Below are 127,503 nucleotides of genomic sequence, written 5' to 3' on the forward strand. Positions count from 1 at the left end.
ACTTAGAGATGGATGAAACTCTATATGGTTTCCCAACCTCCTAAGTATCTTATATGAATTTGTGATGAAGTAAATGTACAATGTCTTCTTGTTTTAGAGCAGAGAGATAAACTAGGTCTGGTTATGGTGTCACTTCTGTCTGATTATATGCATGAGTTATGCATGTCTTAACAATCATTATCTACAGAGTGGGACTTAGGATATGTATGTATGTATGTATGTGTGTATGTATCTCCTGTAGGTGATGTGTCACATCCTGGGACTAATTCTAGGCATAACCTTTTGATGCCTGGGAGATGTCAGAATGTGGAAATCTACCTACCCACCACAATGGTAAAGTGGTGGGCAGAGACTTTTTTATAGATGGTGCAGTTTGGAGTTCCAAATCAACCAACACAGTTTAATGTGCATAGTAAAGATATTGTTACAGGCAAGTCATAGTTACCTTGTATAGTTGACTTATTTCTGGGCTCAGTTATCTACACAGTTATTAAAAGAGTTCAGAGGTTCACTAAATACTGGTGTCAGTCAATATATGCAATAACTTGTCCTGTGACCTTACATAAGGATCCCTTCCCCTCAGACATTCTTCAGCAAGAAAAGGCAATGAGCTAAGTCAACACTAAACTTTCAGTTTAACAGTTCTAAGGTCAAATACAGTACTTGTTAGCTATGGAAACAGTCTTTCTAAGACCCAGTTTATGTATCTCCAAAATGAAAGCAGTAAGTTTTTTATATTTATTTGTGTGAGGAAACACATGTAACGTACTGCACAATTTCTTGGGAATAAGAAATTGTGTTGCTGCTGTCATTAGACAAAGAGCTGAGCATTATGAGGGGAATTGAGAGAACCTTCCTTGGGCATCCAGTCTAACTGATGACAGTATTCAAGAAGACTACCAGCCAAGAAATAGACTTGATCTTGTATTCTTGGACTAGGTTCTAGGCCATGAGGATAAAGAGAGAAAATAATTTAGTCTTAGACTTAAAGGGGCTGAATATTACTTGAGTAGATAAAACAATGAAAAAGTAGAAATCAAGTTCATTATATTGACTCCAGTAGATAACAACATTAATAAATGGTGGAGCACTGTTGGAACTCCTGGAACACTCCTCGAGAGATAGCAACTGTACTTGTTGCTCTTTTGAAGGACCCAAGTTTAGTTCCCAGAATCCATATTAGACGCCTAATTCCCATTTTCCTGAGGAACCACCATACTGATCTCCAAGATGGCTGTACAAGTTTGCACTCCCACCAGCATCTTCAACAAATGGTGCTGGCACAATTGGATGATGGTATGCAAAAGTACCATATTTAACAGTAGGCAATGATATTATGGACCCTCTTCATGAAATTTCTGATGTTGATTTCATTCGACAAGTACTCATCATAAATCTGATTGTTTTCTCGCGTGCTCTGTTTGGAGAGATTCAGGACCAAGGCACATGGAGACAGAATACATGTACTCAGCCTAGATATAGCAAATGGGAGAAGTGGAAGTCTGGGTTAAGTATGTCTAATTCTGAAGCTACACTATTGTACAAAAATTAGCTTTACTTTCCAGTTTATTTATGTGGTTAAAAGGTCTGGGCAGATTATGGGGTCTCTGACAGTGGAACCGGATTGTATCCCTCTGTTGCATGAAAGGACTTTGGGAGCACATTCCTCATGGAGGGATACTCCTGTAGTCTAGAGACAGGAAGGAGGGCCTAGTCCCTACTCCAAATGACTTGACAAATTTTGATGATCCCTCCTGGCAAGCCTCACCCTCCCTGGGGAGTAGATGGGGAATGGAACAATGGTCATGGGAGGATGGGAGGAAGAGGGAACTGGGATCAATATGAAAATATTTTTTAATTTAAATAAAAAATGGAAAAAGTAAATAAAACAAAAACTAGCTTGACTTTATTGAGTCAAAATTTTCTAAGACGTGACTGAAGTTGGTTCAAAATACTATAGCACAAAAGATGAAAGGACATTTAGAATGACTAAAATAGGAAAGCTAAGAAAGAGTGCTTACCTTGAGATCATAGGAGTGGGGGAGGAGACTTTGCTTACAGATTAGACAGAGTGAGATATAGAATCAGAAAGGGGACTTTGGGTTTTGCATCTTGAAGGTGGGAGGATTCTTCATAATGATGAGGGACAGGGTGTGTCTTTGCGTACTGATTGCTAATGCAGAAAATTATTTTTAATGATAATTTTTGATTACCTTTATGTTTACTTATGAGACAGCCAATTGTGTAACTAGACTTTTTGTTGCATGTAGCCAGGATACCCATGGGTTTTCGAATTGCAGTGCTAGTAGGTGCAGGAGTCTCCACATTTCCAAGAGTCTACATCATCCTTTAGGGATGGATTGACTGAACTTTCTTTCCACCAGCGTGTCTGGGGAGGTATTTTTCCTCCTTCAGATGATGTCTCAGGAAGTTGACACACTCATTCCACCTGGTGTCACAGCTACTTCCTTCCTACACAAATACTTCTCAAGTCCTATAAATATCTTCTTTCATCCAGGCCTCCTGTCTTTTTTGAAATGAGTGAACAATCCTCAGGAAAGAAAAACAAGCCTCCATAAGCAAGAGCTTTCACAAAGCTTAGTCCTCATGGTCCTGATGTGGGAAAGCCAGAACATTTCCAGTTCTCTAACTAATGACAGACATCATTATCTTCCCCTAGATTCTTTCTCCTAGTCAGTGATGATACCATTGGGAGAAACTTGGTTTTTCAAAACCAAGTTCCATTTCCAAGAGTGTCATATAATTTACAGTGTAATCTCAGAGGTGAAAACAACACATTTAGGCAATTTCCATTTACTATTTAAAAACTTTACCCTCAATGTTTTCAAAAGAAACAAACAGTACATTTTCTTTCTTCTTCTCCTCCCCTACTCATCTTCCTCTTCCACATCCTTACCCTTATCTTCCTCCTCTTCTTTTTCCCTTTTTACATCATTTCAGTACTGATTTTGAGTTTATTTCATGGAGACCAGAATATGGCACATGATCCCCTAGAAATGGAACTATAGGCAGTTGTGAGCCACTGAGTGGATGTGGGTGCTAGGGACCAAACTTGTGTCCTCTAAAAGAGTAGCAGGCATTCTTAATCACCGAGCCCTCTCTCCAGCCCTTCATTCTCCTTATTTAATAGCTAAAATATTCCTTGCACACCAGCTTAAGTATTCACATATTATGTGTGGTGAAATCTGAATATCTGTTTCAAAGATTTTTCCCTAGAATGAAACATCCATCTTTATACAAAGTCAAAAGGGGTGTGCAATAAAAAACAGTTTTTAACAGAGTAAATGTTCCCCTCTATTTAGGGGAAAAATTGGACAATGTACTTTGAGCACATTTGAGTTTCATTTCAGGTTCCCCAATAAGCAAAAATCCTTGCAAAGTAGATGTGTGATTCTAAATACATGAGGATTATTATCCTCTTGAGATAACATTTTAACCTTCAGTCTACTCATCTAGGTTCATTAGATTTTTGTCTGTAATTAAATAAAATTGTTCTCCATGTATCTTCTGCCCATGGACCTCTACCCATAATTTGCATCTACACAGATAAAAGCACCCTGCACCCACTCACCTGAGGCCACCTTCTAGTCTTTCTAGGTCCTCTTCTCAAGGAATAATATCACTATTATTTATGATTCTTTAGGATGTAACATCCAGTTTCTTTTGGGGAAATTTTCCATATTCTTTGATTAATGCCTTGATTATTGATTACATCCTTAAAACTTGGCACTAACAGTTGATTATAGTATTTTAATGGGTTCCTTCAATAGATTATACCACAATGCAAGTTTTTATTCTTCCTTTGTTACAGTAACATGTAATAAGTAATAACTCCAGAGTCTATGTTGATGATTTGGGGCATCCAATAATGATTCATATTGATAGTAGAATGAATTAGAAACATGAATGTCTTTGTCCATGATCTACAGTGATTGTGTCTCTATACTCAGATTCCTAACAAAAACTCCTCAATTTCATTGTATAAGTAATTCCTTAAGCTGAAAATATGACATCTAAGGAATTTCAGTTAGAAAGTTATGCTTCATTTACATAAAATACAGCAATCCTAGATATTTTACACATTAACAAATGTGTCTAATTTATGAACTTGCTTGCAAGTATATTTTAACAGTTCTATTATAAGCAAAACAGGATCCCTTACAATAGCTTGAACTTCTGTGACTACTGATACATTTCACCTGCTCTAACAAAATAAAGGGAATATAATTCCCTATCATCTTGTGTGTATGACTTCTTTCAATCATAATGTGTTACTGAGATTGATTCAAGTTGCTATGAAGTATTTTAATGACACAAAGACTTCCATTTCTAAAGAATGAAATAGAAATGATAGGGCTTGATGAACTGTGAGATCTTTTTGAATGCTAGAAGTCAGTGAAAAGCTCTCTCCATTGTTTTGCAATAATTAAAATGTAGGAATTTTGACCTGAATAAGTTGCTATGACACCATAACAATACTGGGAATGACAATTTTGATGTGTAATCCAGTGAGAGCATTGGCATTGCATGTCTGGTCAGGGAACATTTTATGCAGCTGCATTATGTAAGGTTAGAACCAGTGTTCCAGCTGTGGATGCCCTCACTGACATCTGAGTTCTCCCACATCCAGCATTCTTCCCGGGTGACTTACTAACTTGGATTACACACATCACAATTTAAAAAAAATTGATAAACAGAATTAAAATAAAAGTATATTTAAAAACCCTGCCTACTTCTGTTTGGCAATATACATTTGTAATGTTTAGGAATAAATCTACAAGGTCAGGCAAACTGGTATTCAAATCCTGGTTCTTAATTTCTATCTGTGAGACCATGAGCAAATTGGTAAAATGAAGTCTGCATTTCCTCATCTGGAAATGAGATAAGGATAGTTACCTCCTGGGTTACTATGAGGGACTGATGAAACAATGCTTGTATAATGTCAGAGTTCCTGGAACAGGGATCGTGTGCAGTACAGGCTGGTTATGGGTGCTGTGGTTTTTCTACAAAGTCAGCCATCCTATGTTCCTGCAACTCTCAGAAAACTCATCTCTATGCTAGTCCTGCTTCTTCACATTTGGTGGGAAAAGACTGGTGTCAGCACTGAGTAGTGGACAGCCAAATGGTTTTAAACCAGTTCTATAGGGAACATTCTACAACAAATGATTGGAGCAATAGAATGAACAGTTTGAACAATGGCTTGAGGATAGAAGGGTTTCTTATGATTTCTCTAGTGATGAGACATTTCATGATTTTGAGTGAACCATTACATTTCTTTGGAAAAAGCAAAATCCTTAATGGGGTAGGGCACAGTATTTTTTGTTTGGTTTTCCCCATTTCAACCTTATTTTACCACTTAACCTCAATTTTCGCAAACCCTTCCAAAGGAAATTTCCTCTTAGGCTGGGCAGTATCCTACAGAAGTTAAGAAAATGAGTTAGGCCTCACTCTAAATGTTGTTATTAAAAATATGCATGAGATTTCATGGAGTTTATTTGATTTATCTATTCGTTGACTTCTTGATTTTAAAATTTCTCTGAGTTGGTTAACTAAACATTTGAAATAATGACTGACCCAGAATAACCCATTAACAAATGTTAAGTATTATTTGTAGAGTAACCATCTTAGTATTCACCTCTTCAGGTAGTTGGGAATATTCAGGTAAGGCAGGATAGTCTAAGTGGCCAAAACTTGTCCTCGAGGTACCTTGTGTGGTATTGATAAACACAGTTTGGAGATGTGAGGAAAAATCAAAATTCTCTATACTTAACTAATGAGTTCATTATTTTTGGTTGGTAGAATAAGAAGACATGAATGAAAGATATTGAAATTACAAAATCTACAATACAAAAGAATGATTTGAAGTTTTGCTCTATAAATAGGTAATCCAAGTGTAAATTCTCAAAATAGACAATAAAAGTTTATAAAACTAATAGTGATAATAATAACAACAAAATATGATTGCATGAACAAACAGTTTTTCCTAAGATAGAGGTCTGGATCTATAGAGTTTTAGTTCTCTACAGATAAACACTAAACTAATAAGAATATTCATAAAAAAGGACTCATTATGGTGATTGCTCTACAGAGGGAAGAAGCTAAACAGCACACTAAGAAGTTACTGGGTTTGGGAGTTGACAATAGAGTCATTTAGATTGGCTGTAAATAGTTGTCTCTGAACTATGTTATGGTGAATTATGTATAATGGTACAGAACCAGGCACTTACAAAACAATGCTTTCTGGGTAGATGGAGCACCTGAAATATTATGTTGGCTCTAGAATATAAAAAATGACGCTTTAAAATAATAATATGATATTGGAGAATCTATATCACAACTATGGCTTGTATCTATTTCCACAAGTGAAGTTTAATGGAAAATAAATAAAAGAGTATAAAATATAACCTAACTGCTTTAATATATTTTTTCTGATTAGTCATCTCATGCTGTTATGTGAGAAATGGCTTGATAGCAATATCCAAATAGAATCAAGAAAACTGCAGAGAAGACAGAAGTAGCTTCCTTCAGAGGGTTGGGTAGAGTAGAGAGTCATGGAATTTTCCAGAGAAAGAATATATAGGTTTTATTGGAAGAGTAAACATTAGAAATCAGATAGGAAATCTAAGATATTAGCCTGGGAAATTGAATTTCAGTTGCAGCCACTTCTGAGACTAGGCTAAAGGAATGGAGGTTGGCCCTAGAAAGTTGAAGGACTCTGGCCTAAATAGCTGCATCACTGTTATTTTATGAGTCATTTTAGTGGTACACCTAAGATATTATTTTGCTTAGTGGAAAATGCTGCAATTACACTTAATTTTATTTCAGTAGCATAAAGAACAAATTGTCAAATTGGGATTACTTCATTTAAAATATCTACTGAAGTTAAATGCCTGACTAAACAACCCTGAACAATTGTATGTAAATGTATAAGAAATGTCTTACATAATGTTCAACATGATTAATCCAAAGAAAAACATCAAAACCAGGATTTAGCAAGATATAGTTTCTCCTCATTTAGAATGTCTATTATCACAAAGATCAAGAAATGTTAGCTAAAAGTTTTAAAACCTCAACTAGTGTTATCAGTGCAGAAGACAAAATATGGATTAAATTATCATATACCATTTGTAAAAATATAAATTAGTACTGTCATTGTGGAAAACAGTATAAAATTTTCTCAAAATACAGAAGTATAACTGTTATCCAGCATTCAATTTCTTGGCATGCATCCAAGAAAATAGGAATTACTATATTGAGAAAATGTTACAAATTTACCAGACCACTATAATCTTGAAACAGAAATATGATAAAAATCAACCTAGTTAATCATTGATAGAAAGTTAGAAAAAGAAAATGTGAATACAAGCAATCGAATATTATCTAGCCGTTAAAAAAAATAGTGTGTTATTCCCAGAAACATGGATAGAGCCAGAATACCACACAAAAGAGAACTATAATCAGCACAAAAAGCCAAATGCCTTTGTAACTTGTATGAGGAAGCAAAAGCTGATCTCAAAGAAGTAGAGAATAACATAGGGGTTACCAGAATCTCAATGGGCATTGGGAGCAGAGGAATGGCAAGATGGTAGTTAGCACAACAGCTATGGGAAAGGTATTGGGAAATAGGAATGGAAAGAGGACAATTAGTGAAAGCAAATGTATAATTACATACAAAATATAATTCTAATGTTTTATAGCACAATAGGGTGACTACAATTGATACCAATTTGTTGAAATTTTCAAAAATAGCTGTTCCTAACATAAATAATATCTGGATCCAGGGAGATGACACAGTTAATTGGTTACTTATTTCCTAATCATCTCCCTGGATCCAGATATCATTTACTTATGTTAGGAACTTCTATTCCCAACACTAAAGAGGTGGACAGAAGAATTCTTGATGTCTATTGACCAGATAACTTCACCTGATTCAGCCAGGTAGTGGTGGCACAAGTCTTTAATCCCAGTGCTTGGAAGGCATAGGCAGGTGAATTATTGGGAGATTCCAGGTGCTGTGCCCATATTTATTAGTACTGTATGTATTAGCAATAAACTTCATATCAGCCTTACACTCTCACAGATGGAACAAGGCTAAGACAAATTAACAAGACCCTGTAAGCATGAAGTGCCAAAGGCTGCGTTCAAAGTTTGCCCATCTCTAGCTTCAAAATGTCAATTTCCCATCAGTGGCAAATGAAAGTCTATGCACATTAGTGTCAAGAATAAAGGCTGATTTGCACGTATACCATTAATCATATTACATGGTCTTTGAATAAGAGAAAAAGACATCTTGTCTAAGAAAAATTACTAGAAGATTGTCGCAGACTTCACAGTGGGCAACGGGTCTGCGTGGAGACCAAAACTCGGATGACCAGTCAGGAGTGGCTTCGGCGTGACAGACAGACACAACCACACTCAAGAAGGTTTGCAACTGCTGCGATTTTTACTTTAGAGTATTGGGTTTTTATGCAGAAAGTTTGGGGAACAGATCTTTGGCCACAGTTTAAAATTTTACATTCTATAGAAATGTCAGCAATTCCCTTGAAGCAGAAGATCATAAAAACATCTAAGTAAATTCATAATCGAAAACCTCTTTTTATTTTGGCTTGCCTGTGGTCAGTGTACCAGAGGTTTGGTTTACTGAGTTTAGAGAAAAGTCATTGTCTCTGATCAGTAAACTTTTTAACAGCATTTGTTTTAGGGTCCCTAAGATCCCAAGTTAGAGTTTTGTAGTAAATCCCACAGCAGCTTTGCTGCAGGTGGGCTATTTTCAGGCAGGGTCACATTGCGGGCAAGTTCCTACAGCTTTAACTCTGTTAATTTATCAGGCCTTGGGCTGACACCTGGAGTTTCAACCATTGCGGTGGGTTTTGTAATTGAGGGCACAGAGGACAACATCCATCTACTGATCGCTAGTCTGCATCTCTTTCAGTACCTGAAACTGTATCTAAGTGTTCTCCACTCTGAACTAACAGTGGAGCTACAGGCCAAAACACCTATGATCAAAAGCATTATTGTTATCATAGCACAAAATACACCCAGCACCCGTTCCAATCAGCCAGCCAAGCAAGCACCTGCAGGGACCTGACCACTTCTTCCCAGGAGGCATAACCACGTGTGGTGTGCGGGGATTCTTCTCAGCCATTGCTACACTGTCCCCACTGGGGCAGAAGACATTTTAAGAGTAAGAATGAATGTAAGAACAAGTAGATGGGGAGGAGTGCTGTAACATGTTGTCCCCGGACATGACATGGCTGTTGCACACATGGAGTCACAGTATCTATGGTTACCTATACAAGACCTACACATGATCAAGCCAGTCAAAGTTTCTCCAGCAGGAGAGGGAGGAGATACTCCTGGCTAAGATGTTATTGAAAATTGACAGCTGCCGAGGAAAGGCAATCAGTTTCCTTGGAGGAGTGGCAGCTGGTAGGTTGTCCATGCTCTTATGGATGATACCATGTCCAAACTCATATAGGTAGCACTAACTGGACTCTGTGGGCGGGTAGATTATGAAAAAATCTAGAAGATATAAAATTGAAAGTGAGACAATGTGTTAGGGGAGCCAATGAGGAAGTTTGAAGGAAGGGAGGTAGACAATATCAAAATGTACTATATACAAATATGAAAATTTCAAAGTACAAAGAAGTATAGGAATATCAGATTACTCTGAATTTTAAAAGAAAATCACAAAATAAGATGTTTATTCAGTAACGAGAAACAGATACTTTTTCACTGAGTGACAATGAATCTTAAGGATATATTCATGGTTTGCCTTATTAATACAATAACTCTAAAATCCTGTAATAGTAGAGTTGATATGTTCATGGCTGGCCAAAGTTAGACTCAAGATTCAGGTTCTAAGCTGTAATGGTAATGAGTTGCTTTGTTTTAATTCTTATATATTACAGGAATGCAGTCAGACAGTGCTTGATATTGAAGATGGTGGAGGCAGACAGGGTAATGAGTCATCATCAAGGAAAAATTCCAGTTCATAGGAGAATGTACAGAAATGTGTAATTAATTATTCTAGTTGTCCTTTTCTTTGGTTTTTCTTTCTTTCTTCTTTGGTTTTATTATTATTATTATTTCTTATTTTACATATCGATCCCAGTTCCCTCTGCTTTCTCCTTCCCTCCCATGCCTCCTGACCCCCCTCCCACAAAGAGAGAGCCATTAGAGGTTTGAAGAGAAAACTGACTCTAGAGAAATGTTCAGAGACCTACAAGACTGACCCCAACTAACAATATGAGCAACAGTGGAAAGACTCCCTTCCCTGATAATTAGATTGATGACAAACTTATCTGCCATCATAGAGCCCTCATCTAGTAGCTGATGGAAACAGAAGCAGACACCCACAGCTAACCACTGAGCTGAACTCCTGGAATCCATATGCAGAGAGGAAGGAGTGATAAGGAAATGGATTCAAGACTAGGCTACAGAAACCCACAGAGATAGCTGACCTGAACAAGGGGGAGCTAATAGACACCCCAGACTGATAGCTAGGAAACCAGCATTGGACCGACTCAGACCCCCTGAACATGGGTCTCAGTTAGAAGGCCTGGGCAGTCCAAGGGACCTCTGACAGTGAAACCAGGATGTATCCCTGGTGCGCAAAAGGACTTTGGGAGCACATTCCCCATGGAGGGATACTCCCTTAACCAAGAGGCAGGAGGGAGGGCCTAGTCCCTTCTCCAAATGACTTGACAGATTTTGATGACCCCTCCTGGCTTTTCTTTTAAAATTTCATTTCACTTATCTTTCTGGAAAAAGTCAAAGATAATTCTTTTGTTGTTGTTTTGTATTTACTTAAACGTGTTTGTGTAGTGGTGTGTTTTATATATGTTTGTGAGAGAGGTGTTGTGTGTGGGGAGCATGTTCTGTGGTATGTATATCTGTGTGTGTATGTGTTCCGTGTGTGGGAAGTGGGTGTGAATGTGTTATGAATTTGGCAAATGAACACACTTGAGTTCTTAGGGGTGAAATTGTATAAATGGTATTTATAGCTTCAAGTTAGTCCTGAGATATAAAAGAGATTTAAATGAGATATGGTAAGAAAATGGATGCCAAGTTGAAAGTAATTAATACTTAGAAAGGAAAAGGAATATGAAATATTTGTGCTTTTAGTCTTCACTATGAGATTTCTTAGAGATTTTATCTTGAACTGAACTCCTTGCAGTTAAATGTAAACAAAAACGTTTACTCCACAATATGGATATATGAATGTTCAATGTGCTTTATAATATCTGATTCTGACATTAGTTAAAAAAAAAAAGATTTTCCTAAAACAGAAAATAGTCACACTTTAAATGCATTCTAAGGAAACTAAACTTTTAACCAAAAGTTTCTTTGTAAACTTAAAGAATGAGGGTTTCCTTATCATTGAATATTTATTTTCCATTGTAGTTCAACAAATTTGTAAAACATTGATACCATCCTGTTAGAAACTAGAAAAAGAAACAGCAACTTATAATTTTCCATGTATGGGAAAGAGGATGTCATGACTGTGTGGCTTTTGAAGCCAGGTGAACAGAATGGTTCCTTACACCAGCAGGATAAGTGCTTTATTTGTTTTGTTTTAAGAAAATTGTTTGATTGCTATTGCATTTCCTATAACAAAATGACTGTATCAATTACTCCAGCACTCAGATTTTACAGCGCTAGATCCAGGGCACAGAGGAACACTGCTAAAACCTAGCTTTTATAATGTAGTCAATGCTTAATTCACAATGCATTTGCTTTCCAGTCCACATTTTCTCAGCTCCTCTCCATGTCCTTTCGTTTATGTCATTTTCTCCTTGGGAAACTCCTAAATGAGTAGACTACCTTATCGTTATGTTTTTATTTATATACCAAGAATTTTATTTGAGAGAGCAGCTGTCTGCTGTGGCTGCTTGCTAGAAAAAGCTGGAGTAGAAACAAAAATGAGCTTAAATAAATATGGGTACTTCTGCATCAAAAGCCAGCCTCTGAATCTAAGGCACCCTACTGTAAGAGGAATCGTATCTCTTGCAATTCCCTTTATAATTTTGTCTTGGACACTTTTGTTGATAGCATGGATAGCATTACTTGGTTTTTAAAAAATGATGTACATGGGATCACGAGGGGAGGGGAAGAATATCATTTATTGAACACAAATTTGTCAATTTGGAGTATTTCCCTCTGATTCTCGCTTGATTCAATAGTAACAATTTCATTATTTATCTTATTCTGAAGTCATGTCCCTGGCTATTGGAAAGGGTGGCCTTAAAGTGTGGCCCCTTCCCACTGCATTGCAAGCTTTGTACAATCATCACACTGAGTGAGATCTTCTGCTTCCTTTTCTACAAAATTGGAACCACATTGTACTTTTCATCTCTTTTACAAAATGGAGGAAAAGTGAAGAAGTAAATTATTATTAAATATGAGTTAAAGATGTGGTCAAATTTTGGAAAAATTAGGATCCCATTGTTTTTAGTTAGCAATGTGGGACTCCTGAGTATTTTAGGTACCTTTCAAGTTATTGCTTCTGAAGGCAGGAAGCATAGAGTGATGAATTCTAACAATGGCCACATTTAGGATGGGGCTTCCCACCTTGATTAGAAACTCCCTCACAGATTTGGCCAGAAGTTCATCTTCTAGATGATTCTAGATCCTGCCAAGTAGATCATGAATAGTAAGAATTATGATGGCTCTCTGGAAATTTAAATCTTGAAGCATGTACCATGACCTTATTGGTACATCTCTCTAAACATGGTATCTGTGATACTTTGTGCTTTTATGATTTAGAGTAAATTAGTTTACTCCACAGAGCTAAGTTTCTAATTTTAACTTGCAGATGGTACTACTACTATGTAGGCTTATGGTGAACCTTAAGCCAGATGACATCTGCAGCATGTTGTATTAGTTTGTTTTTTGTGTCCTAAGGATAAGAGGTTTTCTCCAAGCAATTTGTCAGAGTAGGAGTGCTTTGTGAGACATGCGGCAGTAAGACAAAAAGGAGCCCAGAGAGGGGCTGATCAATCCACACTGATCAATGCCAGCAAAGACGGAAATTCTGATATGGCATGGCATAAACAAAGTTGAAGGCATTAATATAAGTGAAATAAGGTAGTCATGGACAAACACAGCTCAGCTTCACATGAGCAATAAAGTCTGTAGAGTCACAGAACTCACAGACAAAAAGAATATCAGATGAGGAGATTGATGTTTACTGGCAGAAAATTTCTGGTCATCAAAGATGAGAACTTATAGACTTTAATATATAAATGTATGGAAATCAGCCCTTAAACAAGCTAAATACTTAGTTATAAGTAGGGCTCAGGTTGTATGCTTTAGGTCATAAAAAGGAATATAGAGCAATTCTTAACAAGTTCTTACAAAGGCTTTGGCTTGAGATGAATATGAAACAAAATAAATAGTCCAATAACTGAACAGAAATATGCTCAAAGTACTACAGAGACATAATTTACCAAATTTTTTTTTCTTTTTTACTCTCCCCCCCCACCCCCGAGACAGGGTTTCTCTGTGTAGCCTTGGCTTTCCTGGAACTTGTGTTGTAGATCAGGCTGGCCTCAAAATCACAGAGCTCTGCCTGCCTCTGTTTCCTAAGTATTGATATTAAAGGTATGTGCCATTAACACCCATGTGTATACACATGCAACATGTGTATAATCGTGACAGGAGAACTCATATGTTAGGCTGTTCTCTTTATTTTGTTACTTAGCAATTTTACAATTTTGAGATCTGTATCTTGTAAAATGATGTGTCATAGAATCAGGATATTGATTGAGCAGTGTTTCCTTCAGCTCTGAGAACAATGGGTCCTCTTGCTACCAATGCTTTTTCTTGCAGTGATAGATTTGAGCATTATTCCGCTTGCTCTTGACCCTTTATTGGTTCCTTCCATGTTACACTATCTTTAGCAATACAATTGTGTAATTAAAATAATATCCATAACCATTATTTAGCAGATGTCTTCTCACATAACACTCTCAGACAATAGATAGGACAGCCTGGGAACTGTGCATCTACCTTATATTATTTATTGGCTAAGCCACTTCATGATCAAAAAAGAGGCTATGGCTTCTCCTTCCTTAATAAATCAGGTGAGACAATTTCCTGCAGACATGACAGGCATTGTGGAAGACACCATTTTTATTACTCTTTCTCTATATGATAATATTTTTATTAAAATTTGAAACAAGCTTGTTTTACATGTTCACCCACCCCATTTTTTTTATTCTTATATTTTGAAATTGAAAGGCATTTGATTCTTTCTTTATGGTATAAGAAATCTCTCACAGGGAAGAAATGGACTTTGTCCTAAAGCAGATGTCTTGAAACTGGTATCCAAGCAACTGAATCTAGTCATTGTATCCAATATGGATACCTTGAAATGTTTCTCCTCTGTAAGCTATTAACAGTCTGGCAATCAGCTTTGTTAAGGAACACCAGTCTGTGTTGAACATTTTCTTTGAGCAGTATCATTTTTTTTTTTTTTTTTGCATATGAGGAAACAATTGTTAGCCCTATATGTTTGGGTAGAGATGGCATAGATGAATATAGATACAGATATATAGATATTTACATACAAGTAAAATTTACAGTGTGTGTGTGTGTGTGTGTGTGTGTGTGTGTGTGTGTGTGTGTGTGTGTGTTCTGGGGATTGACTCTAAGACTGCCCACACAATAACCAAGTGCTCTCCCTACCTTTCGCTCCACAGCCAACTGCTGCTAAAGCAATTCTAAAACTTTCAAATTTTATTTTCTCTCAGTTTCATTCATCTATCTTAGCTCACTACCAATAAAATTCTCTTGTAGTTTCATTGTAATATGTTTTATATGACATTGGACAAATATTTAATTACATGTCACTATTGATTATATAAAAATAACTTTTTATAATTAATGATTTTTTGTGCATTTAGTCTCTGGAATTTCACACTGAATTTTATTTTATTTTTCTGTAGTCACAAACTTATGTTTGAAGGTAACCCATTCTGAGAATTTGTCTTATCTACCTTATTGCACCATGCATGGCTTTCCCTAAAGACAAGCCTTCTGATTCATTTCCAATAACTACCAAAGAGTGAAATGATGTTCAATTTATCTGAACCAATGAATGAAGGAGAAGTTTTGATAGAAATACAAGATGATGAGAGAAGTTGCCTTTAGAAGTGAAGGTATGGATGACCCCAACTGGATGGCATTCCCCTACATATGGAATTGGGGTGGGGGATGGGAGGGGTGGGTGGTTAGAGTGCATGTGAGAGGGCAGAGAGGGTAAAAGGGAGGGAAGGAGAGAGGGAGGGAGGGAAGGAGAGGGAACTGGGATCGACATGTAAAATAATAAATTAAATTAAAAAAAAGAAGTGAAGGAATGAGAAGCACCTATGAATAATGTGGTCCACAGGAAAAGACACACTTGTCTATCAAGTGAGGACCTGGGCAAGTTATTGCATGACTCAGAGCATATAAGATCTAGGAACCACAGCAGAAAGTGTCCACATTTGGCAACACTGAGATTTTCCAAACTGTTTTTGATGTTTCCTTTCTTTCTCCCCATCAATAAATTAATCCATCAACAAATAGGGTTATAATTTTGCTGATACCATCATGCATGATGCGGGCTACACAGGAAATTCTAGAACAAGGAGACTAGAGGAGACACCTCTTTCTTCCTTTGAAAATAAAGCACACATATATCATATAGATATTGTGATCACAATATAGATTTCATTTGAAAGATTATATTATTTAAGCAATTTTTTCATACGTAGTGAAGATAAACTTTAAAAGTCTGAAAGAGACACCTAAACAATTTCTAGAGAAAAAAGTAGAGAGGAAGTTAGTTATATAAACTTTGGACTATGATTAGAAGAGTAAGGGCACAGAAATTCAAGACAGATTCTAAAATGTGACACACCGAACATCCTTGGGTTGGTTGATAAAGATTTTTCACAAAGTATATGCCTAGTCAGCTTATTATAGCTATCTTTTAATCTGTGTTTATTATCTAAATTATGAAAGCAGCCTGAATGTCCATCAATGGATGAATGCATAAGCATGTTGAATACAAATGCAAAGGACTTTTATTCACACATAAAGAAAAATTTAGGCTGGATTTGGTGGTTTATATCCTTAATCCTTCCATCTGGCCGAGGCAAGAGGATCATGAGTTCTCTGACTGCTTGGGCTTTGTGAGCTCAGTGTCAGGAAGAGAGGGGAAAGGGGGAAATAAATAAAAAGAGATTACTATGTTATAAGAAATAGTTCAGGCTCAGAAATACAAGTATCATATGTTTTCTCTCATATTTCAAGTCAGAATGAAATGATAATGAAAAGACTATAAAGATAGCATTGTTTAGAATATGGGAGCGAGAAAGCATGAGTTGGGAAGGATAAGAAAGGAGAATGGAGGAGTGGGTTGAGAAAATTCATTATGTGCATCTTTGAGAACTACAAAATGAAACCTTAAGTTTGTATGCTTAACACAAAAAGAAGTGGTTTGAGAAAGAGGGACCTGGCAGATAGACACAGGTGATGCTGGAAGACAGTCAAACAAGGAGAAGGATGGGGGAAAACAAGTTAAAACCTCTAGTCTATGTATATTGGAAGCTGTCCTGTCTCTGGCCACGGAAAATTTACTGAATGCTAGCAGGTTTGCTCAGGCACCCTGCATACTGTAGACTGAGACTAACATTTCAAGTCATCTGTAAGAAACTGAACAAAATAAATCACCCCATAGTTATTCAATATGAAGGGGTCAGGCATTAAATAATTCATATACATAAAAGTAACACACTATAGAGCAGTATTTGGGAATATACACGCATAAATACGTGTAACAACAACAAATAAATAGAGGCCATGAATTTGAGACTGGGCAGTTTGAGATTTGAGACTGAGTGGAAGGAGCATATGGGTGGAAATGATTGGAGAGGAAATTGGAAATGATATATTTTAATTTCAATTAAGTAATTAAAATTAGAAGTATGTATTAGGTCTTCTAGTAAGTATCCTTATTGTCCTTTGAATATCATAATAGATGTAGTCACCAAGATGGTTAGTGAGTCTTTATAGCCAGTTCTGGTTGAAAGGTACACAGCATGGTTTCTGTGCCTCTCCATTGGCCCCATGAACTGGATTATTCTATGCTATGTGCCTTATGCACTGTAGGATATTTAGCAGCATCCCAGGTCATTTTCCTCCAGATGCTATAGCACTTTCTGAGGTACAACAACCAAAATATCTTCACACACTGCCAAATGTCTTCTAGGAGCAGAACAGTCTCCCAATGGAAGCTTCTGAAAAGAGTAAAGCTGATCAAAACTTACATTTTTCATCTGCTAACGACTTTAGTAATCTAGAGCCAAACTTTGCATTAAATGATGTGCACAAGACAGAGTATATTTTCTGGAATATAAAATGATTAAATGACAATCAGTCCCTAAACTACACATTACTGTATTTTTCAAGAGTTACAGGACCTGGAGATGGCTTAGCAAACAGTTGAAGGAACTGGATGCTATTTCTGGTGATCCAGGTTCAATTCCTAGCACCCGCATGGAAACTACAACATGTGTAACTCCAGCTTCAAGGTATCTGATTCCCTCCCTCTTCTGGCCTTTGAGGGCACCAGGTGTTCAAATAGTGTACAGACATAAATTCAGGCAAAAATCATCAACTCAAGAGCACATAAAAATAAAGACCTATAAAGAAAATAAAAGATAGGACACACACAGGACTGGGAACTGGGAAAGCTAGAACTTCTGCTGCTTTCCGTCAATGTGTCCTTGAGTCAGTATTCTCCACCTGGCAATGACTGCGATAAGGGAAAATGAATTCAATATATTCAAATACACTAAGGTTCCTAACAGCTTTAAGCCCTGTTTATGAACCTATGGCTCTTTGGACAGTAAACTTCTAGAGACCTTCTATGTTAAGAGGACCAAATGTGCTTTCTTACCCAAATCTACCCTCAATGGCTTCCCTTCTTTGCTTTTATCTCATTTGCAAAGGTCATTCTCAACAATCTTTCCTAATTAATGAGAGACATGGAGAAGGTGTGACCTGGCAAAGGCACTTATTTGCCCTAAAATGATAACGTGGAAAGGAGGTTGGGGTTCAGACTGCACTGGCTTTATAAGCACTTTCTGTTGGACTCATAAACTTAAGTTAAGTGAGGAGGGCTCCTAACACAAGATTCTTTGTGAAGTGTCGTCGTCAGACTTCTACACTTGCCTCTTCCCAGAAAACGGATGTCAGTGGACACTCAGCATTTCCGCCACAAGTAGGCTGTCACTGTGTCATTGCATCACAACTTTAAGATGAGAGATTACTTTGCCTCCCAAGACTGTTTTCCACACACCAGCTAATTAGGCAACAAGACAGCAGGGTGGAGTGATACTGGTTGTCTCCACACCCACAGTGAATTTGGCTGGGTGCCGCTGCAAGCCACCCTCGGAGCAGCCATTTTCTGCAGCCACGCCCAGATACAGCATCATATTGTGTTTTTAAGGGCTTATTTTAATTTAAATTTGTGTATATAGATGCAAAACAGGAAAGTGTCAGCTCTTCCTTTCCTTTAATTATAATTAATCTCTTATTTTACCTTTTATTCTTTCCCTTTTCTTGTTTTTTTTTTTTCCTTAGAACTGGATTTGTAGAGTGTGCCAGATCAAAAAATAACTAATGCATCTCAACACACAATTTCAGGTAGGACTAAAATAGGCTTTGGGATGTCAGGAATTGTGGCAGCTAGTTTTAACTAAATCATCCCAAAGAGCACTTTTACTTATATTGTATGATTATATATTCAAGACAAACCTGATATGTAGGTAGGATTTTTTTTTGAAAAAAAAAAAGGAATATGGCTTCAAATATATAAATAAACATACCTAAAGATAATATGCCAATTGTGGGGACCTGTGTTTTCACTCCAAATCTCACATTTATTTCATCTTCCTCTCTCTTTCCTTCCCTCTCTCCCTCCCTCCCTCTTTTCTTCCTTCCTTCTTTTCTTCCTTCCTTCCTTTTTTAGCTTTTTCTTATATATAATGAATGTTCCCATCAAAGAAGTTATCAGTGAATTCAATATATAATTAATGCTATTATGTTCTAGATGCTATGCTTCTGAAAGCAATATGTTCATCATACTGTCTGATAGTCCTGAGAGCAGATTAATTTATCTAACTTCTCCTCTTTCCATTTAAAGGTGCCTCACCTTATGAGTGAGTAACCCAGGAATTGACCCTGTGCTGACAGACTCCCATCAGCCAATAGTGAGGGCAGGAATTCACAGTCAGGCTTTCTACTATCACACCAATATGATTTTGACTGCATTCATGACCTTGCTAATAACCTCTCTGAGGACAACACAAAAGAAAATTTTTCCCCTCAAGATTGAAAAATCAACATTTTATTTTTTAAACAAGTGAAAATGAATGTTTAACATTTTAGAGCATAGAATGAGTTGTTTTTCACGGACCAAATGACCTGTCATTCTACCCAGCCATGTGTGACTATTGTTCACTGAAAGTGACCCAGTTCCCTACAAGGGTTTCGCCATCTGGCAAACAGTAAGCTGTCCAAGGAAAGGGGCATGGGTGAGTAAATGCCTCCAATGCTCTGGAAGCTATGCGTTTGCGTCCTTAAAATCAGGTACTAGTGTTTGTACTTTTCATATTATATTCTTCAAGGAGACCTAGAAGTAGATTTTTACATTGTGATCTCAATGTAGCGTTAATAAGTAGGCAGACTTCTACTAACAGACAGCTAAACTTGACTGTGTCACATGCCTCCAGATATCACCTAAAGACTTCACATGAATTAACACACTTAATTTTGAGTGCAGTCACTATTAACAATTCTTAGTTTCATTTTGACAAAACAAACTGACATGGAATGTTTAGGTAAATTATCCAGTGGTCACAAGAAAAAGAAGTTAGTATTTAAACACAGATAGCATTACTCCAAACTTCAATGCTTCATTTTTGAGTTACACTTCCAACTTGCTCTCAAGTGGACTTTATTATACATCACATTAGCAGTTATTAGCATGGGTAGCTAGTAATGCCAACTCCTACAACTTTCTCACATCATCCGCAATGTTCCCAGCAATTTTGCCAAGTGGAATTTCAAAGGCCACCTCTTTCAAAACAGTCACTGCTCATTCCTTTGATATAAATAATATAATATGTATTTCCTGTATACTTTATACCATTTACTATATTCTCTTGAATCATTTATTTTTCTGATACAAATATTATCTTAATGATATTTTGTAGTTTGCTACAGTCTCTTGACCAGAACAAGTTTGTTTGTTTGTTTGTTTGTTTGTTTATTCTCTTCTTCTCTTCCCTGGCATCATGCAGCTATTTCCCCTTAACTGAAGTGTTCCCACCCAGAGGCAGGGTGGAGACTCATAAGACACAAGAGATAATGAATCTTGGAGCTGAAAACAAAGTTAGAAGCTTCCCAAGTTCCCTCCTTAATGTACAAAAATCAGTAAACTCTTGCTGAGGTACAATTGACTGTCTTCAGTAGAGCTGCCTACAAGATGGGCAGGTGTCAGAGAGGTACAGATTTGTGTGAGTCATCAACCATGCTGAAGTTGGCTGTTTAATGGTGCAGCTATCTCTGAGTCAGACATATTCCTGTAAGAAACCCCTTACCCAGGCTCCTGGAACTTGATGCACCCAGTGACCTAGCAAGCTAGACTTGGTTGGTGTTGTTTCTTTGTTCTGTCATCAGTTCATCATCTGCTATAAGCAGATATTTGTTCATATATCCCGGGGGTAAATGCATACATGTGCAAGGCTTTCAGGCTTTAGAGATATTCAACATGCTTCTTGTACATGGATATTGATTTAAGTTTTTTTGATTAGGATAAATCTAGAGAAGAGGTAAATGTTAGATTCCAAATGTCTACATTGATTATATTCTTAACTATAAAACTATTGTCTTTGTTTTTGTTAATTTCTATGTAGCACTCAATTTTTTTTTATTTAAATCCACTTATTCTTCTAGTGGCCTGATCAGTAGTTGCTAATTTATACTGTCTACAACTGTGTGCTATTTTCTGATGTATCCTGAGAATGAAACAGCCTGGATGAGGTAAATAGCTGCTCCTTACTTCTAATCTGACTGTCCCTAGACATCTGTTTCTTCTAAACAGGTCCAAGCTTTGCTTCTTTGGGGTACATGGAGTAAAGCTACCATTTTATTCTGCTTCATAATAATAGATTTCCATTATTTTCCTTTAAGTGGGTAGAATTCTAGATTAAAGTATTTATAAATAGATAATATGACACTTGTTTATACTGCTTGACAATCATTTCATTCTAACCAAATGATTAACTGGAAATAAACTCTTATCTATCTCTCTGTTATTAGGGACAAGGCCTTTAGATTTCAAGTGTCTTCTGGATGAGTTGATATTTTGTCTTCAAGACAAAAATTCTCTCCAGTCCTAGTAATCTTTGTTTTGAAATAATTTTCCCTAACATAAGTATAGCTACTAAAGTTTTCTTTCAATTAATGTTAGCATCATTTCTGACCTGCATTTTACATTTAGTTCACTTGTATCTTTGTATTTAATATCTACTACTAGCAAGTAGCAAATGGGCAGGTCTTGCTTTTTAAATCTAATCCAGACAATAGCTATATGTTAATGTACATATTTGCATATGTGACATATTTATGTATATTATTTGGGTCACCTATGCTTCTGTTCTCACCCATAAAATAAAATAAAAACATTTATTCTTCTGTCTTTCCCACCTTTCCATCACATATTCATTGTTGTAGTGGCCTTGGGAGTTACTGAGCACCATGCGGAATGCCATTTTCCCCTAACAGCTTTACTTGTAAATGTTCATTGCATTGCGTTGTTGGTCTGGTTCAAGGCCTCTGGCTTCCGGTATACCGTCAATACTGGACCCTTACTGAAACTCCTCTCTGATATCCTGCTGTAACTCAAGTCATGAAATTCCTGCTGCTATGGATCAAGCACTCCAGCAGGTCATAGATGGGGTAGATGATGAGGTAGGCCAACTCAAAGTCCAGGATATGGTCCAGTGTAAAAGCTGAGCTGATCAGTCCTGGCCTCCACCAGGACTACCATACCAGTCTCTGGTGAGTATCAGGGCCAGTTCTCCCACACCCCCATTTGGGATAGTTCTCCCCAGGTGAGGGATTAGAACAGTTCTCCTATGTGCAAGGCCAGCTCTTCCTGGCCATTGTGACCAATTCTCCTGGCAGGGGGGAGGTCGCGCCGAAGTGAACAGTTAGGGGCAGGACCAGTTCTCTGATGACCAAGCCACTGGGGTCAACTTTCATGGCCTCCTTCCCATAATAACACCAATTATGGATTTATCACAGACCCAGACTGTGGCAGAGCCACAGAACCAGACATGGCCCTTAACCATAACCTAGTCCCAAAATCTGCACAGCGCTGGGTAGCAGCACAAGCCACTCAGATTGGTATAGCCCTGGTGGTGGCATGGCCCTTGGACACCAATATGTCCTCAGGTGGTGTCCCAGACCTCAGTCATCCTCATGGGCCATAGACATCAGCACAGATCCTGGCTGTGAATGGGCCATGGACCCATTCACGGCCCTCAGCCACAGTTGGGGCCTGGACATCCCCACGGACTGGGGTGGCAGTATAGGCCACCCATATCAGTCTGTTCCTCATTACCTTCGCTTCTTTACTTTAGTCCTGATTCTCTCCACGATGTGCTAACCACTCTGTTTCCTTCTCTCCCTTTGCCCACCATATACTTGTTCATTGTACTGGTGCCCACTGTTGCCGTCCTCTGCCCGCTTGCCTGCCTACCCAAGCCTACTATGCATTTTTCATTACTTTACTTTATAGCATAAATCCTGTTTTCCTAAGAGAAAAAGGAAAACATGCTAGGTGTTCCATTCCAAGGCTTTTTAAAGCCGGCAACTACATCTCCTTGAAAGAGAATGCTTAGGCCAGAAACATTTAAATTACTTTCTAGAAAATACTTTCTTCAATCACACAATTTTACAGCAGAGACTTAATAATGAAAGATACTACCATCACACAGGAGTATTCATTGCAAATAACCAAATCGAGCATGTGAAAATAATGTCTGCGTTAATTTTAATTTCACCTAAGCATGTTCGATAAGTTAGATGAGCAAGTTAGATAAGTAGTGACATGGCGAGGGGTATGGTGCAGCTAGGAGGTATAATAAGTTTTAAACAAAAGTAAGAAGGTAGAGAGGAAGAGGAGACAATTGCCAGCACCCAACTTTAGCTCCTCTCATTATTTTAGGAATGTTCATTCCAGTTAAATGGAAGTTTTGGAGATGTGAGCTTCATTTTTCAGTATTCAAACTCACCTTCTCTTTCTCCTATCTCCCACTTACTCGCTACCCCCCCCCCTCCCAATGTGCTCAGGAGATCTTGTTCCTCTCCCCTTCTGTGAGGAACCTTGTATGAATCTCTTAGGTTCCTCCTTGTATTCTAGTTGTATTCTCTGGCGGTGTGAATTATAGGCTGGTGATCCTTTGCTCTAGGTCTAAAACCATATATGAGTGAACACATACCATGTTCATCTTTTTGTGACTGGGTTACCTCACTCAATATGGTTTCTTCATGTTCCATCCATTTGCCTGTGAATTTCAAGATTACATTGTTTTTTTTTTTTTTTCCCTGCAGAAAAGTATTCCATTGTGTAAATGTGCTACATCTTCTTTATCCAGTCCTCAGTTGAGGGGCATCTAGGTTGCTTCCTGGTCCTTGCTATTACAAATAATGCTGCTATGAACATAGTTGAAAAGATGTCTTTGTTGTATGGATGTGGGTCATTTGGGTATATGCCTAAGAGTGGGATTGCCGGGTCCTGTGGTAGACTGATTCCCATTTTACTGAGGAACCGCAATAATGATCTCCAAAATTGCTGTACAAGTTTGCACTCCCACCAGCTGTGGAAGAGTGTCCCCTTTTCTCCACATCCTTTCCAGCATAAGTTGACATTGGTGTTTCTAATTTTAGCCATTCTGGCAGAAGTAAGATGGTATCTCAGAGTTGTTTTGATTTGCATTTCCCTAATAGCTAAGGAGGTTGAGCACTTTCTTAAGTGTCTTTCAGCCTTTTTTGTTCCCTCTATTGAGAATTCTTTCTTGAGTCAAGGGTGGAATAGATAAAAGGAGACACAGAGAGAGAAAGGGAGAAAGAGAGACAGGGAGAGAGAGAGAGAGAGAGAGAGAGAGAGAGAGAGAGAGCATAAAAGAGGGAGCCATTATAGGTTTGAAGAGAAAACTGACTCTAGAGAAATGTCCAGAGTCCTACAAGACTGACCCTATCAATTTGAGCAACAGTAGAAAGGCTACCATAAATGCCCTTTGCTAATAATGAGATTAATGACTAACTTATCCACCATCATAGAGACCTTATCTAGTAGCTGATGGAAACAGAAGCAGACACCCACAGCTAACCACTGAGCTGAACTCCTGGAATCCAGATGCAGAGAGGTAGGACAAGGCCAGGCTACAGAAACCCACAGAGACAGCTGACATGAAGAAGGAAGAGCCAATGGGCCCCCAGACTGATAGCTGGGAAACCAGCATTTGACTGACTCAGACCCCCTGAAACACTGGTCTCAGTTAGAAGACCTGGACAGTCTAAGAGACCTCTGACAGTGGAACCAGGATGTATTCCTGGTGCACAAAAGGATTTTGGGAGCACATTCCCTATGGAGAGATACTCCTTTTCCCTACAGTCAGGAGGGAGGGCCTAGTCCCTTCTCCAAATGACTTGACAGATTTTGTTGACCCATCCTGGAAGGCACCACCCTCCATGTGGAGTGGGGGGGATGGGATGGGAGGGTGATGGGGGGGAGAGAGAGGGAGGGAGGGACAGGATAATGGGATTGATATATAAATTAAGAAAATAAAAATAAATAAACAAATAAATAAATAAATAAATAAATAACTCACCTCCACATCTCCTATGCACTGCCAACCCCATCTACAAATGATGGCTTACATAAATTAATCCTCTTAGTTCTTTCTATGGTTGAATTGAAGATCACCTATTGGTTCAGCCACAACAAACAAACAAACATAAAACCCTCTATTGGTAGATTATATAATCTTACAGAAGGGTTTAAACAAATTGCCAGTTGAATTTTTTAATGTCTTACAGAATAGTAAAAAGAATTGTGCTATTATGGCTTCAAGTTGTTTTGAGGTTGAACTGTTACACAGATTGTTTCTCTCATAGGTTATATGGTCCCCATCATCTCTTTAGTGATAATACATGCCCCACCCCCTTACTGTCTCACTTTTGCTCTATGTACTACAACAGGTTCTTCTTTGTATCTGCTTAGAATGTGGATGTTTCTCTTCAGTGGGTCTCCACCAAATAATAGGAGTTTCTCTTTAAAATAATTGAACATAGGGGACTGAAGAGATGGCTCAGCAGTTAAAGGTACTTGCTTTTGAAGAGAACTTGTTTTTGGTTTCCAGCACCTATGTGATAGATTGATAGCACCACAAGCTATCTATATTTCATTTCCAGAAGATGTGACACCCTCACCTGACCACTGAGGGGACCAGGCACATACTTGGTGCATATATTAGTGCATATATATGCATTCAGGCAAAATATTTATACACATAAAAGATGTATTTTAAAAGACTTTAATGTGCATAATTTATCCTGGAATCTCTTTATTTTCACAAATAAAATCTCTGTAATATTCAGTTGTTTCTCACCTAACATCTTTATAAAAGTTTGCATGCAGAGTCAGTGAGAAATTACTTAATTTCTAGTGTCTTTCACTAAATTATTTATGATCTCTTGAAGTCAGATAGTGCTTTGTTTTGTTCTCAAGTCTAAGATTTGGCTCTTCCACAGGGCCAGGCCAGCACAGGAATTTAGTAAATATTTGTGGTGTTTCATAAGAAGAATCATATGCCTCCTGGGATTCAAGAGATAGGATACTGCTTAAGTTTTCAAGGCCTTGAACTTCAATCCTTAGTTCTGTCAAAATAAATTAGAAAGTATAAACATAGTGTAAATCCTCTGACCTAGTTTAGGAATAAATTTCAGTGGTAGAATGCCAGGGTTTACATCTTTAATGTGTGTGTGTGTGTGTGTGTGTGTGTGTGTGTGTGTGTGTATGTGTGTGTGTTCAGGCTCCTCCAAAATCCATTCTCACTTCCATACCCATCCAACTTTGTATACTCTTTTTATTCTTTTTTACAACACTCCTCCACTGCTGGTGGGAATACATATTTGTTCAGTCACTTTGGAAATCAGTATGGAGGTTCCTCAGGAAAATGGGAATCAGCCTACCACAAAATCCAGCAAATCCATTCTTGGGCATATGCCCAAAAGATGCACATTCGTGCAACAAAGACTATGTTCATAGCTGCATTATTTGTATCAGCCAGAACCTGGAAGCAACCTAGATGCCCCTCAACTGAAGACTAGATAAAGAAAATATGGTACATTTACACAATGGAATACTACTCAGTAGAAAAAAAAAATGGAAACTTGAAATTCACAGAAAAATGGATGGAACTAGAAGAAACCATCCTGATTGAGGTAAACCAGTCACAAAAAGATGAACATGGTATGTACTCACTTATATATGGATTGTAGACATAGAGCAAAAATTGCCAGCCTACAATCTACACCTCAATAGAAGCTAGGAAACAAGGAGGACCCTAAGATATACATACATTGTCCTCCACAGAAGGGTAAAGGGACAAGATCTCCTGAGAAAATTGGGAGTAAGTGGGAGGGTAGAGGAAGTTAGGAGAAAGAGAATGGGAGATGAAGGGAGGAGGAAACATTAGGGAGCAGGAAGATTGAGTCAGGGGAATAGAGAATAAGAAAAGAGATACCATAATAGAGGGAGGCATTATAGGTTTAAAGAGAAATGTCACACTATGGAAATATCCATAGACCTTCAAGGATGACCCCAACTAGCAATCTAAGCAATAGTGGAGAGGCTACCTTAAATGCCCTTTCCTGATAATGAGATTTATGACTACCTTATATGCCATCGTAGAGCCTTCATCTAGTAGCTGATGGAAGCAGAAGCAGACAGCCACAGCTAAGCACTGAACTGAACTCCTGAAACCCAGTTTCAGAGAGAGAAAAGTGATGAGCAAAGGTGTCAAGACCAGACTGGAGAAACCCACAGAAATAAGTGACCTGAACAAGGGGGAGCTTATGGACCCCAGAATGATCCTGGGAAACCAGCATAATACTAACCCAAACCCCCTGAATGTGGGTCTCAGTTAGGAGACCTGGGCACTCAATGGCACCTCTGACAATGGAACCAGAATGTATCTCTAATGCAGGAAAGGATTCCGGGAGCCCATTCCCCATGGATGGATACTCCTTAGCCTAGAGACACGGGAGTGGGCCAAGGCCCTACCCCAAATGACAGACTTTGATGATCCCTCGTGGAAGATCTCATCCTCCCTGAGGTGGATGGGGGATGGAATGGGGGATTTGTGGGGGGCATTGGAGGGATGGGAGGGAGAGGGAACTGTGATCTATATGTAAAATAAAAACATTAAATATCAATAAACCTCCCATAAAGTTCAATTTGTGTGTCTATGTGTGTGCTTCGGTTGTGTGTCCTTCACTGGAGCACATTTAACTTACCACAGTTATACTCTTGAAGAAAACTGACTTTTCCTCTCCCAGCAGCTACAAATTGCCAATAAATGCTGGGACTTCGTGACATCCTCAGCTCTCTATGTTGAGATTTTGTCTGTCCTGAGTTTGTTATCTTATGCATCCTGTCACATCTTCAGTGTTCATATGTGCATCTGTCTAAAAGATATGTTTTCTTTGTAACAAATATAGAATATTACAGAACATCACAACCAATCAAAATGCAGAGTTGTAAAAAAGATGTCTGAAAAATTCATAAGAAATAAAATTACCATTTACCTAAAATTACACATAGTACATATAAATCTGTCCTTAAATATACATATGTAGTTCAAATGAAAATCTCCAATCTGAGTCGACAGTGCTTCCTCTAAAAGCCAAAGCATATCCAACAAAACCCCAGAAACCATGCATGGAAAGACCTCTTTTAAGTTGTTGGCCAGAGTTTTTTGAAAGACTCTCAAAACAGTCTATCTATTGATATCATCTTGGTTGCCTAAAAGGTGGAAATTAAGCCCCTAATTTTGAAGATTCCATGTACTTTAGGCAGTGGGCCTGTAGGCTCCTTCACTGGAACAACCTGAATACCTTCTCCTAAGGACTAGCTTTCATGGTATCCATGTAAGCTTCTAAGGGAGGGAAATAACCAAAAGTCCTACACAGATATGAGACCTATGAACTATAATAATGACCAGCATTGCAAGGTAGCCCTGTAGATGCAGTAGTGGCATTCATATCTTTTCAATTGTCCTTGAAATCCATTCAACAAGAAGGAAATCATGGCTAGTACTCAGGATTAATGGAGTCATGGATCTTGGAGGAGGATCTATGCCCACCACTTTACTAAGATGGAGTAATTCTTACCTACAGCCCCTCATTTTCAATTTTAAAGTCTTGAGCTCTATACATGAGACTCATATTGAGAACTATGAGCCACACAGATATTATCTGCTGCTGGCCACAGGTCCACATTTATTTTAGTGTAGGTTTTATTTTATTATTTTAATCATTTTTTAGATAACATCTCACTGACCCACACTGTATACATCCCCAGACTGACCTGTGTTCTTCCTTCCTTGGTCTTCTGAGTTCTGTAGTCATAATTAGGAAGCAATACTCCTGGCCTTCTTTCTGAAAGTAGCTGAGATCAAATAAACTACTATTTGTAGAACTTTGTTATTATAAACCTGAATTTAATTTTCAGGATTGTTTTCAATTTTATTTTAAGAAGGGCAGAAAGGTAAGATAGGATAATGAGGAGCTGAATATACTTTTTACAAAACACAACATGTTCATGTTTAACTGTCACTAAAGGATGCTAAGAATGTGGGATATAGTCTTCCTTAGGGAAGAGGACATCAGTTGGTTATTAAATATCAAATGGTCAGTACTGAAACCACTCATGCCAGTAACATTATAAAGATTGAGCAGGTTGTATTTGTGTGTTTAAAGAAAGAGGAGACCATGAATTTGAAAAAAAAAAAAAGCAAGGATGGGTATATGAGTGGGTTTGGGGACAAGAATGGGAAGGTGGGAATAATATTAATGAACCACAATCTCAAAAAAATAAAAGAAACATTTTAAAACATTAAATAAATCAAAAGTGTAATCTGATTGCACTTCATAATACTGCTTATAATAAACCTACTGAAACCACACAATGAAACAGCATAGTGTATAGAAAATGAAGGATGAGTTTATTGTCTCCAGTGTCTGTGGGAAGGTAGAAGCTTACCCTCCCTTAGTGCCAGTTAGTAAACAAGTTCATCTTAGTAACCACTGCCAACCTCCCTCACATTGTTCTTTTAGCATACCTTCTGGGCCTTAAGTGTCTTGCATTTATGAGGCTCAGGTTTAATCCTCTGCACAGCAAGGAGTCTCCTGGCTGAGAATTGGACTGTGATCAGAGGCAGCATCCAGGCTTGATCCATAGCATCAGGGCAAAGATGTAAAACAGAAAACAAGTTCTCAGCCAAGACACAGCATCTCCTACTTTCAACAAATACCTAGGTCTGTTCTACAACTTCACATCTTTAGTACAAAGACAGGCAGTTGATGTAAATCTCAATTTTCCACCATGTAGTGTTTTTATTTTTACATACACTGTGTGTGAAGCTCTGTTAATATATACATTGAAGATACGATTTGTCAAAGATTCACACACACACACACATACACACACACATTCATGCGACCACCGTCACCACTACCACACTATCAAACTGGGAAACTTAACAGAAACCTCAATTCCCATACTCCTATAGGCTGGTGTTCCAAGATCAAGGTGTATATAGGTTTGCTCTTAGCCTCACGCTGACTTTGTGATGAGTTTCTCTGCACTGTGTCTTGGTGTGCTCCTCCCTCTGTTCATGCTTAGAGTTTGTTATGGGTTCAACTTTCCTCTTGGTGTAGGACACCAGTAAGTTTCGCTTAAGGGCCACTCCAATGGCCTCATTTTAAGACTGCATAGAGCTTCACTGTGTTCTTTAAAACAGAGGGTGGAATACAATTCAGTTCAAAACACTGAACGTCTGCATTAGTGCAGATACAGTAATTTTACTGTACAATGTAATAATCATGTTTTTATTTGTTAAGTAGACTCACTTAGCCTTTAACAAGTTGAGGATTGTTTACAGTTTGATTTTACTTGAATAAATTAGCAATAATATATGGATCTTCAGATACTTATAAGTAGTTATTTCTAAAGACGTTATGACTATTTGTACAGAAGCATTTACAATGAATGCTCAGTGTAATCTAGGAAGAATAAGCATGTCCATACTGCTTAGGAGAATGTATTCTGGAGTTTTTGTCTTGCTTACATGATACCATGTACAACAATAGCCACTTATAAGTTGAATAACCTCAGAAAAGTATAGGACTCCACCAAACCACAATTCCCTGTAAAAGGGGCAAAATTATATTGACCCATTACATTTATTGTCTTATTTTTAAGTACATAATATATGTTAATAAATTTTATTTTCTTGAAAATGCATATTAGCAAATATATTTGTTATTATTTTATTTTATATGTCCCTGGAGCCTGCAGAGGCCAGAAGAACATGTTTCTATTATTGCCGGCAGCACACTCATAAATTTAGTGTTCACTACCTATATATTGTTTTAGATTTAGTGTATTAATTTTATGGGTGTAGTTTGTCTTAGAGAGGACAGCTTCACAAACCTTTGTTTTCAGGTTATTAGAATAAATCCTAGTAGCAAGTGGAATTTACAAAATTTTAACATGGTAGACACTGACAGATTCAGCAATAGTAACTATAGGGAGAAATTGACTGCTGTATTTAAGAACACAGAATACACTATGACCTAATGATTCTCTGGATTTCCTCTGAGTCTGTTTTTATGACCACCTTTCTGTTTCTGATTTTGTTAATTTGGATATTGTGTCTCTGCATTTTGGTTAGTTTAGACAAGGGGTTGTCTACCCTGTTGACTTTCCCAAAAAACCAACTCTGTTTCATTGATGCTTTGTATTGTTCTCTTTGTTTCAATTTTATTGATTTCAGTCATGAACTTGATTATTTCCTGTCATCTACTCCTCCTGAGTGAGTTTGCTTCTAGAGATTTCAGGTGTACTGTTAAGTTGTTCATGTGAGATTTCTCCAAATTCTTTGTGTAGGCACTTACTGCTTGCTATCGACTTTCCCTTAACAGTGCCTTTCATTGTGTTCCATAAATTTGTGTATGTTGTGGATTTATTTTCATTGAATTTTAGGAAGTCTTTAATTTTTTTCTTTATTTCTCCCTTGACCCAGAGGTGGTTCAGTAGAGAGTTCTTCAGTTTCCACAAGTTTGTAGACTTTCTGTAGTTTGTGCTGTTATTAAACTCTAACTTTAGTCCATGGTGATTTAATAACATACAAGGAAGGGGCTATTCCATTTTATTTTTGTACCTGTTGAGAATTGCTTTAAGACCAAGGTACTGAAAGGAAGGTATGTTCTTTTTTTGTCTGAGTGAAATGTTCTGTAGATGTCTATTAAGTCCATTTTAGTCATAACATGTTAGTTCCCCTATTTCTCTATTAAGTTTTTGTCTGGCAGACTGGTCCATTGGTGAGAGTGGAGTGTTGAAGTCTCCCACTATTAACGTGTGGGGTTTGAGGTGTGATTTTGACTTTAGTAATATTTCTTCTACAAATGTGGGTGGCCTTGTATTTGGGACAGAGGTGTTAAGAATTAAGGCTTCATCTTGATGCATTTTTCCTTTGAATATAATATAAAATGTTCTTCTCCATCTCTTTTGATTAATTTTAGTTTGAAGTCTAATTTGTTAGATATTAAGATAGAAATACCAGCTTGCTTTGTAAGATCATTTGATGGGGAAAATTTTTTTCCCATTCCTTTACTTTAAGGAAATACCTGTCTTTGAAGTTGAGGTGTGTTTCTTTATACAGAAGGATGGGTCCTGTTTTCATATACATTCTGTTAGCCTGTATTTTTTTATTGGTGAATATTGAGTCCATTGATACTAAGAGATGTTATTGCCAGTGATTGTTAATCTCTGTTGATTTTTGTTTTGTTTTGTATTGTTTTGGTGGTGGTGATTGTAGTGTATGTTTCTCTTCTTCGGGTTTTGCTCATGTGAGATTATATATTGCCTATGGTTTTTGTAGCTGTAATTGAGTTCCTTGGGTTCAAGTCTTCCTTCGAGTATTTTCTGTAATGCAGGATTTGTGGATATATATTGAATGAATATATCTGGTTTTGTCATGAAATATCTTGTTTTCTCCATCTAGGTCAAATGAAAGTTTTGCTGGGTATAGTAGTCTGGACTGACATACATGGTCCCTTAGTGTCTGTAAAATATCTGTCCAGGACCTTCTGACTTTTACAGTCTCCATGGAAAAGTCAGTGTAATTCTGATAGTCCTATCTTTATTTGTTACTTGGCCTTTTTCCTTTGCAGCTCTTAACCAGTGCCAGAGAACCTAGGTCACAAGGGAGAACCTAAGACGGACAAAGGGATCTCCTTAGAAAGAAAAAGTAGATGCCATGGCCTGGGTAAACTTGGGGTGCAAGAGAGTAGATAGAAGGGGATGGGGAATGGGAACATGAGACATCAGGATGGTTCAGTAGTGGGCAGAATGGACTGGGAGAGTAATTGGGGAGATTCCTTGATAGGAAGGGCCATTTATGGGGTTAGGGGGAAACCTGGAGTCAGGGAGGCTTCCACGAACCCACAAGGATGACTCCAACTAAGACTCATAACAATTGTGAAGAGGGTCCTTGAACTGGCCTTCCCTTATAATCAGATTGGTGACTGCTTTAGTTGTCATCATAGAGCCTTCATCCATTATCTGAGGAAGCAGATGCAAAGATCCACAGCCAAGCACTGAGCTGAGCTCTGGGAGTCCAGCTGAAAAGAGGGTAGAGGGACTGTATGAGCAGGGAGGGAGACAAGGTCATGATGGAGAATCCTGAAGAGATAGCTGACCTGAGCTTGTGGGAATTCATAGATTCTCGACAGACAGCTAGAGAGCTGGCTGGCATAGGACCAACCTAGGCCTCTGTATCTGGGCAATAGTTGTGTAGCTTGGTCTTTTATGGAGCCCCTGGAAGTGGGACCAGGACCTGTTTATGATGCATGAGCCAGCTCTTTAGAACCTGTTCCCTTTGGTGGCATGCTTTGTTCAGCCTTGATGAAAGGGGAAGGAGTTTGGTCCTGCCTCAACTTGATATGTCATGCATTATTGATTACCATGGAAGGCCTTACCCAATCTAATTGGAGATGGAGGAGGAGTGAGTGGGGGAAAATAGAGGATGGGGGTGGGAGGGAAGAGGAGGAAAGAAAGGGGGTGGGAACTGTGGTTTGTATGTAAAATAAGAAATGATGAAAAAAGAGCAAAGCATTGCAACTTCACACATGACAATGCATTAAAGATTAGACATACAGTCTTTCCTGTTTTCTTAACCCTAATCTAATAAAAGCAATAATTGTATCTATAAATAGCAGTCTATATACTCATTTAACAAACAATACCTTTCCCATTCTATTCTTAGATGCAAATAAGTTCTTATCTCTTCCATTCTTAGTCTTTCCAGGTAAACAGAAAGGAATTCTCAAAGAGGGGGTGAAGTGGATTGTTAATTAAGCATTCTGAGATAAGAAGTTCAGTAAAGGCTGTCTTCCAGTTGGTATCTTTCCCAAATAAGTATTAAGACATGAAACAGATAGAAGTCATAATAGAATTCTAGGAGTAAAGAATTAAAAGTAAAAAAAAAAATAAATATTTTTGTTTTATCTTCTAAGATATACAAGAGAATGTAGATACTCCTCAACTAATAAATTTTGGGGTCCTAAGAAATCCATAAATAGTTGAGAATACTGTACTTCAAAAATGGAACTAAAACTAACACTGTCATAAAAAGCTAAGAACATATGATGAGATAGGTCATGGGCTCTAGGAAGGAGCATACCACTGTTCTTCTGCTATATGGTCACAGCATTAAAACAATTCCTGACATTGTATCACTATAACACAGATCAGCGCATTCACCAATCATCATCACAGAAGCTCTTTTCCCCAGTGGATGGCAAATAATGAAGAGGCTCACACCTGTACAATTTTCAGAGAATAAGAGATCTTGAATGCTCAGACAGAAGTGAGATATCCATATCAAAGCACATCCTTAATCTCAGGGATCTATACAGAAGAGGTGGTGCAAATATTATAAAAGCTGGAGATACTGGATAACTCCAAGGAAACAACGTTTTCCAGACACAACAGAGTAATTGTGGCTAGGAACTCACAGAGATTGTGAGTTCATATTTGTGATTGCACAAGATCTGCACAAATTCAAGAGAGTAAAAATCCCAGCACGCCAGAGGAGAGAGAAAAGAATCTCCACTTGTATCTCAAGAAATGTTTGCATTTGATACATTTGGGTGAAGGAAAGTCAGTTTTTTATAGTGTTATAACAACTAGTATATGGCCCACACTCCAGGACAAGCCCAATGACTAGAAGTATTGGCCAATACAAACAGGACCCAATGAGAGATGAAGGAATGAAGGTAAGTGGATGAAAAGATGGGTAGGATGTGGAATGAGTTGATGAAGGAGATGAATATGATCAAAATGCATTGTATAAAATTCCCAGAGAATTAGTAACAACATCATTTAAAAATATGGAAAATACCAAGTAGTAAAGATTGCACAGCAGTGTTCAGGTACTTAATGTCCCCTAACTCACCACTTACATTGGCTAGCAAATTTTGTTATGCATATTTTTGTTGTGGGATAATCTTATGCACTGTGAAGATGTGTCTCTGCCAAGGAACCTTCTGATTGGCTTAATCAAGAGCTGAATAGCTAATAGCTAGACAAGATGGGGATAAGTGGAATTCCTAGGGAGAGAGAGGAACTTGGGGGAAAGAATTAGAGAGACAGAAATTCCCCAGCAGACCCAGAGGAAGTGGGATGCACAGTACTGAGCACAGGTAATGAGCCAGGTGGCAGAATGTAGACATATAAATTTATTAATTTAAGTTTTACAAGCTGTTTGGGAACAAGCCTAAGCTAAGGCTAAGCTTTCATAATAAATAATAAATCTCCATGTCATTATTTGGCAGCTGGCAGTTCAAAAATGTACCAAAAAATGAATTTAATACTTCTAACCTACTGGAAATCATTAGCCTAGCCCATCTTAAATGTGCTCAGAGTTCTTCCATTACACTATTATGGAAAATAATCTAATAGCATGCCTATTTGACAGTGAAGCAGTGAGTGTCCCCAGCAGTATACTAAGCCATCTACTGACAGTAAAAGCCGATTGGCTGAAAATTTATAATTTGTTTTACAGCTGAAAACTGCAAGTAAAAACTCTTAAATTGGAGAAGACCTTTACACTTGTGCTGATTTTTGTTTTGTTTTGCTTTGCTTTTTGCCAACTTGCCACAAGCTACAATTGTCAGAGAAAAGGGAACTTTAAACAAGGGACTGTCTCCCTCAGATTGCCTATGGGAAAGTCTGTGGGAGCATTGATTAATGACTGATGGGGTGTAATCCAATGTGGACAATGCCCACCCTGGGCAGGATGTACAGAGTGGTATGTGAAAGGAGGTTAAGGAAGTCTCAGACAGAAAATCAGCAAGCAACACTCTTCCATGGACTCTGCTTCAGTTTCTCCTTTTTCATTCCAATCCTGACTTTCTTTCACAATGGTTAGTAGTAGGGCATGTATGCTGGATAAAATCTTCCCCTGTCTAGGCTGGTTTTGGTCTTAGTATTTTCTCATAGCAACACAAAGCAAACCAGGGTAATACTTTTCATCATCATCATCAACTATTTGACTATTGAGATATATAAATGTCTCTGTGTGTGTGTGTGTGTGTGTGTGTGTGTGTGTGTGGATAGAGAGAGAGAGAGAGAGAGAGAGAGAGAGAGAACCACAGAGAATCAACAAAGAAAACAAAACCACAATATTAAACAAAAGACAGCTGTGGAAGCTGGGAAGTTATAATAGATCATAGATCTTTTTTTTAAAAAATTAACCACTAGAAACACTGAGAAGCTCAAAGCATAGAAAAAGAGAAAACTACCTTTGATGTTTAGAAATGTCCCTTGTTTTCAGGGGTCTATGAAAAGGCTGCCTATTCTTCTCTTTTCTCCATTGTCAGTACATCTCCTGTGGGCTCAGATCTGAATCTGGAAGACAAAGGAACAGGACTGGGAAGTTCATAGCTTTACCATCTAACCCTTTTCCTTTCTAGATAGAGGAAATAGAGTTGTATATCTTTGATGAGTAAACTGAATGTTCAGAAGACGAGGATGTGGATATGAGAGAGATTCTCTGATAGTCCAGCACTGATCAAAGCCCAACTTCAATCTCATCTGAGTTTAAAACTGTGGTTTTAAGAAACTAAGAGTCATTGACAGAATGTGTGACTAATCATCTCCAGATTTGCTATGCTCCTGAAGTGAACTAGAGAGAAAGCCCTGATGGCAGAGTCAACTCATGGGATCTTTCATTATTGGGGGAACTGGGTGTTCTTCCTATCCTGGGAATGGAAGCTCTGGCTGTCAGTAAGGAGCACTTTGCCAGGAGGGAAGAATCCACCTCCTTCAGGTTTCCTCATAGCAGAGATTCCTCAAAGAGAGACTCACCTGTTGGTTCTTTTGTTCCTCCTTGGCTATCCACCCATGAGAATAGTATTCATCTGGTCTGCAGTTGGCATCATTAGGTATTTTACACAGTCACTGATTCTATTGTAAAGTATTAACTTGCCTACTATCAAACACAGAGGGTTTCATGTACCTGACAAGGCAAATGCAAAATAAAATATATTAGCATTTGTACATGAACATTTCAAACATTTTTATAGGAATGAGGATGTTCCTATGAACACAATCATGAAATTAAAAGACTTCTTTTTAACATTGGAATTTAGATGCTCAGTAAACTTGCAACTCTTGTTGAGTTCCAGATTCAAGCAGGTTGACTTTTCTTGAGAACCTTCATCCTCTAGTCCAGACACACTACCAGGAGACCAGCTATCATTAGCTGTAAAGCTCACCACATAGTCTTGGTATTTATTGCTAGAGTGGTAAAGTTACATACGCACACAATCTCAACACCCAGGTGACACTTGAGCCTTACTGTACAGTGCATGCCTGACTTACTCTGTTTTACATTAGGAAACTGAGGCTCAGAGGTAGGAAGCAACTTGCCAAAGGCAGCATAGTAGCTGGTGAGTCAAGCTTTGGACCCAGAGAGACCTTGTTCCAAAGCTGGTTCATTTCCATTATGCTGTAGTCACACCGACAGGAATAGCAACGGAATGCCTGACACCCTGCCCGTTTTTCTTACACTAAGTTTTGACAGACTTCTGGTTTTTTTAACCTGTGATAGTAGACCTTGCTCTCTAGAGTCACTACTTTTATTGAACAATGGAACATGATAAAACTATTACAAAATGGGTAGTCAATGGTTGTTTTATGAGTAACAATTTATTTTATGAGAGAAAAATCTGACTTTGAAAGTGCCGAGATTATAAAAAGTTCTTTGATTTCAGGACTTTTTTTCTTTCTATGTATGTGGGGACCCTGAGAATTACTGAAATCCAATTGTTTGGCTGTGGCTTCAGTTATATTTTTAATTTATTACCCTCTTATACCATATATCTTAACGAATCACAGCCTCTCCTTCCTCCCCTCCTCCAGGTATCCTCTTTGTCAGATCTACACTCTTCCTCCATCTCTCTTCAGAAAAAAGCAGCCCTCCCAGTGATATCAATCAAATGCAGTAAAGCAAAATTCACTCAGACTAGTTACAAACCCTCATTTCAAGGCTGGACAATGCAAATTAGCAGCAGGAAAGGGTCCCGCAAGCAGGTAAAAGAGCGAGAGACACCCACACTTCCATTATTAGGAGTCCAACAAACACTTTCAGTGTCCTTTAGGTGAAAGATCTAAGCTAACATTAAAGGATGAGCTGGCTTACAGAATGGACTCTTTGTAGAATGGGAAAAACAAACAAATGGCATACTAGAAAAAGATCACATTTATGTATTTATAATCTGTATTATATGTATTACTTATGTTTTCTCTGCAGTAATGCCAAGTAGCAGAAGAATAAATTTAGTTCAGTAGAAAACAGTATAATTTAGATATGGATAGGCTATGGAAAGACCAGTTATGGATTTCTAATATTTACAAGGAGTGTGGTATTTGGTTAGGATAAAATTTCTTTGGATTGAGAATTATTTTGTGGTTCTAGGTAGGGAGGAAATTCAGCGTCTCTCATATATTACCCAAATTCTCCACTGTGAACTAACATCTGAAGCCCATGAGAAGTTTTTTAAAAGCCCTTGTGTATAAGACACATTTCCACAAAATTTTCTGCTTTTACCTAGGTGTGCAGTAAAAAGAATGTCCACTTTGTTGTCACTATTTCAAGTCACACTTCATAATATCTATGGATGAAATCAGTGGGAAACTCAGATTCTCTTGTGATATATAACTTTCCCCAGATGTATAAATCTTTACTATTTTTTTTTTGATGGGTAGGACAACCAATCTATTTTTCCATTTCCCCCTAACTTAAGAAGGAAGGTCAGTTAGAAAGAGACATGTTGGATGAGGAGGCAGCATGCCTCACATCCTACAGGAACTCACATAGGATTAGAAATTAGAGGCTTTCAATGGAGTTCTTCTCCTAGCCTTCTGGGATGGGTATCATGAAAACATTTTTACTGTTTTAGAAGTAGGCATTATCTGCTTAAATCTGATACCTTGGCAGGATCTCATAAGATGGAAACTAAACTGGTGTCATCTAAGGAGTCTAGCATGAGCCTGAACAACTGGTTCTGTGTGTATGTCACCAGTATGTATAAAGGTGAGCACAAGCTCACATGTTCAGTCTTAGAGCAGCAGCTGAGCAATGCACAGGGCAGACCTGTAACGACTACATCATCTTCAACATGAAGACAGCCACAGTGCTAATGCTTCTGACCCTGGCTCTTTATCTCACACAAGGTGAGCAATTTGCACACATTTCAAGTTCCTTGTTATACATCTCAGAGCCAGGGAAAGGGATTTTTCTCTCCCATCCCCCACTTAGAAATACATATGTATGCATGTATATTCTAATGTATATATGTGTATAACATATATTTTTAAAACCTTTAACTATCTTTAAAAATGAAAGTGGCCTGAGAACAGTTGAGGCCCTTCTGATAATTTTATACTAGCTCTGAAAAGTCAATAGATTGCTCTGTATCTTCTCTTCACCAAGTATACAGTTTGTACTACCTATAGTTATTAGACACTTCAAACTGGCATGTAATTGCTACATGTATTTTAATAATATTTGCAAAAATTAATATTAAAAAAATTATATTGACTGCTCCTGTTTTGAAACAATATTGCCTTATATATTTGTTTTATCTTAAAATTCTAAATGAATTGAAATCATTGTTCTTGAAGCATGAAGGACTTTGTGAGAGCTAGAAAATAAATTGTCTAATTTTGTGTCTAATTGTTAGGGTGGCATGAGCTACACAGATTTACCTTTCTCTGACCAGTTCATTTTAAAATACTGAACCTCATATGTAAAGCTATTGGGATCATTATACACAAGTGATGTCATTTCCTAAAATAAATATGTAGGTATAAGAAAAAAATAATGAGAGTGTAATAGTCTGTAACTTTAATTAATCATAATTTCTGGTAGATCTCTGATTTTGCATCTATATATAGCCAGAGTTCAGAAAACGAAATATCATGTATATTTATATTATATAATTTTATTAGTGTATATTATATAATTATATAAAATTAAATAATATATAATTATGTATTATATAATAAATACATACTAACATATTATTATATATTAAATTATATAATTTAACCTTCATACTACCTGGGTGTTTTAAGTTCTATTCAAATTAGTATGGTGTATTTGGCATATGCACTATACTATTATCTGTCAAGGGAGAATGCTGTGCTTCACTCTACAGTGAATTTTTGGGGAAGTAGATAATTTGGTAGGTTGAGAAGCTATGTAAGCATTATTTTCCAAAGTAAAGGGACCTTCCTGAGTTACTGCGCCTCTGTGACAGTGCCATCATTTGACTTGCCACCATAAATCTTAGTTCATTCTAGATAACTTGTGGTTTTGGAATACATTGCCAGTAAAGTAATAAGAGCGCTGAATTGAGTAAAACATATGTCCAATTTATTAAATAGCTTACATCCTCTTAACTTTGGTTTCTGCATTTTTGTCCCAGATGCTGCCAGTGGGGATACAATTCAGGTCAGTTTTGCTTCTTCTTATTGAATTCCTTCCAAGTTCCCCCCAAAAAAATTATTTGTGTGGCCAACACCTCCATGTTAATAACACAGACAGCATAATGACAGGCACTAATAACTTTTGTTAAAAGCACAGAAACGAATCTTTATGGATCAAACATTAGTATTTATCTCTGTATCTTTCTCAGCCCCTCTGTCTTTCTTTCTCTCTCAATGTATTATTGACATAAGGTGTTTGCAAGAGGCAATTTACCAGGCTAAAATAGTACTTTAAAACTCCATAGACAAACGTAAAATAATCAACCAAGAAATTACTATTTTTCTACTCAGAAAGTGAAAAAGCCAGGATAAGACACATGTATTTTCTAGTAAACATTGTGCAAAGAAAGAAGTGCCTGTGGACAATACATACTTATTACACATACATACAAAACACACACACACACATATATATAATTAAATGCATATTTATTTAATGCCTATTATATTTCTGAAAGTCCAGTATATTCTAAAGTGAGCAAAAGACATAAAACTCATGATTTCTGAAACTTTAGTTTTTGTGACAGTTAACAATGGAATTTATAAGTAAATTACAACATTATATGGCACATGCAATAACAGTGCCATGAGGAAAAAGAATAAGATGCAGAATGTTCCTGGGACTAAAGGAGGTCTCCATTTCTAAATGGGATAAACATACAGAGTTTTCTATGGTGAGAATGTAAGGGAACAAGGATCAGAAACCAACAGAGATCCTGACAGCTAACTGCAGCTCTGGGAGAAGCACCCTGTGAGGGTAGAACCCTGGATGCCGAAAGGTATGCAACTGACTATGACAGCCCTGCTACTAAGAAGTAAAAGAATCAACATGTATAGAAATATATTTTATATCCATTTGAAAGATAATCGAAAAGGCCAGGTCTTTGTCATGTACACATTTTATTTTTGTCCATGAGCTGGTATGCAAGCCATTGGTATATCATTTAAAATAATATTGCATGTGTAGCAAAATTTGCTATATCTCTCAAAAGCTGTGAACATTAAAATAAAGAAATGAAGCAGCTTTTCTTTCTACCAAACTTCTTTTAAAACATGATTAAAATATTACTATTTTACTGTAACTGTTTTTAAGAAAATAAACATTGTTACATAAATATTCTAGAATACTTCACAATATATAATCTCTATTATTTCACCCAAGTTTGACTAACAAATGAGAGTTCAAGAGAATATGGTAGAGCCTGGGTTTTTTTTTTTAGCTATAATGAATATATTTCATTTAATAAGATGTATGTGATCTAAATTAAATTAACATTTTCCAGTAATTATTTTCTTCTGATTTAATAGAAATATATGACTTCTTGAGAAGCTCTTTTCCACATAGTTTTTAAAAAATCTTTTAGATTCTTATTTATGGATCTTGACTAATTAAAATTGAGTTGAGACACATAATCATTCATTAAAATAATCCCCAGTGGCTGTTTTAAAGGACTGGACACATGTTGAAATCTCAGATCAAAGGCAGTGGTTGAAAATTTTGCACTGAATTTTTTTCATGTCATTAACTTCTATTTACTGAACATTTTCTTTAAAACCACAGGTATAGCTACCTTGTTATTTTGACATAAAAGCCAAGATGCACACAAGAAAACAGTCATCACTCTGGGAAAGTTTCCAAGAATACTCTTTGGATATTGTCCCCCAAAAGAAAACTGTTCATGATGCTGGGATGTTTGCTGTTCTTCCGAAAACTCATTACCTTGTGTCCTCTTAGCACCACAAAGTCTTGTTGAATGTTTTAAACATGAGCCAGAACACCATGGACTAGCACTTTCGTCACCAGTAAGGATCTTACATATAGGTTCAAATATGTCATCAGAGAAGGGCCATTACTAAACCAAAACACATTTGTTAGCATCGTAATAGAAAATGGGAGCAGTGCCAGTTCCTGGAGGATTTGATTGCAAGGTATGTGGATGAACAGAAGACAACAACAGGAGCATGTGACCTCAGGTGGCTCCAGTGTTTTTCTGAGATGTGGAAAAGGAGAGCAACTTTAGTGAAACAAAAGCAAGCTTAGGGCTTGGTGCAATACTGCAGAGTCTTGTCCCGTGGCTCTGAGGGATGACATCTCAGTCTAGATCTGCCCCAGTGTCAAACTCATGTTTTTGTTTTTAATTTTAGAAACACTGAGTTTTCCACAAAGAGAAACATATCTAGTGCTTTCCATTTGCATGGTATTTCTTGGCATCTCAGGAAACTATGCTGGGTATTTAAACCTCAGAAAAATATCAGTGGCCCATCTTTGAGCACACTGAACACCGTGAGCAAGTTTCTTAACTCACACACTAAAGCACTGACTCACTTTTGTTTTGTGTTTTTGATGTTGTTGTTCCTGTTGTTTTTAAATCTGGATCTCTTAAAGGATTACATCTAATTATGACATTATGGAGCTTACCTGTGACATTATGTAGTCTAGTAAAAACTGCTCTGGATTAATACTGTTCTTTTATTATTTCACTATTAAAATTATTTAGAGTTTTCATTCTAGTATTCTCATGACTTTTTTTCTAAACATGTTGCCCAATATCTACCCAACAAGAGTTATGTTTTTATTGTAAGGATGCTAGGCTACATATCCTTTCTGTTATGTTTTGAAAACTCTATAGAGCCATTGTCATTTGGCAATCTAGGAAGCAAGTTTCTAAATTGGCACAAAACATCAAGGAACCAGACACCAGATCTGAAGATGTCCTGCTATTAGTCTGTTCCATAAATTGCTACTTTGTCTCTATGAAAGATCACTGAGAAGTGATAACAATCAAATGTGTTTTAGCAGGTCACCCTTAGATTTCCCAGTGATACTCCCTTACTCCTTACTGATCGTTCTATAGGGAGTTGCAACTTCCAATCATATTTAAGGAGCTGGTTTAGATACAATGGTACCCATTAGTCTCTATGAGCTACTCAGACCTTCCACTACTTTTCTAATGTATTACTGTACTAAATTTAACAGTATTCTCATAATGAATTATTGTTTATGTGCTGAATTACTATAAAGCTTTTGTAGATTCCATAGACTCATATGAACAATTCCTTGCAAGAAGTATGCTTGATAGTTGGAACAAGAGCTTTATTACTTGTCTTCTGATAAAAGCACCTAGAAGCAGGATTTGTTTGGGGGGAAATCTAAAACAAACATTAATCATAGATTTAGCAAGTTTAAGCTAAGGGCCTACGAAACTTTCCCATTGGTGGTTGAGATATCAGTTTGAGTCACTGCTCACTTCCACAGTACAAATGCACTATTGATTTTCAAACGTACTTCAGTCCCAGGAAAGGCAAAGGGGCACAGAGAGCAAGTTGTCAATCAAACATGCTGAGCACAGAAAACAGTTTCTCTTCACTTCAGAGACTGTTCCACCAACTTTTCCTATTGATTTTAACAGTCAAAGTGGTCCTCACACATCCTTTAAAACTTGCTAAAGAGCTACCACTGCCATTTACCAAAAGGAAGTCCAAATCAAGAAAATCACATGTCTTTGAGGACATCGCACAGATAATAGTAGTACTAGACAGTGTGTCGAAAGTTAAAATAGGATTGTAAGTGTCTTAGCCTGTCCTAAACCATTGGTAGATAGCCCTGAACCTTCAGCCTCTCTGAAGTAGGTCAGCACCAAACATAAGGCCGTTGGTATACCAAAAGATCTAGAATTTGTTCAGAGAGTGAATCATTATAGAAACTTGTCTTCCATATATGTAGGAACATTTGGTAAATATTTAACAATGGAGAACATTACTATGAGAAATGCATTATACATTTCAGAGTGTATGGCAGTGTCCAGGGCTAATACAGTTAGTCTCAGTACTCTAGCAATCTTCTCACATTCTAGTAGCCATTACTAGTGTTGCAGTATACACCACCAGTATTTAATGTGTCAGCTTAGTTTATTATTATTATAATATCCAGTGTCAGAATAACAATAGTAATAAAGGAAGATATTTTACTAATTGAGGATTTGTGACATGTCAAGGATTATGTGAGGTCGCTAGTGTCACCATGGTATATCAAGGAGAATCCTTTTACTCCATACCATTTCTGTATAATTGATTGTATCAGAGAAATGATTGCTGTTTCTAACACACTGGCTGGAATCATTATTTTTGTGTTGTTTGAACTGACTGAATGACTTCTTTACATGGCCATAGTGCTATTAAACAATGTTGTTTTATGAAATTCTTAAATGATATATTTTTTTTCCAGAATGTATGTAGAAAGCTTCAAGCACTGATGGAAACTAATAAGCTGCTGTGTTCACAAGGCAACGAACCTATTCAAAACTCCAATGACATAAACCAAGATATTTGTGCCATGTGTAAACCATTCCTGTGAGTAAAATCTTTTGCCTTCCACATGTTCAAATCACCAGGGAGCCTCTGAAATAATAGGGGCATGATGGTGGTCTGTTTGTAGTTTTTCTTTCAATTCACTTTTCTTTCAAACCTAGAAGAGTACATACATATGCTGAGCAGACCATTCTGCCTCCTCCCAGAAGATAAAACTGGGTAATTGGCACCCATGCAGAACAGCTTCAATAATCACTCAATGAGATTTCAAAGGCCTTTCAGGGAGCCTCATGTGAACATCTTAACCAGCACTCTGTAGTCTTCTCAGGATGTAGTTCCACTTTGAGCTTCCTGCTTCTAAGATAAAAAGAACTTAAGACAGTCAGATTCTGGGCCTGTTAAGACTTGATTCTGCTGTAGCCGAGAGGCTTTTTCTCTAAGAAGAAAGAAGACGTGTCTGATGGCTTTCAGCCAGCAGAGAGATTTATGCAGAATGCATCTAGACCCATTGAGGTGCCAGGGGAGAATCTGCTGGGATTGCAAGAGGGTGTGGTGGACTAAAGGTCTGACTGCAGCTTTCACTCCTGTACTCAGAGAAAGAATACTGGAAATTTACTAGGATGTTACTCAATGTCTCAGCATCCATCCAGTGTTCTCTCGCTTGATTGCTTGATTTCTTTCTCTTCTGTGACAAACAGAAGGCAGTAGAAGATTTGATATAGCAATTCTAAATCCTCAAGGCAGAGTATCACAATTCCTTTTAGTATTCTTTTTGGATAGTTTTCCTAATGTCAAGGATTGAACCCAAGGCTTCCTTAGAGCGAGGCAAAGGCTGTACCACTGACATATACCAGAAGGCCCTAATGTGTTTTTAACAGCGGCCATATCTTCCATTTTTGAATACTATCAAGACTTCAACACTTGTATCAAGGCAATGTTAAGCGTATCCATTTAATTATCCTATAATTGATTTTTCAAAAGTAATGGTAGCATATGTCAAGGATTTAATATGACACATTCAATATAATTGATATAACAAAGCACTAAAAGTATGTGTTACTTCTATTGAAGGGACTGAAGGATAAAGAGACATAGCAGGACATGGGAGAGGAGGGGGCCATGTATACACAACACTTTCTCTTTCTTGGGAAAGCTGCATGTGAACCAGCAAGCATTTTGTACATAACAAAGATTCCTTTTTGTCATATATGTGAAGTCAAACCTTTGAATAGAATAATACTACAGGTAATTTTAAACAATAAATCAGTTTATTACTATAGTTACTTGTTAAGTTGTGTAATAAAATAGGCTCACCTGGGAAGAAGGGGACTATGGGTTGCTAGAGTTACCTTGCCATTGAGAATGGGCTGTCTAATTCAATGAAATTTTCTTTCAAATATTGCAAATAATGACACAGACAGTGTTTAGAGTAGCAATATAGTTGTCTTGATGCAGAAAGCATTCAAGGTCAGTTATGTAGTTAAACACTAAGTTTCTTGCCTCTCCTACTCCATATTTGAGACTTTTGTCTTTGAGTATGGAGAAGATAGGTGTACAGACTTGACCATACATTTAGGGACCTATTTTCACTCTGTCAGGTCAGCTGGGGCTCAGGAAACAGTCAAAAGCAACTTGACCATGTAAGTTTTAATTCCGAATATTTGGCAAGCAATTTCAACTTCAAATTGTGTTATTCCTTTCTCTCTCTCAGAGAAGAAGAAGCAAAGTCCGAGAAGAGCATGAGAGATTTATCAAGAGTCACCAGGGCAACTGCCCCAGCAAAGGTGAGCTTGCCTGGAGTCAGCCAATCATATTTGCTTTTGAGAAGATGCTGGACTCTATTTAGAGATATCTGACTATTTCCTAATTACCTGTTGTGAAGCCATCCACTTAGAAGGGAGGGAATGTGGCTTAGTCTAAGGGTGGGCTAAGTATCTAGTACAGCTTGTCCATAGGCCCAACCCATGACCCAACTCAGAAAACACTGACAGAAGCTGAGAGGTGGAGCAAGCCGGATGGTGTGAACTTTCCGGGACTATTCCTCTTACCTCGTCTGTCTAGTTCCTGTAATAACCTTTCTTGGACTTCAGAAATAATAACACATCTCAGAACTTGTATTGTCTGTGTAATCTGGACAATCTGTGTATCACTGGGTGTCATTATTTTATCAACTAAAATTTAAAAGCCTGTCACAGTGTTTAATATGTTTCAGCAGACATTAGATACAGTCTCTTTTCCCTTTCTTTTTCTTTTTTATTCTTTCCTACTCTCTTGTAGGAAAGGTGTAGACACCTGGAGTGGTCTCCTAATTCAATTGGATTCATTTGTGTCTGTTTTTCAGGTTGAGGCTCATGTTAACATTTTGCATCAGTTTTGTGTCCAATTGGTTAGTTAAAAAAAATGGTTATAAAATAAAAGAAAAAAACCACTGAACAGATAAGGAGCATCAAACAACCATTTCACTAGATCCGTATATTGTACTATAGAAAAAGATTAAAAGTAAATAAAATAGACATTTCCATATTGATAGAAATGTCTATCTTACAAAAATCTCTCAATTCTAGTTGACCAACAAGAGCTGTTACCAGATAGCCTGATAAGCACATCACTTCCAGGTCCCCTGTGTTGCTTTTTCTTTAATTTCTTCCTTCTCTTCCTCCTCTATAGCCTGACATATAATTAAAATGATCAGTCAAGGTAGACACACCCTAATTACTTGTATCATACATGGTCTAACCCAGCTACCGTCTTCCTTGGCAGCACAACCCAGGAATGTCTGAGAACTTCTGCCTCCGCGATAAACATAGTTGACTAAATTCTTCTTCAGGGCTCAGTCAGTTTCACTCTTAAAACAATACCAGGCCAGTCACTCAGTCAACCAATACCTGCAAATCCTTTGTCTATAATTAAAGGGACTATCTTTTAAGCTATAAAGGCTAGGAGGACTGGTTGTTACTTTGAAATCTGTTTCTATTCTGACACAAGACCATTCTGCAATTTCCATTCTTCTGTTCCTTTTGTCTCCTTGATTAGAACTTCAGTCAACCAATGGTGTTCAAAAATATAAGACACAAGTAAATGAGAAATACAAACAAAAGATACTCTTTCTCTCTCTCTTTCTTTCTCTCTCTCTCTCTCTCTCTCTCTCACACACACACACACACACCAATCTTAACAAATCTATTTAAAGACTATAACTACTTGCATGTTGACAGCTATAGAATGAAAATTACTAAAATTTAAGTGGGAATCTTAAAATATAAAATGATGGAATTCTGCCATGTTAATTCTCTTAACTTGATGATTTCTATGATTTTTTTTCTTAGCAATTAATAATATCATCTATGTCAATTATAATTTAACTATCTTCTTTTATTATTAGTTAATTCTTCATTCCTCCTTCATTTCTTAAGGCACTGACAAGGATTTAGGGTTAAACATTTAAAAACTGGATGATCCTAAAAATCAAACCATTTTCTCTTTCCTCATATTAAAGGGAACACCTCTACAGTTTTATCTACTAACTGTATTTATTTCCTTGGGGCATACTATGAGTTTTATCAAGTTTCAAAAATCTATATTCATTCCCAAACTGCTAAATATGCATGTTGGTTATTAACAAATCACTTTTCTATAATTGTTAATATAATTTTGGCCTTTAATATAATAATCTTGGCAATTTCTTAGTATGAAACTATTGTTTTAAACTACATTATAGTTAATCAGAATCAAATTTATTGCACTTTTGAATAGTAATGCTCCATATATTTTGCAGTTTGGTGTATAAGGCAAAGGAGATACACATTTTTGTTTTTAATTATTCTTACCAAGTTTGCAATCAACACTTTAAAATTTCATACATGGTGAGAACTCAGGCTATGTGGAAATCAACAAACCTCTTCCCCCAAATGGTATATAAGCTAGAAAAAAATTAATCAAACATCTCTTCAGTGCTCTGAAATTATCTACAATCTATGCAGTTGTTTTGGAAACTGCTGAATTTTGAATAAGAAGGGGAAGGGTGATTCGTTGGCTTAGCAATAGGATATCTGTATTCTTCACTAGTCATTAGTGAAGCTCTATGCCAGGTTAGTCCTGGTCATAGGCAACTGCAGAACACTGTTAAAAGGGGGTTGAGCTAACAGAGAACAATGTGGAACTATACCATTCAGCCATGTTTTGGTGAATGTGATGATATCCTCCAGGAGTAATGAGCCATGGACCTGAGGTTACATTCCTGCTTGGGCTAAGTGCCACAGGCTTCAAAGTCTAGAGAAGGCCCAGACATTTCACTCCCAGCCAACCCTAAAGCTATGCAAAAGATCTCAGAAGACAAAGCACCCAAGTGAAGATGAAATGTAATGCTGACCCCTTGCCCAAAACTCTACTTGCAGAAGGTGTCAGTCTTTTAAGGTAGAGGTACTTAACCATAAACTATGTCAACTCAATTGCTGACAATTATACTCCAAAATTATCCAATGATACATTTTTATACCCAAATCATAGGTGAAAGACTCGTGAGATTTCTGGGAAAAGAAAAGTGTAATAGGAATGGCAGACCAAACCAAAAGAGATATTCTTGGAATATTCTTGGAAAGACTGTGACCTAAAATATCTCACGAAAAGTCATCTGACCTTCACAGGTGTATCTGTATCCCCCCTCCCCGCCCACCATCTTATCAGGGCCAGGGGGAAACAACAAACAAAAAAATTAATAGATAGTCAAAACAGATCTAAAGTGCTCTGACCTTCATGTGTGCCTACACACACATGCTAGGACATAGGCTCATGTGCGCACACACACACACACACACACACACACACACACACACAGGGGGGAAACAACAGAACCACAAACAAAGAAATAGATGAATAGATGGTGAAAACATATCTAAGGCAGCTAAAATATCCCAACCTTCATGCATGCTTGCCTACAAACACTCATGTTCACACATGTACACACACACACAACACAGGTGTGTCCACAAGATCATATAAGATCACATCCCAGACATATACAATTAATGATAAACAAACAAATAAACAAAAAAGTAGTCAAACCAGATCTAAGCAAGCTAAAGCACTGGAGTCAAAAAGGTTTCAAGAAGGTACTAGAGAGATTATTCAGTAGTTCTTTCTATTCCCAGAAACCGCATAGTGGTTCACAACATCTGTAACTTCATTTCCAGGGGATTTGGTGTCTTCTTTTGTCCTGTGTGTGTATCAGGTATCCACACAACACACAGATATGCATGCAGGCAAAGCACCCATACATGCAATAAGATAAACCACCTTAAAAAAGAAAGCTAATCAAAGACAAGTCCAGGCACAAAAGATTTTCAAGTACTAACAGAAAAAATTAATCCTAATCCTGTATAGACAGTCAGAAAAGAGAGGACCAGTTACCACCTCATTCTACCAGGTCAGCATCACTTTGAAACAATCTCCAGAGCACGAGATTTTAAGAACCAGAAGCTACTGACAAGTGTAAGCAGGGATCTGGAAGCCATAAAAAATGTAGGAAGTGTAATCCACAACCTTGGAAAGGTAAAACAAATCGGCAAGTGGAAACCAAATAGAAAATCAAAGTTCACTTTATAACAACAAGATCAATTAGTCTAGAATGTATATTGATAGAATAGAGGGCAAAACTTTGTAAAAGATATTAAAATGGGGTTAGGAAAATCCAGTAGCTGAGGTAACAACAACTGTGGGTTTATAAAGTTTCCCTAAACAACAACTATGTAAAACAGCTGGCATCATGTTTAGAGATCAGAGATTATCTTGTCTTTAAAATTAATGAGAGAAAAGAGTAGCTTATTCTTAATATTTTTATCAACATTGAACTGGACTTCTAGTCATTATTAGACAAATCTATTTAAATAAATACACATCTTGTAGGGGAACAATGTATCTGTATTTGCAGAATTGTGATATGATATATCTGCATGTAAATTGCTAAGTGCACACAAAAGAAAAAACATTAGTGCTAATAAATTTGTTTATAATTGTTTCAATGTACAAGCCAAATTGTAAAAGCCAACTGTAGGTCTATGCACTAGCAATTAATAATTCAAGAGTTAAATGATTAGTTTAAACCTTTAGAACATAAGATGCATAATTAAGTCTGGCTTATACTATAAAAAAAATTGCAAAGAGAAATGAAAGATTTAAGCACAGTCATGTATCCAATGTTCAGGAACTATGAGGATCTACACGATTATAATAAGAACTGAAAACCCCATTGTTTAGGAAACTCATAGTCACCCAATCGTCACAGCTCAATGTTATATTCACATACTTGTAGTGATACTGGCCTTTACAAACCTACTGCACAGTCAGTCATATGAAGCAGTACTGTGTGCAATTGTGTGCACTTTACAATATGTGATAGATAAACCTTACTACTTTACATACTTTATAGGCTTTACTTATAATTATTTTAGATGTACTTCTACTTACAAAAGCAATTTAGTTTAAAAGGGTAGCATGTGACACAAGCCAGAGTCATATATTTGATTCTTATATCTCTTGATTACAGCATCTTATTGGTTTGATCTAATCTAATCTTCTGTTGTTCTGCTCATAATGTTCCTGGAATCAAATGGTGTGTGTTTGTGTGTGTGTGTGTGTGTGTGTGTGTGTGATGTGTGTGTGTGTGTGATGTGTGTGTGTGTGTGTTGTGTGTGGTGTGTGTGTGTGTGTGTGTGTTACAGTTTAGCATAGATGAGTAGTAGACCATACCATGTAAGTTTTTGTGATTATTCTCTGGTGCTTTTACAATGTAATTCTCAATATTGGTTCCATTGCTATGAAGTTTGAAGGTGACATGGTCCATTCTCACTATATAGAAAAGTCAGTATTTTCAAGATACCAATTTTTAAAAAGTTTACAAATTCAACACATATCATACCAAAGTATAGTATGCCTATTTTAACATGGAAAGTGTACAGTTGATCCTAGAAATCATATAAAAAGCTTGGTGCATTTAATAAATAAATTCAAATTAAATTATAATGCTATAGTGTTAAGCAATGCAAAGTTAGTGAATATCAATAAAATGGAACTTTGAATCCATACCTTTATGATAAAATAATGTGTTTAACATGTCAATTCATAGATGGAATTATGGAATATTCATAATCAACAAATAGCAAGGATTTTTCTCTCTCTTTTAACCTAATATTCGCTTTAATCCTAGATTCACCATCAATGTAATCCTAGGAACCTAGTGAGTGAAAAATAAATGTCTCATGAATGGAAGCATTGCTTTTAATAGTTCAAAATTTCAATCATTCCAAGGCATAAACGTCCAGAGTTGAGATGGCAAATCACTACATGCACAGACTGAAGTAACATTAAACATTAGGAAGGAGTTATGACTTGCAGGTTTGCATCATGGATGAATCTCAAAAATAATTTGCAAAGTTAAGGAAGTTAAAATTAAACCATCATATTTATGACTTCATCTGTACAAAACATTCAAAACTAGCAAAATTTGTCAGAAAGATGTTCTGCAGTTGCCTAAGTCGAGATCCAAGCAATAAGATTATAATGGCCCTTGGGAATTCCTGAGGTTGAGAGAAATATTCCCAAACTGGCTTCTGATGACAGTTTTACAGTTCTGTATATACTTGAGGTAATTTTATGATACACAAATAATACCTCAAAATTATATATATATATATATATATATATATATGTATGTATGTATGTATGTATGTATGTAACTTGTAAATTAGTATGTCTGACAAAGTTTTCTAAAACTTGAGATAATTTGATTGTAAGACTATTAGACTTAGTCATTGTAGGGAGGAACAACAATTACAGATTAATATATCAGGTAAATTAATTAGCACAAATTTTCTATAGTTATTTCCAATTATAGTTCTATGTTTTTTATCATCCTTTTTAGCATTCATACTAGAAATGTTCTCTATTGTTTATGTCTTCCATGGCATCCATACCTTATCTCTATTTGTTATTTACTTTTGCATTTTGTTTGCTGGATATTATATCAACTGTTATTTTAAAAAACCTGTAAATTATCAGATGAAATAATTTATTTTCACACATACATGTCATTTTACTTCGTTCTTTCTCACCCTTTTCCTAAGAGTCCTCCCCGAAAATCTCATTAGCTTCACTTTCTGCCCTTGTGTCAATGTACTATTATAGTGCCTCATGTAACATGTGCACATTATTAGGCCTTTATGTCACATGTGTATCATTGCCATAGTTTTGTAATACTTTCCTCTTCCATCCTTCTAGTTCTCTTAACTGTATTCCACATCAACTTTCTAGTTTCATTACACACATATATACACACAGAGAAATATACAGACTAAGACAACACACACAGAGAGAAACACATATGCACATTCATACACACATACACATACAGATACAGATAGGCACACATACACATACAAATAGGCATACACAGACATACCGAGATACACACAGACGTACAAATACACATACAAACACGTGCACATGCACACACATACAAGCATACACTCATACAAACACAGCACGTAATATAATGGTGCCCAGTTGCATTCTTATTTTCTAGAAATGTGGTTTTTTCATTCTTACAAGCCTAATACCTATGTACCACATTTTCTTTAAACATTCATCTGTTGATGAACTTTTAAGGTGGTTCCATTTAACTATTGTGAATAGTACAATAACATGGTTGTACAAATATCTCCATGTTACGTCGAGCTGGTGTCTGTCGGGTATGTGTGCAGGAGTAGTAGTAGCTGATTCTATATAGGATTTTATTCTTAGATTTTTTTATTTTTTGAGAAACCTACATAGTGATTTCCATAATGATTGTATCAATTTATATTCCATCATGAATGTAAAAATATTCCCCTAACATTGCTAGCATTTGTTGACAAATAATCATATATAAAATATTAGTGATTGACTGTCTCAGGATTCTTTCCTTAGGCATTTCAATTTGTCCTTCTTAGCTAAATAATTCACAATATCCTCTAATTCAAAGTAATATAGTACTTCATTTTATTTTCATAGAGTTGTTATATTAGGTTTAACTTTAATGAAATTTGGTTAGAAAATATGGACTATATGATAATGGTTATTTAGGAATTTGGGTGGGGTTATGAGCTAATGTATAAATTACCTTGATAATTGCTTCATATGTCTTATAAAATAGTAATGTTTGTTTTTGCTTCTGTTGTATGGTTTTCTTCAAAAAATCTACAAGTTTAATCATTTTGTTCTTTCTTAATCAATGTTTCTCTTAGTCCTTGCTAAAGCCCCTCATTCTAGTTATTGGTTTATCTAATACTTTTAAATATTTTTTAATTATTTATGAGACAGTTGGCCTGTTTATTATGAGCGTATGTTTATTATTGTTACACATTCCTTGTCTACTAATTCTGTTTTATATAATGATCTGATTCATCACTAATAATACACCTAGACTGTAGTCTACTTTCAATTGTTAAGATTGTTGCATCTACTCTCTGCCTATTCCTTTTCTCTTGTATATTTTTCTTTTAATTTTAAGTATTTATTCATTTTTACATCTTTATATCTTTTTTACTTATCTAATTTTTTGAAAAGAAACATGAAATTGATTTATATGTTTGATTTTTATATATACATCTTTTAATGAAGTAGCCTATCCCCCCAAAAAATACCTTTTTATAATTTGATTTTATTACTGACTTATTCTTTGTTTTTATATGATTCTATAATTCATTCTGGTTTCTCTCACCTCCTCCTACCCCTTTCTCTCTCATTTGTTTTTACGTTTACCCACCCCCCTACACACACATTCCTATATTTTAGTTCTTTTGTGACCCAGGGAGTTTAACCATAGTAAACGTTTGAATTTTAAATTTTCCCCATGATCATCAAACTATGTGGTTTGATATTAGTTTTTGAATGACTATTTTATTTTGTGGCTTCAATTAATTTACCTTCTCCATTACTTATGCTATAGTACAACTTGTTTCTGTCATGTTTTCTTAATTGTTACCTTTGCTTTCTTAAATTATTTTCAAATTAGTTTATTATTTTCAATTTCCCACTGATGGTCATTTAAATGTAACATTAAATGTAACTCGCTTATGCTGTGATTATGATTGTCCCCAAATCTAAAATCCATACATTTAAATTTACAATTTTATCTCATATCCATCTCTATTACTGATGTCTGTATTCTTTCATAATGTGAGCTTATTTCTCAGTTTGTATTCTCAAAATATGCTATACCTCCACAATTTTTGATGAGCTAGATTTGAGCATTCTGCTGATATGGCTGTTTGTCTCTTTTGTTTTCACAGAATCTATGGATTTTCCTTACCTGTTTAGACTTTGCACTTTATCTCATTTTGTGAAATTAATGTTCTTTGTTTACCTTTGGCTTCCATGTTTTAATGGAGATTGCTATTGCTCTTTAGATGATTCCCTTGACCTAAACTTCTAGTTCAAATTTCATTATCTGTTTGTACATATCTCTTTCCTCCTTTATATTGTTTTATTTATTACAATTTAAATATTTTCTAAGTGTGAGCATTCTATTATATATTGTCATATGTGAATTCTATCATCCTGTTTCATATTAAAGTATCTTTTTTTCTGAAGAATACTTGCACTTTTGACAAATTATTTCTGTTTCTCCTCACAATTTCCACTTCAACTGATTCGTAGTTTTCAGTAGATAGTATTTCTCTTTGATGGTATCTCATTTCTGAGATATGCACATGTGTTAAACATTAAATGTCAAAACAACCCTAGCTTTCTTCCTCCTAAAAATGAGATAATGTCCAAGATCAAACTTTTAGCAGGTGAATTGCTAGGACAAGGATTAAGTGCAAGAGCTGAAAGTTCTGGAGCCTGGCCCAGTTTGCTGCCTCTCTTCCTGGTCAGGATCCATCTGTGAGAGCTCAGTAAATTTCAGCATTAGGAAGAGGTGTTTTCTGTAGGTTGTGAGTCACCAACCTTGGAGTCTGGAGGGCGAGGAGGTGGAGTAATGAACGCCTGCACCTGCTCTGTCACCTCCCAGCTGGCCTTTTGATTCACCCTGTCATCCCCGGCCAACACCTGTGTCCTAGATGTTGCCCTTGGTGATTCTGGTGTAGGGCAATGGGCCACAATTGTTCCACAATTTTCTGTGGATGTTTCTACCCCAAAAATGACATCTTAGAGATAGCAGCTCTCCTGCCTTTTTGTTCTGTTGCAACCACACTTTCTTTCTTCTGCTGTTCAAACAGCACAATCCCATTACCACAAATTCTTGCCCTTTCTCACACTTTCCTCAACTCGCTGAGGGTTGGCTCCTTCTCACTAATGTCAGTCATTTCATCACAAAAATAATCTGTTTAGGAAGACATTTTAGTGAAGTGTATTATAGCTGTATTACAGTCTCTGATTTGTTTTTGTGGCACTCACCATCTTATAGAACTGTTGTTTATGTTGTTGTGATCTTCCTGTTAGCACATAAACCCCTCAGAAGAGCATTCTAGCTCTGTTTACTAACCAGAGTCTTATAAATAGGTAATGACTTTTCTAGAATAAATAAGAAAATAAATGAATGAAATAACATATATGTGATTTTCTTTCCATTCTGTAACCTCTTCTGAAACACATGGTCTAGCTAGTGGGGCCACACTGTAGTTTCCCTTACAATTTTAATCTTTTTCCCTCTACAATTCTCCGGCTGATCCTCTAACTGATAAGTTCACTATAATTGCATGCATTCTACTTGTTTATGTTTTCAGTACATCAAATCATCACTGGCACATATCATATGTTACATATGCACTAATAAAATATTTTAAAGGCACCAAAATTGTATTTTCAATGCGATATTGACAGTGAAATGGATTTGGTTTTAGATGTAAGTTAATCTCAAATTACACTACATGGGTTTTTGTTAGCTTATGTCACAATAATTATTTCCAAATCATGTTTCATAATCATTTCTTTTATTCTTACCATGGATGTAGAATGTGGGCTGGGTGTGAATTCTCATTTTCCACATGAAGAAAGTACAGTTCAAAGAGGTAAAGTGAGTGGGTAGCAGGTCAGAAGCTGGAACACTTGTCTTCAGTTACTGCTAGGCACAGTTGTTTTCTCGCCATTCAGGTTTGTCTTCAAGCATATGTCAGACTATTACAGCAGTGACCTGGAGATTTCTGTCATCACCCATGAAGGGTATTTCGTTCACGTTCCCTGGTTATGAGTAGACAAAGAATTTAAATAACAAGACCACAAACCATTTTTTGTGTTCAAATTATTCTAATTACTGTGCCTACATTAAAAACTTAAATGTCTCAGTGGTATCAACAGTTGACAAAATTACACCCAGTTTATAAATGAGGATACTTCAGTATAGATTGGTTAAATTATCTGTTCAAATAACACAGTGGTAATAGTAGAATTGGGAAGCTGGAAAACTGGCTTAAGTGCCACCCTAATGTATCATAATGGAACATTTTCTATAGTTTATAATTTACAGAGGGTTTCTATGTCTATTATCTGCTGGGGCTCATTAACACTCTGTGGAGGCTACAGGCAGAATTCGGCTGAGAAACAGCGTACTCAATTTCATTAATGAGGGTTTGGCCTGTAGCACCCAGACAGCAGGTAACTGAAACCAGACCCAGAACTTTTCTTTTCAAATCTGACCCTATCTCTGCCTTCAGACTACATTTCGTTGTCCATGTTTTTATTAGCTCGCCGATCTTGACCTCTACATTTATTTTTTTTTTCTGCAGTAAATTATATTCTGGGTTTGAGATACTATAACCTCTTTATGTAGCTAAGAAGTAAGCAGACATTTTTACATTCTTTCACTATGTCTCTTGCAGTTGAATTGTGAGGATTTCAAGCAAGGAAGAAAAGATGGGGGTTTTGTCTGTAACTCTGATGCTTCTGCAGTCTGTGGCACGGATGGGAAAACCTACCGCAGCAGATGTGAGCTGTGTGCTGAGAACGAGTGAGTATTCCATGAAGGAAGCATGATGTCTGTGCAGTGACATGGTATGTTTTCCCCGCAGTATTCATAATTCATTTCCTGTAAATTAAATCTCCAATGAAGTGTGTGCACTGCTTCTCTTCCCACTCTTTCAGGGAAATGTATATAGTGAAATATTTTATAACTTACAAAGCACTGCTGAGTGCAATTGTTTTGGCAATTACCACAGTCTCTGTGAAGTACACAGGACATGCAGATACAAATGCATATGTATAAATAGATGCCACACACACACACACACACACACACACACACACACTCAAGCATATCTACCTATCCTACCTATCTTCTCTCATCTATCAATCTGTTATCTCTGATCATATTCTTTTATGTATAGAGTGTTGCCATCAAATAACATTCAAGTGACCAGGAAATTAAAATATCATTTAGTAAATAATTGTAAGTTTGAATGTTGAACTTCTTTGCCAAATAGATATTACATCTCACTGGCCTACAAGATCCCCTGTGTTCTTCCTCTGCCTTCAGTGTTTGTTATAGTCATTAATTTCCTTTTACCAACAAGATGCACACCTGCTTTACAGCCTCTGTTTATGAGCTCAAACTGAAATGAACTGCTCTTTTGTTTCTGGAAACACAATAGCCAATGTTGGAGAATGTAGTAGGGCAATAATTACTCTTTGAGATATGTAATGTTTTGTCCCCTAAGTAATAAGGCTGTCACCAAAACAAAATTGCAGTTAGCCCTTCTAATCTGTGATTGTATTTGCAGACTGCTTTCAGCAGTCAGCAAGAGTGAATATAAAGAAATATAAAACATAGAGCCAGTGAGGTGGCCACCAAGCATGACAACCTGAATCCCATCCCTGAGACTCACATGATAGAAAGAGAATGAAGTACACTAAGCTATACTCTGGCCTCCGCTTGCATGATGTAGCAAGAACACCCACCCCTTACCCCTCACACTAAATAGTAAATATATAAGCAAATAAATAAAGCAATATGACTTTAAAATAGAGAAGCTAAACAGACAAATAAAGGGCATTCTGTTTCTTCTAAGGCATACATCTTATAATACTACTTTAAGCACGATGAACATTTAATTCTTACTATATCATGAGAGTTCCTAGTGTCAATTTTTAAATCTCCAATCCATGTGATAATTTATCCCATCATACCATATGACTCACTGTGTTGTTTCTTGTTGTCATGTCCAGAAGCCTTCATACAATATTCCAGATTACTTTTAGCAGTTTCTACCTACCTACATATCTTTAAAATCTGTTTTTCCTATTACCCTTCCATTTTTTTCAGTTTTTTTAATGAGCTTTGTATTTTTATTGTTATGCACATGCTGAATTATAAGCTTCTTCCACAGAAAGTAACCATTATTTTATATTTATGCTTATGTTTATAAAAATTAACAATGGTAACCACAAATAACAAAATCCTTAGAGAAGTACCAACCATCTATTATAAGCCTGAAACAAAGCCCTCCAACACGACTCCATTTGTTTGTCATTTTTAAAGCTATAAATGGGAGTTTTTACTATATAAACTAAGTAAAGAATAAAATGTAACAGTGTTTTCAAGTACAGATGCCATTACAATGGGAAATTCTATCTTACTAATTTCTGTGTCAACGAACCTTTTTATTCCAGGAAAAGCAAGAACCAAGTTGACATAAAGAGTGAAGGCGAATGTGGCAGCAGCAGTTTAGAGAAGGTAAGGACAAGTGCTAGTTTGGGAACACTTAGCTTCAGTGCGAAGCTGTGGCTCTCAACCATCCAAATGCTGAGACCCTTTAACACAGTAACTCCTGTTGTAGTGACATCCAACAGTACAGTTATTTCATTGAACTTCATAATAACATTATGAATTTTAAAGTAAATGTCTGATAGGCAGGATATCTGATATGTGAGCCCCCTGTGGTGGTCACGACTACTGGGTTGAGAACCACTGGAAAAAGACAGAAGCTGCTGTGCTTCTTTTTAGGTTGGGGTGTTTGGGATGAGTGATTCTTGCTTTACTGAAATTCTGCATCCTTCCTGTTGACATCGAAAAAAAAAAAAACAGCTGACTTCTTAAAACAAGATCAGTTCACTTTGGTAGTTAGACAGTTCATCTCTATTTCTGCTATTAAAAAAAAGGAGGAGGAGAAGAAAGATGATGGAAGGAAGTACAAAAAAAGAAGGGAAGGAAACTAAAGAAATCATCTGAGAAGTGAATGGGCACTAAGATGTCAATGACAATGACTGCCTCACAGTTGAAACCTCAGCTTGGGCAGACTCACCATCAGGAAACCTTGAATTAATCACTTACAGAAATGATGTTTAGACTAAGTGGCTATTTTCTAGCTAAGATTCCATGAGCTTTTGATGTTAGTGGAAGATGGAAAGTACCATACATGTCACACTTAATTTTCTAGTTGAACACCTATCTTTATTTTCATGGTTTTTGCTTTCATTCTGAAGCCACCAGTCTTTTAGTTTATGCTGTTTTAAGGACTTCTTTGTCTGCATCACCTAGGACATTGTGACCAGGTTGAGAGCAAGAGGACGGTGATACACTAGAGATGTAGCATAATTGTCACTGTTTTTTGAATAAGTTAGTGAGAAAGTGAACAGTTCTGTGAGTTACACAAATTCACAAAGCTGTTTCTAAATGACCAGTGTTTTCTGAATGTGGTACTGCAAGCACCCAGTCAGACCCCTGTGTGCCTTCTCCTTTACATTTCTTTAGGATGTGTGCAGTGATTTTCGGGCCTATGTGCAAGATGGAAGACTTGGATGTACAAGGGAGAATGATCCAGTCCGTGGTCCTGATGGGAGGACCCATGGCAATAGGTGTGCCATGTGTGCTGAGCTCTTGTAAGTAGCATCCCCAGATGGACTTATGAGTAGTCCCTTATTTCCTGCCCTGAGAGTCTCAGAATGACAAGGCCCTCTTCATGGTGCACATGACACTTTGTTTCTCTAATGCGAGACAGGTCTAGCTACAAGATGGGCTTCTTGCCACCTTCTTCATTTTACTACAATATTTCTAAAACAAAAGCTTGAAACTTCATTTTAAAATGTACAAATGCCTTTAAAAAAACACACTGTGTTTTATACTATAATACATTAAGACTCAGGGGCAAGGCTGGAGCAAATAAAGAGGAGGGAGAATTAGCAAAAGAATCCTTTGTTTAGGTGCTATAATGCTATCTAAGACCTTACACACCTGTTTAAAAATAATAAGACTGACTTGGGAGAACGTAAGCATTGGATAATCAAAGTTGGACATTTGACATGCAGGATTTCTTTGGGCTCATGTGGGGATTGTCAGGAAGACACCTAATTTTAAATAGTATTATAAAGTGATAACAGTAACAGTGAGGATTAATAAAGATAAAATGGCTTCTGAACTCATTCTTGGTGTAGGAGGTGAGAATTATCTAAAAGAAGAGCTGTTGTTTTATATTTTTACCCAGGTAAACTTTCTTACCTACGAGGCATGAGTCTTCAATGTACAAACTACCACAAATTCTGTAGCTTCTTTTGTTTCATTTATACATCCTTTTATGTCCTAACAGAAAATGAGAGCCTGACTTTTCTAGATTGATTTCCTGCAAGTTGAGCGTGGGACGGTACAGTGAGGCTACAAATAGGTCATAGACGAGCTTCAAAAGCTCAGTTCGAATTTAGCTTTTAGAACAACCCTGCTTTGACATGAAGGCAAACCAATATCGGCTTTAAAATATGGCCCGGAAGGGTGTGTTATGGCAATACCAGAAAGGCTCAGTTTGGTTTCACCCTTGTCATAGCATTGTTTCAAGGCTCTTGGTTCTGCCTGTTAGAGGGAATTTTCCTGGCAGTCTTCTCTTTGTCACTCAAGGTGGCACACCCTTCTGGCTCTCCAGAACAAAGCTTGCAATTGACTGCCAGTGAGTCAGCTTCACACCCTTCCTTATCTTTGGCAATTTCTTGCTCCCCAGAATCCAAGACAGGGAAGTGTGTGCCTCCTGCCAGTGGCTCAGTTTCAACAGGTTATGGTAAAGGATGTGGAAGTGTTCAGTGCTTAGAACTGGGTGGACACTGAAAACATGACTGGACCATGAACAGATTCTGTTCCGTTGACAGCTTAAAAGAAGCTCAAGAAAATGCCACACGTGACAGAGAAAGCAGAATTCGGAGAGACACTGAGAAGGTAAATGGTTCACTGCTACATGGTAGCACGAGGGCCTCTACTCATGGACAAAGTCACACTTGCACCTTTGAAGGAACACAATAACATCATGGTCTCATACTACTGCATACATGTCATATTAATTAAAATCCCTCAAATACACGATTCCTGGTATAGTTGTCAGCAGGCTCATTTGAAACAAGCTTCTCTCATTTAAGGTTCAACACATATCATTCATATCCTTTATTTTCCTCCCTTCACAAAAGAAAGAGAAAAAGAAATTTTATACACACTAAATTTTGTTGATCCTTTTTCCTGTTATTAATTTTTTTAGGTTAGCATACAAAAATTGGCCACCTCTTCATACATATATATACCAATATATTTTGTGTGTGGTCATTCTGTCTGTTTCTACCAGCTCTCTCCCTCTCTCTCATGGTGCAACCATTTTGCTTTGAATACGTTTTTAAAATGTGCGGCATAGTATAAATTGGATATGAAAATGTATAAATACACTACCTCTTAAGCAGTGTATTTAACAATGCTTTACTCTAAAGTTCTGTTGAAATTAAGTTATTATCTTTTCTATGTGGCCATTTTTCAGTAAGACACTTCTTGATAAAGGCCTTGCTTCTGCTTAAATAAAGACCTCAAATATTGAGATGGCAGCCTTAAAATACTCTTAAAATGAAATTATGTCATGTTTATTTGATGTTATAAATTCAACCTTGGCTTCCTAAACCACCAGAGTCATTAAACACCTATTTCAATGGGAAGGATAGCAGTGAGTTAGCTAATTGGCTGGCCTTTTGTTAGAAAGAAGAGGCAGCTGGATTTTGATCTCCATTCTACCATGCTGTGGTTATTGAGAGCCAAGCGCCTCCTCTCTGGGCCTTAATCTTATCAGAAAAGTAAGGACATTGGATAAAAGACCTCCATCTTAACTTCTGGTTGTGTTGTGTTTCGTCTCCAATACCCAGAATCTTCCATGGACCACTAGCCAAAGATAGAATAAAATGCCTTTTGTGGGTTTTCTGTATTTCAGCCTGGAGCTCTGGGCTAGCCTGTTGTGTTTCCCATCTAGTATATATAAACAGGGCTGTTTTCCAGCAAGCCCCAAGCACCCTAGCATCTTCCTCTTGATGGCCAGGGTCATTAAGCACCACTGGGCTGAGCAGGACTGTTTTTCAATGATGGCTTAGTGTGTGCCCTGTAATTAACCTGTCAGTGGGTTGCTCACAGAGTGCTTCTTCACAGTCTTCTTGAATGAATCATAAGTTATAAACTGAAATTATCATTGTTGCTCTAATGGAAATCATAGGGCATTGATTTTATGACCGTGTTATGATTATCAGGTGGCTGCTTTTGCATCTTACTCTGAGTTTGTTACCCAGAAAGGGTAGCACATGCATATCTCTCCTTTCAAAATAAGTATCTTATTGTAGTGCAGAAAAGATTCTTTTTTGTTGTTTTGATTTTGTTTGTTTCTTTTTTTCAAGACAGGGTTTCTGCTGTATTGCTTTGGAACCTATCATGGAACTAACTCTGTAGACCAGGCCTCTTCCTCCCAAGTGCTGGGATTAAAGGCGTGCACCACCAATGCTTGTCAGAGAGGATTCTTTTTTTTTTTTCTTTTTAAGCATCTTCAGAAAGAAATTTGAACTCCAAATACAAATCAAAACACTTAGCTAGAAAAATGTCACTGTATAGCTGGTAACATCGAAGTTCCAAAGACACTATGACTTTGTCAGGGTCACCCACTGAGTTAGATGCACATTGCAGTCACCAATGTCTCCTTACTCTTGCTCTCTGCCTGCTGCTTACACTGTCTTTGGCTGAGGTATAAAGATTAATGTCACACAGTTAGTTATTGTTTCTGTATATTAGGCTACAGTAAAACAATGTATGCTAGTTCATAGAGAGGTTCTCAAGACTAGTAATGAGTCACTGATGTGTGTATGTGTGTGTGTGTGTGTGAGAGAGAGAGAGAGAGAGAGAGAGAGAGAGAGAGAGAGAGAGAGAGAGAGAGATTGTTCTTTACTAAATAGAATTCTGAAAGTCCAGAATCAAATTATCAAGAAGCCTGGCAACGAAACATCTTCGAACTTTGAATAATTTATGTTTTAGTATTTCTAAATAAGTGTAGTTAGTGTAGGTCAGGGTAAAGGGAGTTACATTCACACTTTCTGAGGTTTCATCAGAAACCTACAGAGTCAGAAATGGATGGATGGACATAGTCAAAGGAAGCAACATACACATTATGGCTGGGTACCACCTTGCTCCTGTCTCTTTGCAAATGAGGTTGAATAGCTCTTGACTTTCAAGTTACATTAAAACAACTATTTTCAAATTTCAATATTCTCATTCTCTTGGGCTTGTGTGAGAATATCACAAAAGACCTTTCTACTTCCATGAATGCTTGAGAAAAACAAGAACTGCTTTTAGTTTTAGGAAATGATTGCTAAACCTTGCTGTTTCCACAACTCTTTTACTTTAAAAAAAAAATCCCACACAGATGTTTCAAGTGCCAGTTAACTTGACAAAATAATTAATTTTTAGATAATTCTCACTTAGATAGTGCTTGTGTTTACCAGCATTCCCGGATTTGTCATTCTATGATTAAAAATCTGTTATTCCAAATGCCAAGATTAAAGACCAAAAAACGACAAATAAAACAGCTTGTTTTCTTCCCCTGTCTCAAAGGAACTTTGTAAGGAATTTGAAAACCAAGTGAGAAGTGGAAGACTCTTTTGTACCAGAGAAAGTGACCCTATCCGTGGCCCTGATGGCAAGATGCATGGAAACAAGTGTGCCCTGTGTGCTGATATATTGTGAGTATACCAGTTCCTCCTCTGTTCACTGAAAAGGTAGAGAAGCAGACTGATGGATGAGTGACAGCAATTGTGATTGAGGCTTTTTGTCACCATCATATATTTGGACAGATTTATATCTTACCAAAACCATGAGCCCATCTGGTAAATAGTATGTCTCTGTATCTGAGTACAAACTAATTCCATTTCCAGTTGGAAAGCAGGCTTACAATACCCTCTGTAACACTTATGAGCCCTGAGCCTTTGTGAACTTTTAGTGACTTAGTCATAATTAGAATGGGGAAACACTTTATATTCAGTAATTAATCAATGTGTCAGGGTTGATAAGACATTTTCAAAAATTCTTTACATTCATGCTATATTATCTAAGACTATAAGTCACAGACAAAGGCCAAACCCACAACACAACTCATACAGGCCTCATTACACTTTCAGATCCTGTGTTTTATGAACTCATGCTTTGCTGTTTGCTTGATTGTTTTTGAGACAAGTCTGTAGCCCAGGTTAGGCTGGAACTCATATTTATCTCAGACGACTATCAAACTGGTGATAAGCCTCCGGACTTAGCCTCCTAATGCTGTATCACCAGTGTGAGCAACCACATGGAGCTGGGTTCTATGATCTCTTTCTTACATGTCATCTTAATGAAGCATCTCCATATCTGAGTCAGATAATTTCTTCTCTTCTTGTAGATGGGTGTTAATACTGTCCTCCTTGGATAAAACCTCCTACTTCCTAGTTGAAAATCAATTTTCATAATAATCCTAAGTAATCTTTTTTAACCAACATTACAATTAGCAATTATATAATCATCTTTATGATTATTAGTTGACTATTACTGTTCTCTCCAAGGCTATAAATTCTATGAGGACAATGGTTAGGTTTGTGTTGTTTTCTAGTGGTTTTACAGTCTGAGTGCATTGTTGTTCCCCAAAATAAGTACTAAGTGAATGATGAGTGAGTGAATAAAAGCATACATGAATGAAGACCCCGCTGACCATGAGCTTAAAGCTACCAGTGAAACAACATATGGATCTGTGTACACACATATTTCAAAATGGGATGAAGTCCATTCAGTGAAATAAAATATTTAAAAAGATATAAAGCTCATTTCTATTTAGAGTCTGGAATATCTCCCTTAAAACATATAATTTAAAATGGGGAGATTTAAAAGAAAGACAGAAAAATATTTATGCACAAAAGTGTATACTTGTGTGCACATATGTGTGTATATACATGCAAAATGAAAGTGATTTTTGGAAATATGAGGTACCTTAATGTTATCAGGAAAACTCAGATGCTCAATGTGTACCAAGTGAATATTGTGCAATATAAAAATTCCAAGCATTATCTCTTCATTTATTTTTTTCTCCAGCATGAAACAATATTCAGAAGAAAAAAGCAAAGCAGAGAAAAAACAGAGAGATGCTGAAGAAAGGGCCAAAGCTAAAATGGAAATTGAGGTGAGGATTAGTGAGCCAAGCTAGCTGTGATTTCCCATGTGTCAGGATGTGTGCAAGCATAGTACTGAAGAATTCATTGTCACTGTTGGTCAATATCATCCCCAACACTGAAATTTTTATTACAGTTATTGTTCTACACCTAGAACAGAATTGCAGTGCTAAAATTTCTACATCAATTTGGGGAAAATACTCATATTAGTAAAAATCATTGCACATTCTTAAATATATTTTTGCTAGATAATTTTATACCAACTTGACACAACTTAAAGGCATTTGGGAAAAGGGAACATCAATTGAGAAAATGCCACCACTAAAGTGGCTGTGGACAAGCCTACAGGGCCTGTTCTGGATTGATAAGGGAAGAGATAGCTCTCTGTAAATGGTGCTACCCTTAGGCTGGTGATCCTGGGAAGTTATGAGGAAGCTATGAGGTACTACCTAGAAAGCAGTGTTCCTCAAAGCCTTTGCTTCAATTCCTGCCTCGGGTTCCCGCCTTGAATTCCAGCCCTGACTTCCCTCTATAGTGGCATGTGATCTGAAAGCTGTAAATTGAAACAAATCCTTTCCCAGTTGTTTTTGGTCATGTGTATTATTACAGTAATAGAAAGCCTCACGAAGACTGTAGACATTCTTAGTTCAATTCTTAGACTCGTTTGGTCTATGATGCATAGATTATAGTTCTACAAAGAAACCCACTGCATTAAGATGTCTTCCATCTCTGTGTAACTAACTACTTAGCCCTCATTTTCACCTTCCATTTTGCTCTTAATCTTAGATCACCAACTCCTTCTAATATTCCCATTGAAATGTGCTGAGCTATTCTTCTATTTTTCATTTGTTATCTCCTCTTACCTCCCTCTTTTCCTTCCTCCCTACTTCCCTTTAATAATCTAATTTCTTTAAGTTTTATCTCTTTTCACTCAAATCCTCCACAGACTTAGCTATCAGTGCTTCTAAAACAAAGACTTAATTCTATTATACTTTACTTATCATGGTCACATTTCATAAAAATAAAGCCTAACTTCCCCGCAATGTTTGCATATTGTAACTTGGTTTAAAGCTACCTCCTTGATCTCTTTCAAAACCTTGTTATTACCCAATTAATTCTTGAACTGCCACATTCATTGAATTGTTAGATTATCTCAAGAAAATATATTAGTCACTCCCACTATGACCATGACAATGGTAATTCCTTTGGGAAAAAATTGCCATATGTTTCCTAAATATATCTTCAAAATAGAGCTCAATCAGAAGTTCTTGGAAAGTTTATAAATCATTGTTTACTTTATAGTAGAATATGCTTAATTCAGACCCAGGTACACATCCCTTAAATTTGTATATGGCAATTTACTTATTCTTTCCACTTGTCTAGAAAAGGAAACTAAAGTATATTCATATTTGTTTTTTGTATGAAAATATTAGATTTTTTTATATTTATTTTTTTATTTTATTTAATTTTATATAACAAAGTCCAATTAAATGAAAACAAACATTTATACACAATATTTGGGAATTTGGGCATCGTTCTTTCCAAGCTACTTCCTGCTGGTAAGGGGCGCTGTCTTGGGGGGATTCGAAGAAGATTCAGATATCCTGGCCCTACAGACTACAGCCAGTATATTCATATTTGTAACTATGAATATACTTGCTGCAAATGAATATCACAAGGACAGAATTATAACTTTTATAACCTTTTCAATGTTCTAAATCTTTAAAGTATTGATTTTCCCCTTTTACTCCTTTTGTTCAGTTTCAATTACAAGCAAAACTGAGAAATACAGATGTAGAACATAGTCCCGAACCTAAAGTATTTCTTTACCCTTGTTCAGAAACGCTGTAGTGAATTCCGGGATCGTGCAAAGAATGGAACACTCTTCTGTACCAGAGAAAATGACCCCATTCGAGGTTTGGATGGAAAAACACATGGCAACTTGTGTTCCATGTGCCAAGCTTTCTTGTGAGTATGAAGTTTTGAGGTGTCAAGGAAAGAAGACCCTTACACATGACTTAATAGGATAGCTAGTGTCATTCATGAGAAAGTGACTCAGAGTAAGCAAGGCAGTTGAGTAAGCCACATGAACAATGTTAGTAATATAGAGTTATGGGTAAATCTTACGGTTACTTGTCATAAGATACCTTATTATCTGTTTCTTAATCTGGAACCTTGTTACAAAATGAACCTGTATAAATACTAGAAGTTTCCTGTGCAAACCATCTAGGCATCTCTAAGATGATTAAGTTCTAACACTAGGATTGAACTGAGTTAAGTTGTCCACAAGTCAGTGTACCATCCATACACAACCATGAACACCTATAAAATTACCCTAAATGGTATTTTGCATGCTGTGAAATTTCTTAACAAGTTAAAATTACTACCTTTCTTTCACAATTGAAAATACTACTCATATTATTTCACTGAACTCAAATTAAGTATTTGACTACATTTATAGCACAAAAATATCTTTTTATTTTCATTGTTAACCTATGTATGTTTTAAATGTCATCAATTAACTATAGATACAATATAATTTCATTTTACAAAGCAATTTATGTTCTTTTAATATGTGTGTGAGAGACAGAGGGAGAGAGAAAGTATCATTAGATTATATCCATCTTTCTTGCTTTTGTATTTTAAATAAAACAGCCATGTGTGGGCACTCTGATCTGAGAGCATAATTGAGAGCATTCAGCCACTCATCTTCCCTGACAATCAAGAAAATGTGTCAGTTTGTTTTCTTAAAGTCTTCTTCTGCCTCTAGGCATAAGGTTACCGTGGTTCCAGTTTTGATTGTTCTTTTATGGATACTGATCATCCTTTTCTCACCACACCAGAAAGATAATTAATAAAAGGTTACAGAGACACTACTGCCACCTTTCTTTTGATGGGGGAAACCCTGAAGATGTTATTAAATCATAGTATACGGCAAGCACTTTTGTTACTTCTTGTTATTAAGCAGTGATAAAGGGGCAAATCCTTCACCCCACCAGGCTGAGAAAGAGGAAGCGATGAGCAATGTGCAGAAATCAGTGGATCCCTTTTATTTTTCTTTTCATTCAGCAATGCAGAAGCTGAGGAAAAGAAGAAGGCTGAAGCAGGAGCACGAAGCATAAGAGAGTCTGAAAACTCAGCAACATCAGCAACTTATGCTGTGAGTGGGACCCACGCTTAACCCTATTTGTCACTGTACTAGACACATCCGTGAGGGCCTGGCAGAAAGTCACGATCCTTCAGCCTGGAATGACATTGAAAAGAATGTTATGTGGAACTGATACGTCTTTCTATTAAGAGAAAAACAGTGTAAAGTGAAAAGAACTAACTAGAATGAGAAAACTTGAGCTTTACTCCTAGTTTGGACACAAAGGTGTTTAGTCTTTGCATCCCACTTTCCAGGGAACCCTTCTACATACACATCTTGTGGTGGATCCTTGAAACATCACATCTGAGTTAAGTTTTAAAAACATGATTTTATAAAAGCATGACTTAAAAGAGAGTTTAACATTTACTTTGTGTGGCTGTGTGTGTGTGTGTGTGTGTGTGTGTGTGTGTGTGTGTGTGTGTGTGCGTATTCCTGTGTATGTGTGGGTGCATGGTTACCCAGGAGCACATGTGGAGGGTAGAGGTCAGAGGACAACCTGGAGGAGTTGGTTTTCTTCTTCTACCATGTAGGTTTGAATTCAGGTCATCAAGCTCGACGATAACTGCATTTACCTACTCAGAGTCTTTCAGGTCAGAGAGCATGATGTTTTTAAGTCTGAAATGTTGCAATACTCTTTTCCAGAGACTTACAAGTCTCATCATAACCTATTGTTTTGATGATGAAAGTCTCAGTTTTTCCTTTAGACTGTCCTTTCTCTTACATTACAATTGAGATAATAGAGAAACTATCTGCATAAAGCTGTGTTCCTTTAAACCCACTTTAGATCTAGGGAGGTGATTCACAGGAACAGAGGATGGGTGTCAAACGTGACAAGTTGAGTACAACCTCTATTAAAAATTAAATGAAATAAAACTGGATGTGGCCCATTGTAATCTCAGCACTCTTATAGCAAGATAGTTAGCAGAGGGAGTGGGGAGATGGGAATTGCCTTGAAGATCTTTGACCTGATAGCCTCGAGTGCTCCGAATCCAACAATAGAAATAGAATCTATGAGACCTTGCCTGGACAAGGTGGACTGAAAGCAATACCAACTCCTGAAAGTTTCCTGTGACCCTTATATGTGTGCCTTGAGACCTTTACATGCACACACACACACACACACACACACACACACACACACACCACAATATATATATATATATGTATGTATTATGTATTATGTATTTAAATATATATATATTTAAATATCCTCACCTCCCTATTTAAATATTCTCACCTCCCTTCCAGTTTTATTACTTAACAATGTTTCTGCTTCTTTCAAATTCTTTCAAAGTTTAGAACTACTCTAGGGTAAGCCAACACTTAACCTAAAATTAAAGAGACCATCTCTATTAAGGAATAAATATTCACCTTTTAGTGATTTTTGTGTTCTAACAAAACCTGTTCATTACCTCCAACTTCCTCCTTGATCTTACAGAAGCTGTGTGATGAATATCGCAAGGTCAGAAAGAATGGACAACTATATTGCACCAGAGAGAATGACCCAATCAGGGGCCCAGATGGAAAAGTCCATGGCAACACATGTTCCATGTGTCAAGCTTTCTTGTGAGTGCAACAGGAACCCCCCGGACTTGTGAGGGGTTTGGAACATGAGAACTATCATGGAAAGATTTGCATGGAGGGTCCTTAAGTGGAGATAACAATGCATTTTCTCCATCTAGTTATCTCTCAGCTTTAAGGGTCACATTTAAAGGTTGACAAATAGCAACAAAAACAAATGGAGAGCTTTCAGAATGTGACTATTATGATAGAAACAGTTGTACACCAGTGAATAAACATAGAGTAATAATAAGACACTTGTATGCAGAACTTCAAAAAATCCATAGTAAACATAAGAACAGCCATTGCCAGTGACTGGGATGGTTGACAGTGTAGCATTAACTAAGATAGATAGATAGATAGATAGATAGATAGATAGATAGATAGATAGATATGTGATAGATAGATAGATAGAGGATGGATTGATAGATATATAGATGATTTATCAAATCAGATATCAGATAGGTAGGTAATAGTAGGAAATAGCTGATAAATGGAGGTAAATGAAGGTAGATGGTTGGATGGATGATAGATAGATGGATAGATGGGTGGATGGGTGGATGGGTGGATGGGTGGGTGGATAGATAGATAGATATAGATAGATAGATAGATATACAGACAGACAGACAGACAGACAGACAGACAGACAGACAGACAGACAGAGGTGTGCAGTGCTTTGGGGTTGCATGAAGAGTCAAAACATTCAATAATCAGCCCATGAGTATAACAGATCCTTGCTATGGGGATAAAATTTGTTTCTTCATTGTTCCTTTCCCCTCCTTTTCTCACAGTATTGAAGAAGACAAAGCAAGAGCAAAGGTTAAAAGAGAAGCTGCAAAGGTAATTTTCTCAGCTCTACTGTTGCCGGGCCCTACAGTTTGGGTTCCACAATAGCACGATGTTCTAGCTGTCCCATTACAGTGTTTGCTGTCTAAACTTCATGCCTGATGGAAACACTGAAACTTTTAACCTTCATACACAGCCTAGTGCAGCTACTTGGGTGCTGATTTAAGGCTAGAAGTTAAAGTCAGTCCACAAATATATTTTGATTAGTTTGAAACAAGTAAGACCAGTGGCTAGTGGATGAGAGTGAGAAGGAGTGGGGAGCTCTTAATGCAAAAATCATCTTGATTAGATGCCTCCAAAATACCAATGTTATTTCATTGTTGTTCAAATTTTGAGGCTCATTTATAGTGAAAAATCAGAGGGCCCACTCTTCGTAAGGGATTCACTTTCACATATTTGGTTTGTATTCGATTGTTAATACTTAACATATGCTATTTACTAAGATTAATTTATATCATCCATACATTTAAAATGCATCAAGATTCCAATCATTCCAACTTACAATGTCATGCATGAGTGTTATCATATATATCATGGGGACAGTACTAGCTTTCTTAACCCCAGTTCCCATCATTATTTATTTTGACTTTCCAATCACTCTTAGTGTACTTCCTTGGTTTTCCAATTTTAACTGTCTTATAGATCACCAAGATAAATATGTCTATGTAGAAGACAGCTTGCTTCCACTCAATAGCCATTTGCAAAATTAAGCCAATGTGTGTTTCAAGCATCCTTGAATATACAAACTTAATATTTAGGGAAAGTTGACATAGTTTAAAATTTAAACTTTAAACTTGTTCATTTAAAACAATAATTGTTTTGTTAGCTGGAACTATCTTTTTATCAGTAATTTAGATCTGAAATTTTGGCTTACACATTGTATTTGATTGGCGATGAGTCCTGTTTAATACCCAGGTGCTCTTAACTCTCTCCTCCTCTCCAATGGTGAGGCTGTAGTTCATATCCACAAGCTCCATCCCTAGATGAGGGTCCTCTCATGAAGATATGTCAAAATCTCCAAACATCAGACTTGTTCTTCCTTTTTCATACAAACATTAATTATTTCTTAGCACAACACGTTTTTTCCTTTTCTCTCTCAGAATTTTTATCACAAATGAGAGCTCAGAGATAACCTCAGGTCCTCCAGAAGCTCACTGAATCTTTGCCCTTGTAATATTCCATAGGTTTTACAGAATGCAACATGCAGTACAACACAAGCAGAGACATCTCTGTTGGTATCTACCAACTTGTTCTGCCTGATCCATTATTTACCTCTCAGTTTATGTGTTCTTTACAGCTAAGAAACCCTTGTGTATATGAGGTCTTGATAAACACCTTGTTCTTAATGATTCATTGATACACTATTATTTCTCTTTAAATTTTGCAGAATCACTGAATATTATTTATCACTCATATTAAGAAAAGGAATAGGAAAGGTAATAACTGTCCCAAGATGAATCTTTTTCATTTTCCAGGAAATCTGCAATGAGTTCCGGGACCAAGCAAAGAATGGACTGCTCATGTGTACCAGAGAAAATGACCCTGTTGTTGGCCCAGATGGAAAAACACATGCAAACAAATGTGCTATGTGTGCAAGTGTGTTGTGAGTATGCGTTCTTGTGCTTCTATCTAATCATTCATCATTATTCTTCCCTGGGTTTGAGATTCCCGGATGTAGTGTGGGTTGTATGCTAGAAAAGTCTTAAAAGCAGATGAACATGATATTAAGTAGTATTGAATAATAAAATGACATCATTTCTATTCACTTTTTTTTCATCCTGTCCTCTAATTACGTCAAGTGGCTAGCCTCATTACTAAATGTTTATAATACTCGACTGTCTTTATTTACAACAAAACGAAAGCACAAGTCTCAGATTGGATCTGCGTTTTCTTTGGCCTATCTCCTATCTCTGATAGTCTGTGATTCTGTGAATATATTCTGATATGGGATAAGAAAAGAAGTCGGGTGGAGAACTGTGGGGCTAGTGTACAAAATCTGTTAAATATACCTGACCAAATAGAGAGCATTGTTGTTATCCTTTTAGGGATATGATTGCCTTCTGCCAGTGAAAGGCATGCCTTGGTAAGTGCCTTATTGGGGGTAAAGCCCCTGAAAGAAAACTCATGAACTAAAATGTACAAAAGCATATGTCAGTCAAGTTGGTCAGAGCCTTCTAGGACTTCATTTGCTGAGTGATGTGGATAAACCTACTATCAGAGTTCTCTTATGTGGGACAACATAGAAGGTGTCCTGTTCCAGTTTATAATTCAAGCATGATTCCAGCCCACAAAGATTCAGGAGCTACTTTTGAGGTTGATCATAAGACTATGCTCCTCTTGAGGGGCACCTCAAAATAAGCATTGAAAGATTATCTTCAAATTATGGGCCTAGAATTCTTGCATTGCATCACTCTGTTCCCCTTACCTACCTTCAGATTATATTTACATAAAAGGCAGTTACTGATTATCTTGGTCTCACTGATTGCTTCATCTTTAAGTGTGTAGTGTATAACTATAATTCTTTAAGAGATAGTGTAAGTACATCAATAGGATAAGGAATGGCATAAGATTCATGAAATAACAAGTTTGTCTCATTTGTTCTCAGTGATGGTGATGATCAAGATGCTAATAATTTACAAGTTCTGACATGTTATATGTTAGGAGAAAATGGCAATAATGGAGGTGGGCTTACTGGTCCACATATTAGTTTCAGCCCTTGGAGGCCAGAGTAGGAAGATCATGAGTTTGAGACCAGCCTAGGCTACATGGCAAGACATTGTCTCAAACAACAGCAAAAATAAAAGCCAGACGTAGAACATTAGGATTGTTGTGGACCTCATAAAGCTCACTGTTGAAGCTTACTGGGCTTCTGTCATGACTGCAGCTAAAATTTGAGTTGTAATGTAATTATCTCTGTTAAAATATTTAAATTGCTATTTTATAGTGAAGAATAGTTTATATTATGATGGGTCAGTCATCTGACTTGGCATCATTCCTTGCTACCATCAATGATACCATAATTACTTGGGAGGGGAAAGTTTCACAATTTAGAAAATAATCAAGATAATTGTGGCTTATTATAGACTGAAGTCAGTAACCTGTAGAAAATAATAGCAGCAGAGGTCCTTGCACACTTATTTTTTAAAAATGTGTTTCTTTGTCATTGTTAATGCATTCTAAGTAGTAGAATATAGATAATTTCTTCACATATTGCCCAAAATAATTACACCTCTTAGAAAAGATCCTTTTATTCTGAAAACTTTTATATGTTTATCATCATCATCATTTGTTCATGTGTGTGTGTTTCTGTGTGTGTGTGTGTGTGTGTGTGTGTGTGTGTGTGTGTATATACGCACAAGCCACAGTGCACATACAGAGCTCAAAGGACAACTTTCTGGAGTTATTTCTCTCCTTCCACTATGGGTTGCAGGGAACGAACCCAGGTCATCAGGTTTGTACAAGCACTTTTACCTGCAGAGCCACCTCCACAGAAGTCCAGGACTTCTGAGATTGGATTGGGGGCATTCTATTCCTTCTGGGAAGGTGTCGGTGTCAGAGTAATTGAGGAAATGAATTTAGCTTGTGTCTTCTATTGCAGCCTAATAGAAGAAGAAGAGAAGAAAAAAGATGACAAAGGAGAGGAGAAGGTTGAGGCTGTAAAGTCGAAGAGAGAAGCAATACAGGTATCTGCTCTGGGTTATCATGACACACACATGCACAGTCATAATTCACTTTGGCTAAATCACCAGTCTCAGCTTCCTTAATGACTTTGACAACTGTTAACATACATTTGAATCCTCATGTCAAAGAAATGGGCAGACTTCCTTATTACAATCATTTATCCTTATTCTCTGATGTTCTATAAGCTGGACTTCAAGCTTTCAAATACTCCTTTCCTCTAGTATTCCCTTATTTGGAAACTTTCCTTTGTGTATGTGGTGCTGGTGGTAGTAGTAGCTCTCTCTGTGTTTTTCACTCTGTCTCTGTCTCTGTCTGTGTGTGTGTGTGTGTGTGTGTGTGTGTGTGTGTGTGTGTGTGTGTGTGGTACATGCACATGAACGTGTGGTTGTGAATCTTCTGTGGGGGAAGTGGAGGTCAGAGATGAGCAGTTATGACTTCTGTGCTCATTGCTCTTTGATGGGATCTTTTGCTGTTCTGGAAGCTTTATAGGTAGGCTAGCTGGACAGAAAGTCTCTGCCCGCTCCCCAATACTAGAATTACAGGAAAACACAGCCATGCTTAGCATTTTATGTGAGAGCTAGGGATTAAAAGTAGCTATTATTCTGCATACCACATATTTTACTATCAAGCTAAGACACTAAATTATTATGCCTTTTGTCTCTCATAGTTACTGTATCAAAGTGATGTTTAATATTTCCTAATCACTTTAATAGTAGCACTCTCATGTTCCAAATAATGAGCTACTTAAGTCTGTGAACAGAGTATCAGCTGAAACTGATATCTGACATCACTTTGACTGTGCATCTGTGATATTTTATTGCAAGACATCACAGTTTTCAAAGGGGGTGTAAGGTGGGGCATGTTTTACAGCTTGTAGAGATCTGGTCCTCAAATCCACGTTCATTTCACAGGAGCTATGTAGAGAATACCGTTCCCAGGTAAGAAATGGTCGGCTCCCCTGCACCAGAAAGAGTGACCCCATTGAGGGCCTGGATGGGAAGATCCATGAAAACACCTGCTCCATGTGTGAGGCCTTCTTGTAAGTACAACAGCAGCCACTACTCCTGAGTGTCAAGTAGGGGTGGCATTGACAGCTTGTTCCAGGGCATTGATAATGAAGCTGGTCTGTCTTTGTACTGGCTTTGGGGGATGTGTTATCATCAAGACACACACAGCATTTCTTTCTACCATTTCAATGTTCTGAAGCATACTTAAATTTAGCAAGATGGTAGGATGTAATGTGATAATACCAGATCACCCAGAGTTGATGACATTAAAGTGCTGAGCCTTGATTTCTCCATGAGACAAGGTCACCACCATGACTAAATATACAAAGGTGGAATAATTGGGTGATCACAAGTTGAAAATTCGTTAATGTATAATCATTCTTCTTGTTGCTTTCTGGGAAGAAAGACAACTATTTATTCATCAAAGAGTGTAGTTGGAGATATATTTGCCATTGTGTGACAGCACTTACGTATTATTTTTAAAGCAGTGTTAAAAGGAAGAAGAGAGATATAGATGAGGGTGTTTCTTTTCCTTTCAATTACCAAATTAATCAGAGGTAGAAGAAACAGGACATTCTACCTGAGACTTTTTTCTCTTTAAGATACTGTGCTATAAATGATTCTTGGCCACCCCTCTCTTGCAGCCAGCAAGAAGCAAAGGAAAATAAAGCTGGTTTCAGAGTAAAGACTAAAAGAGACATTAAAAAGGTAATTATCTTGTGGTGCCTAAGCCACAATGGAAAGGTCAAGTGTTGCCATTTTGTTGTGAACATCACACAGAATTATTGAAAACCCCAGCTGGCAGGAAACTTGGGGGGTCATATAGTCCAGAGTTTGACAAGAATTTTTTTTCTAACTGTATATTTTAATTTTCTTACCAAGCAGTAAGTTTCCACAAACTTTAATCTTGCCTGGGGGTGGTATTTTCTATATAGTTCCTGTCAAATGAAAGAGGGTTTGAGAACTGGATGAGTAACCCTAAACACTATAAAAACTTCCCAGCGTGCCTCACTTTAAACCATCTAGCCACCAAAGGCTGTTTTTTTGGGTTTTCTTTTTGTTTTGTTTTGTTTTGTTTTGTTTTTGTTTTTTGTTTTTCTGAGACAGGGTTTCTCTGTGGCTTTGGAGCCTGTCCTGGAACTAGCTCTTGTAGACCAGTCTGCTCTCGAACTCACAGACATCCACCTGCCTCTACCTCCTGAGTGCTAGGATTAAAGTTATGCACACGCCAGAACCGCCAGACTTCCAAATACTGTTCTTAATTTTATTCTAAATATTATTTCAGTTTTGTGGCCCTGCAGTCTCTTCCACTACTACTAACTCTGCAGTTGTAGCTAGAAAAAACAGCCATAAAATTACAAACACATTAGTGTGTCTAGATTCTCTTGGATCTTTATTCACAAACATTGGGGTTATAGGGAACAGATGGCCAAACTTTGATCACAAAACACAGCTTCATATTTACTTCATTCTTAGCTTGTGCAATGGAAATTTAAGTCTAGAGAGAAGGAAGAACATGATTACAAAATTAGTTTTTTATTTGTATCAGCACCCATATTTCAAAATTCTTACAAGGGATAAAGTAGAAAGAAAGCAAGAAAGCAGAAGGAAGGAAGGGAGAAAGAAAGGAAGGAAGGAAGGGAGGGAGGGAGGAAGGGAGGAAGGAAGAAGATAGAATTTAAAGGTATATATCCTGACTCCCCAAACCCAGAAGTCTTCCTAAGACACTTTGTTTTACTTTGTTTCTGGTTGTCACCTATGAGGGAGCAATTTTGAAATGCACCATCCCTAAGAAATATTTCTTGTGGTTCGGGATGACTGACTCATGGTAACTTACTGCCAAAGGTTATAACTTCTGTGTACCCATCAAAGGCTAGGTGCACTAGCATCAAATCTCTGAAGAACCCCTGAGTTTTGAACCAGAAGGATGACTTACTTACACACTTGAATTACAGGCAAGTGTGAGTCCAAAATTAAAAACAGCATGAGTGCCTTCAAGAGAAAGTCCTTCGGTATAACACAGTTTCCGCCTTTGCACTAGCTTTGGCAGGCAAGATTTATTGCCTATTGTGTTTCTAATTATGAGCAATAAAGGGATCTGGCAGTGAACATGAAAGAAGAAGAATATAGAGATGAGGATATTAGGACAAACACAAAATCAATCCCAATTGCCACTTGTAATTAACTCCACAGTTTTAAGTGATTTGTCTATTATCTCATTTCTTCATAGTTTAGAGCTAGCATCTATTGAGTACTTTCTAGATTATAGTCACTAAGCATTTACAAACAAATATTGACTGCATATTACCCATTATTAAATCATGAAGGATATTCTTATTCCCATTTTATGGGTGAAGCAATTCAACCAAAAAGTGGTAAGAACACTTGCTTAAGCTTCCTCGGGAGGAAATAGAAATTTTAACAACATGATATAGCCATGAACAGAGTAGTGTTAGCCAGGGCACACTTGGGACATCATTCTAAACTCCTCAGAAAAGGAAGAGAATCCAATGCAACAGATCTTGTTGAAATCATATCATAAAAAGAAAAAACTACAGGGTCTGGTTATATATGGCACTTGAGAGAGAATATTGGAAGACCTTTCTAAGATGCAGTTACTGGTGCTTTGGAATGCTGTTCCAGTCTACTCCATTCCTGACTTAACCCCAATTTGCTCATCTGAGAGCATGTCAGTCAAGAAACATTACTGTAGCTATGGCATTTAAGGTTACCAAAAAGACACTATAGAGCAGTGATGGGATTCACCGAACTACAGTTACCATCTCCAGCCTCAAGGTGAAGTCTGCGGAGAAGACATGAGCTGACTGGATCACAGGCTCAAAGAAAAAGAATCTAAAAGGGAAAGGCCCAGCTGGCAGGCCCACCAAGACACCGAGAATCGCCACAAGGAAACAGTTTGTCAGGACAGCCTAAGACATATTATTGCTTCCAGATGATACTCTCCAAGCAGCTCCCATCTTTGATGGTTAAACAGATTCTTCCCATCAGTTCTGAGCTAGGAGTGGAGGTGGAAGCCACTATTGCAGATGCTTAAGTCACTATTTTAATAAATTGGAATGGACTCACTCAGTTGTTAAGGAAAAAGGAAAGGTTTTTTTCCAAATATTGGAAGGAGTCTAATTTGGAAGAATAAAAATATCCCTGACTTTTCTGTAACACATAAAACATTTCATCTTCATATACTGAACTCAAGGAACATATTCATCATATTTTAATAATTTAGAAAAATAAGCCTTAAATGCAGGAAACTCATAGGATGTGTTAAGGTTATTTTCCAATACTCCTAAAAGAAGCAGTATGACTAACTTGTTGCAATTATCTGGCAAAAATTTCATTTGGGGATGAAGCATCTGGGAACGTAAGGAAATAGTTGTGGGTCTTAAAATAGAAAGCAGAAAACATTTTTGTTATGGACCAGGTAAAAGGAATAAAGAGAGTAGGGATGGTACATGAACTTGGAGGTTTTCTTCAAAATAGGAAGATGTTTGATTCTGTGAAAGGTGTGCTATATGTGTTGCTTTATGACAGAATAGAGATAAGTAATAAACCCCTGAGCAAGCATGATGTCCAATCCTCAGAAAAAGCAGTGAGACAGCTCAGGGAGTAAATGTGCTTGTCACTAAATCTGGCAGTTTGAGTCAATCCCCAGGACCCACATGGTGGAAGCAGAGAATTGATGCCCACAAGTTGTCCTCTGACCTCCACTCCTGAGCCACGGTGCACATACACACCCACACGTGCAATAAGGAAATAAATGTTTAAAACATGTAAAGGAAAGTCCAGTTTATTAAGAGAATCTTACATGCATGTGGATTCAGGACTCAGTTTCAAAAACTACAAAGCCTTTCAACATGCTTGAATGATAAAAATCATCAGAGATGGGGAAAACCTGTGGTTCTCTCTCTCTCTCTCTCTCTCTCTCTCTCTCTCTCTCTCTCTCTCTCTCTCTCTCTCTCTCTTTCTCTCTCTCTCTCCTGTCTCAATGTCTCTGTTTTTCAGTCTCTGTCTTTGTCCCTGTCTCTTTCCCTCCCAGGAAGCGCTGGATAAGAAGTCAACCAAGTGACATCCAAGAAAATATTGAAACTTTTGCACTTATCTTCTTCTATTAGGACTGCAGTGAATTTCTGAGTCTTTTAAAGGATGGAGAACTTTTCTGCACACGAGAAAATGACCCTGTGCGTGGCCCAGATGGCAAGACCCATGGGAACAAGTGTGCCATGTGCAAGGCTGTCTTGTGAGTACAAGACACACGATGCAACTCTACTGTGAGTTTGGAGAGTAGGAGAGGCAACAGACCTGCACACTTAGACACACACACTGCCGTATACAAGAGATACCCAGTGCAGCTCTACTGTGAACCTGGAGAGTAGGAGAGGCAACAAGCCTGAAGAATTACACATATATACTGTTATGTATGAGAGACACACAAGGCATTTCCTACTATGGAGTGAGGAAAGTGGGAAAGGCAATAATCCACTACAGAACTACACACATATAATAATGTACTTATATGGGAAAGAAATGAATGGTTATCTGAAAAGTATCTTCAGGTGAACCCCTTTTCTTCATCCCCAGTATTAATAATTCTACAAACAAACAGTATACTTCTAGATTATTACACTTTTTATTAGCTCTTAGTAAATAACCACGTGTTGGGTGATAAAATCTTTACCCATTTTCAAATAGATCTCTTCTATTCTTTATGCTAGAATTCAAATTAGATAGAAAATACACAGGTTTTGTTAGTCACTCCGTACTGTATTTTGAGATATGTCATACTTCAGGAAATAAACATAAGTTATACCTCATACAAAGTTTAGAAGTAAATTTAAAATATACAACTTAATCAAGAGACATTTATGGAGTACCTACAGTATTCAGTGTGTATAATGAATAAACAAAGATGAATGAGATGGATTTCTTCCCAGAGGTCATAAAATTTGAGGGTTCTTAAACCTTTGCCACTCCCAACCCGTTTTCCCTGAGAAAATTTTATTGCACACCTGGACATGTAAAATTAATACACAAATCAGATACTTACTTGTAACTATCTTGAAGAACTGTAATTAGAACAATTCTTTACTATATATTTAGAGAAAAAAATGAACGGGTGCTACTGTTCAGTTGTAAATTAAGAATTACATCTTGGCTGAATACTTGATACTGCAGAATACAAAACATTTTTAAAATTTTTCAAAGCTGAGTAATGTTTTGATTGTATAATCATCAATGCTGAGAATGCAGTTTTGCATAAATATATAATCTTAAATGGCTGAAATACACGTGGAGTCATTTCAGGAACTGTTGGAAATTCTAATCTAAATACAAAATTTATTTTTAAAATACTTTATGAAATACAACTCAGCAATTCACAGAGCAGTCTCTGAAATCAAACACTAATGTAATGCAGTCTAAAGGTAAACTACCTTGACCCATCCATAATGAAGAATGGTGGTAGAAGAGTACTGAAACTCTTGTTCCCACAACTAAGTCATTAAGTCCCAGTAAGAACAAGAACCTTTAAATGAAGGGAGAAAGAAAAGCACTGCAGTTGGTAACTTGCAATAGTTTTGAACCTGAGCTGAAATCTTAGGCAATTTTCTATGGCATTGAGAGGCTGACAACTCTTGCAGTGGAAAACGTGCCTGTTGTGTGTTCAAAACAAACCCTGCAGTAAAGTTCCATGTTACAACATAGGCAATGGCCAGGAACTATTGTGCGTTTCATTGGAAATTAATTTTTTATCACCACACATCCAGAAAAACTTCAATGTTTCCAATTTTTCTTTACAACACTTGCATTTACTTACGTGACCGTATGAGCTGTGAGTGGTCCACTAGCTGTTGTCTGGATCGAAGGTAATACATACAGAAAGAAACTGTTAAGAAAAGCAGTGCTCTTAACTGGCTTCCATACTTCAGTGAAGGGACAGCTAATAGAAAGTTTTAGGTGGAAGTAGACTTGAGTCTTGCATTTGAGCAAGAGAGTAAGTGACAGGGCGGTGTGAGTGAGTAAGAACTGTCCAAATTAGGAAAACTGTGGTGTGTAAGGAACAAACGTCTAGAACTTAGGAACCTTATCAACTTTCAATGTCAAAGCAAGGACTTGGACTTTGTTCTACCTGTAGTGAGGGCTGCACAAATGCTTCAGTTAGGGGAGGAAATGAGACAAGTGTGGCTCATTTAGGAAAAATGCATACAGCTGAGATCAATAGAAGAAAAGTCTAACATCCCAAATGCTACTGGTGTGAGGAGACTGATGGGGCTGCCCTTACCCAGTGGGGGATGTCTAGAGGGAGGTCAAGGTGAAGGCAGGTGATAGAAAAATGTTAATGGGCCACAGCAATGCAAGCTGAGAAAAGGCGTCAGTTGGAGGTGATGTCAACATGTTTTTTGAAAAACAAATAATATAGGTGGAAGTAGTTCATGCTTGCTAAAGAAAAGGACTATTCTTGAGTCCTCTTGTATACAAAATATTTTGAAAAATAAAGCTAAAGGGCCCAAGCAAAGTTTTTAGGAAACGCTAACTAGCTGGTAGTTAAGTGTGTGTTGTTTTTCTCTTAGTATGATGAAAATTTTGCCAAGCAAAGAACTCCACACAATCCATCTGTTATCTTTTCCAAGAAGAGGAACTATAACGCAGATGTCAAATAAACACTGATACGTTCCATGTAGATCCAGTGGAGGCGTTTGATAGGCTCATAGGAATGTGTTCTTCACTTAGTAAGCTATGGTTCCTCCCACTTTCTGACTTCCAGTGACAAAGAGAAGGAAGAAAGAATGAAGAAGGAAGGGGAAAATCAGAGAATCACATCAGGGCATGGTTCCAGTGGTGGGAGACAGAAGGCTAAGGTGAGAGTAAGCCCTAACTTCCAGTCTGCCTGGACGGAACTCATTGCTGGTGGGATGGGATGGGGCAGGAGGTGAAGAGAGATGCAGAGACTTACTAGATGAAACAGGTCCTTGGAAGAGCAGTCTTCCATGTCGGCCTCTAGGGTAAGACAATAACAAATTCTGCTGCTAAGATAATAACAAATTCTGCTGCTGTATGACTCTTGGCTTCTTTAGAACTGAAAATGGCTAACCCTTTTTTTTTTTTTTTTTTTTTTTTTTTTGGTACGCTAGTCTTTGTGTTGGGATTGATGCTCATAAGCATCTTTACTTTCTTTCACTCCTGAATGTTAGGCTAAGCCTTTGAATTATCTTTTCTACTCTCCAAAGAAAGATAGCATGATAAAACAGAACAGACTATGGAGTCTGTACAATTGGCCCCTTACCATAGGGACTTGTGAAACTTTGAATAAATTACTTCATCTCTCTTATCTTGGAGTTCTCTTAAAGAGGCAAAGGAAAATAATTTATATACTTTGAGCACATCCAAGACATTTTACAGCATAAGCATGGTGTCATTGCATATGATTTCTGCCACCTACTCACCTTTTCATGGCCATAGAGAGACTAAGGTCACCTCTTTGCTCCCAAATACACTACCTGTGATAAAAAATCAGTCTTTTCTGTTTTATTTTCTAATTCTCCTGCTTTAGAAACATGTATACATATTAAGGCTGGTTGTCTATCCTCTCCAGAACTTACAACTTGTCTGGTGAACATATTGCTTTATTCTGGAGGAGTCACTAATGATCAATCAATCAATAAATAAATAAATAAATGTTTGTTTCATTGAAATGTTACACATGTGAACAAGCAGAAATATTGATTTGGTCTTTGGGCTATAGGTTTCTGGCCTTTGATCAGAAATCAGACCTTAACCACTTTATAATTTCCCTGTGTAAATGTTTAAACACATTAAGGGCTATTAAACTGACCCTTTATGAGAACATGGATGGTTCTCCCCCTTTGCTCTGTGGATAGAAACCCTAGGTGAGGAAATATTTGCAAGGGTGAAAGGAAAGAATGCTTCTGGTAGTGAATGCTTCATGAACTTGGCAATAATAAAATAGATGAACTATGTGCCCTGCTCTCTTCTCCCCTTGCAGGACGAATGTGCTCAGTACTGGGAAAGCATGAAAAATGGAGAACTCAGCTGTACTCGAGAGAGTGACCCTGTACGTGGTGCTGATGGGAAATCATACAACAATAAATGTGTCATGTGTAAAGAGCTACTGTAAGTGCTTCTCATAGCCAGTGTGTCTAAAAAACAGCCATGCATTTCTCCTGAATTAATGACGTTTCTCCTTTTCTATGGTTGCTTCTATGAAATATCTTTTATTAATCTCAATGGTCTCCTTTTTTTCTTATTTTCTCAGGAACATAAGCCCAACATGGAGGGGACAAATAACCAGGTGGCTGATTGTCCACTGTTTGCCACTGTGATTCTGTGACCTCTGTCATTGTAATGTTGTTTATTGCTTTGACCTAGTGTCATTTGGAAGAGCTGACCAGTGTTTAAGTGAGCTAGTTTCTTGTCAAGTATATGAAACATACTTAACTGCAAAAACAGGAGTAGTTACTCCTTTTTATTTTTCCTTGATGAATGGTATTACAGTATTTCACCACATAGTTCAGCCACTTCGGTTCATCTTCTTAGGGTCAGTAGCACAATTATTGTTAGTCCCATCCAAAAGCTGAGTTAGTCCTAGGTGACCTTGAATATTTATGGATGCTTCTAGTTGTGGCATTTAATTGTTGCATGATTAGTAAATGTGTAGTATTTATCTCTCATTCCACAGAATATAGTTCACTCATTTTTCACTTCTCCAGGGGTTTATGAGATGAACACAAATGCTGACATTTGACTAATAAGAAAAAAGAAATCGATTTTCTTAAAGGTCTCATGGAGTGGATTTGAGGGATCTAACTACAGTCCAGTTCTTCTGTACAGAAACCTAGAGCGTATTCTGTGTTGTTAGCATATGTAACGTGCAATGTTATTTTTTGTCGGAAAGAGACCTGCTATTGGCTTTCATTGATCCTCCTGTCTCTGTGTCTCCATCACTGGGATTATAAGCATCTGCCACCAAACCCTGCTTTTGATATGGGTGCTGGGGATTTGAACTTGTGTCCTCATGTCTTTGAGGCAAGCAATTTACCAACTGAGCTATCTCTCCAGGGAATTAATGGAGGTGTCCAACCAAAATCATGACTTTCACCATGCGATGTCATTATAGGAACCCTCTATTTTCAATAATTAAATTGGTTAAAATGTCACGACTTAACATTTGCTTGAATCAACTATTTATTTAACTGTTTGGGGCCATGCTTTAAGAAATAATATTAAAAATATTAATATTAAAAGGAGTTTTTTAACCTCAAAATCACAGACCATTGCTCTAGGAGTATGGACCAAGATTGCAGATGAATTTGAATAGGATTTGTGAAGGCTGTAATGAAATGATTTGATAATGTGTTTTGTGGTGAAGGCGCCTCCCACCCTGGAATCATAGTAATGGGACAGGCTGTGGCTCTCAAAGAGTGGAGACACTGCAGGAGAGAAGGTTTAGAACGCATGGCCCTCGTACCCTTTCATCTCTGCATCTGCATTTGTGCCATCAAGATGACTGTTGACCCTTCCTCTCATAGGCAGAGGGAAATCGAGGAAAATAATAAAAATTCTGCCTCGAGATCAAATGGGACTGGATCAGAAACAAGAAAGGTAAGTCAGTGCTGAGGTCAGTGGAGGCCTTCTTTCTATAATGTCACAGCTAACACTGGGTTTTTATATTGCTGCTATAAAAAGTTACTATAGACTCTGGCTCACAGTACAAGTTATTACCCTACATTTGTGGAGGTCAGAAGTTCCACATAACCCTACACTGTTGAAGCTGCACTCCTTTGTGGAAACTCCAGTGTAGGATGTTTCTTCCATGTCTATTGACTTCCAGAAATGCCTGTCTTCATTGGCTTGTGGCTGCCTTCTAGCCAGCATGCTTGATCAAGTCTGACTCTCTATCCTTCTGGGAAGGGTTCCTCTGCTTGAGGAAGAATCCTCATGGTTACAATGAGTCCTCTCCACTAGCCCCAAATAACCTTCTCACTTCAAACCCACCTGATTGATGCTCTTAATTATCCATTTTGATCACTAACTGATTAAAGCAATATATTTACATACTCCAAACACGAAGACGAGGATGTCCTTTTGTCATAATCATGCTTACCTTAGCAAGGTTAGGTGACTTCCAGACATTTGATAGAAACCTTTGGCTTTTCAAACCCAGTCAGATACTATGTGAAAACTATCTTCCCTTGTCTGTTTTCAGGATGTATGTGATCAGTTTAGAAGTCAAATGAAAAATGGCAAACTTCTCTGTACTCGGGAAAGCGACCCTACCCGGGGTCCAGATGGCAAGACTCACGGCAACAAGTGTGCCATGTGCAAGGAAAGACTGTAAGTGTTTTCCCAAAAAGGTTTTTGGCTGGAAGTCCATATAGTATAACTGTGTTGCAGCTGTTTAGGCAGATGTTCTAGAACGGATTCCTATGGCTAGTGAGTATGTGTTCACTTTGGTAGAAATGTTTCTTCCTATCCTTTCTCTCAGGGAAAGAGAGGCCGCTGAAAAGAAGAAGAAAGAGGATGAAGACAAGAGAAACACGGGGACAAACAAGAATGATAAGGAGGTAATATGTCAGGCATGTTAATACCTGAATTTGGCGGGTTTGTGTTAAGGAGACGAAGGTGACAGCTTCAGAGCAAGCATGAAATGATCTTTCAGAAAATGTGCTTTATTAGTAGAGATGACTTTGCACCCATGGGAACATGGCTGGACCTCGGTGAAGTTGGTGAATGTTATGAAAGATGATGTATATGTCGGAGGCAGCATAATCAGACTGTGAGGTGGACTGCGAGTGCAGCTTCAAAGTGGTCCCACGTGGATAGGCAGACATGTGCTCAAGCAGACCCAGGAAGTTCCATGGAGGTGGAGGGGTTGTTGGAACTGCACTCTGGCCCAATAATCACCAGGAGGAGCGGTCCCAGCAAGACAATGGGTGGGGGTGGGGGAAGGCAGGCTCTGGATGGTGTATGGAGCAGAGTACCAGGACTGTACTATCTAGGGCCAGGATACAGGGGGGAGTGAGATGCAGAGATAACCCAGGGAGTTCCCAGGGAAGGATGTGAGGGGCATTCGGCCTGAACTGGTCCAAGACTCACCTCTGGCAGAGCACGGGAGGGTTGGGAAAAGATCTTCGAATAAAATGGACTCAAGAAGCAAGCAGATGTAGCTACCCTAATATCTAACAAGTTAGACTTCAAACCAAAACTTTCAATCAAGAAATTTGGAGCTTATATGGAAACATCTCCAGATGGCACTTGACTGCCACCTAGTGTTCAATTGGGGGCTTTATAAATAGTGCTCACTTTTTCACAATGACATCACAGAATATCCATTACTATGCAGTACATCTCACCTGTGAAATTCAATTAGAAAGACAAAATTGTAATTCTCTCTATATACAAAATATTGCTTTTAAGTGTGTCAAAAGAGAGTTAACAGAGTTTTTGTACGTGCAAATCAAAATAAGATTTAAAAACTCATGTCTAAACAGAAAAATTTTACAACTGAGAAATGTTCAAGAGACAGGAACAAGGAACAAACAATAAGCAGATCAGGAGATCAAATCCTGAAAGCTGGCAGTATGATAAGTGTTATTATTCATATTGAGTATTGTGAGCACCTGGGAAGAAAAGAACTCCGGCTGTTTCTAAAAATGATGTTTCTAAGACAAATAATACAGTGTTGAGATGTTCAATTCCAGTGATTTTAAGAATCCAGTGGATAAAAGTACACATGGGATTGTCTGTAGGTGTAAAAAACAACCCCAATCTAAGTCACTGTCAGTATTTTAACGATAGCGTCTCCAAAGGTCTCTTTGGAGTTAAAGGGAGTTCAAGGCAAAATCTCATGGGATCAATTCCCTTGGCATTGTTTCAATGTTGAATTTTTTAACATAAAAAATCCAACTCTATTTTCTTATAAATTAATAGTTTTATTCTCTGTCATGAAAAAGCAAAGATATGAAAGTGAGGAATCTCTCTGTCAGTAGATGCCTGGTCACAAGCCCAATGTTTATGTTGATTGTTTAAGATTTCTGACTGTTTTCTAAAATTTTAAATGAGTAAAACAAATGAGCATCATTTGATCTGACATGTAATTCACACAACAGGAAACATTTTAAAGATGTAATTGTGTGTCAAGTTAGCTCAGAAGGTAACATGGCACTTGCCACCAAGCTTGAAACCCTGAGTTTGATCCCTGCAATTCCTGTAGTGGAATGAGAGAACCAACTTCTCTATAGGTCCCTTGACTCTACACACATGCCATTCTATGTGTGCCCACACACATGTCCATGTGCACAACCAATAAATGTAAAGTTATCATTGGGCAACGAAACTGTGGGCTTACATGCTTGAATGTCTTGCCAGGTGAATATTTTCGGTCCTTTCCATCTCTTGAATCTGACTGTTTTTACATGTGGAAAAGTGAGTACAGTAGCAAACAGGCAAATTTGAGACAGCTTTACAAAAGACTTTATACAAATGATATGAGCTGTCTTAGGCAGAGATGAAATTCCAATGGAGAAGACAAATCTAAATCACAGTCCATCTCTGGAATCCTATTTTCTCTATTTTCCTCCCAGTGTTATGAATCTGGGCCAAACTCTCATTCTGCTTTCACATGCTCAATGTTTAGAGTAAGACAGGGATATGTTTCTTCCTTTCTAACCATCCTGGTGTTTTCAGATGCTGAATGGTAGGCTAAGGTAGTAATATGTTTCTCTATCCTCTCATCAGGATCAATGCCATGAATTCCGAAGCATGCAGAGGGATGGGAAGCTGATCTGTACCAGAGAAAATGATCCCATCCGAGGCCCAGACGGCAAGACGCATGTTAACAAATGTGCCATGTGTCAGAGCATGTTGTACGTGAGCAGGCTTGCTGATGAATTTGATAAATCATGCTTGTTTGCCAGGAAAGAATTACAGTCATTTAAAAACCTATGACACTTGGTTTTATACATTATAGAGAAATACATTCTCATTTATGAAGACTAGTATTGGTTTTCAAAGCGCTCAGCAAGAAGCTGTTCTTTTACAGGATGAGAAACATAATCATACTTAGGTCTTCTGAGGTGGGAAACAATCATGATACATTTACAAGTCAGTGTCTTTTGTTTATTTATTATTTTTATTTATCTGTTTGTTTTCTTTATCTATATATATATATATGTCTATCTATCTATTTTGGTATTTTGAGACAGGTTTTCTCTGTGTAGCTCTGGCTGTCCTGGAACTCACTCTGTAGACCAGGCTATCCACAAATTCACAGGGACCTCCCTGTTCCTGCCTCCAGAGTGCTGGGATTGAATACCACCTCCCTTCAGTCAGCATCTTTTAAAAGGAAAAGCTCAGCCACTGAGAGAGCTGTGTACACAGAATGTCAGTCCTTCTTGGATGTGAAAGAATTACAGTGACTATACACACAGTTTTTGTGGAGATTCAAAAGTGAACAGTGTCTCCTAAAATGCATCATAACTCTGAGAAAAACAAACAAAATAGCACTTAGGTGGAATGTAACTGTAAAAGTATCAAAAGAAGATAAATAAAGCTATAGTCTGGATGAGAGAATAAAATAAACATATTCCCTTAAGAAGCAACAGACCCTTCAGGTTCTTTGACTCGAGTCGATAGCAAAGCAATGACATCAGCAAAAGTTGATCATGTTGCCACAGTAGAGTAGCAACATTCCAGCCATCACAGACAACAGATAAAAATGTATGTCTACATGTTTTAAGCTAAGAGAATATATTTGTTAATGTTTAGTATTTGAAAAATACTTGGTTAATGATAATTCAACATAATTCTCAAAATACTACTTTATTGATTTTCTTTTCTTTTAATTCTGCAGTGAACGAGAAGCTAGTGAAAGAAAAATGAGGAATGAAGAAAACTCAAGTCCTCAGCCTAACAATGAGGGAAAGGTTGTGTTTTAACAGATAAAATATGGGCCGTATTACTCACCCTTAGAATTTTGCCATTCTATGCAATACTTTAAGTACATTTTACTTAAAACTTTGATTTTGACAACAGTCTCACTTTCAGTCATAATACAAGGTATACCAATACACACGCACACATATGAGTTAATCCTTTAAAAAATTCTTAGAGAATTTTCTTACGGTGTATGTCAAATTTTGTCTTTCTACTTTAACAGAAATATGGATTGGGAAACTAGAGGACACAGCTTTCTTTCACCTCAACTCCATGCATACTTATCTTTGACACTTTAAATGTGAAAAGAGACTTAGAAAGTTTGTTGATATTGACTTTAATGAGTCCTATAACAGACATCCCAAGCTTCCTGTTTTGCTTGTCTTGAATGTCTTCTTCTGTGTTCTCCATATGATTTTCTAAGCATCTATGAATCAAGAGTGTGTATTATTACAGCACTTTTTCTCATTACTTCTCAAGATTATAAAGGAGAAAGACATTTCACAGAGGTCGTCATATTTTAATCTATAATGCTTTGGGATTCTCCTTGGCTTACGATAGAGAGAGGACAGATGACTGGTACTCAAATCAGCAGGAGATGAGGAGTGCCTATCAAGTCTTTTCTTGTATTTCCCTACCTTTCAGGACAAGTGCAGAGAAGGTCACAACACAGCAGAGGATGCAAAACCTAGGCAGGCCAGGAGTTCTTTGCCCTCCGTTGCTGGGATGAGTGAAGTGAGTACCAGCCCTGAGACAAAAGCTATCTCCTAAAGGTGAGTTTGAGACAAACACTCAGCGACAAAGGGAGGCTCACCTCCCCTATCTTACTTCCTAGGATGAATGCAGTGAGTTTCGAATGCCTCTGAGGGATGACAAGTTTCTCTGTCCACAAAAGAACGACCCAGTGCGTAGTGCTGATGGAACCATCTATCAAAACAAGTGCCACATGTGCAGAGTCGTCCTGTGAGTAAGCTCATTAGAGTCAGCTAGCAGGGAACACATATTTTTACAGATTGCTGATTGTGTGCTCATGCATCCAAAAGAATCACCAATATGGTCAAAAGCTGCAAATTAAAACACCAGATAAAGCAAAAAGAGTGCTTGGTTTTGGAGACATGAAATGAAGGCATGTGTCCTTACCAGGGCTCTCATTCCAAATCCTTGATCCAAAACTACATGAGAGCCAAAAGAAAGGTCTTTTAAAAATACTGTTTTATACCTTAGAATACATTAAATAATTATCTCCAGGGCTCAATGATTTGACTGGTGAACAACATTTCAAGTTGAGTAGACACTGTGGTGATTAAAAGCACCCATGAAGACAATAGCAGTACTCCTTAGTGTTTTGGGTTTGTTGTTGTTGTTGTAATATGTTTGTTTCATAAAGAATGTTCTTGAGGAAGGGATGGATTATCAGTGCTGCTCAGTGTTGGTTACTTTTGTGTCTTTTTACAGCATCTCATTCTGGTCATATCCTGAGGGAATGTTCTAGAATTCACTCATCTTTTCCTGGTAGTACCTGTCTTCCCATGAGAAATGACAAAGCTTTTGTGAATAGTCTTTGTAAATGTTTTTTTCTTTCTTTCTTTCTTCCTTTCTTCTAGTGAAAAGGAAGCCATGGAAATATCAGGACTTCAAGAAAATCCATCACATATTAGGGTTATTAAAGAAGAAGATGGTCCAGGATTTTCCAGCTCCTCTGAGGTAAGGAATTTCTCCTTGGGTTACCAGGTCAGATGCTTTTGGCCTCCAGGGATTGGGGAGCCTGGCAGCAGCTCAGGGGAAGCAACATAATCTTTGATTGGAGTGACCCAAATGAGCACATTTGATTACAAGTCTTTGCCACACAGGAGGTAGTGTGACAGAGACAAAGAAGCACAGTTTTTACATACATCTGATGCCACCACACAAGATAAAGACCAGGTTAGCTCCAAAGTTACAGAACAGAGTCAGCAAGGGAAGTTGAACTAATTTTTTCAGACTGGAACTTTGATCTTTTAGAGTGACCAGTTTCTTTAAGAGGCAGACCCACACCAAGGTTCATTGCAAATGGAATTCATTATTTAAGAGTGAATATTGTTTCTTGCATGATTATTATACTAGACTCCTTCCCAGAGGCATGTCCCAGATTGCTATGCCTCAGATCATTTAAGAGTTCCACTACTGTTTCGTTCGTGGTTTCTTTTTTCGTATCAATACTCTCTAGTTAAAATAAGCCAAAGCCAAGATTCTATGCTCATCTAATATGATGTCGAATAATGTATGTAATTAATTAATGTAGCACAGTACTGTTCTTAATTATTGGCTCAGATGTGATTAGGAAACACAATGCTTCTCCAATCCCATGTAATCCCTTAAGAGTCTTAAGCACCTCTGCTCTCTCCTTTACCCATGTAGGACTCTGACATGTGCAAACACTACCGAATATTACCCAGGATGGGTTATCTTTGCCCAAAGAATATACAACCTGTCTGTGGGGATGATGGCCAAACATATGCCAATCCCTGCATGCTCTGTCATGAAAACCTGTAAGTACCCATACTGCACCATCTCATCTTCCAGTGTGGAGGCTTCCAAGTGTAATGTTGCCTACAGCAACACTGAGACATTAACTAGACATCTATTTAGTGACCGTTCCAAAATTCAAAATTTGTTTATGTTTAAAATAAAAGGTGTATAATAGTATCTTTTTAGTATAATTGCCTGTCTATATTGCTTGATATTTTAGAGTAGGAGAAGAGGAGGGAGTGGTGCTGAGAGCATGATGATTGAAGAAGAACGTCTGTATGAGACTGTGTAGACTCGTGTAGATTCATGAAAGAGTGACCATTATCCACCTGGCATAAAATATGAAAATGTGGTACCATGTATAGCATGATATCTATGAATTCATGAGCTCCCTGATTATATCAATGGAAATTAAATATTGTTTAAACTTTCTAGGAATTCATCACTATATATACACAATGTCTTCCACCACTAAATCCTTCAGTTCCTTTTTATTATAAACCTGAGGGCCTATATTATAAATACTATTTTATCAAACTTTTCGTTAACTATGCCGGCCCAGGGTAAACTCTAATCAAGAAAGCTTCATAGGCAGAAGTTCAAGTGATGCTATGTTTAATATAGTATACCTTGGGTGCCTGCCAAGGCTAAGGAAGGTGGGAGTAGACCTCATAGAGGAGACCTGGGCTTTCTCATGGAAGTGGAATCAATATTTCCTTAAGGGTTTAATGGAGCTATAGGGGAGGGACTTCAAATTAAGCAAATTCTTCTCCTGTGGTAGACAATGAACCCTTCCCCAGCACCACAGATGAGAAGTGGGTTCTTCATTTACAAAATTTCTTAAGTTAAAAAGTCTTGAAATTCTCTAAAGATTCGTTTTAGGGTCTAGAAATAACCCTGCATTATTGTATTCTGTTCTATTGTCTATCCCCCAAAGTTATATTATAGCTACTTGATATAGTCAAACTTCTCTTTGGGATCTAATTTTCTCACCTACAAAATGGTCATGTGGACTAGAGAGGTGGTTCACAGTGAGAGCATCGAATTGATCTACAAAAGTTGTATTCTGGCCTCTACATCTGTGCAGTGGTACACAAGTGACAGTGCTCACAACACACTCACTCTCTCTCTCAAAATGAAATTAAAATCTATAAAAGAGCTTTGAATTAAGAAACAAATGAATCTATCTTGGTTGAAATGTGATGAAATAGGCTGAGAACTAGAGGATAAATTAGGGACAGAAGAGAGAGACCAAACCTAGATGATGCTAACTAGAAAATGGTTCAGTGAATATTCTAGACTTTTATACTCATTTCAGTTTAGTGTGTAGTCAAGTATCACTGATATTCGTTACTCGTTATATCAAGGTATTTTTCATCATTGCAACATCTCTTCTTTTTCAGGATCCGTCAGACTAATACACACATACGTAGTCTGGGAAAGTGTGAGGAGAGCAGCAACCCGGAAGCAATACCTGCTGACACACCTGAGTCTGTGAGTGCACTGGCCTTTCGGTTATGGTAGTAGTTGGTGTGGGTTCTGTTTTGGTTCTCTGCACTGGGAAATGAGAATTTTTCTGACCAGAGAAGTTACACTAGTAGGTCATTTATCTTGGGAATTAGCCACATTATTACCAAAATGTTTAAGTAATTATTGAAGCATGTGGTAATAAGTATATGACAATTATAAGATGAGATTGAGGCCAAGAGAGGCAGAAAAGAGCTGAATTAAATTATTTCTATGTAATGGTTATATGTCTTTGCATATTACAAAGAATTTAATTTTCAACAGTGCTAAAAATTGGATTATTTAAATATCTAACTGAATATTTGAACATGCGTGATTTACTTTGAAATTCTCCCTGCTGACTCTATCTGAAATTCCTTTCCCAGGTTAGATGACATAGAACTTGATAATATAGAAATCTTTACATGAAAAGAATGTGTTGTAATAAGATAACATAGGTTGGTTTGAATTCTGGTTTTTGATGAGTTTCATGCTTAATATGTCAATGAATTATTGAAAATACACAATATACACTGATTTTAGAATATTTGTCATAGTGTCTAAGAATTAAGGCATCTATTATTATTGTTGTCATTAGTATTATCAAATTCTAAAGCATGAATTGAGAAGAAAAAGAAATAGTGACAGTTATTTATTTTGAATAAATAAATTAGTTTAAGTAAATGTATTTTAACAAAGTTATTTATATCTAATAAATACTATTTTAAAACTGATATTTAATAGAAATTTTTGTTATTATACTCCATTATACGATACAAAACTTGGGCAACAACAAAGTTGGGAAACATCGCTCTTGATTTACAAATAATTAATCAAGTCGGGATGCCAGAAAAAACACAGGTTTGAAGATTTCTGGTTTCAGATGAACAGTGGGAAGACACAGTGTAATAGCCTGAGAGCTGGAACCTTCTATCTCCTTCCTATGTAAAACTTGCAGCTAATTTCTTTACTCTAGGCCTTTACACACACGTAAAAAGGGGTTTAATCAATTCTAGTCCACTATTGTTTGCTATTTTTGCATAAAAAAATCCTCAGTGGCTTACTTTCCATTTTATTGGGTGAATATACTCTTGGTCTTCCTCATAATCCCATTTAAATAATACATCTAAGTACAAAGTGATTTTAGTAATTTTGGAAAGTTCAATTTGATAGAATAGCCTTGGACCACACTTCCCTGTAATCTATCCTGTGTAGGTAACTTGATAAAAACTGTTTCATGTGGAACTTACCTGAAGATTATACATGAATGTATTTCTTTAAGTAATGAAGGATTGTGCCAGAGGCATGCCCTAATTTGACAATTTAGAAAGTCATTAAATTCTGTTGCACAATATCCTTATCTATGAGATGCCATTAATGACATCATTTATTATCATGAGAGAACATGCAATCAATAGCAAAGTTAAGTCATGTCTGTTCTGTGCCCACATCAACATTTGGTGCATAGTAGATGTGCAGATAATAACCATCACAGCATATAGAATGTGAACATCATTTAATATTGTTAGCTCTTGGCATGAATTAATTCATTGCATTTTGGCACAGATCATATCCCTGTAATTTCAATGACTTCTAGCATCTAACCTGTCCATCTTCTTTTCCAGGAGAAATGATGCAATGATTGGTGAAAGTCACAAGGAAAAAGCTATGCCTCAATTCTGAACTGCCTACCTTTACCATCTATGTATATAAAGAATTCTTCATTCGTCTTTTTACTATAGAAAACAACACAGAGCTGTTGGTATTGGACTTGCTGGTCTTCAGTCTTTCCATCTCTTTCCTTCAGTGATCTGAGGATGTGGAGAACTCTACATCCAGTCTGTACTCTGGAAATCTGATCACAATGCTGTCTGCCCAACTGCCTGTTTAATAAAAGTAGAAACTCAGCAGAACATCCATTGGGGGATTTGTTTCTCACTGCTAGATAATGGAAATTTAAAAAAAAAATACAGAAGCTGGATACATGGTGTCTTTTATCTTATACTGGTAGACAAGTTGCTGTCATCTTTGGGATTAAGTCCCTAGAATGAAAGGAGGGGCAATGTGGGCTCTCAGGCAGCCATACCTATGTGAAGCTACCTGTCACCATATCGGATACTTTACCCAGTATCTGTATTTCTATAAATGCCATACCTCAATTATGTAAGTTCTATAACTGACACAATCTGACACAATTGATTAATTTCTAATAACTTACCTCTTGATAATTTTTTATTTTTGAGATTATACCATGACTTTCTACATACATTCTGAGAAAGACTAAGGATATGAATCCACAATATATGTAAATCTCTAGAGTGGCAATCTCTAACAGAAATGTTGCAGAAGCCATATACATAACTTAAATTTTTTAGTAGATAACAGAGTAACTAGATAAATTGATTCAACAATGTACTTTATCTAACCCAATATATCACTTATTAATTGAACTAATATACATGTTTTATTTAATTAATCTTTGATATTGATGTGTATTTTCCACTATTCACACCTCTATTTTGGACCAGTCATGTTCCAGGTGTTCAGTGGCTACATGTATCTGGAGGTGGCTACAGTGTACAATGATGTGTACCTTGCAACAACAGACATGGGACATTTGAGGAGGACCAAACATATTAGATAGGGGTAGCATGAAACAGCTTGTGACTCCAGAATCTCTTCTGAAACTATGCTACTCTCAGAATGTAGTTGCTGGAGTTCTGGGGTAGCAGTAGGTACCAGATTGACTCCAAGATTCTAGGCTGAGGCAACAAAACTCCAGAAAGTACACAGAGACTCTTGCATGTCTCTAGCCAAACTCAGCTTTAGGAAAAAATGTTCAGAGTGTGACTGACTGCATAGACCTAAGAAGTTTAATTTTGTATTTTCTCTCTGCTCTTTTGTTTTTATAAATAAACCTCTACTAAGCCAAATATATTGGGATTTTATGATTGTTGTCCTTTGTAACTGAATGACAATTAATCTCCATGCTGTATTTTCCTCTGTCATCGAGAAAGAATGATCACTAGCCATTTGTTAAACATTGTCAGGACTGTGTTCCTGATAATTTTGGTATGAACAAGATATATTCAAAGATTCTGTGATGTGTCTTCTTCTTGCTCAGATGTAGGAGATCTGTAAAGTCTATTTTTATGAGCTTTTGAGAAATAGATGTTTGTCATGTCGTTGTTTAATAATTTGTTGATGTCTACTCAAAAAATTACATTCCATTTGATCTTATTTAATATAATATGTATGAAAATTCCTTGATTTATCCAACCCTTTATAATCATCATGAAACTTTGTTTCGTGCCCATTAAGAATATTGTATGAAACTGCTTTTGCCATGTAAGCAATATGTGAGACATGAATGAGTTTAGAATTTAAACCTAAATCTTAACTACCAAGTTAACTCATTATCTAGAAAAATAATTCAGAAGGCCAAAAGAAAGGAAACAAAGACAGAAATCCAAAACACTGTTTCCTCACTTTATTATTAAAATAAATAAAAGATAGATAGATAGACAGACAGACAGATAGATGACAGATCAATGGATAGATAATTAATAGATAATAGGTAGATAGATGATAGATAGATGATAGAATAGATAGATATCCTGTGTAGAAAGTGAGTCAAATTTGGACTGTAAGACTTTAGCATCCCTGGTATAGATAGAAGATGCTGCAGTGGACAAGAAAATCTCCTTTATTCTCTGTTTATAGGTTGTGTTCTCTCTGCTATCTTCCATTCCATTTAATACCAAGTAGACCTGTGTAGTAGGAAACAATAAAATACAATATTTATGAATACTTAATATTTGCTTGAAACTGAGAAAAGCAATTGTAAAGAACTGAATGTTTATCCAATGCTGGTGACAAATATCATGAACTCTGCCAATTTTGCTCAGAATCCACAGGTTAAGGCACCTGACCATGCACTTATGGCTTCTAAAAACATCAGAAAGTAAATTCCTCTTTTTGAGCTATGTAACAATGGTATTTTGTTATGTTCTTTCTATAGTGTTACCATCTCACTTGGCCTTTAACTAAACTCATATCTTACCCAGATATATTACTAATGTTTCCTCAGATGCCTCAAACTTTCCAAAAACAAACAAATCAGGAAATTCCTTTGCTTTCCAGATTTTATCTGAATAAGGCGTGGTGGTAAATAACTCTTCAAGTATGACCTGTAATCAGAACAAAATAGTCAGTTGTAGATAAGCATCAAGTATCATGGTAAAGCTTTCAAGCGGCTTCCAAGATGAGCTTCAAATCCTCCTGGCATGCACAGCATCTACTTGCTCCAACTCCTTCCATTTCTAGGGACATAATTTCCTTCAACTTGTTCCTAAATGCCTTCTTGTCCTAAAAAGCAGTTTTCATAGTGCTGGAGAACTGAGTCCCCCATGCTTACATGCTGTTCCACTGGACAACTGTCCCAGCTATGATGATCATTAGACACCTTACCCCCACCTTCCTTTTCCTCTCCCATCTGGCAAAATTCAATATTTCCCAATTCTGAATTGATATCTCCTACATTTTTACTATGGATGTTTTTTTCATGTATGAAACTAAGTGTTTATTTCCTTTATAAGATCCCAATAATATACCAGCCCTCGGTCTCCAGTTCCAGGGTCTGCAGTTGAAGGGACACGGGTCATAGGCTTATTGAAGGGAACTTTGTGGGGCTTCACACCTTCAAATGGGGCCTCACATAGAAGCATAAGGTAAATATTCTAGAATATTGGAGAATTAATGAATTTTCCACTTCTGGGGCTGATTTGGGGGAGGGGCTCAATCAATGATGACTGACTGACTCTGTCATCATTAGGCCCAGTCTAGTCATCCAACAGGAAGAAATTAAAATGAAATCCAAGCAATAAGAAATGCACCAAAGTTTGGCACTGGATACTTCAAGTGCTTGCGTTTTTTTCCACATTGCCTATACAATGTGGGATTTTAGTTATTTTCTAAAAGTATCTATTTTAGCAAATTACAAATTTTAAAACTGATATCTTACTCAATATAACCTTAAAGTGCTGTTTCATTTTAAGTTCTAGAGGACAGCATTTCAAATGTGCCTGTTTTAAATTAGCTGTTCCTATTGGATCATATATTTTTAATTTTTATTACTTAAAACAATTTTTGAGGATCTTGAGACAGGGTTTTTCCTGTATTGATTTGGAGCTTGTCCCGGAACTAGCTCTGTAGACCAAGCTGCCCTGGAACTCACAGAGATCCGTCTGCCTCTTCCTCCTGGGTACTGGGATTAAAGGTGTGCACCACCAATGGTCAGCTATTTAAAACAATTTAAATATTTTTTAAAGAAGTATTTAATTAGGGTTTCAGAGGGCTACAGTCTATGATGCTAGAGCAAAGGCTGGTGGTAGGAACAGCTGGAGCTCACAACTGATTTCCTGGTCAGTCACCCGAAGTTCTTCTGTAATCTTCCATCTTCAGCCTATAGGCCATAGTGTGCCTGGCAGACTCCTCAGCAAAGCAGGAAACTTTGAACTGTCTACCTGAATTGGTAGTTTGTCAGTCACTTTTCTCCGAGTCCTGCACACTGTCTGACAGACTCTTCCATGAAGCAGGAACCCTGTATCAATGTTCATCTTGTATCAGCAGTCACTTTTCTGTGGGTCCTGCATGTCCAGTATATACAGCATAAAGTCAAACAGTCCAGACAAGAGAAGTATCTTGCCCAAATGGCTAGTCTTGTCATATTTGGAGTAAACTCCATAACACATTTCTTCAATGTCCATGTTCCTTCTGTTGCATGAAAACCTAACCAACTTAACTGTCATTTTTGACTCTCATAGGTAATTGTCTATAATCTGTACTAAATTATACATTATATTTCTAAATGAGCTATATAAACACAATACCTAAACAAGAGGATACAAAATTGAACTTCAATTTGTATCAATAAATGAAAACCTATTCTGAAACAAAGTATACGTTTCTATACCATAATCCCCTTTTTACCTTTAAAAAGAGATTGGTTGTGATTATTAGCCATTTATAACCAAGCCCATTTAAATGAAAACAAATATTTATAAACAGTATTTGGGAATTTGGGTGTCATTCTTTCCAAACTGCTTCCTGCTGATAGGTGGTGCTGTCATAGGGATCCTAAGAAGATGCAGAAATCCTGGCTGTAGTGGTCTGTAAGGCTGCCTTATTCCAGCTGTTTTGAATGTTGGATCACCTGGGATGCTGTTTCAGGGGTTCTGGCTTGATCAAACCATGTTAGTCTGGAAGGAATCCAAAGCTTTTTATTTTCTATGGAAACAAAAATAGAAATCCTTTTACCTAGTAACCTGTCCTTAGACTTAAATTTTGGAGTCAAAGCGTTATTAAAATATATAAATTGGATTAATCCAGCAGCATTTGTTTTAACAGTTGTTGCTATTTCCTCAGCAAACAATACAAAGATAACAGAACAGCATATAGTATCCAGACTCTTTTTGTGCTTTCCATCTTGAAGCGGCTTTTTTAATTACTCTGTTTCTTTTATTTTTATTTTTTCATTTTTTGAGACAGGGTTTTTCTGTGTAACTTTTGCCTATCCTGGAATTAACCAGGTTTGCTTTGAAATCACAGAGATTGTTTGCATCTGCCTCCTGAATGCTGGAATTAAAGGTGTGTGCCACTACACCCAGCTACTCTCTTTTTATTGTTCTTTTTTAAACTATTTCTCTCCCAAGCCTATGTATATTTGTAAACACATTGTAAACCTTTAAAATTTTTTCTTAATCTGAATCTGTCTTTACACTGTAAATCTTTACCTTTTTTGTGGCCATGAGTCTTTTATCTGCTAAACAACATCGCTAAAATGAAAGCCACAGCTTTATTAGCGGTGATCTATCAAAGACGGTGGCAGGTACCTTTACCACCAGAACTGAGAGCTGTGCTCACTGCCTTGGTCTACACTGCCATCCAGCAGCATGTTGCCAGCTTGGAGATGTGGTTACTGCCATTGCCAGCTCTCATATACACCATTAAGTTGTTAGCAGATTTCTTTAAAAAGCCTTACAGTTTTTTGCCTCTATGCTGAGTCAGGAAACCTCCTTTAAAGGAACCTCACAAATCTCTGCTTGTCTCTATCAAAACAGCCCAACCAAGAAAAATGCTGTTACCAAGAAGCCTTGTCTGTCTCTGTTCTTGTTTCTAAAACCCTTTCTTACGCTTTTGTTAAGTTTTAAGTGGAAGTTCTTAGTAGCCACATTGAAGGCACCATTTTGTTATGAGCATGTTTTCCGGCTGTCCTGGTGCCAGTGCTGCGCCAGCCCCAAATAACACACAAAGACACTGGATTAGATATAATTCTGTTGGCCTGTTACTAGCATTTCTTATTAGCTAGCTCTGTCTTAACTATTAACCCATTTCTATTAATCTAAGTATTTTCCTGTGGTCTTATCTTAACCAGAGAGAGGATCTGAAGTTTTACCCTGTTGGTCCTACATCTTGAATCCACAATTTTTAAATTTAAATAAAATTTTATTATATTCTTCCCCTCACCCTAAGTCCTTCCAGATCCCTGCCACCTCCCTACACACACCCAACGTTTAGTTATTTCTTTAAACACACACAATCCAAATACAACACCCTCCAAACCAAGAAAAAAAAAAACAACAACAAAAACATCCAAACAGAAAAAAATAAAAGCCTGAAGTAAATGCATACACAAAAAACAAAAACAAACAAACAAAACCTGTGTGGAGTTCTTTATATATGGGTCAACTACTCCTGAACATGAGGTCTGTCCTGGAGCAGTTTATAAACTCAGTGTCATTCCAGTAGAGAAAACTGATTTCCCCTCTCCCAGCAGGTATAAATGACAAGTGTGCCATTTTAACACAGTATCAAACAGCAGCAACACTGACATTCATTAAAAGTGATGATTTAAAACTAGTGACTAAGTTTTCTTGTCTTTTTCCCTTCTTCTTTTCATATATCAGAAAGAGTTGTCAACTTTGTACTAGTAGATATATACAAACAAGTAAAGGATATAAATAAAGGTCAAAGCAGTAGTTTGGCAACAGTTTGAACTTCAATGTTAGACATCAGCCCTGCTTAGCATTCTTTAACAATATGTTTCTAGAATATTAGATAGCCAAGTGTGAAAGAATGAACTTGAACACTTACACACTGTGGTTCTTTGAAGGAGAATGCCTCCTGTAGGCTCATGTCTAAATGCTTCCTTTCCAGTTGATGGAACTGCTTGGAAAGGATTACTGAAAAAGGCGTGGTCACAGGAGGCAAGCTTTGTGGTTTCAATGACAGAGTGTAAGGAAAGAATTGGAGGGGAGAGAATAGAGTGGATTTGATCTAAACACATGTACATTTTTGAATGTGAAATGAAATATTTAACAAAAAGAATAAGGTCTCAGGATATGAAAGTTCATGTGCTAATATAATTGCAGAAATTAAAGACTGATGAGGTCTCATTGATGTCATCACCATCTGATGGGAGATGCAATTATGTATATATGTTTCTCATACTGGTTAATAATAAAGCACTGTTGGCCAATAGGAAAGGAAGATAGGAGGGACTAGGAGACAAGGAGGAAATAGGAAATAGTAAGGAGGAGTCAAGATGGAGAGTCTGAAGAAAGCAGTATGCCGCCGGCTCCCCGGTAAGAGAAATACATAGATCAGCAGAAATGGGTTAATAATTAAGATAGAGCTAGCCGATAAGAAACTAGTAACTGGCCAACAGGATAATATCAAATACAGAGTCTCTGTGTATTATTTGGGGCTGGCGGCATGGCGGCGGGACAAGACCAGCGGCAGCGGGCAGAAAAACAGTACACGTTACAAATGGCGCCCACGTGGCTAATAAGAACTTCCACTTAAAATTTAGCAAAAGGTTAAAAAAGGGTTTTAGAAACAAAAGAACAGAGACAAGCAAGGTTTCTTGGTAACAGCATTTTTCTCGGTTGTACTCTGCTTTGCTAGAGACAAGCAGATATTCGCGCGGCTCCTTTAAGGGAAGATTCCTGACTCAGCTTAAGCGGCAAAAAACCGCACAGCTTTTAAATAACTCTGCTAACAATTTATTGGTGTGTATGAGAGATGGCAATGGCAGTGACCACATCTCCAAGCCGGCAGCATGCTTTCTGGGTGGCAGCGCAGACCAAGGTGGTGAGCACAGCTTTCCATGCTGGCGGTAAAAGTACCCACCACCATCTTTGGTAAACCGCGGCGGACACAGCTATGACTTTCATTTTAGCAATGTTTTTGTTTACCAGATAAAAGACTTGTGGCCAGACAAAGATAAATATTTACAGTAAAGACAGATTCATATTAAGAAAAACCTCTAAAGGTTTACACTGTGTTTTAAAATATACGTAGACATGGAAAAAAAATTGTTTTAAAGAGACAAAGAAGAACTGGGTGTTGTAGCACACGCCTTTAATCCCAGCACTCAGGAGACAGAGGCAAGCAGATCTCTGTGATTTGCAAAGTAAACCTGTTATGCAGAGTAAATTCCAGGACAGATAAGAGTTACACAGTGAAACCCTATGTCAAAAAAATAAAAAAATAAAAGTAAAATAAACAGAGTAATAAAGGCAGGTAAAGATGAAAAGCTCAGAGAGAATCTGGTTACTGTATGCTATTGTGTTGTCTCTACATTGTTTGACTGCTGAGAAAATAACAACTGATAAAGGAAATGCTGCTGGATTAATTCAATTTATATATTTTAAAAATGCTTTGACTCAAAAATTTAAGTCTAAGGACAAGTTACTTGGGAAAAGCATTTCTATTTTTGTTTCCACAGAAAATAAAAAGCTGTGGATTCCTTCCAGACTAATGTGGTTTGATCAAGCCAGGGCCCCTGAAACAGTTGCTGATGATCCAACATTCAAAACAGCTTGGACAAAGCAGCCTTGCAGACTACAGCCAAGATTTCTACAACTTCTTAGGATCCCCATGACAGCGCCCCCTATCAGCAGGAAGTAGTTTGGAAAGAACGACGCCCAAATTCCCAAATATTGTTTATAAATGTTTGTTTTCATTTAAATGGACTTGGTTATAAATGCTTAATGATCACAACCAATATTCTTTTTAAAGGTAAAAAGGGAATTATGGTATAGATATGGATACTTTGTATTGGAATGGATTTTCATTTATTGATAGAATTTAATGTCAATTTTGTGATATGTATATTTCTCCTATTGTTTAGGTATGGTGTTTATTGAGCTCAGTTAGAAATGTAATGTACAATGTAGTACCGATTATAGATAATTACCTATGATAGTCAAAGCTTAGAGATTAGTTAGGTTTTTCAAAATACACAGAGATGTATTTGAGATAGATAGGCATTCTTCAAACCTTTCAAATACCTACAGAATATGGCATTTAAAATGGTTTAGGGTTTTTCTTGACAGTGAGATATAATTGCTCCTGGCAACGCCACCTGGGTCAAAAAGGAAGATGGACATGGAAGAAACGCGTTATGGAGTTTGCTTCCAGTATGGCAAGACTAGCCATTTGGACAAGATACAGCTCTTGTCTGGACTGTTTGAGTTTATGCTGTATATACTGGACATGCAGGACCCACAGAAAAGTGACTGCTGATTCAAGATGGACATTGCTACAGAGTTCCTGCTTCATGGAAGAGTCTGCGAAACAGTATGCAGGACACAGAGAAAAGTGACTGACAAACTGCGAATACAAGAAGACAGTTTAAAGTTTCCTGCATTGCTGAAGAGTCTGCCAGACACACTATGGCCTATGGGCTGAAGATGGAAGATTACAAAAGAACTTTGGGTGACCAGGCAGTGAGTTGTTTCTGTCATTTCTAGAGTTTATATACTATCCTTCTGTGGTCTTTGATGGAGTTGAAGACAAATAGTTATGGTTATAGTTTTCCTTAGTTAGGTTTAAAGATAAGATACATATAGGACTTTAGATTCACAAATATAGGATAGATGATAGAATAGTTTATTTTAGTCTTGCTAATGTTAATGGACTAAATATTGTTAGCTGTGATTCTTATTTGATAACTGATGTGTTATATATTTTGCTATGTTAAGGTTAAAACACTTCTTTTTATTTAAACAGAAAAGAGGAGATGATGGGAGATGCAATTATGTATATATGTTTCTCATACTGGTTAATAATAAAGCACTGTTGGCCAATAGGAAAGGAAGATAGGAGGGACTAGGAGACAAGGAGGAAATAGGAAATAGTAAGGAGGAGTCAAGATGGAGAGTCTGAAGAAAGCAGTATGCCGCCGGCTCCCCGTAAGAGAAATACATAGATCAGCAGAAATGGGTTAATAATTAAGGCAGAGCTAGCCGATAAGAAACAAGTAACAGGGCCAACAGCATTGTATCAAATACAGAGTCTCTGTGTGTTATTTGGGGCTGGCGCAGCAGCAGGACTAGACCTGGCGGCGGGAGAAAACCCATACTTGTTACAACCATCCTCTTTGTAAATGAAAATAATCCAATATCCAGGAAGAAGTGATTACAAAAAGGAAAAGTAAAGTTTGCTAAATCTCAATAATGGGAAGAAGTCAAAGATAACAAGAAAGCTGATGGCTATACCCATAAAAAACTTGGCCTGAGGCCACACATTCTGCAGAAGTATGGATTTAAGCAATACCTTTTCAAACTGAGTAACCATTGTTGGGCTGCATCACGAATGGATAGCGTCCAAAATATACAGCACTATTCTCTTAATGTCTTACTAGCCGACCTCACTTACTGCAATTGTTCTGCACAATTTTTCTGCCTCTTTAAACTTAAGAACTCTCTGAAAGGTGACAAGGGATGTAATTTGCATATGAGTTGAGGTTCCATGACCATGGGATTACAGAGCTTTGAACACATCGCCTGAACCCCAGTGTAATTGGATTAAGATTAAGCAAACATCAGATTTTGCATCATATTATTTTCAAACCCATGGATTAATTAGCTCTTCACATTTTCACACACACATCAAAAGTCTTAAAGATATATATATATATATATATATATATATATATATATATATATATGAGGAGAAATGAAACAGTGCAATCATGTGTCTTTCAACTAATCTTGACAAATTCATGGCCTAAGACTTCATCAGTAAAGATAAACAGATTTCTTCTGTGAGTAAAGTATTGCATCATTTAGGAGCAATTGTACAACAAGTTAACTTATGGAAATATATTGAGGTTAAAAAAGTCTTAGCAGAAAAGAAATGTGTCATTGAACATGAATATGTCCAGCCAATGCCTAAATAGAGCCTTTACCCCTATGTCCCAACATATTTATAATAGGAAGGTATTCTATATGCTATCAAAAGAGAAACATTAACACCAAGCCACCCACAAACTCTTTAATTTAAAAAATGAAATTTTACCTGCAAAGTAGGCTAAGGCAATAGTGTCACAAAGCTTATGAGAGAAACCAAACAATAACTGATTTGACTTAAGGCCCACAAGATGGAACCCTTACCCAACATTGCTTGGGTGACCAATAACCTGGGTAAAATCAAATAATACTGGTCTGAAAAATGAAAAAAAAAATGTATTGATAACATGACTCCTAATTGTGGGGGCCCTGCAAACTCTACTGCCTGAAGAGAAACAAATCATAGCCTGGCTGGTTCAAACCTTAATAACAATTACAATCCAGAATCATCATATTAGCAAAAATTGAAAAATGTTAATACAAATGTCATTTACATATGTTATGGGCTATTGTCTAAAGCATATAGCTGCAATCTTTTAATGACTATTTGAAAGTAAGAAAATGTAACAGTTTAGTTTTCATTGAGAAAAAAGCAAAAATCGATGTATACTGAAAAGCATGATTGAATATTGGCATAAATGGTGTATTGTGTGTCATTATCTGTATTTCAGTGTCATTTTGCTTTTTTAAAATATATCTCCCAAATTCTCTAAGTGGATATGTGTTGCCTTCATAGAAGAAAACCTAAAGTTCCTTAGAGAAACAGGAAGAAGCAGAAACTCAGGCAGCCAAAGAAGACCCACCATGATAACACCGTCGCGATCAACAATGCAAAGGCCCAGGTTGCCTAAGGGACAATGCTGAACCCACTGCAGATGGCATCTGTGGAGCTCATGCATCACTGCAATCATTGGAAATCTCTGCAATCTCTGCTCTAGCCTTCTCTACCTTAAGTCCTTAAGGTAAGTGTTTTTTTGTTTTGTTTTGTTTTGGTTTGGCTTGGTTTGGTTTTTTTTTTTTTTTTTTTTTTTTTTTTTTTGGCTTTGTTTTGTTTTGTTTTGGTGTTTTTTGGGTTTTGTTGTTTTGTTGTTGTTGTTTTGTGTGTGCGTGCGCATGCGCGCGTGTGTGCGTGCTTGCGTGCGTGTGTGTGTGTGTGTGTGTGTGTGTGTGTGTGTGTGTGTGTGTGTGTGTGTGTGTGTTTCATTCTGCCTGAGAAGTCTTAACTGTTGGGGGACGAACACTGTGTTTGACTATGCTCTTTCCAACTGTAGTGTGCATGTTCACCCAGTATACTCTGGCTGCCCTATCCAGAGATCAGTTCTCACACACACCCCCCAATTCATTTCCAACATCCCCTGCTGAGATCTGACCTTGACCTAACTAGAATCATGATAGACCTACCAGGGCCTGCTCAGCCCAGCACAACATGCCTCAAGGCTATTTCCTGCACACTGTCCTCTGGGGAGGCCCCAACACTTGAGCTTTAAAGAAGAGGTCCCAGCCAAAAGGGAGCTCATTAACTTAGTCTCCTCCTTCTGAGGTGGGTCAGTTGTGGCATGGGGCATGGAGGGATAGAAGTGAAATTGATGTGATTTGAACTGACTGCTTTTACTGTTGCTTTCCTGTTCCTAAAGAATTAGAGAAGATGGTAGAATAAGATAGTGATGTGCTTAGCAAGACCATGGTAACCAAGGTTGTCTCAACCACAGGCAAGATAGGAATCCTGGGTATTCTACCAAAACTGTCCAATGGTCATAAAGAGTGCTATTCTCTAGAGACAGTATTATGTCTTGGATAATAGAGCTGGAGTTGTCCTGATATGGCCATATGATGGATTTTTGTTTATTTTGTTTATGATTTTTGTTAGTTTGGGGGTCTTTAGTTTGTTTATTTGCTTGCTTTGCTTTGCTTCTAAGTATCCCAGAATACCCCCAAAGAGTTTAATATTCAGTCAGAAGATTTTCAACACAGCCAAATCTGCCTGTTGTGTCACTAATATTATCTTGATTCAAAAAGCCCATCTATACTTTATGAAAAAATATTGACTTCCTTCCCCTTATTTATCCATTAATGACCAGAAATCTCTAGTGGCAACATTTTGGTTTGTCACCTTTTCAAAAAATTAAAGATAGATGGAATTTGGAGTAAGGAGTTTCATTTTCAAGAGATGTAAAATGTCTTTACACTAACTGGTACAATTGTGTACACACAGCATAGGAGCTTCTGATACCCTTCTGTTTCCTGAGCATTCACAGGTCTGTAGCTGAGCTCAATAACTGTAATCTTTCGACCTTGTAGATGATTAGTCAAGGTTTAACTTTGCCCATATATTTATTCTTGAAGTAGGGTGGCATAGGCTTTTAAAGTGGAGTGTGTAGTAGGTTAGTCTTTCAACAGTTGTTTTAGCTTTCTGATGCTGTCTCCTGGGGTAACTGTATCAAAAGGTGGTATCCTGAGACAGCATCTCAGAACAACATTCCAAGGCTATCCCAGAAGGAAAAATGGTCAAATGTTTCCAGGTGCTATGGTTACTTCTGTTCTTCATCATGCTACATTTGGTGCTCCTGTCTGGTGAGTAATCTGGCTTTTCCATCAGGAATACAAAATTCTTATGGGTGTCAACATTGTAATCTAAAAGAAAATGCTTTGAATTAAAAATGTTTTAGTAAAAAATGGATACAACTATAGGTACAAGCACCTACACACATGCTTGTTTATACATATATGCTTAGAGACAGTGTGATCTGAGCCAGAGAGTTAAAGTTTGGCTTTCTTGTCCATGATCATATGAAGGCTGGGGGCCTAGTGCACAGAGAAATGCATGCATTGATATTCCAAAGTAGTTAGTACAAGTGGCCTCAGTGTGTCTCCATCCAGAACTTAACCCCAAAAACATTTGAAAATGCCCTACAGTGATCTCCAGTGGCTCAGATTCTCTGTGATCTCTCTAGAGAAGAGATCATGCTGGAAATCACAAGAACAGAGTTTTGTTTTCCACATGTCTACCATGAATTACTGAGTGTTAACTTAACAATGTGTTGTTTCCCTCCCTATAAAATGCAGGGTTCCAACCATAAGATCATAAACTCCTAAGGCTGCCCTTATCTTCTCACCTGCTTACTGTACCTGAGGCTCTGAATCCTCTCCAGCTTGGCTAGTTGATACTCTGGAATGGTAACCACCCTAAGTGGTGATGCAATGATCCCTCTGTTGATTATTTATAGGAGCAGGAGTGTCAGCCCATATTTTTAAAAGAGATGAATAAATAAATGAAATAGTGTTTTCAATTACTTCACCATTACCTAGTAAGGAATTAGAGGGTTTTTTCTTCAGCCAGTAAATTAGGCTATGATTTATCAGAAATTAAATTCTGTAATATATTTATGTGTTCTCTAGTTCCAGGTGCTAGAGTTTGGTGGCCGCCACATGGAATTATTAAGGTAATTGCCTACTAGGTTTTCCAGGGCTCAGATTTGAATCCAAGTTTTAAAAACAAACTTTTTAAAAGAAATTGTGTATGAATGCTTTGCCTGTTTCTATGTGCCTCATGTCCACAGGAGCCAGAAATGGACACTGAATCTTCTGGAACTGGAGTTACCAGTGTTATAAGCTTTTATGAGGGCACTGGGAATGGAACCCTGGTCCTCTGCAATAACATCAAGTGAGCCAATGCTTTTAAACACTGAGTCATCTTTCCAGGCTCTGAACCAAATATTTTAGTTTTTTATTTTATTCATCTATTACTTGAGGATTTCATATAGATCTGCTGTGTCTTTATATTGTCTACTCCTGTCTCCTCTCTAACTTCCCATTCCCCTACTAACTCCTATATTTTCAATTTTCCTCTTCAAAACACACTAACTCAAACAACTGATGCCCATGTGTATATATATGTGCGTGACTCATAGGCTGCCCCTGCTCCAGGGAATCTGATTTAAAAACAAACAAACAAAACCAACTGTTATTTCAAAATCATCAACAATAAAATGTATGAAATTCTTCAAGGTCTATTCATATAAGTGTTATAGGCTTAAGTTGGTTAGCGTCTACAATAGAGTGATCTAAACTGGGAACCAAGCCAAATGTACATACATACATACATACATACATACATACACACACACACACACACACACACACACACACACACACACACACGAATGAATGCATGCACACACATACAAGTAACACAATTAAAGAAAGGACCCAGAGCCTGAATTGGGGGTTCAGATTTCAAGCTGAAGGTCAGACAAGCAAAGTAGCAGGCCACTAGCTCTCACCTTTAGCTCAGGCTAAAAGAACTGATCCATGCACAAGCGCTTCACCAAATCTCAAACTGCTGCCTCTCCTCAGTGTGGCTGGAGAATGAATGCCTCTGTTTTATATACTTCACTAGTGCTGGGATTAAAGGAGTGAGCTCCGTTACTCTTTCAGACTGATTCAATCTTTTGTACTCAGTGTGATCTTGAACTCAAAAAAAAAAAAAAAAAATCTGTCTACCTCTTAATCCTGAATCCTAGGATTAAAGGTGTGTGCCACCACTTCCTAGCATCTAGCTGCTGGGATTAAGGGTGTGTGCCTGGCTTCTATGCTTTAATAAATCATAAATAATATATCATTACATACATACACACACATACACACATACACACACACACACACACACACACACGAGAATATCCCAAGGTATATGGATATTCTAAATGATGACAGTTTCTAGTTGCCAGCTGTGAGGAGTCCTAAAGACCCATGGACTTGAGCGTGCATGAAGACCCTGTTGTGGGGGAGTTGTACCTCTGTAGAGAGAAGGGACAGAGCACATTCTCCTATGTAGAAAATATGGAAAGTGGCAATCTATTGGATTCCAAAAGCAGGAGTATGTAAATAAATCTCTCAGCAAAGGCTCAAATTATGTCTACAGCTTATTATTGAGTAAAACAGAAGGATAGGATGCTTTGGGGGGGTCTTTTTAGCTATCTTGCCCAGCTTTGTATGTATTGTGGGCCAACACACATTTGATTAGTGAAATAAAGGATAAATTACATGTGATTTCTCTTGTGGTTGTATAAATTTGCTACATAACATTCTTTTGCTTTAGAAGTGCTTGTGGATTAAGCTTTGTTTCCTTCATGAATTTAGATGTTTTCTTTACCCTAACTTCCCAGATCTCTAGGAGTTCCTGACTAAAATACATGACACTTAAAAGAGTGGAGATAGATTCTAATGCCATTATTGCTTTATGCGGATCATCTTGGAGAGCCTTGTGACACTGGAACACGGTTCCAACTTGCTTGGATGCCCCTAATACAGACCACAAGTGACTTGTTTGAGCATGGTTCTAATTATATTTTTCTGCTGCTCAATTTCAGATCAAGTGTCCTTATAAGAAAGTAAATTTGAGCTGGTTCAATAAAACAGTGGATCCTTGCCCTGGATTAAAGCAACCCATCTGTGGCACCAATTTTGTAACCTATGATAATCCCTGCATCTTATGTCTTGAGAGCTTGTGAGTATTCTGAGGGGTGTGGATGGGGGGGTGGGGGAAAAGAACTAAGACTAATCTTGTTGATTGTGAATTCTGTTCACTCTGTCCCCAACCAAGCCCAGTGGCCATGAAGCCAGTCGTTCTCTCTCATTTGCAGCCCCACCTTAGAAGAGCCATAGTAACAGAAAGTATACTTGCATATAAGACTCATTAGTTGGAACAGTGCCCGTAGGGTGCTTTCTCCAAGTCTTGATATTCCCATAATTCATGGATTCCCTGAAGAATTTCGAAAACACCTCCAATCCTTACCACTTTGATTTTTAGAAAAAAACTTACTTTTATCTTCTGTAGGATATTTTCTGCCACTTCTGGGACTAAAACTTTTAACTATACTAGCATAAAAGCAGACTTTTGTCCATTGCTTGGGATTGATTCCTCAGGTCTTTGGATTTACGTGACAGGAAATCAGTCAATAGACATCCAGACCACAATTCCACCATGATTTTAGCTTTGATCTGTGTGTGACAGTATATTTTACAAGCAGACCACTCCTTGTGGTGTCAGATTGGAGCCCTTATTCTAGCAATCCTTCCATAATTTTGTGTGAGGAGTAAAGAAGAGACTACACAAACCACGAGTCATCCTAATTATTAATTCAGCTACAGGGTGAATGTGGCAGGGGAATAGTTGATGGCACTTACACTGCAGACATCACAAATTCAGGCCCAATCAGATGGATTATTTCTGAAGAGATTTTAGGTAACTTCAGTGACAAAAGCCTTGGCCTTTGCTCTAAGCAGTTCCCTTTATAGTCTGTATCTTAATTTCCCAAAGAAAATATGTCTTAATGAAATACTTATGTCCCTATTTAGGAAATCTCATGGGAAAATTAGATTTTACCGTGATGGAAAGTGCTAGGTGAGTGAACTTGGTGTGCAAAAAGATATCTTCCACTCATGTCCAGCATAACCACTTCCTTCTTATGTTTATCCCCTCCCCTTTTGCCTTTCCTTGCATAGATTCTTGGTGGGAAAAGGCCTCTTGGAAACTGATGGCTACAGGGTCCTTCTGTTTTACTGTTATATAAACTCTTCTGGCCTGGAGATATAGCTCACTTGTAAGTCATCATCTCACAAGTTGGAGAAGCCCAGGGTCAATCTTGATCACTACAAATAAACAAGCAAACTTTCCTTAACATCTTGATGTGTGTCTTGGCTTTGTGTCTCATATCTTAATAGTGAAGCTGACTGAACATTTGTCAAAAGACAAACAATGTGTTTTATTGGCTCTCTAACATTTTCAACCTTCTATGGCTTCCCAAGATCAAACTCTTCTATCTTTCATTGTCATTTTAAAAATTAATCAAATTATCGAACACTGTGGACTTCTTAATCAATCCCTATTGTCTATCGTTTGTAAAGCCCTCATTACATATTTGAACTTTCACTATTTATGTCTTTTGGATAAATAGTCTTGCTGTGTTGCCCCAGTCTCAAATGTGAAATGCCCCTGCTTTAGCCTCCCAAGCAGTTGGAATAACCAGAGTGTGTCATTGTGCCCAGCTTTAACAATGTCTCAGCCTTGATACAGAAGCATCTATGCGCATCTAACATCAATGGCCTTACTTTTCTCCATAGAAGAAGCTTAAATTGTTCATACCTATTAATGTCCCATTGGTCACTTTTCTTAAATTCTGAAAACACATTTTATCCTTTGGAGCATATAAGAATATATGCTTCTCCTGGTCATAATACCTCGTGTGTGTGTGTGTGTACACATTTTCTAATGTGATTAACAGACTGGTATGCACTAGTGTGCTATCTTCTTTCAGTAGCTTGGTCACATCTAGTCTGGGAGAAAAATGACTGCTTTTACTCATCAGTGCTCTGTAAGCTTGTGTCCCTTTGATGAGTATGTGGCGCGTGAAGGGCTGCAGTGAAAATGAAATCACCTTAGATCTTTCATATTTAGAATTTGAAAGCAAAGAGCCTTGGGGTAGAAGGAGGTATTCTGCCCTTCATAGCATGCCAACTCGAGTATTTCAAGTTCTTGGTACAGGAACACCAAGAGCTCTGGGGAGGCTTGTTTCCAAATGCCACTGATTTTATGTCACCTTCAGGAATCTCTCTCTTCTCTCTCTCTGTCTCTGTCTCTGTCTCTCTCTCTCTCTCTCTCTCTCTCTCTCTCTCTCTCTCTCTGAGTCCTACATTAAGGTCACACAATGAATTTTTTTATCTTAAGTAGGCACTATTGGCATGCTATGCATGCTATGTAAGATCTGTGCTTTGCTATCATTTTATTTGCATACTTCTTGCCTCCACAGGAGCAATCTGCAATCTGCTGAACCCTTTCCATAGCATGGCTCTACACCCTAGGCATTTTTGTCTGTCCTTCCTCTCAGCTCAGTGTCCTCAGTTTAGGATAATCCCACATAGGTTACTTCAACCCATTCCTAGAATCTCTCATAATGAGAATGCCCAGGCCAACACTCAATAATGATATCCTTCGATGTCTTGTGTCACTTAGTCTAAAGTCTTGTTCATTTTTACATACTACATCACAGATAGTTCCTCTGGACGCACATTGTCTGAAAGGGGAAATGAAATGTTTTTATTATGCCACTGTACTTATTTTTCCTCTAGAATTTTCCAAAGTTTATATTAGAATAGAATGCCATTCCTTTCCTTAAGAATTCAAAAAGGACAAGGCTGTTTTGTAAGACTGCAAGTGATTTTAGCAAGCAGAAACTCGTGTATGTAAAATATGTGACACAAAACTGGCAAAAGGCTTTGATAGTATTTTTTTCTGTAGGCATTTCTGAAGAGGAAAAAGCGACCAGAATGCCTCTAAATGTGAGGTTATCGTCTACTGTGACTCCTAAAGATAATCTCTTACATCTCTCACCATTGCAACACAGGAAGTGATCTCTGCCTTCAAAATCCTAACTCCAGTATTCATTAGTCACTGCCCTCTGCCTTTTCTTTCCTCCCACTCTCCTTCCTTCTCTTTCTCCCATTGTCCTCCACTTTCTCCCCCTCCTCCCCTCATCTGATGCTAGATGACTACTTCCCTCTTTGGTACCTTCTTTGGAATCTTTAAATACATCCCTTCTCAGTCTTATGGCTAAGACCAAATGTTTTCATCTCAAAATATAACTTTTAACCCTGTAATTCCCAATCACTTCCACTCTTCCTGTTCTCACCTTACATAGCCATCCTACCATCTCTGTACTTAAATATCTACATCATGATACCACACCACCATCATAGCACCAGATACTAGATGTCTTCGTTTCTTTGGTATATGGAATGTTTCTTCATTTTATACAATATAAATCCATTTTTTCTTCTTTTAAAATTGATCCTGCAATCTAAGTCCTTAACACTAAAGCTGAACTATCCATAACATCTACATATTCTTATGTCATCATAGGTATGAATTATATTATACCTTCCAGTATTTATTTAATCCAAACTAACCATGTTTTAGTAGGTTTTGATATTCTTTTTATTTATCTCAACCTCCATCTTATTCTTTAAACCATCACTCTTCTAACATTGCATGAATGGTTAAACACAACCTGTTAAAAATCACTACCCATTGTGAATTACAACACACATGAACATCTCAGTCTAACTTGTAAGCCGCATTGCTTGTTCTGCTACAGTAACCATCAAGAGCATCTCTACCAGTAAAAACCCCTTGGAGGCCTTGTAACAGCCTCCACCTGGCCATCAGGTGGCAGTGGAGTACTGCAGCTTAGACCAACACCTGGGAGGACAGCTGCTTGACTCAGTGCAATGAAGGTGTCTCGGAGCAGATCGAATTATGCACATTCTGTAAGCTAGCGATGTCTCATAACTTCACAGGACAAATGTTTCTCCCCAGGAAGGAGACAGTGTCTGAAATACATCAGGCTTACTTTTTACTAAGGTTTCACCATGGGGACCAGATACTTGGGGAAAGTTTGTAGCATAGTATTTTAACCAATGGATGTTCTACTAATGGCATGTTTGTAAGTAATTTTAAAATTGCTCTTTGATTTCTATAAAGTTTCTTTTTAGTTCTAGGTTCTTGTTTAGTAACAAGTTAATAAGTTAATTAGAAGGCACGGACCTGAAACTGTTTCACATACATTGTCCAAATGTGACTTAAAATGTCTAGGGTCTGAGCTTAAACAGAAAGGAACATCCATTGTTACTAAAATCAAAACACAGGAAACAACAAAAATCCACACAGTCATTCATCTTCTTTACCTTAAAATTTATGTATATGCTATTTTGATACTTCATAAATGTATACACTTCTAAGACACAATATGATGTTTTGAGCACTGTATTTTATGGTGAGATACTTGGAATTTCTTCTCACAACTAAATTATGCTGCTGTGCAACTGATCTCAGAAGATTACTATTTTCTGTTGAAGCTAAAATTAGTGTCTTCTGACTAATTTATGCTCCCTCCACCCACCCTGCACAATCCTGTCCACTTCTATGAGTTTCACCTGCTCGGACCCCACGTGTGAGATCTTGGCAGGCTTTGTTTGTCTTCACCTAGCTAATGTCAATCATTTTTTTTCTAGTTTTTTTCATGATACTGCCAATGATGGAATTTCCTTCTTAGAAAAAAAAAATCCATTGCTTAGTACTTACTTATCCATGGGTAAACTAGCTCTGAGGTCAATTTCCTATTTGTCCCTTGGGGCTAATGTTACAGCAACGGGACTGATTCTATCTCTTTAATCACTGAGCATTTTTGTTCATGCATAGAAATTACATACTCAGTGTATGTACGCATCTATACAAATCCATTTGAAGTAAGCACTGTAGTTGTCATTGTGTTATATCTGGAGCCCTCAAGCTCTCCTAGTGTTGCCTGGGGTTTTGGCACTCATTCAAAAATAGCATGGCCCAGGTCAATAACTTTCTCCCCGTGACTATCTGTGTTTGTAGGTTCAAGTCTCATAGGTTATTCTTTAACCTATGTTTATATAAGGCAGGAGAATGTTTTCTGTCCATCTAGCATTAGACTTTGCACACTCTTATAACCACTACTATATCCCCAGTTTCCATTAAATCAACTTTATGGGTGTGTCTGTTCTACATGGCATGATATTATGCAGTATTTCTTTCTATGTCTGAGTTATTTCAGTTAACGCAAAGAGTTTTGGGTCAGTCAGCATATTAAATGATGATAACTTGTTTTTATGGCTGAGTAATATATTGTGTATATGTGTCATATTTTGTTCTTTGAGAAATCTGAATGTGGACCCACCCCATTATCATTATAACCCTGCCCCCTCCAACACTTCCAAGACCATGCCGTTATTGCACAATTGGGCCTATTTTGCCAGAATGGTTGCTACAACTTACAGTGCACATTGCTGGGTAATATTTCTGATGACTTGTCTTCCATCAGTAACAAGGACAGTACCTTCTGGAAGTAAGAATGCTTGCCAGAAGAAAGAATCCAGATAAATAGCTTGATTTCTCCATATCCTCCGACCCAACTGTGTTATTTGTTAAGCAAAGGTCCTTGCTGTATCAGCTTGATTTCTCCATATCCTCTGACTGTATCTGCTCTTCTCATCTACCCACCCACCCCTCACCCATGGTAACTAGTACACTGTTTCTCTGGCTCTACATGCTTGACACTTTCTCTTTCGACAATGGTATCCTTCTGTTTGTGGCTTATTTCACTGGAACGTGTGTATTTCAAGCTTCTCCATGTTGTGAATGGTAAGACCTCTGTATCATTTTATGTCTATCATAGTTGATTTATCCATTTGTCCTTTGAGAGATACTTATATTGTTTCCATAACTTGGATATTTTTTAAAGTTACTATAAGCATTCAAATGTATAACTTGAATAGTTGGTGATTTTGTAGTCTTTGAGTGCATGCTCAGAAATAGACCATGAGTCTCAAGGCACAACTCAAACTAAAAGCATGTCAAGCAAACTCAGAGTGACTTGTTGTTTTTTGTGTGGCAAGAATACCCAAAAATCTATCCATTCAACAAAAATTTAAAAATACAATGAAACTCATAGAAAAATACAACCTACTAATGTTTAACTTTGCCCCCCAGAATTATGTTTATTAGTATTGCCATAGCTACATCCAGATATTCAGATATTTAACATGATCACATTGACTTAAATTGAATACAAACACACACACACACACACACACACACACACACACACACACACACGAACATTATTTTTCCATTTTTATTTAAATTTGAAACAAAGTTGTTTTACATGTCAATCCCAGTTCCCCTATCACTCCCACCAGACCACAGCCCATCCCTTTTCTTCTCCCTAGGGAGGGTGAGGACTTCCGTGGGGATTCTTCAAAGTCTGTCATATCATTTTGGGGCAGGGCCTAGGCTCTCCCCCATGTGTCTAGGCTGAGGGAGTATCCCTCAATGTGGGATGGGCACCCAAAGTCCATTCATATACTACAGACAAGGCCCCATAGACTGCCCAGTCCTCCCAACTAACACCCACATTCAGGGGGGCTGGCTCAATCCTATGCTAATTTCCAAGCTATCAGACTAGACTAGGGTGCATGAGCTCCCCCTTGTTCAGGTCAGCTGATTCTGTGGGCTTCTCCAGCCTGGTATTGAGCCATTTGCTCATCACTCCTCCCTCTTTGTAACTGGATTCCAGGAGTTTTGCAATTATCAGGGAAATGGATAGAACTAGAAGAAACCATCCTGAGTCAGGTAACTTAGTCACAAAAAGACAAATATGGTATATACTCACTCATATATAGATTTTAGATGTAGAGCAAAGAATTACCAGCCAACAATTCATTCCACCAGAAAAGCTAGGAAACAAGGAAGACCCTAAGAGAAACATACATGGTCCCCTGGAAAACGGGAAAGGGACAAGGTCTCCTGAGCAAATTGAGAGAGGGGAGAGGGAGTTAGAAAAAAAATGATAGTGAGAAGAGGAGGGATAAGGTGAGCATGAGGAAATAAATTGAGTCGGGGAAAGAATAGAGGAGACCAAGAAAAGAGATATCATAATAGAGGGAGCCATTATAGATTTAAGGAGAAATCTGGCACTAGGAAAATGTCCAGAGATCTATAAGGATGAACCCAACTAACAAGCTAAACAATAGTGGAGAGGCTACCTTCAATGCTCTTCCACGAAATGAGATTGACAACTACCTTGTATGCCATCCTAGAGCCTTCTTCCAGTTGCTGGATGGAAGCAGAAGCAGACACCCACAGCTAAACACTAGCCAATGTTGAACTTTGAAGGACTAGAAAAGTTAAGACAATCAGCAAAAGAGTTAAATTAGAAATTAAAGTTCCCCAACAAGAAAAGTCCAGGAGGAATTCATTTTGAATTTGAAGACTGTCAAATATTATGCAATTGTTAATGCCTCTACTTCTTCAATTCCTCTTCTCAAATGTAACTAGCAGAGACATCAGAAATAGAAAAATCACAGTTGATAACGCTGATGGAAACAGAGGCAAAAATACCAAATAGTAGAAGAGAATTCAACAAAATACCAACAGATTATACATTGTGACTAATTTTTTCCCATAGCACATAAGACTTTAGAATTTTGCCAATGTTTTTATAAGAAAAAGGAAACTAAAAACGAAATGACTGTGTTCATTGATACAATAAAAACATTTTCAAAATATAACCTTCCCTATGAACAAAATCTCAGAACACTTTAATAATAGCAGTAAAGTTACTTATCATAAATAGAGCATCTGTGGAAAATTGACAGTTAACGTCACAATCAACAAAGAAATATGGAAAGGCTTTCCTTCTTAATCCAGAACAAGGCAAAGATGGCTGCACTTGTTATTTCTGTAGTATTGTATATCCTGAAGCACTAGCAATAGAACTTTGACAAGAAAAAAATATTACGATTAAAAATCAGTAAGGAAGAAGTAAAACACTCTATATTTGAAAATGACATGATCTCATATGCAGGAAACCTATGACATTCCACAAAACACGGATTGAAGGTGGGCTGGAGAGATGAGTCAGTGCTCAGACTCTTGCTGGTTTGCAGGGAAGTGGCTTTGGTTCCCAGCACCCACACAGGTACTCTTAGTCATCTATAACCCCAGTTCAGAGAGTCTACCACCCTCTCCTGTCTTCCTTGGCTACCAGACTCTCAAACCCTCATGCACATAAAATGCAAGCAAGTAAATAAGTAAATAAATAATTAATTAATTAAAGAAGTCAATAAAGTTTCAGAATATAGAATCAGTATAGAAAACTCAGGTGCAAAGCAAATAATTAAAAATTGCTAGATAAATGGAAAGCTCTCAAACAATAAAAAAATAACAAGAAAAAGCTCAAGGAACAAAATAAGCAGAAAGATATAAACCATATTTATGGATCACAGAATTAAACTAAAATGTCCATGCACCTAATCCGATGTAAAGACTCAATACAATTTTTTAATCCCTATGGCATTCTTCACAGGAATATAGAATAATAAAACTAAAATTTGGAAGCAAAAACACCCAGGGGAGTCAGAGAAATTTTAAGAAAGAAGAATAGAGCAACTTCTTGATTTTAAGTTACATTACAAAGCTATATTATTAAACAGTATTCTATCGGCATGAAAATCATGAGGTCAAAGGAACAGACATAGAGCCCAGAATCAAAATGATCCAATGGGAAATTACAGGCTTTTCTCTGAGCTGTCAAACCTGGATTTACTCAAGCAAAGAGAGTGAAGCAGAACCTTATCTTTTACTCCATGCAAACATCCTTTCAAAAATGTTATATTCTTAATTTCTGTATTTTGTGACCTCTTAGATAAACATCTCATCATGGCCATCAGAGTTTTCCAAGCACAGTCATATAATTATTGTTACTCATCTAGAGATATTTTAACAAAAATGCCTTAAAGTGGTTGTTACATGTAGAGATAATAATTTAATATAGCTCTGAGATAAACTACATTGATTGTGATGACATTATTTTTACTTCTTTCTGTTTGTGTGAGGGCAGGTGTGTGTGTGTGTGTATGTATGTTTGTGTATGTGTGCTGTAAGTACACACGTGCATGGAGGATGCATGTGTGTGTGGAGGACAGAGGTTGATGTCAGATTGCTCTTGAACCTGGAGCTAATGGATTGGCTGGACTGAATAATCAGCAAACTACCAGGATTTCCCAGTCTCTTTGTCACAGTCCTGGGATAGCTGGTCTTCTACTTGAACGTTAGACAGATGAACTGGGGTTCTCATGCTTGTGCACCAAATGCTTTACCTACTGTGTCATATATCCCAAATCTCAATACCTTCAACACCACTACCATTATCATCATTATAATCATCATCATCATCATAATAATAACAACAAATTAAGTATAGAAGAGTAGCCACTGCAACTATGAAATGGAAATAGTATCAGTATGTATGTGATTAAGAGAACTGTTAACTTCTCTTTAGGATGTCATCTGTTTGAAAAATAGTCCTAATAGAATCTTTCCAGTGCCGTGGGGAGTACCTTGCCCAATTTCCTCGGCTTGCTGAACATTTTCCAGCACAGAGAATGGGACATGGAAAAAATGAATATGTCAAAAGTATGCACTGTATTGTAATAACGACTTCTATGAAAACATACTTACTCAACATCAATGTTCCAATGGAAATCAAGACATGTTATAATGACTAAGTTTTAAGAGAGGAAAGAAATACCCATATTGCAGAATAGCATCTGAACCTGAAGCAAAACCTTTGTCTCTTTGTCAGTCATATCCCCTTAGACCTTGCTGTTACAAAATACCCTTGTGACTAAGAAGAAATCACTGCCTGGGACTGATTTTTGTAGGACACCTCCCTAACACACCTGAAACTATTGGATTAAGTAACTAACTCTTTGTCTTCCACACAGGACTGTAAATTCCTTGCTTGTTGGTCTTGTGTCAACTTGGTGGCCTTTGGACTGATTCTTGTAGGTGTATTATATGTATTTAGTAAGCAGTTTATAGGCTTGAGGACCAACTATTGTGTAACACAAAGAGCCATGAGCCATGATACTGTTCCAGCCACACCACAGTTGAGAATTCATTCACCCTTGCTGAGCATCAGTTTGCTCAAATGTAAAATAAAATGATACTTTATCAACACTTCATGAAAATGCAACATTAAAGATCAATATCTCAACAAATGCAGCTTTCAAAGGGCACACTCAAAGAAAGAGGTGAGGGCCAACTCAGAAACATGTGAGAAGCCTCATGGGTTACTTCTCCTCTTTCCATGAACATGCCAAAGCATGACTGAGAACTGAGACAACATACTTCTATGAGATATTAAATCCAAAGCTTTATTCTGTGATAACAAAGTGATAAATATGCTGTATTAAAAAGGTCCCCAAAGAAAAAAACAAATAAATAAAAATTAAATATCCCCAAAGAGAAGGACAAGTACTTCAAACAAGCAAACAAACAAAATTACAATAAACAGCATGATGATCTCTCCTACTCCCCGAACTCTAGAATTACTCAAAAGTTATATTAAAATTTTAAAATATCACATTACAAAGCAAATAAAATACAAAATAATATGCACCAAAGGACAGGGGTAACCCGGTGATCTTCAGCGTTGGTTATAGGGCTGATTTTGAGTCAGAAAACATTTGGAACCTTCATTCTCAAACACATTTCCATTTAAATGAGATGTGAGGATAAATCATGAAAGATCTACAGTAGGTTCCTATCATCACATCTAGTTATGTACTATTACTATGCAGAATCTTTCTGACTTTCCAACAAAGACAATTATTTCTTTCTTTTTATTAATAGGAAGAAGATCCATTGGCTGGGAATAGCATGTTATACCTGTAACCCAAATATTTGGGAGTCAAAGGCAGGAGGATGGCCTTGACTTTAAGGTTGGCCTAGGCTATGTAGTAAGTTACAAGCCAGCTTGAGTCACATACAGCATGAAACTATCTAAAAACAACAAAATAAAAGGCAACTTGGCATTATGGAACACACCTATCCCAGCACTTGAAGGCAGAGACAGGAGAATCAGAAGTTCAAGGTCAACCTTGGAAAATTAGAGGTCAGTCTGGAAAACATAATACTCTGCCTGAAAAAGAAAAAATGAAAAAAAAAAAAAAACTCCTAAATAAATTATAGAATAAAATTTAAAAAAAGTCAAGCCAATGACCATAATTTCATTTTAAGAAGTTAGAAAAGAGAAAATGATGCCAAAATAATGTAGGAAAGGAAATAAATATAAAAGAAAAACAAAAACAAGAAAGCAGTAGGCTCTACAAGTTTGCACTCCCACCAGCAATGGAGGAGTGTTCCCCTTTCTCCACATCCTCTCCAGCATAAACTGTCTTGGTGTTTTTGATTTTAGCCATTCTGACAGGAGTAAGATGGTATATCAGAGTTGTTTTGATTTGCATTTCCCTGATGGCTAAAGATGTTGAGCAGTTTCTTAAGTATCTTTCAACCATTTTAGAGTCCTCTATTGAGAATTCAATATTCAGTTCTGTACCCCACTTTTTAATAGGGTTATTTGGTGTTTTGGTGACTACTTTCTTGAGTTCTTTGTATATTTTGGAGATCAGCCATCTGTCAGATGTGGGGTTGGTGAATAGCTTTTCCCATTCTGTGGACTGCCTGTATAGCCACTTTGGAAATCAGTTTGGCCTTTCCTCAGGAAAATAGGAATCAGTCTACCACAAGATTCAGCAATTCCACTCTTAGGCATATCCAAAGGATGCACATTCATGCAAAAAAATATCTGTTCAAGTATGTTCATAGCAGTATTATGTGTAATAGCCAGAACCTGGAAGCAATCTAGATGCCCCTCAACTGAAGAATGGATAAAGAAAATGTAGTACATTTATACAATGGAGCACTACTCAGCAAGGGAAAAAAAAAACAATGGAATCTTGAAATTTGCAGGCAAATGAATGGAACTAGAAGAAACCATCCTGAGTGAGGTAATCAAGTCATAGAAAGACAAACATGGTATGTAATCACTCATATATGGATTTTAGACATAGAGCAAAGGATCACCAGCCTACAATTCACAGTGCCAGAGAAGCTAGGAAATAAGGCAGAACCTAAGAGAGACATACATGGTCCCCCACAGAAAGGGGGGACAAGATCTCCTGAGCAAATGGGGAACAGGAGTAGGAGAGAGGGAGTTAAGAGAAAAAGAAAGGGTGAAGAGGAGGGAAGAGGAGAACATGAGGGAGCAGGAAGATTGAGTCAGAGAAAGAATAGAAGAGAGCAAGAAAAGAGATAACAAAATGGAGGGACATTATAGGTTTAAAGAGAAGTCTGGCACTAGGGAAATGTCCAGAGACCTACAAAGATGACCCCAACTAACAACCTAAGCAATAGTGGAGAGGCTAACTTAAATGCCCTTCCCTGATAATGAGATTGATGACTACCTTATATGCCATCCTAGAGCCTTCATCCAGTAGCTGATGGAAACAGAAGCAGACACCCACAGCTAAACACTGAGCCAAACTCCTGGAATCCAGTTGCAGAGAGGGAGAAGTGATGAGCAAAGGGGTCAAGACCAGGCTGGAGAAACCCTCAGAAACAGCTGACCTGAACATGAGGGAGATCATGGACACCCCCCAAGACAGATAGCTGGGAAACCAACATACTAACTCAGACCCCCTGAACGTGGGTCTCAGTTAGAAGGCCTGGGCAGTCTACGGGACCTCTGAAAGTGGAACCAGGATGTATCTCTGGTACACGAAAGGACTTTGGGAGCACATTCCCCATGGAGGGATACTCCCTTAACCTAGAGACACAGGGGAGGGCCTAGGCCCTACCCCAAATGACTTGACAAATTTTGATATGATGATCCCTCACTGAAGACCTCACCCTCCCTGGGGAGTGGATGGGGGGGTCAGTGGAGGGCATGGGATGATGGGTGGTAGAGGGAACTGGGATTGGTATGTAAAATAAGAAAAAATTAAATAATAATAAAAAACAGATAAAAGAAAGCACTAGGAAAATAGTGAATCTAAAAAATAAATGAAAGCAAGTTACTGAAATAATTAGTAAAACTGACTCACCTCCAATCTCATAGATCAGAAACAATGCAAACATATAAAATACTAGTAAGTGTGGCTGAAGCAGTAAACTAAGCACTTTGTATATCTTTTCATTCGTTACTGGATTCAAAACAAAAAATCTAGTCAAAGCAAGAAGACAAGAAAGAAGAAAAAGTAAGAGAAAAAGTTTATTATAAGAAAGGGGGCAGTAAGAATTCTATTTAAAGAAAATGGTGTTGTATGCAGGAAATGTGATGAAATCTATTTTTCAAAAAGGAACTCAGTCCAGAGAGGGACAGTTGTGCAGCATCCAGGTGCTGTGAGCTAAGCACCTCCTACAGAGGAGGAGTGGACTGGGGGTGGGGTTGGGGGTCGGGCAGATGTAGTAGGGAATGGGAGGGGAAACTACAGTTGGGATATAAAATTAATTAATTATTTTTAAAAGGGAGCAATAAGTGAATTTAGCAAAGTTGAGAGATGCAATGACAAGTAACACAGTTAAATAAGGATCAGGATAAACAAATGGGCTGAATAGATGTTTATTCAGGGAGAAAGAACTTACAACCTAGACAGATGAACACCAGGAAATTCAACCCTATCCTCTCCTGTCAGAGTCACACCAGCAAGAGAGCCTTTCCTGGCTTCCCTCTGACCTCCTTCCACAGGTCACTCTGCCCATGGCTCCACCCCCCAATGGGCGTGGTCAGTGCCAAAGACTATCTCACTACAGACAAGTGCAAAATAAATTGCATTTGTCTTAAACTTTTCAAAATTTTATTATTATATTTTCTTATTTACATATCAATTCCAGCTCCCTCTCCCTCCCATCCTGCCAAGTCCCCAACCACCATCCCCTCTAATCCCATTCCCCACCCACTCCACAGGGGGCATGAGGCCTTCCAGGAGGGATCATCAAAATCTGTCAAGTCATTTGGAGTAGGAACTAGGACCTTCCTCCTGCCTCTAGGTTATAGAATCCCTCCAGGAAGAATGTGCTCCCAAAGTCCTTTTGTGCACTAGAGGATACATCCTGGTTCCACTGTCAGAGGTCCTGTAGACTGCGCAGGCCTTCTAATTGAGACCCATGTTCAGAGGGTCTGGGTAGATCCAATGCTATTTTCCCAGCTATCAGTCTGGGGGTTCATGAGCTCCCCTTATTCAGGTCAGCTGTCTCTGTGGGTTTCTGCAGCCTGGTCTTGACCCCTTTCCTTATCATTCCTCCCTGTCTGCAACTGGATTCTAGGAGTGCAGCTCAGTGTTTAGCTGTGGGTGTCTCCTTCTGTTTCCATCAGCTACTACATGAAGGTTTTAGGATGTCATATAAGGTAGTTATCAATCTCATTGTCAGGGAAGGGCCTCTCCACTGTTGCTCAGATTGTTAATTTTAGTTATAGATAGTGCATATAGATTTATGAGAAACAATGCATACCTGCTTACAATACTGTAAAATTGTTAAATTAAGAAGCTGATCTATATCCTCACACATTTGTGGGTTTTTAAAATCAGTTGAAAGCTTTTATGTTATTAACCATGTCCAGTACTTTTAATGTAAGGAATAACAAAGTATGTACTTAAAATTATAGCTAATCTTACCAAAAACATGCTTACACTGAAGACAGAGATTCAGTATCAGTGTTGATCTAGGTACTGTCAATGTTAGTTATTTAGTTATTTTGTTTGCTTCATTTTTAGTGGTATAGTTTTGCTTCTAGTTTGTTTGCTTGATTGTTCGTTCTGAATATGTGTTTATTTTGTGAATTTTGTACATAAGTACTGAGTTTACATTGTTCCTACCCCACCTCTCTCCCTATAACCCTTCTGATGCCACCCTCCCTCTGAAACTATTTACCTCTCCTTCAAATACACACACTCACACACACATGAATGTTCTAATAAAACCTACTTGGTGGGGCGGGGGATTGGGGGAATTAGAGAGATGGCCCAGAGGTGAAGAGCACTGGCTGTTCTTCCAGGGGTCCTGCGTTGAATTCCCAGTAACCACATGGTGGCTCACAACCATCTAGAATGAGATTTGGTGCCTTCTTCTGGCATGTACGCCTATGCATGCAGTCAAATTACTGTATATATAATAAACGAATAAATAAATCTAAAAAAAAAAAACCCTATTGAGTCTCTTTACTGTTACTAACATATGTTTAGAGCTAACCACTTGGGATCAGGCAATCTATCAGGATCTTATCCCTGGAGAAGACTGATCCACCTCAGTAAAGACCAATTAATTGCCAACAGCTTTTCTTTTACAGCTGAGGCCTTTTAAGATTTTCCCATCTATGTTGGTTTATCAGCCTGTGCTCTCATTGTTGAGATCTTAGCTAGGCAGCCATATTC

At 37.4% G+C, this 127,503-nt stretch overlaps 2 protein-coding genes across 2 annotated transcripts; both read left to right on the top strand.

Annotated features, from left to right (window-relative positions):
* Positions 1–42,382: 42,382 nt before the first annotated feature.
* Spink5 (serine peptidase inhibitor Kazal type 5) lies at positions 42,383–94,465 on the top strand. Its single transcript, XM_051201169.1, has 30 exons — positions 42,383–42,421; positions 44,718–44,842; positions 46,512–46,584; positions 57,652–57,779; positions 59,438–59,501; positions 60,519–60,646; positions 61,898–61,964; positions 64,647–64,774; positions 66,150–66,237; positions 68,067–68,194; positions 69,296–69,386; positions 70,813–70,940; positions 71,726–71,774; positions 73,256–73,383; positions 75,379–75,463; positions 76,373–76,500; positions 77,113–77,176; positions 80,599–80,723; positions 83,247–83,340; positions 84,486–84,613; positions 86,029–86,101; positions 86,706–86,833; positions 86,985–87,063; positions 89,237–89,364; positions 90,351–90,423; positions 91,079–91,168; positions 91,269–91,396; positions 92,038–92,137; positions 92,831–92,961; positions 94,345–94,465. Exons 1-30 carry the CDS (start codon positions 42,383–42,385, stop codon positions 94,463–94,465), a joined length of 3,039 nt encoding a protein of 1,012 aa, XP_051057126.1.
* Positions 94,466–109,145: 14,680 nt separating this feature from the next.
* Positions 109,146–113,047, top strand: Spink14 (serine peptidase inhibitor Kazal type 14 (putative)). The gene is made up of 4 exons (XM_051200749.1): positions 109,146–109,215; positions 110,041–110,084; positions 112,014–112,150; positions 113,002–113,047. The coding sequence occupies exons 1-4, from the start codon at positions 109,146–109,148 to the stop codon at positions 113,045–113,047; spliced, it is 297 nt and encodes a 98-aa protein (XP_051056706.1).
* Positions 113,048–127,503: the final 14,456 nt, after the last annotated feature.

This window comes from Phodopus roborovskii, unplaced genomic scaffold (genome assembly GCF_943737965.1).
Source record: "Phodopus roborovskii unplaced genomic scaffold, PHOROB, whole genome shotgun sequence".
NCBI lineage: Eukaryota > Metazoa > Chordata > Mammalia > Rodentia > Cricetidae > Phodopus > Phodopus roborovskii.

What these genes read in the sequence shown, in the direction of transcription:
- Spink5 (XM_051201169.1), top strand. Translation starts at nt 42,383, where the DNA reads ATGGGAGCAGTGCCAGTTCCTGGAGGATTTGATTGCAAG. An exon ending in GTGGGAGACAGAAGGCTAAG is followed by an intron (nt 83,341 to 84,485) that starts GTGAGAGTAAGC and finishes CTCCCCTTGCAG; the next exon opens with GACGAATGTGCTCAGTACTG. An exon ending in CCGTTGCTGGGATGAGTGAA is followed by an intron (nt 91,169 to 91,268) that starts GTGAGTACCAGC and finishes CTTACTTCCTAG; the next exon opens with GATGAATGCAGTGAGTTTCG.
- Spink14 (XM_051200749.1), top strand. Translation starts at nt 109,146, where the DNA reads ATGGTCAAATGTTTCCAGGTGCTATGGTTACTTCTGTTCTTCATCATG. An exon ending in ACATTTGGTGCTCCTGTCTG is followed by an intron (nt 109,216 to 110,040) that starts GTGAGTAATCTG and finishes TGTGTTCTCTAG; the next exon opens with TTCCAGGTGCTAGAGTTTGG. An exon ending in CGCCACATGGAATTATTAAG is followed by an intron (nt 110,085 to 112,013) that starts GTAATTGCCTAC and finishes GCTCAATTTCAG; the next exon opens with ATCAAGTGTCCTTATAAGAA.